Source organism: Anabrus simplex, chromosome 1 (assembly GCF_040414725.1).
Source record: "Anabrus simplex isolate iqAnaSimp1 chromosome 1, ASM4041472v1, whole genome shotgun sequence".
Lineage (NCBI taxonomy): Eukaryota > Metazoa > Arthropoda > Insecta > Orthoptera > Tettigoniidae > Anabrus > Anabrus simplex.
The window spans coordinates 1,560,307,857-1,560,445,680 of record NC_090265.1 but is presented as its reverse complement, the minus strand read 5'-3'; the positions used below and the strand labels follow the sequence as shown (position 1 = coordinate 1,560,445,680).

Below are 137,824 nucleotides of genomic sequence, written 5' to 3'. Positions count from 1 at the left end.
ATTGTATCAGTCAATAGTTTTGAAATCCATGAGCAACTCCTATAAAGCACAAAGATAATAGCTAAGCCTTTCAGGGCTGCTAACCCAATGTCCTTAATAAAGTGGTTATCCAAATTAAATTTCTTACAAAAGTTGTGAAATGTGTGAATAATGGTGCCTCTTGTTCCTGTCATCAAACCTAAAACTTCTATGGAGTCCAGATGATATTTCTCAGCAAAATATGGAATTGTAGGTTCATATATATCACATTTCTCCTTGTGTACATCATGTGGTTGAGTGGTTGAGTGGATGATGCCTCGGTTCTTATTTTGGGGTGTGTTATGAACCCTTTACTTGATCCCGGTAGTATAGCTATCGTGTCAATCCGGTGGCGTGACCCAGTCTGAGACAATCCATATACCTCCTCATAGACTGTATAATGCTTTCCTCTTAGGGCTTCAACAATCATAGATCATGATACGATGATGTCGTAAATTCTGCAGTGTGTCATAAAATGGACAGGAACCCAAGACGTCACCAAGTGTTTCAGTCTCACTGTGGCAACCCTGACACTGGTGGGACCTGCCACGTAATGCACGAATTGGAACTACATTTGCTGTCAGCATTTCTCCATTCACTGCTGGTTAAACCTTCAGTTTTTTTTCATCCACTGATTGGCTGGTGTGTATTCCTTATACAGTAGAGCACCCTTACCCTTTTGTGGTCACTAGTGAGTGAACATCATCAATATATAATAGTCTAGTACTATCTGTATTTCGTTGTATGTCTTACTGTACGAGATAATGTGCATTGTTTCAGAGTATTCTACAGCAGGCTTACATTGATAGGCTTACATGGACATCAATAACTATGTGGTCAAGAGTAAAAGTGCTTGATAATCTTTTGAGTGATTCCAAAGCATAGATAAGCATTGTGTGTTTGCTCAAGTATAAGCATAATTAAACCAAGTGCTAAAATCAGTAATATAAAAAGGTACAGTATTAAGTGGATGAATTCAACTAAGGATACCAGGATAACAGACAGATACCATCTCATTTTGGTCATCTATATATAAATGTACAGTCACTCAAAAAGGAATAAGCATATGGTATTCTATAAGTTCCTCAGAGGTACACTTTACTCAGAAGCTGAACCTAAAGATATGTTTGTTCTGGTTGTGAACAGGGAGGTGAATTATAAGAAATTTTTTGAAACAAGGTAACAGAATTTATAATGGGATACCTGATCAAGGAGTTATGAATCAATGCCCCCAATTGGTTCTGGAACAAGAAGAGGGTGTTAATGCTGATGAAATTGGAGACCCAATTTTGAGGTCAGAGTTTGAGAGAGCTGTGAGCGACCAAAATAGGAACAAGGCACCTGGAAGTGATGACATTCCCTCTGAATTACTGACTGCCTTAGGAGAAACCAGCATAGCAAAGTTATTCCATTTAGTGTGTGAGATGTATGAGACAGGAGAAGTGCCATCCGATTTTCAATGTTGTTATACCTATTCCCAAGAAAGCCGGTGCTGACAGGTGTGAAAACTATCGCACCATTAGTTTAGTATCTCATGCCTGAAAATTTTTAACACGTATTGTTTACAGAAGAATGGAAAAACAAGTTGAAGCTGTGTTGGGAGAAGATCAGTTTGGCTTCAGAAGAAACGTAGGAACACGTGAAGCAATCTTGACTTTATGTCTGAGGATCGAATCAAGAAGGACAAGCCCACGTACATGGCATCCATAGATCTAGAAAAGGCATTCAATAATGTTGATTGGACCAGGCTAGTTAATATTCTGAAGGTGATTGGGATCAGATACCGAGACTGAAGAATTATCTACAATCTGTATAAAAATCAGTCTGCAGTGATAAGAATCGAGGGCTTTGAAAAAGAAGCAGCAATCCAGAAAGGAGTGAAGCAAGGCCACAGTTTATCCCCCCTCCTTTTCATTGTTTACATAGAGCAGGCAGTAAAGGAAATCAAAGAGGAATTTGGAAAGGGATTCACAATTCAAGGAGGGAAAATCAAAACCTTGAGATTTGCTGATGATATTGTTATTTTATCTGAGACTGCAGAAGATCTTGAGAAGCTGCTGAATGGTATGAATGTAGTCTTGGGTAAGGAGTACAAGATGAAAATAAATAAGTCCGAAACAAAAGTAATGGAGTGCAGTCGAACGAAGGCAGGTGATGCAGGAAATATTAAATTAGGAAATGAAGTTTTAAAGGAAGTAGATGAATATTGTTACTTGGGTAGTAAAATAACTAGCGATGGCAGAAGTAAGGAGGACATAAAATGCAGATTAGCACAAGCAAGGAAGATCTTTCTTAAGAAAAGAAATTTGCTCACTTCAAACATTGATATAGGAATTAGAAAGATGTTCTTGAAAACTTTCGTGTGGAGAGTGACATTGTATGGAAGTGAAACATGGATGATAAGTAGCTCAGAAAGAAAGAGAATAGAAGCTTTTGAAATGTGGTGTTACAGAAGAATGCTGAAGGTGAGATGGATAGATCGAATCACAAATGAAGAGATACTGAATCGAATTGGTGAGAGGAGATTGATTTGGCTAAATTTGACGAGAAGAGGAGATAGAATGATAGGACACATCTTAAGACACCCAGGACTTGTTCAGTTGGTTTTTGAAGGAAGTGTAGGTGGTAGGAACGGTAGGGGTAGACCAAGGTATGAATATGACAAGCAGATTAGAGCAGATGTAGGATGCAGTAGTTATGCAGAAATGAAAAGGTTAACACAGGATAGGGTGGTATGGAGAGCTGCATCAAACCAGTTTATGGACTGATGACTCAAACAACAATACAGCCCCCAATTTGGAACAGGATATATAGTGAATTATAAATAATAGATTTTATAATTGATATTCAAGCAATATCATGAAAAGTTCTTCCATCATGTTTCTCATTTCTCGAAAGCCCACTATTAATTTTCTTGTTTATCTAATTCATCTGTAAAATTCTTTTTTCCAATTTTTAGTAGAGAGTTAATGTTGCACTTTTCCATACAGTTAATTTGTTGATTATTAATCCTCTCAGAAACAATTAAACGGGTGGGAACTGGACCTAAATTTAATTAATTTTGTCAGTTAAACACCAAATGTATCACCAGAGATCTTTTTTCATGCCAACATTGTATGACAAGGAGTATCAAATGGACTTTTTTTTTCCTGCCTCTGTGCATCAGTAGTAGTGTGCCAGTCTCTGAATCCACAGATAGCAGGTCCAAACTCAGCAGAGGTAATCAGAGTTTTGTTGTGTTGTATCAAGGGAGAAACTTCCAGCATTTGTTAATGTTTATCGAGTGTGTTTCTATTTGCATTTGTTATGTGTTTGTGAAGTGTTCATGCATAGATTATGGTAATATTAGGATACAGATAGTTCATTTTTAAATTGTGTGGTGAAGTTACTGAAGAACCTAAATCCAGTTCCCATCCTTTTAATTGTTTCCAGTGGGTTGGGTAAGGTTCGTAGCGGATGCGGAATGTGGAGACCTGGCCGATCTGTGCCATAGTCTACAACTTCCAAGCACTATACCCATAATTTTACGAGATAACGAGCAGTCATTAGGCATCAGCATCCATTTTATGAGGGGTAGTGTTCAATTTTTTGTTTTTATCACGAATGTCTTAATACGGTTAGTTTAAAATGGGTAAATGAATATCCATTTTTAGTAGATTTTGGTATGTTTTTACCTTACTACATTCATGCTTTTCATTTGATTTTAGCTTTTAACTTTCTATAACATTTATCATATACTTTAAAATCAGTGCCTTACAGAATTTTATTGCACTTTATTCATGTTTTAATAATTTTTACAGGAAATAAAGCATTGTAAATCAGATCCATTTATTATTTTAAGTCCATAGCCAGTATACAGACAGCCAGGCTGAGTGGCTCAGGTGGTTGAGGCGCTGGCCTTCTGACCCCAACTTGGCAAGTTCGATTCTGGCTCAGTCTGGTGGTATTTGAAGGTGCTCTAATACGTCAGCCTCATGTCAGTAGATTTACTGGCACATAAAAGAATTCCTGCGGGACTAAATTCCGGCACCTTGGCGTCTCAAAAAACCCGTAAAAGTAGTTAGTGGGACGTAAAGCCAATAATATTATTATTTATTAGTATACAGACAGGTCTGCAATTCTTAGCACAGTTTTCAGAGCACATTATTTGAGTATAAAATAACGTTCATTAGCTTTAAGTCATCTGTAAAATGCTGTAACAGAGTCGGTTTGACAAGTGAGCGAAAGTAGGTGCATGTACATAGAAGTGCAGAGACTAATAGCCTGAGACTTTATGTCAGAATGGCTACCAATTATTGGAAATAAACATTAAGCCTTACATTTACTACATAACACCCACCTTTCTAATGAAGTTGGGAAGCAGAAATGAGCTTACTGAGGGCTGAAAACAAATGGATAAAGGAGAAATGGGATTGATGAGGAGAGTGTCTATCTGAAGACATTGTGTGCTACGAAATTACAAAATGAAACTCCACAGTCAGTGGATAAATTTTAAATTACTGTATAATATCATCGTATGCCATCAAGACCAATGACCAAGATATTAGATCCCTTAAAACAGTAATCATCATCATAATCATCATCATCATCATTCTCTTAACTTTGTGTTTGTATTCTGTATTGTGTTTGACTGATCAGAATGAATTTTCATGTACTCTTTATATATTAAATGGATGAGCAATATTACAAAGATTCCTGTACGTGCAGTAGTTATATGTCGATTTTTTAAACAAGATCACCTACAAAGCAATAACATACCTATAAAAACAGTTTACACTTTACTTCTTTTCCCTATAGAAGCCTTTCAAATGCAGTAATCTAGTATGAACACAGAACAGCTTTACTTTGGTATCACTAAGAAATTTGAACATTTTAGGTTGAGAGAAGGTTTGGTTAACTATCATGGAATGTGTGAAGCAGAACTTCAAGAAAATGCAGCTAGTTGGATTAAAGGACAAATTGCTCTATCTCAACAACAACTTCAGTGGAGACTCTCTATTCTTGAACCTCGATATGAACGAATTTGTAAAGAGATATATGGTGTTCGACTGGCAGAATTACGTCTTCACAATGGTCGCCTTGAACGGCACAGAAAGGTACATCACTGTAATATCCTTGTTAATTTTATGTTGCTGGTAAAATATTCATACTGATGGTATTTATTTAGATATAGCGTATATCTTAGGTCTTTATAGAAACAGGCTGTGGATTTTCATTTTTATAGGACAAGAGACTGTATTAAAAGTACTTCTGAAACTTTCCATTATTGTTGATAATGAATTTATAAATTATAAAATTACAAGTAATTAAGGCACCCCCACCTAAGGCATTTGGAAATGGTGAATCACTTCTATGGTATTAATGATTATCCTCAACATTTGAGAAAATATACTCCCTACAGACTCTATATACCTTTGTCAGGTGCTTAGATATCTACTAATTGACTACAAACAAACTAACTAATTAACTAACTTTGATAATTAAGTACTCTACTACTGTCTCGCTGAATGCTATTCTAATATATCTGATGTTTTTATTAAATAATTTAAGTATCCTTCGACAGCTATCATTTTTTTTCTTAAAATTTAACTTTTTTAATATCACTTCAGAATATCCTTTTATTGCACTGCCTGCTATCTTAATTCCTCTGATGAGGTTGACATCAGGAAGGGCATCCGGTCTTATAAACTTGCTACAAAGATTCATCTCACTTCATGCCCAACCCCATAAATAAATGGGATAAGGGCTGGACACACACACATTGATTGCTATAATTTCCAAGCAATGCATACTTCATTTTCCAAAGTACTAATTGTATAAACAGGTCTATAGTTCTTAACACCATCTTCAAAGCACACTTTTTATTATAAAATATCCTTCATTAGCTTAACACATTGACAATGGTATATTGTTTTTCAAATTTTATTCATTAGGAACTAAATAAAAGCTGAACTGCAATGAATATATTAGATACTTTTATATATCTTAAATCGAGCGAGTTGGCTATGCAATTAGGAGTGTGCAACTTTGAGCTTGCATTCGGGAGATAGTGGGTTCGAACCTCATTGTCGATAGCCCTGAAGGTGGTTTTCCGTAGTTTCCCTTTTTCACATCAGGCAAATGCTGGGGCTGTACCATAGTTAAGGCCACAGCTGTTGCCTTTCCACTTCTATCACTTTCCTATCCCATTGTCACCACAAAACCTATCTCTGTTGGTGCAACGTAAAAGGCAATTGTAAAAAACAAATATATATCTTAAGTACAGTCTTAAGGTGTTAAGGTAATTTGTAAACTGAGACAGCCGAGCGGATCTTACTATCAACAAGTAATGCACAGGGTTGGTGCAAACTCTGTGACCCACCGGCGATCTTACTGAAATTGGCGGTCTTCATGCAGTGTTGTATGGCTAGTGCATACCATGGGTCTTGGTGGGTGTGCCATTTACCAACTGAGGAGCCCAACTTGGCACACTGGAGTGAAACGCTGGCCACCAGGAATGAGTTAACTGGGAAATTTATAATGTCCAATAACAGATCAACTATATTGGTATTATAAATTTACTCATTCAGAACAAATATTTCAGGTTCCCTATGGAAATCAAATCTTTATCATCTGATGGTCAGGCAGGCATCAAATTTTGATTACATTGGCACTGCTGGTGGCTCCAAGTAGCCTACACAGTGGCCTCCACATACAGTACATGCAATCGATTCAGCCAGAACTTCTACATCACATCAGATCGACAACTGCTCCTACCGGAAGTTAAGTCCTCAGACATTCGTCATCTTCTAGACCTTTCGAGATGTCAGCCGAAGGTTCTCCAAGTCGTCAACCACCTACGTCAATAACTAGTTAGTTATCATGAGTTCGACCCCAGCAAACAACCCAGGTCCCATGAAGAAGCGACGTCCTCCAGTCCAGAAGGGGAACGTAAGAAACTCTGTGTCGTCCGGTCTGTCAGCTCGGAATCCATCTACACGGACTCCACCAAAACCTCACAGGCCCTAACCCGTGACCTCGGTGCCCCACCACGCGACCTGGGTATCTCACCACTGGACGACGTCGCTACTGCATTCCAGGGAGCTGGCCCATCTTCAGCTCCTGATTATTACATGCCTGTGAACGTCCGGAGTTACGCTCAGGTGGCTTGTAATCCAGCCCTGCCTCTACACATCTGCAACCACAGCATCGTGACGCCAACTCTGGCACTTACTTCTCTACCTCCGGTCTATATTGTCAAACTCACGAATATAGATCCAGCGAAGGCCAACACTTGTCATATCTGCCAGCTGATAGCCCGCTACACTCCCAACCTTCAGAACTACAAACTAGAACTGCAACGAACCAGAGATGGAGGCTACAATATTAAAACATGTCAACCATTCTACACCCATTTCACCTCTAACATTGGTGCTCGTCAACTGGGATCACATGCCAAGGCATCCAATTTGACCCAACAGCGTCCAGTCCGGCGATCAGAACCGCCCTCTCGCCCGGCAACAATTCTATCTGTCGTCACCTGCGGAATAGACTGCGACTACACTGAGGACAAGGTGCTCGCCCAGCTTCAAATGGATGGCCACCAGATCTACAGAGTCATCAGGATCAAGAATGCCGAAGGACCGACCAGCCTCATACGCATCTTGTCACGTGATGTGACGACCTTGGATGCTCTGCTCTGGGACGGCGCGCTGATCTATAGATGATGCCACAGGGTTGAACCCTCCAGGACGCCACTGCCATAGAAGATCCGTTGTGGCAGATGTCAGCGATACCACGCACCGACCGCCCCGTGTGCGGACCCAGAGGTATGTGCCATATATAGTCGTGAGGAGCATTCTGCTTCAACTTGTTCGAATAGATCAACCCCCAAGTGTATTAATTGTTCATTGCCTCACCCCTCTTTAGTTATAAATGCAAGGCTAAACCTACCCCCAATCCTAATCAGCCCGAAACTGTCATCCCAGTTACGTCACAGGACCTCACCACCCCTGCTTCCTTTTCCTCCCTCCCCGCTCTCAGTTCAGAAAACCTTATTCGTTTCATGACTATGGTTCTCCAGAACATCTTATCTTTCCACCGTCCCCACATCCTTACCCAAATTCAGCTAGTGGCCCGATTGGTACTTAATACCCACGTTGACGTGGCTTACTCGGGGAGTAGAATGCACTTCGCATTCTTTCCCCTGAGTACTGTCCCGTTTGTACGTTGAAATGTTAAAATTGTACTTTGTTAATATCCGTTCTTTACATTCCAACCGGTCGCTGCTGGATACTTCCCTCTCTCTGCATGCCCCGGATATCATTATTTTGAATGAAACTTTCCTTACACCAAAACAGAATCCAACATTTCCTTTATACAATTTTATTCACGCGGACCGGCCCCATCAAGGCCGGGATGGTGTCGCTATTGGTGTAAAGAAAAATTTCACATACATTCAACATTCTTTCCCTCCATATGCTAATTGTTCTAATGAATATTTAATTGTCGAAGTTCTTACCCCTCACAACTCACTTACACTAGCTAATCTATATCTTACCAATAATACTCATATTCCCCTTGCCTTCATTTAATGTCTTGATACTCATTTTGAAGAATATGCTGCTTTTGATAATTTTTGTACTCATCTCCGGGGCATTTGTTACCACTTCCCATTCCCTAGCCTCCCCTCACATAACTCCACATCTGATGTCCTCATCCTTTTTCCAACGCTCGCAACCTCCTCTACACTTCAAAAATCTGTTATGATCAGCAGCGATCATGCTCCTGCACTAATTACCTTTCCAAATTTCCTCCCCCATAGACGACTACCCCCCTTTCAACCTCCAATCATTCGACGCCTTTACTCACGCTAACTGGGACAACTACCGTACTAGACTCACTTAAGGACATACCCCCCTTCCTCCATCCCTACCCTTCTTACCACCCTAACTCGCATTGAACAAGCCATTGTAACAGCTGATCAACTGCATATCCCTCGCTATTCATATCACCCTACTAAACCCATTATACCTCCCAAAGCCCTTTGCCTTCTTATATTAGTCCATGACTACTACTACTCATATGCTCGAACCAAAGACCCTACTGCACTACAACAACATAGACATACCCTATGACACTCTTGTTCTTACATAAAAGCAATAAAACGAAAACATTGGAATGACAAATATACTGACCTTAATGACTATCATGACCCTCACCAATTCTGGACTACTTTTTGCCTCCTAACGAAGACTTCCAAACCTCTTCCCACTTACCCTATTCTTCACCCTCCTCACTATCCCACGACACCTAAAGCAAAAGCTGATCTATTCGTGGACCATTATCGCCAACTCTTTTCCCTTTCCACTGCCCCTCACCATGTTCATCCTGACCAACAGATAATCACCAATTACACTAATCCTGCTCTTCCTGAACTGCAACCTTCATTTTTTCACTTTCCCTAAGTCGATTATACTCACCCCCTCAACTCTCCCATTACCCCTGCCAAAATCTCCCAATACCTGAAACATCGTAAGAACACCTCCCCTGGTTCAGATCACATCTCATATCACTATATTCAAGAAGCTCCCCCTATCCTTTTTCGCCTCCTCAGTCTGGTCTATACCTTTATTCTCTATACTGGTTTTTACCCTGATCACTGGTGTAATGCCAACATTCTTCTCTTCCCAAAACTTAACAAGCCTCTTTCCGCTTTAAATTCTTATCATCTTATCAGCCTTCTCTGTCTCTTGCTAGTTGTTTTACGTCGCACCGACACAGATATGTCTAATAATAGGTCTTACGGTGACGATGGGACAGGAAAGGGCTAGGAGTGGGAAGGAAGCGGCCGTGTCCTTAATTAAGGTACAGCCCCAGCATTTGCCTGGTGTGAAAATGGGAAACCACGGAAAACCATTTTCAGGGCTGCCGACAGTGGGGTTCGAACCTACTATCTCCCGAATACTGGATACTGGCCGCACTTAAGCGACTGCAGCTATCGAGCTTGGTACGAGGCTCTTACAGCCTTAAAAGAGCTCATCAGTTGACAAAGGAGGCAAGGAAAGTAATGAGAAGACTAAGGATGGAAGAAGCATTTCAGAGACTCTCACAAGAGGGAATCATGTATGCATCAGGGATGTTCTAGAGTTCATTCATTTCAGTTGTAACTTTAATGCTCAATTATCACAACTTGAGTTTTTCAAAACGGTTTCCCTTGTAACATGAACAGTTTTCAAGATATGAGCATGAAAGTTTGTACTTTACATCACTTTCTAGTGTTCTAAAAAGTGAAGTAATTTTGTAGTAATATCGTGGCCAGATTTTTTTTTTTATATTTCTTGGAAAAAATTACCTAAAAATGAATGATAGGAAGTATTGTTTTAAAAATATAACTTATTGGTGACGTATAGTAAATTCACAGAGGCTTGCAGACTGAATGCTTGAAAGGCATAACAGTCTATAATGATAATGTATGTATGTAAATAAAATGTTTTAGAGAACTTAATTCAGTTTGTTCCTCAATTATTTGGGAGTATACAAAATCAAAAAATATTAGAATCAGTCCAAAATTGTGGATGATATGAGGGAAACACTACTCTTGTGTGAAATAAATTGCAAAATTTCAAAAGTCCAAAAACATCTTTAACAATTTTAATTTTTATAAATATTGATAAATATTTAGGTTTACAATGACCTTGTAGTCATGCAGGCAAAAGTTTAACTAAGAAGGCCCTGTGGAAGCTGTAAAAATTGATATTGAATGTTACCTATTTTAGATAGGTTTGAGCTGTACGTGCCCCCTTATTTAAAGAACAGCCACAGAAATTGAACCCATGCTCTGCACAAATAACATAAATAAATAATATATAGGGTGTGTCACAGTATCAAAGTTTGACGGCAACATTAGCCCTTCATCAGTATTAAGAATGGGAATAATAGTCATAGTTTTGGGACTGTTATTACTTATGTCAGATCCATTTTGTTGGTGTCAGTGTTATTGTGTGGTTGTTGCTCTCAGAAGAGCTGGAGAAAGAATTTTCGACTTCAGTGTCACATACACTAAAATCCGACACTTCTTTGTCTGTATCATCCAATTTTGAAACTATATCAGTATCGCTAATCTGTTTTTGCAACGTCATTTCACCAGAAAAGCAGGAAAATACATAATAATAACGCGCGCGAAGAATCTGTGTCACGCAGTGTGTGTATTATACAACTCTTACTACCAGGAGAAAAAGTATTGCAAGAGACTAAGGGGATTTCCTTCATCGGTAGAGTTGAAGAAACAACTTCAGCCATCTATGAGCATATTTGTGTATCTTCTCTGCTAGTAAAGTCGCAAAATTTGAACAGAACATATACAGCGTGATTCAGCCACCCCTTCCAATGTAGTTTTATCCAACCCACAATATTCATTCCATCCTGTAAACATCTGGCCTGCCAGTATGTTCAGACAACACAACCAGATATCTTGGTATTTACCGCCTCACCATGATAGGGTGCCATAATATTATACTCGTATTAAACACTAGAAGACATGCGTGTGCCTTCTAGATCCTATGAACCTGACACGCTGGTGAAACACTAAATTGATATTGTGACCGCAGTAAATCTAATACTTGCTATAAGCTGCCCAGTGTGCCGTTTGGAACTGTAGTGTAGTTGGTAAACGCGGGCTTGCATTTCAGGTGGGAGGTTCAAGTCTGGGGCGATGATTACAAATTTTTGAAATATTTGTTTAATATGTACTGCACACATTGTAAGTTCAATACCCACTTTCATGCAAATTGTATGTGAATGAATGTGTTTGTGGACCTAAGAAGAGCCAATTAGTTAAGGAGGCCGGACACGTACAGACCGGTTTATGCATATTTGGGCACGATGTCCAATAGATCGTCTTGCGCGCTGAAGCATTCCAGGTGTAATTGCTCGGCAGGCATCCATGATGAGTTGCTGGAGCTAATCGGGGTTTTCTGGCGCTTTGAGTATAAACGATATCCTTCAAATGTCCCCACAAGAAGTCTAACAGCATCAAATCCCGTGATCTGACAGGCTAAGAAACAGGGCCTCCTTTGACGCGAGTGTGATAACAGGTATAACTTGAAAACAATAGTCTCTCACCCATGGGTAACTAATGCAGATATCAAGCTCGAATAATTATTATTTTACGATTATTATTATTATTATTATTATTATTATTATTATTATTATTATTATTATTATTATTATTATTATTATTATTATTATTATTATTATTATTATTATTATTATTATTATTATTATTATTTACGTAGTTGAATGATTGTATTGCATGTGAGGTTATTTCATGAAACATGTGCTGTACATAGACTTTTTTTTTTTTGCTAGGGGCTTTACGTCGCACCGACACAGATAGGTCTTATGGCGACGATGGGAAAGGAAAGGCCTAGGAGTTGGAAGGAAGTGGCCGTGGCCTTAATTAAGGTACAGCCCCAGCATTTGCCTGGTGTGAAAATGGGAAACCACGCATAGACATTTATATCAGTTCAGTTAATGTAAATACCTATAAATTAATATTATAATTTATTCTTACCTGTATATATAAATTGTAATCTATAATTGTGAAACACACTGTAACTTCTAGAATGGTACATACACACTAGAACGATTGAGAATATTCTGTACATTATAAACTGTGTATCACGCACTCTAGAATTTTCACAAAGATATATTTTGTAATGTAACTTTCTAGAAGTCTGGCCAGGCACGTGTATATAAAGAGACGATCTTGACGGTGTTAATTATTGAGAGTTACTGTTATGTGAGTTGTTGGAAGTTATCTGTTGAAGAGTCATGGTGTAGCAAGGTTATGCTTGTGACCAAGTGGATGACATGCTTTTAAGCAGTCAACTGTTTTATTTGTGTTTCAAAGTTGTTATCTCGATGTTCAGCGATTGGCAGCTGTCTTTGTGGCAGTTTGTGATGTGAATGTTTTGTTTTTGACAACAGTGCAACCTCATCAAGATGTACACATAACAATGCAAATGCACAAACAACAAAATGAAAACAAACACAATTACTTAAGGGCAGTAGCACAAAATATGAAACGTGGAGGGTAAAAACACGAAGGGAAAAGGGCAGGACCTTAACGTTAATGTTTGACAGGTTGCCAGGTCAATATTACTAGCTACTAAATAAGAGACAAGATTAAATTTAAAATAAGGAAATTTTACTTAAAAATTAAATATGAAAATTTACAAAAAAATATTAGTACAGTTATATATATATTTTCTCTTTAAAAACCAAAACGCAATTAAAACTAAAAGGAGAAACACTATTTTATAATGAATTTTAAATTAATATAAAATGAAGCTGATATCAACGTAGGCTTCCTCAAATAATCAAATATTGAAAACAGATATCATTAAATAAAATTGTCAATAACATTTACTTAAGGTATAGAAAGATTGAAATGTTAAAAAAAGGAAAACTTTAGTTGTAACCATGATATTTAAAAGATAAACACTAGGTAATTACTACACAGAAATTCATTAAAAGAAATTAGTTGGATGATCATCAGTATGTGGGCCCGCCACTGTAAATACTGCTTAAAATTAAAATTTGCTACACTGTTAAAATTGAAATAATAAATAAAGAGGTTCAACCTATTCAATACAAAAGAATAAGAAATGCAGTGATTGCATTCTTATTTAATAATAAGTAGAAGTGGTACCGGTTTCGACCCTAGTCCAGGTCATCATCAGCCAATTAAAACATGAAAAAAATGCATAGGAAAAATAAAATAAAAGATCAAGTTCACTCCGGATCAGTAGAAGAGGCGATATAAAAATGATGGTGGTAGACACTGTAAAATTCAGAACTAATAATAAGTCACATGCAAAGTCACCACAAGAACACACGTAAAAGGAAAATAGTGGCTCCAATCGCAAATAAAAATGACACAAATTAACCAACCAAGATAAATTCTAATACAATAACAGAGGAAAGCAATCCCAACTAAATGAAGTATATCAAGGGAAAAATACTATAAACGTTCCCACATAATAACAGAGCACAGAAGCACACAATAGGAGCAACCATTTACTGACGCCAAGCCATCATCCCATAATAGTCATCAAAGCCCCAAGAATTTAAAACATGTCCATCAGATAAGATAAGAAGAGATGACCCATTACGTAACAATAATCAAAGGCAAGGAACCCCAAACAATGAGTAGTATGTGACAAGAAAACATAAGAAGAATGGCATATATTAAGTTAAATATCACCGAGCTCGATAGCTGCAGTCGCTTAAGTGCGGCCATTATCCAGTATTCGGGAGATAGTAGGTTCGAACCCCACTGTCGGCAGCCCTGAAAATGGTTTTCTGTGGTTTCCCATTTTCACACCAGGCAAATGTTGGGGCTGTACCTTAATTAAGGCCACGGCCGCTTCCTTCCCATTCCTAGCCCTTCCCTGTCCCATCTTCGCCATAAGACCTATCTGTGTTGGTGCGACGTAAAGCAACTAGCAAAAAAAAAAAAAAAAAAGGAAGATAATATCGACCAGCAAATTTCAGTTTTTCACAGACTTGATGTTATTAAAAATAATAATAATAATTTATCCAAGAGGTGATAGTACAAAATTACATTAGCTTTTGTTGACATTTTCACGTTTTAAACGGTGATTAAGGTTATGTGGGTGTTTTGTAGATAAATGTAAATAAAATAATTGCACCAATTGACAGCATCTCTTGTGCGTCTTTGTAGATACGCTGCCTCATCCTATCCATTGCCCTGGCAGTTCCTCATTCAGATGGTTAGGAACGAGCAAAGTCGAATGTGGTGGAGCTCCATCCTATTGCAACCACACCGTCAAATGATCATGCAAGGGCACATCCTCCAGCATCAGTGGGAGTTCCTGATGCAGAAAGAGCAGGTAGCATCGGCCTATCCAATGTAGCTCAACGAAATGGTGTCCAATCAGGTGATCCCCCAAGATTCCACACCAAACATTCACCCCCCATCGTACTTGATAGGCCGCCTGTCGCACCCAGTGAGGTTGTCTGGACTCCAATAGTGCATGTTGTGATGATTGACGTTCCCATTATTGTGGAAACGCAATTCATCTGCGAACAGGATATGTGATACACACCTTGCGCACGTTTTGTCCTGCTTTGCCATAAATGAGGAGCATGTCAACATATTCCTCTGTGGAAAACGTGCCGAATGACAAGAGATTACAATACATTCAGGCACTAACCAGCGGAGTATGTGCAGGGCAAAAGATGAATAACAGCGTCATTCTAGCGTTTGAATGTGGCAAACGTGGGCCTATGGTTACGTATTCAAACATCTTACCGATGCAAAAATGTTTGAATGATGCAGGGTTCGAACCGCCGCTGGCACATTCCATCGATTGCTAGGCGAACGCCTAACCACATCCGCTATGCTGGAAACATGCTAGTAATATGGCGAGAGCAAAGTACATATGCCCCCTATAACCATGTGCACGTTAGTTGGGCTGCAGCAAACGATACTGGAAGGGGCTGCTGAATCGCACTGTATATATGTTTCTGCCCGGAGAAAAAGAAATGTAGAGCATACATACAGTATGTGTTTCCACCCGCAAAGAGTTAAAACTAAATACTTGATACTTAGACATATTGTTATTCTTTTTACCGTCGCACTAACAGAAATTAAAACTGCCTTAATTGCTTTACTTTCTTTTGGAAGCATCACTCAGCATTAGTCAATAAAAGAACTAATTTGCCTTATACACTAAATATTAACACTACAATAGAATTAACTTCTAGCCTTGTCTAATCACATGAAGTCACAAAATGAAATATCAGAAACCCTGTTTGTATTGTTGGTGGCATTCATACCAGTACTGATAGCATACCCTCAGGAAATGTTTTATTACTCTCAGTGGCCAAACTCAATAAATTCTCTCCTTTACTGTTAAGGCCATTCTTTGAAACTTACACCATGCCATTCTTCAACATATAAAGGAAGACTTGCTTTTGTTCTATCCTTCTTATGAGTTGTTTATGAAGACCTCTATAAATTCAGGTAATAGAGATAATCAAGGAATGAAAAGTAAGAAGGAATTAATTTACATCCCACACTGTAACCTGTAGACATACTGTACTGCATTCTGTCCTAAATACTTAAAGTTACATTAATTAATAAGTACTATTAATAAGTACTATTATATGAGGCAATTCAAAATTTACCTGCAAAATTGTGCAGGTATTCTGAGATCCTGTTTTCATCGCAATATTTCTGATATCAGCAATCGGGTTGAAAGAGTTATTGTTTACATTGAGAAGATGTTCAAAATAATTCCCTCCACCTCTCCACTGATTCCCTGGGATCTATTATGATTTCACCTAAATTACTCAAAACACTGTTCATTTCCTTTTCCCCTCCCTTCCTAAGATTCTTTATTACAGTCCAGAAGGGTTTCCCTGCTGCTTGACCTAGCCTTTCCAGGTTGTTACCAAAATCATCCCATGACTTCTTTTTGGATTCAACAACTATTTGTTTCGCTCTGTTTCTTTCATCTACGTACAAATCCCTGTCTGCCTCGGCCCTTCTGATAAGCCTTCTTTTTACGTTTACAAGCTGCTCTCACTTCATCATTCCACCAAGATGTTAGCCTTTTCCCATCTTTACACACAGTTGTTCCTAGGCATTCCCTTGCTGTTCCTACTACAGCATCCCTGTATGCCACCATTCACTTTCTATCTCCCGAACCTGCTTACTGTCTACTGTTTGAAACTTCTCACTAATCATATCCATGTACTTCTGTCTAATTTTCTCGTCCTGGAGATTTTCTACCCTTATTCGTTTGCAGACAGATTTCACTTTCTCTACCCTAGGCCAAGAGATACTTAGTTCACTACAGATCAGATAGTGGTCTGTATCATCGAAAAATCCTCAGAAAACTCATACATTCCTAACAGATTTCCTGAATTCAAAGTCAGTTAAGATATAGTCTATAATGGATCTGGTACCCCTAGCCTCCCATGCGTAGCGGTGAATAGCCTTATGCTTGAAGAATATACTCGTAACAGCTAAACCCATACTAGCACAGAAGTCCAGCAAACGCTTCCCATTCCCATTAGCTTCCATATCTTCCCCACATTTACCAATCACCCTTTCATATCCTTCAGTTCTATTCCCAACTGTCGCATTGAAATCACCCATTAGCACTATTCTATCCTTGCTGTTGACCCTGACCACGATGTCACTCAATGCTTCATAAAACTTGTCAACTTCATCCTCATCTGCACCCTCACATGGTGAATACACGGACACAATTCTCATCCTAATTCCTCCAACTGACAAATCTACCCACATCATTCACTCATTTACGTGCCTAACAGAAAATATGTTGCATGCAATGATATTCCTGATAAAGAGCCCTACCCCAGACTCTGCCCTTCCCTATCTCTTCCTCGTTATCTCCCCTTACCCGAATATCACTTACTCCTAGCACATCCAGATGCATCCTCTTTGCTGACTCAGCCAGTTCTACTTTCTTCCATAAGCCCCATTAATATTGATAGCTCCCCATCGAATTCCATTTCGTTCGCCAAGTTGTTTCCAAGGAGTCCCCCACGCGTCAAATGGGAGTGGGACTCCATTACTCCCATAGATCCGAGGCTTGCTTAAAATGTTCTGAGCTCGGTAAATTCGTGAAGCAGGATGCTACCCTACTTGCACATAGACCAAGTGAGGATCTCTCCTCTAACAGGTTATGGACCACCGGTGAATTGTATAGTCCTAGCCGCCTGAGCACAAGGAGGGCCAGGACTCAGAGTATGTCTGAGGTGCCCACTCCCATTCCATAGCAACTGGTATCCCGACTCTCAGGACCACCAAATATCTAAATATTGTGGCATAATGTCTATGTGACATAATTTTTACTCTGGCATCAAGTACCTATGACATTATTAATATTGTGACATAATGTCTGTGCCGTATTATATTAAACAGTGATAAAATGTCTGCAGTATGTTCTAGTTTTGACAAAAAATCTGGATATCCTGTTATACAATTTTTTTCCATTTTTTAGGGAGTGCAAGAACAGTTGTCTGACATGGAAGTGGGTCTGGATAGATTAACTCAAGAACAAAAGCTAGCCATTGAAGAGATAAAAAAATGGATAGCTAGTGCTGAAAAAATTGCAGAAATAGCTAGAATTGCACCCGAGGTTAATATCTTGTTAGAGAAGGTATAGTACTGTTAATAATCCTTAACTTTTTGTTTTATTATCATTTAGTTATTTGATTAGATTATGTCTTCTGTCGCCATGTATTTCAAGTTCAGTAGTAGTAGTAGTAGTAGTAGCAGCAGTAGCAGTAGTAGTCATAGTAGTTGTAGTAGTAGTAGTAGTCTGAGGTGGCTAGACATTGGTCTTTTACCACTATGTCCTGGATTCAAATCTCAGACTTCTTCATGTGAAATTTGTACTGGATAAAGAAAGGATAGGACAGTTTTATTTATTCCTGGATCTCCAGTTTCCTATGTTCATACGGTCATGGGTAAAGGGGTATAGATTGACTGCCTTCATGTTACTATATTGTGTACCATCCCTTCATTACATATAGGCCATCTCTTGGGTCTCTTTCTGACCACTTCAGTTGGACACAAACTGTAAAGTAATAATAATGTTATTGGCTTTACGCCTCACTAACTACTTTTACATATTTTGGAGATTCCAAGGTGCTCCAGATCCGCAGGTTTTCTTTTACGTGCCAGTAAATCTACCGACACGAGGCTGACGTATTTTTAGCACCTTCAAATACCATCAGACTGAGCCAGGATCGAACCCGCCAAGCTGGTGTCAGAAGGCCAGCACCTCAACCGTCTGCACCACTCAGATCTGTGACACAAATTGTAATTACATGTTACAACAGTTGAAAAGATAAATGAAATGCACACACAACATATTTTCTTCAATTCACCTCATATTTAACCAAATTAACATCACAACTGTCTAAGAGACATAACACCACAAGCTCTACTCAACCTCACACATTTTTCCTTTTAACTTTTAATACAAGAAGCTACAACCACGTCTACCAACTAATTATAAAAATAGCTACATTTCTGACAAGTGCTTGTCCTCGCTCCTAAGTGCTTCAAAAAGTTTGCCATATCATCTTTCCATATAAAATTAACTATCTTCAACTTTGGATTTAAATTTAACTACTACTAAGAGTGACCTTTATCCTAAATATTAAGCCAGTATAAGCTCCTTACGCCATCTCCAGAATAAGGAACCATATTTTACCAAATTTTATTTCAATGTAGCAATTCACGTATTCTTTTTAAACTTTTAACAAACTACTTGTTACCATTTTTAAAAAACAAGACATTCATAAAGATCTACAATAAGGATTGATTATAAGACTTCATCATAAGAATACTTATAACTACTATATTCTACTTGCTAGTCATTTTATACACATTTGTACCTAAAACAGTATCCTCTTATTTATGTATAAGAACAATCAGGATCCTGATCTATCTTTCTTTCAGGTATGAGATTTTTAGGCTGATGTTGCCCTCATTATGGGTGAAACATGTCCCTATATCTAATATCTTAAGAACTATTTCTTAAATTTAAATAAAAATCTCATATATTGAACAGGTGGAATTTATAATCTAGTATTATTATTTGACAAATTGTAATGTCAAACATATCAGATGTTCCTGTTGTGGCTTGGATATAGTGTCTTGATATTAGGTACATAAAACAGGCAACTGACTAGGTACTCCTGAATACAGTGTTGTTGAAGTGCTAACCAAATATGACAATGAGAGGACCTCAGTTGAGGTCTTTTCAAAAGCAGCTTCACCAGTGAATTGCCTGTTTTGTTATTGATTCTGTAGAAATGTTAGTTGTCTTCATTCTACATTGTCTTGGTTTGACTAGTAGGTAGGGGCTGATGACCTACATGCCAACAATCAGCAGGCAACAGCTACAAGAACAAGAACAAGAACAAGAACAAGAACAACAACAACAACAACAACAACAACAACAACAACAACAACAACAACAACAACAACAGCACTTGTCATGTTTATTTGTAAAATTCTTCCACTGAGCGATTCTGATTTGGTCATGATTTTCCTTGCCTCCTTATTGCCTGTTTTCCAACAGGATGATATTTTCCTGTCAAGAAATTCGTGATATTACCATTTCTTTAGGCATACCACAACTTTGATGTCATCAGTCCAAACTTACTGTAAATGGTTATAGTAAACTTCATGAAAAAAAGTTTGGAGAAAGATATCATAATGCATCAGATTTCATTGCACACACACACACGCACACGCACGCATGCACGCACGCACGCACGCGCGCACGCACACACGCGCGCACGCACACACACACACACACACACACACACACACACACACACACACACACACACACACACTGGCTTACAGATAAACTATAAACTGCAATGAAGAGGGTGCATTAAAAATTGATAAAGGGCAAAAACATAAATAACTGGGGAAAATATAGTTTAGAATAATACTGATTGAATGTAACAAAAACTGTTCAGCCTGTCAAACACACTGCAATTACAATATAAATTATAATGCTATAAACATATCTGTAAAAAAATACACACTGTAAAAATACACACTATTATACAAAGAATGACATGTTTCATTCTACAAGAACATCCTCAGATTCTATCAAATCACTTAAAACAAGCTTATATATTTACAGAATCATTTACGTTGCATAAACTTGTCAATGATAGATAGTTTAGTGTTAACATTAACCAGTAATAACAAAAATGAATTTACAAGTATTAATATAATGAAAAACTTCTGTAGTTATCTAGACTGCAGATGCTAGGTCCGTTGTCAACAAACACTATTTCAGGACTGGGTATAGAGGGGAGGGAAAACATTAGAGGGGCCGTGTGGAGCATTGTGGATCTCCTTGTGGATGTTAAAATCTAGAAATCTATCAACACTGGAGAGGAGGGAGAGAAGGTTATTTACCTACTTCATGTTAAATGTACTTTTATGTAATATGGATGAATGCAAGTTAATGATTTTAGGTGAATAAAGTAAGGAATTGAAATAAAGACTGACTATTATGTGTTATTATTATGATAAAAGCTAATTTAATGAGTAAATGTTGTCCAGATGTTATGTGAGTAGAGTGAAGAGGGGAGAATTTTTTAAGTGTGTATGGTAATTTAGGTTGGTTGCATTAGCATTTTTTGAGATGTATATTTTGATTGGTTCCTTTATATTCAAAGATTTACTTTTATTTTCAATGTGTAAAATTTTTAGATCTGTGTTGATGTCTGTGAAATGGTGTGACTATATCTGATCACGTTTTTGTGTTCTTTGTATCTTGTGTAGCAATTACATTTTGTTTGACCTATATATGTCTCCCTGCAATTAGGTTCTTGACACTTGAGTTCATATACTCCTGATTTTGAGAAAAGGTCTTTTAGTTTAGGTTGCACTTGCTGATGTGTCTCCGTAATGTGTTGTTTGTTATAAAGGTTACTTTGAAACCTTGTTTCTTGAAAATATTACCTACTTTGTATGTGTTCTCGTTAATGTAGTTGAGAACCACATATTTTTCTTTGTCATGTGTGGTGGTTTCCCGTGCAGGATATTGATAGGTCTCACCGTGTTGGCAGGCCTGGGCTGGGAGTGAAACGCCCTATAATAGTGAAATTTGTAAGCTATAGGAAAAGGGAGGAAGTCTTCCGTAACAAACGCAGATTAGCAGGCACTGGAATCACTATCAGGGAGGACCTGACTGCGGCTCGCACTCACATATTAAAGGCGGCTGTAGATAAATTTGGAGTGAGAAATGTCTGGACCATACAGGGATGCATTGTTGTAAAAAGAGGGGAAACCAGACACAACATAACAACAATGGATGAACTGAACGCTCTCAAATAAATGAACAATACCATAGTGTAGTATACCTGTGTCTGTAGATTCTACTGAGAAATAGCTTTCTAGTTCCTCAACTGTTTCTTCCAATGTGATTTCTTCATTTGTAACAAATTCGTAAAATAGTCGTATAGCATTTACAAGTTCCACCCACACGTACAGACTCTTTTTCTTCTACTTATTTCTGAAATGCTCGCCGGCAGGTGCACTTAAAGCCTGGGATTACAGCACCTTAGCAAAACCTTACTCTAGACTAACTCTTCAACTGTATATTAGTGTAATTTTATTAGTATCCTTATTTATTATTATTATTATTATTATTATTATTATTATTATTATTATTATTATTATTATTATTATTATTACTTATTTGTCTATTGAAATGTTTAAACATATGCTATGTGTATTTAATTATCTGCGTGTGTCTGTCAGTGTGTGTGTGCTATCATTGTTTGTTCCAGGAATGTGTCAAATACCCTTTAAACATGTCAGCAGCTGGTGTGATTGAAACTACTGTTACGGTAGATGAGGCATTCCTGAATGTCATTGATCCGAGTGTATTCCAAGACGAAAATAACCCTCGTGTAGCTTCACCAACTGCACCCAACCCTCAGCCTACTGAACTGCTATTGAAACAATCTCTGTCTCAGTTCTCGCGAAGTCTACAGTGTTGCCATATCAATTCTCTCTCACTCCTCAGTCACATAGATGAAGTTCGTTCGATAATATCAACTTGTAACATGCATATTATGTGCATTACTGAAACCTGGTTATCCGATAAAATTAGCTCTACCCTTGTAAATCTAGAAGGATATACTCTCTATCGGCATGATCGCACTGTCAGACGCGGTGGTGGTGTAGCAATATATTGTAGAGATGATATTAAATGTAGAATAATTATCAAATCATCATCTGGCATCACTCCACATACGGAATATATGTTTGCTGAGACCATAATTAACCGTCAAAAAGTATTGATAGGAGTTGTCTATAAACCACCGAATGTTACTAATATCTCTGACCTTGAATCTGACCTTCTCAAACTAGTACCATCCTACGAGCATATACTACTTCTTGGTGACTTTAACTCAAATATTTTAGCCCTGACTGGCAAATCAGAATGAATCAGCAACCTACTTACCTCCGTCGACATGACGATCTTACCGCTTGATGCAACGAATCATGTTCATACACTTAAATATACAAGCCATACTGGAATTGACCTCCTAGTTACAAATAATCTGCGTAAAGTTCTTAAATATGGTCAATTTCCTGTACCTGGCATCTCAACTCATGACTTAATTTACCTGTGCTACTCTCTACGTGTACGAAAATACAAAGCTAAATACATTAGTTATAGGGATCTGAAAAATATCGATCTACAACAACTCCAAAATGATGCGTACAGTTTACCTTGGGAAGATATAAAGCAGTTGCAGGACACAGACATGAAAGTGAGAAGATTTAAATCTCTACTCATAGGACTATATGACAACCATGCTCCAGTTAGGCAAGCTAGAGTCACTCGCTCGCCTGCGCCTTGGTTAACAAGCGATATAAAAGCAACAATGGTTCGCCGTGACGCAATGTTCCGCCGATACAAGGAAACAAATAATGAACTAGATTTCGAACAGTATCGTCTTTTACGTAACAGAACAAAGCAATTAATTCGCAATAGCAAATTTAATCACATAAAAAATGTAACAAGGACCTTAAATGCACGTGAAACCTGGAACGAACTTCGAGCTATGGGTGTTGGAAAATGCAAAGAGCCACATATGCCAACTATATCTCTCGATACACTTAACTCTCACTTTGTAACTAACCCAATAAAAGAATCTCAACCTCAAAATCATATCAATCTAAATAAAATAATCAGTGACCCTACAGAAAACGAAAATAATTTATCTTTTCACTCTGTCAGCGTAAATGATGTAAAGCGTATTTTGAATTCAGTTAAGTCACAAGCTAAAGGAGGAGATAACATCCCAATAGGCTTTATAAAACACATTATTGGCGCGGTCCTACCAATTATTACCCACATTGTAAACCACTGTCTCACCACAGGGACGTTTCCAACTGCATGGAAGGATGCTCTAGTAACCCCAATATTAAAGCATACCGGTACCACAGCAAATGAGCCATCTGATTACTGGCCTATTTCGATTCTTCCCCCTCTCTCGAAAGTTCTTGAACGAGTTGTACACGAGCAGCTAGTAGAATTCTTAACTAGACATTCTCTTTTTGACCCATTGCAATCTGGTTTCAGAAAGGGACACAGTACTACGACTGCACTTCTTCGGGTAACAGATGACATAAGACTAGCAATGGACAAACGGCAGATGACGATACTGACACTCCTTGATTTTAGTAGTGCGTTCGACACGGTAAATACAGACATACTATTATCCAAGCTACGCTCTCTGCATATCGGCCCGATAGCCCTTAATTTTTTAAAGTCGTACCTTACAAATCGTCGCCAGTGCGTAGTGGTAAACAATCAAAGATCCCAATGGGCTGTAAAATCATCCGGTGTCCCTCAAGGGTCTGTTCTAGGGCCCTTACTGTTCGTCTTGCATATTAATGACATATCCTCCACACTTCAGTATTGCAACTACCACTTATATGCTGATGATATGCAGATATATAAACACACCACTGCAAACAATTTACATGAAACAGTTCAGCATATTAATTCGGATATTGAAAGGCTTACCGCCTATGCTAAAAACAACCACTTAGTCCTAAATCCTCGTAAAACACAAAGTATTATCATAGGAAACTCTAAATTATTACATATAATAAGCAATATCAATCCTCCTCCAATCATAATCAATGACATTACTGTACCGTACCTTAAAAATGTAACTAATCTTGGAATCTCCATCAATGAGAATCTGACCTGGAATGAACACGTAACAAATGCATGTAGAAAGGTTCATGCAGCTCTCTATCCCCTGAAACGTCACAAGAATTCTTTTCCTCAAAAACTTAAATTAAAATTAATCCAAGCACTACTATTCCCAATTTTAGACTACTGTGATACGGTACTAGTCAATCTAAATGCTGAACAAGTTTTGAGACTTCAGCGAGCACAAAACTCATGCATACGATATGCCTTCCAACTGCGACATGACGCTCATGTTACACCCTATTTCAAAACATTGGAATGGCTACGCATAAATGAACGAAGGAATTTTCACCTAATGACACTTGTTTACCAAGTGCTCTCGACGAACACTCCTACTTACCTCTCTTCTAATTTTCGTTTCCTTTCCTCATTCCATGAAATTAGTACCCGTTCTGGTTCCCTACTTGAAATTCCACTAAGTCGAACGAATTCCTACAATCATTCCTTTTTAGTTACCACATCGAGACTCTGGAATACACTCCCAATGGACATTCGGCACCTTACTTCCTCTCATAAATTCAAATCTGCCTGCAGAAAGTTTTTCCTGGTAACATAAAACTGAGTTGTGTGAGTCATTGTGTGTATGTTGTGTGAATGGGTTTTCTTCATTTATTATTATTATTATTATTATTATTATTATTATTATTATTATTATTATTATTATTATTATTATTATTATTTATTAGTAGTATTGTCACATTAATTGCTGTACTGATATGTAGGCCTAACTTAGTCTTAGAATTATCTGTCCGTAGTATTATTTCTTTTTAGAATTTCTATGTCCTTTTATGTTTACATTTTTAAATTTTGTTTATAGTGGTTAAGTGTAAGAGAGGGCCTTGAGCCCTAACTTCGCCACAAATGTAAGTCAGGAATAAATAAATAAATAAATAAATAAATAAATAATAATAATAGTTTATCTACTGTGCCTGGAGGGTAGTTGTTTTCTTTTGCGATTTATTTAATGATTTGTATCTCTTCATTGAAACCTGTTATGCTCATTGGTATGGAAATAGCTCTGTGTATCTTGTATTCAGTCCCGCTATTTGGTGTGTGTATGGGTGGACCCACCCACCCACCCACCGACCGACCAACCAACCCTAATCTGCATTTAGGACAGTCACCCAGGTGGCAGATTCCCTATCTGTTGATTTCCTAGCCTTTTCTTAAATGATTGCAAAGAAATTGGAAATTTATTAGTGTGCGACATCTGAGTGGGCTTTCTGTATACTTTGTAAGAGAGGTTGTCATTATTCCTGTTGATTGTGATGTCTAAATAGTTTATTTTCTTGTTAGTTCCTGGGTCCATCGTGAACTTAATGGTCCTGTGTAAAGAATTTAGTGTGTTTAATAACTGGTGTGCATTAGTGATGTCGTTATCATGAATGCATATGACGTCATCTACGTATCTGCTCCATGTAAGATTCCTTTTGAATGCTGGCCCATTAAGAAGATGTTTTCGAAGTTATTCAGAAAAATATTTGCTGTTATACCTGATAATGATGAGCCCATGTCTAACCCTTCTTTTTGGCAATAGATTTTGTCGTTGAATGCAAAGCAATTTTGGTGTAGTGTTGTTCTAAGAAGGCTAATAATTTTGTTGTTTTCTTGTTGTTGTTCTTTCTTCTTCTTTAAGAAGATTTTCAATCATTTTAATGGATTCATCTATTGGTATGTTGGTGTACATGTTAGTGATGTCGAAGGATATAATATGTGTGCTCTCTGTTATTTTAAGTTTATTTAGTTCTTTAATTAGTTCTAGGCTCTTTTTAATTGATCTGTCAAGTGAAATTTTTCTTTTAGAATTAGGTTGAGTTATTTGTTTAAATTGTAACTTGGCGCATCTTTAAAATTTACTATTAGTCTAATGGGATTCAATTGTTTGTGTATTTTGGGGAGGGCTCTTAGTGTGGGGAATTTGGGATTTTTGATGGTGAGTCTTTCTTTTTCTTGTTCTTTGAAGATAAATTCTGTTTCCTTGATAGCTTGTTTTATTTCGTTTTGATATTTATTTGTAGGGTCACGTTGCAGTTCTTGAATACCGTTGTCATTGATAAATTCTATTGTTTTTTTCGATGTAGTTGTCTTTCTTCATTATGACTGTTGTGTTACTTTTATCCGCTTTCATGACGATAAGGTTGTCATTTCTAATTTTGTTCTTCACTGTTTTTAATGCTGAGTATTGAGTTGCACAATTCGGTTGTTTGGTTGAATTTTCTTGTGTGATTATTTTTGGGCTTCGTTGGTGGCTACGCTTTTTATTATTTCTCTTTGAGGAGAGGGTATTTTGTCACAAGTAATTTCTACGTAAGTGATGAGCTGTTTTATGTTGTTTTCGTTATGATGTTCCTGGCAATTGAATTTGAGTCCTTTCTCAAGCAGATTTATTTCATTCTTTGAAATTCTCTGATATGTTAATTAGCATGATTGTTTTGATTATTGTTTTCTGGATTTTTCTGTTTAATCATTCAGTTACTTTTTTTAATTGTCAATGACCTTCTGTTTATGGATTGCTTCTTTTTTAGTGTAATCGTGTAAAAATTTGGAGTTGCATTCTTACACATCATCATTTATGCTCACTTAGGAAAGACTGATCTATGTTCCAACCAATTGTTTTTGCCATGTGTGGTACATGATGGAGCATGCACACAGCTTCTTTTAGCTTAATAGTGAACTCACTTCAGAACTGAACACTATGAAATTCTTATCTCTAACCAAGTAAAAGGAAAAGCCTTCCATTATATGGGCTTGAAGATTAAGATTGCTAAGTTAGAAAATGACATTGACTTCCTAAACAATGCATTTCCTTTAACCTTACTCCTAAATTTCTTGAAGGTTGTGTTAGAAAATCACATTCTTCTCCTCACACGCTAAAAACACAAAAAATAACTAACAGGATTTTGCTAAAAATTGAAATCCATTTCTTACATATGAAAAAGTCACTATTAAACAACAGATTATATGAAACACACCTAGAAATAGCTAATCTTCTCCCTAGTGCACAATGGAACCTCTTCCAAACTCAAGTAGATACGGTAATAAATTATTTTATGAATTATCAATAAAACAACAAACCGTTGAGAATAAGATTAACAGCCTGATGAAAAATTCTCTTCCACTTAAAAATCAAATCAAAAACAATAAAATACCTTCAGTAAACACAGAACAATTCCATCCCCCTACAGTCAGTTTATCTAAAATAACTTTAAACAACAACAAAAATACAATTCTTTCTAAAGGTCTCAAACACAACTGGCCCAACCTCAATCCTCTCAACATAGCCACAAATTTAGTAATTGAATCTGAAATAGCCATTAATAAAATGCCAACTGAACAACAAAATAAAATCAGACATGATATAAACAGAAAACTCAAAAAAAATTCTTCAATAATAACAAAAACACTCCCCCAATCTTAATAATAAACATTTAATTAATGATAATAAACATATTTTAAATTTTAAAAAGAAAATTAATGACAATAACATCATCATTACCAAAGCCGATAAAGGCAACACAACTGTCTTAATGGACAAATCTGACTACATATCTAAAACTACAGATTTCTTCAACAATCCTTCCCTTTCTGTAATTAAAAAAGGCCCAACCAATAAAATTCAACATCTGCTTAAAGAAACCTTAAAAAACACCTCTTTTCTCTTCACACATCAAGAAAAACAAATTATTAAACATGAACCCAGGCCTACCCACTGCCAAAACCCTTCCCAAAATTCATAAAAAACCCTTATACAACATTTCTAAATTCATCCAAAAATAATTTTTAAAAATTATCAATTTTTATCTAATAAATGTATCAAAAACACTTTTGAATTAATCAAAAATGTTGACATCCAACCAAATTTCTCTCTCCAATTTGCAATATTGTAAACATGTACCCCAGTAGTCTAATTTCCAAATTATTACCCATAATTGATAACAACTTACATAAATTCAATCATATAAGTAAATTAGAAATTAAGGACTTCATGTCCATATTAAAATTAGTAATCAACAATAATTTTTTTCACCTTCGATAACATCAATCAATCAATACCAATCAATACTGATCTGCATTTAGGGCAGTCGCCCAGGTGGCAGATTCCCTATCTGTTGCTTTCCTAGCCCTTTCCGAAATGATTTCAAAGAAATTGGAAATTTATTGAACATCTCCCTTGGTAAGTTATTCCAATCCCTAACTCCCCTTCCTATAAATGAATATTTGCCCCAGTTTGTCCTCTTGAATTCCAACTTTATCTTCATATTGTGATCTTTCCTACTTTTATAAACGCCATTCAAACCTATTCGTATACTAATGTCATTCCACGCCATCTCTCCGCTGACAGCTCGGAACATACCACTTAGTCGAGCAGCTCTTCTTCTTTCTCTCAATTCTTCCCAACCCAAACATTGCAACATTTTTGTAACGCTACTCTTTTGTCGGAAATCATTCAGAACAAATCGAGCTGCTTTTCTTTGGATTTTTTCCAGTTCTTGAATCAGGTAATCCTGGTGAGGGTCCCATACACTGGAACCATACTCTAGTTGGGGTCTTACCAGAGACTTATATGCACTCTCCTTTACATCCTTACTACAACCCCTGAACACCCTCATAACCATGTGCAGAGATCGGTACCCTTTATTTACAATCCCATTTATGTGATTACCCCAGTGAAGATCTTTCCTTATATTAACACCTAGATACTTACAATGATCCCCAAAAGGAACTTTCACCCCATCAATGCAGTAATTAAAACTGAGAGGACTTTTCCTATTTGTGAAACTCACAACCTGACTTTTAGCCCCGTTTATCAACATACCATTGTCTGCTGTCCATCTCACAACATTTTCGAGGTCACGTTGCAGTTGCGCACAATCTTGTAACTTATTTATCACTCTATAGAGAATAACATCATCCGCAAAAAGCCTTACCTCTGATTCCACTCCTTTACTCATATCATTTATATATATAAGAAAACATAAAGGTCCGATAACACTGCCCTGAGGAACTCCCCTCTCAACTATTACAGGGTCAGACAAAGCTTCACCTACTCTAACTCTCTGAGATCTATTTTCTAGAAATATAGCAACCCATTCAATCACTCTTTTGTCTAGTCCAATTGCACTCATTTTTGCCAGTAGTCTCCCATGATCCACCCTATCAAATGCTTTAGACATGTCAATCGCGATACAGTCCATTTGACCTCCAGAATCCAAGATATCTGCTATATCTTGCTGGAATCCTACAAGTTGAGCTTCAGTGGAATAACCTTTCCTAAAACCGAATTGCCTTCTATCGAACCAGTTATTAATTTCACAAACATGTCTAATATAATCAGAAAGAATTTACCAACAAGATGGTCTAGCTATGGGCTCACCAACTTCAGGCATTCTAACTGAAATATATCTTGATTTCCAGTGCTGATTCCACACTGCTTCTTTCTGATAACCTAACATCAAATTTACTTGAATCTGAACATAATAATACCCTTAATTTTCTTGACTTAACTATTACCAGACATCCTTCTTTAACTTACAAAATTTTCAGAAAACCAACCCAAACAGCAACCTCTATTCGGCAGGATTCTACACACCCACAAGCACAAAAACGAGCTTCCTATAACAGCCTAATTTTTTGTGCACTTAACACTCCAATGTCTAAAATTTATTTAAATAATGAATTAAACACCATCCATACTATTGCAAAATTAAATGACTTTAACAACTCTTTCATAAACCGTATTATTAACAAATTCAAACACTACCCTAAAACCACATTAACAAAAGATAAAACCAAACCCACTGCATTTTCCACCTTTACTTTCTCTCAAAACACTTATAAAATCTCTAACATTCTTAAAAAACACAACATGAAAATATCTTTTAGAACCAATAACAGAAATCTTGATTTATTACACAACTCTAACTAAATTAATAAATCTAATGTTTTTTCTAAATCTGGAGTATACAGATTCCAATGCAATAACTGTAGCTCTTTGTACATCGGACAGACAGGACGTAACTTTAATATCAGATACTCTGAACACATCAGTACCATAAAATACAACAGATTATCTGCAGTAGGACAACATATACAAGACTCTAACCACTATTTCACCAGTATTGGTAAAGACGTAAAAATACTTAAAGTTATTAACAAAGGCCCCCTTCTAAACACTACTGAAAATTGTTTTATTCACCTTGACCAATACTTCAACCCCAATGTCAATTTAAATGACATTTCTGAAAAACCTATTATTTTATTCGACTTTCCTATCTGCTTTTTCAAATATGCTACTCATAAATTTACAAACCCAAATTTAATATTCCAGCCTTATATAGTTCCTAGGGGCATAATGGGAATGTGACGCGTAATTGCAGTCCATCTTGCAACAATAACATAAGGACTCGGCAAGTTTGAGTCCTCTAGCCTCTCACACTCCAACTCCAAGCACGTAACCTACAAGAGGTGCCCCCGTTAAGCCGAGCAACCCAGTGGAAGGTTCGGGTAACCAATCCCGGCGGGAAGCTGGGTCGGCGAGCCAATCAGTGCGGGAGGATCACCAATCCATCAATGAAGCAGGTTTACATAAAATCAGGTTCATGGTCCGTATCGCACTTCAATAGATTCACAATTAAGTATTTATTTATTTTCCACCTAGTCGATACAATGATTGCTTAAGGCAATTTAATGGTTAAAAGTGGTACATGTTTCGTATATTATCAACATCTTCAGCCACATAACACTGTTTAGATGAAAAATATATAAATTGACAAAGTAATGCTTTAGAGGAAGTGTCCTTAAAATTAACATAAGATTGACAACATTAAAACAAACAACTCAAGAGAAAATGTATAAATTATTTCTACAATTGAAAGCAGTCATGATTATGCTTCACATCCTTTAAGTCAAAAGACAATGAGTGACATTAAGGTGAAATTCCTACATTCCGGAGGTAAAATAGCCCCACAATCGGATCTCCGAGTGGGTGCTACTTTGATGTCTCATGAAAGAGAAACAACCATAGGTAAAATACCAGCTTTGCATGTACAGTTGTCGTTCTCTATTAGGCAATGACAGATTAGAAGAGCTTGAAGATGAATCGTCAGTGTTTTCCGGGCTTGTACGCCGTGGTCCAGGAGCGAGTGAATGCCTCGATGTTTCACCGAAGACCGGGCTCGGCATTGTCAAGGGTTACAAGTAACTAATCTCATTTTGTTCCGTATTGAAGATACAGTAAGTAAACTCTTTCAAGATTAAAATTATTGTGTCCACCTTTTCAATACAAATATATATTTTTAGTGGTTAAATTCTACATGAATGAAACACACCAGTTAGGGACTTGTTTCGCCCTAGTTATGGGCATCTTCAGCCTATATTAATCCTAAGGTCAAGAATTAAAACTATAAACATTGGAACTTATAGTAAATTAACTTAATACTAAATACAATTGTCTTATGTTATTTACACAGTTTACAATATGTACAGTATGTACAATAAGTGCATTAACCTTGCCAGAATTTATGAACAATGAATTACATTTTTTACAATGACCAGACCTCCGATTGCAGATTGGATTGATCACAGCTTGAATTGGGGCTTCTCAATAGTATTGACTAGAATTTATCACTGCGTGAGTTGGGGTTTCTTCAGCTGTTATAGTCGCCTGAGTCATAAGAATTTTTACAACACCGGAATCTTGGATAAAATCGTTAATATTCAATTTATAGTCCACATGTAGTTGGAAATGAAATCCATTCAAACAAAGCCAACATTTGGGCCAAAAATAAATGAACATTATATAATTGTAAATTTAAGAGGGCTTTCTTTTGTGCATTGCTTTAATTTCATTTCTTATCCAAATCTCGTTGACCTTATTCTGAATTCTATTTGTATTATGAACAATGAAATTTGAATTAACTTATTTTATAATGACTAGAATTCCAACTGTGGATTGGATTGATCAAGCGTGAATAGGGGTTTCTCAAAATGTATTGACTAGAATTTATCACTGCGTGAGTTGGGGTTTCTTCAGCTGATATGGTCGCCTGAGTCGTAAGAAATTTTAACAATACCGGAACCTTGGTTAAAGTCGTTCATGTTAGGGTTTGAAACAGTTTGAATATTCCTTTAGAAAGAAGCATGGTTATGTTTTAAGGTTGAAGCGTGTAAGTAGGATACATATTGTTGATTTCAATAATTGTTTATCGAAATAAAAATATTCTGTCCTTCTTGTGGATAAACTTCCCATTGGTGCATATTCAATCTGGGAGGAATATGAGTTGTCTGTAACTGGATAAGAGAAAAAAACGGGGAATTAGAATGATGAATGTGGAACCCAATACTGTAATAAAGTAGAGTGAGTGTTTATCGTATGAACTTACTTGTCTTGTCGACGTTAGCTGGGATCAATTGTTCCAGTTGTGTCTAAACGGCTAAGCTTGCTCCTAGTGTATTATCGATGCTGAAGCGGAGGGGTGGAGCCTGGTGGGGAAGGGGGCGTGAGATTCAAATTATGCGTCTGTATTGTTGCTTGAGAGGCGTTACTTGAATTGGATTGGGCGGGCCTGGCATTAGGTGTGGCTATTGGAGCGCATGCGTTCTGTGATTTAAACATACTGGGAACTTTATTCTGATTTACAGTCTGGATTAACCTCGGAGTTGTTTCATATAACGGATTTTTGTTATCGATGGCATCGTTAAGATTATTATTTTTGTTATAAGACTGGTCCAAATAAATGTACAAGTTTTCTGTTTCGTTCAATAATTTCCCTTTGCTTAGGTTTTTAATGACCGTCAAATCATTTTCTATAGAGGTGAATTTATGGGCTGTTTCAGTCATATGCTGGCTCATGGCCGAATACTTATTATGCTTGGAAGCATTGTAATGTTCCAGATACCTCGTGTAACAGCTCCTCCCGGTTTGTCCAAAATATGTGAACCCACATTGGGCACATTTTAACCTATAAACACCCGACCCTGAGTAAATATTGTTGTTATTATTGACTCTACTGTGGTTGAGGAATATGTTCCGATTATTATTTATTGTCTTGAAGGCTATGCTGACGCTGTGTTTTATTTAAATATTAGTGATCTGATGGATAGCTGGGCTATTATACGTAAGGGTAGTGTAGCTGTTTGTCTTTGATTTCTCTGGGACTAGGTTGGACAATAACTTAATTTTGATCTTGTCAATTAATTGATTGATCACATTTACTTTAAAGCCATTGTGCCGAGCCAACTGTCTTATGTAATTTAGTTCTGTTTCCAAACTTTTTGGCGAAAGGGGAATTTTCAGTGCCCTATATATTAGGATATGATAGGCAGCTACTTTTTGGGCCTTAGGATGTAAGGACGAATCATTAATAGTTATGGGTGAATGAGTAGGTTTCCTAAAAATTTGAAATTCAAAAGTGTTATTCAAGCATGTAATTGTTAAGTCTAAAAAATTTAAGGAATTGTTGACCTCATCTTCTTCATCTTCAAGACAATAAATAATAATCGGAACATATTCCTCAACCATAGTAGAGTCAATAATAACAACAACATTTACTCAGGGTTGGGTGTTTATAGGTTAAAATGTACCTAATGTGGGTTCACATAATTTCGACAAAACGGGAGGAGCTTTTACATGAGGTATGTGGAACATTACAATGCTTCCAAGCATTATAAGTATTCGGCCATGAGCCAGCATATGACTGAAACAGGCCATAAATTCACCTCGATAGAAAATGATTTGACGGTCATTAAAAACCTAAGCAAAGGGAAATTATTGAACGAAACGGAAAACTTGTACATTTATTTGGACCAGTCTTATAACAAAAATAATAATCTTAACGATGCCATCGATAACAAAAATCCGTTATATGAAACAACTCCGAGGTTAATCCAGACCGTAAATCAGAATAAAGTTCCCAGTATGTTTGAATCACAGAACGCATGTGCTCCAATAGCCACACCTAATTTCAGGCCCGCCCAATCCAATTCAAGTAACGCCTCTCAAGCAACAATACAGACGCATAATTTGAATCTCACACCCCCTTTCCCACCAGGGTCCACCCCTCCGCTTCAGGATCGATAATACACTAGGAGCAAGCTTAGCCGTTTAGACACAACCGGAACAATTGATCCCAGCTAACGTCGACAAGACAAGTAAGTTCATACGATAAACACTCACTCTACTTTATTACAGTATTGGGTTCCACATTCATCATTCTAATTCCCCGTTTTTTCTCTTATCCAGTTACAGACAACTCATATTCCTCCCAGATTGAATATGCACCAATGGGAAGTTTATCCACAAGAAGGACGGAATATTTTTATTCCGATAAACAATTATTGAAATCAACAATATGTATCCTACTTACACGCTTCAACTTTAAAATATAACCATGCTTCTTTCTAAAGGAATATTCAAACTGTTTCAAACCCTAACATGAACGACTTTAACCAAGGTTCCGGTATTGTTAAAATTTCTTACGACTCAGGTGACCATATCAGCTGAAGAAACCCCAACTCACGCAGTGATAAATTCTAGTCAATACATTTTGAGAAACCCCTATTCATGCTTGATCAATCCAATCCACAGTTGGAATTCTAGTCATTATAAAATAAGTTAATTCAAATTTCATTGTTCATAATACAAATAGGATTCAGAATAAGGTCAACGAGATTTGGATAAGAAATGAAATTAAAGCAATGCACAAAAGAAAGCCCTCTTAAATTTACAATTATATAATGTTCATTTATTTTTGGCCCAAATGTTGGCTTTGTTTGAATGGATTTCATTTCCAACTACATGTGGACTATAAATTGAATATTAACGATTTTATCCAAGATTCCGGTGTTGTAAAAATTCTTATGACTCAGGCGACTATAACAGCTGAAGAAACCCCAACTCACGCAGTGATAAATTCTAGTCAATACTATTGAGAAGCCCCAATTCAAGCTGTGATCAATCCAATCTGCAATCGGAGGTCTGGTCATTGTAAAAAATGTAATTCATTGTTCACAAATTCTGGCAAGGTTAATGCACTTATTGTACATACTGTACATATTGTAAACTGTGTAAATAACATAAGACAATTGTATTTAGTATTAAGTTAATTTACTATAAGTTCCAATGTTTATAGTTTTAATTCTTGACCTTAGGATTAATATAGGCTGAAGATGCCCATAACTAGGGCGAAACAAGTCCCTAACTGGTGTGTTTCATTCATGTAGAATTTAACCACTAAAAATATATATTTGTATTGAAAAGGTGGACACAATAATTTTAATCTTGAAAGAGTTTATTTATTGTCAAGGGTTACAACTGACTTCGATAGCAGCGACGCTCTCAGTAGAATGAGAGCTTGAAGATGAACTGAGAAAGATCAACTGGAGCGTAATTGGTCTATCTGAAGTACACCGTAAAGGTGAAGGGTGTTACCTTTTGAATTCTGGTAATTTATTCTATTACTGTGGTGAGCCAGAAGGAGGGCTTAATGGAGTAGGTTTCCTAATCAATTGACATCTCGTAAAGAAGGTCTCTCTATTGGAAGGTACTTCAGGTAGAATTGCGCAATTAGTTCTAAAACTCTTTAAGAGTTACGAAATGCACATTGTGCAAGTATATGCCTCCACATCAAGCCATTCAGACAAGGAGTTAGAATCCTTTTATGAGAGTCTACATGAAACCTGTGAGAAGGGGAGTGACTGTCACTTTCAAATAGTAATGGGTGACTTCAATGCGAAGGTTGGAACCTGTAAGACTGGTGAAACTGTTATTGGAAACTATGGGATAGATGAGAGAAACGAGAGAGGGGAGAGATTGGTCCAGTTTGCTGATTACACCAACATGCAATCATGAAAATAGATCAAGACCAATCTGAGCAAGTGAGAATATGCTGAGGGGTCAGGCAAGGATGTGTAATATCACCGATACTCTTCAACCTGTATTCTGAGCACGTATTCAAAGAAGCCCTATTTGATGTGGAGGAAGGAATTTCAGTGAATGGTGTCAAACTCAACAATTTGAGCTACGCAGATGACACAATTGTCTTTGCAGATACGATGGAAGGGCTACAGAAGTTGATGAACAAAATTTCTGAAACAAGCAAGAGATATGGTCTGGACATCAACACTAATAAAACAAAATTGATGATCATCAGTAAGAAGAACACCCGAGGCGTGAATCTGTTCCTCAATGGAGCAAGTATAGAGAGAGTTTCACAGTATTCGTACCTGGGTACCATCATTAACGAAGCATGGGACAATTCGCAAGAGATAAAGTGTCGCATTGGAAAAGCGAGAAGTGTTTTCAATTCAATGAGCTCAACCTTCAAGAATCACAACCTTACCATGGATATCAAAATGCGGCTCCTTAGGTGGTATGTGTTTTCAGTTCTCTTTTACAGTGTGGAAACATGGACGCTTACAAAAGCCACCACTGCTAGACTGGAAGCATGTGAACTCTGGCTATACAGAAGAATTTTGAGAATATCATGGACTCAGAAGATTACAAACATTGAGGTTCTACACCGAGCTAACAAGAGACCAGAGCTGATCAACACCATCAAGTGCCGTAAACTACAATATTTTGGACACATCATGAGGAATCAGAAAAGGTATGAGCTGCTTCAACTTATCCTGCAAGGGAAAATAGAAGGAAAAAGATCTCCTGGGCGAAGAAGAATTTCCTGGCTCGACAACCTTAAAACCTGGTTCAACAAAACATCTGCAGAACTGTTCCGAATTTCAATGGATAAAGCCCGAATAGCCATGTTGATCGCCAACGTCCGAGGCGGATAGGCACGCTAAGAAGAAGAAGAAGAAGAAGAAGAAGAAGAAGGACGTAAATGGACATGGAGAAGTCCCAATTTTGAATTCACCAATGAGATCGATTTTGATCTCTCTAACATCCCTCAAATCATTAAAGATGTATCAGTCCTCAACAGATTCAATACTGGTAGTGACCACCGATTAGTAAGGGCTAGAGCTGAGTTAAACATTAAGGAACATTGACTTAAACTAGTGCGGGAGATAAAGGAACAAATTAGCCTTAAACATCTATAAGAAAATAAAGAGAAATTCCATCAAGCCCTTCAACAAAGCCTACATGAAACAACTGGTGAAATTCTGGCAAAATTGCTAATGGATACAGCTGAAGTAATTGGAGGGTTGATAAAGAATAACACTGGGGATAAGAAACTTGGTGATGATACCAGGAACTAGCTAAAGAAGAGGAGAGAAATGAAAATTCAGTCTGACTGTGACAAAATACAGTACTCTGAGCTGTGCAAAACCATAAGAAAGAGAATTAAAATCGACTTAAAGAACTTCAATGAAGATACCCTAAGAACTTGCTTATCTGAAAAATCAAGTTTGAAGTCTACTAAAAGGAAGCTAGAGATCAGGAAGAAGCAATTAATTGCATTAGATGGGGACAACGGCCGAATTACCGATAGGGAAGAACTCCTTGAGTTCATTAGAAACTTTTATAGCAAGTTGTACGAGAAGGCTGATGATAACCTGACTTTGCCTGACTTATCCAACAATTCCCAAGTCCCGGAAGTTCTCCCATCTGAGATCAGACATGCTATAAACAGTATGAAAAAGGAATCAGTCGCAGGTAGCGATAACCTTTCAGTTATAGTACTCAAACTTGCTGGTGATGAAACTTTAAGCCACTTGGCAAAAATATTCACATCTTGTCTATGCAATGCATTCATCACTCCGTCTTGGAACAGAACAATGATAATACTCCTGCACAAAAAAGGGAACATACATGACATCAGAAACTATCATCCTATTACAGTTAAGAAAATGGAATTGCAACATCATGAAGGCATTGGTCGTTTGTGTTGATTTTCAAGATATGGAACGATATCATGTAGGTATGTAAATAATCAAAGTTTGAGACCCATTGGATTGTTCCTACAGATCTCCCCACATGATTGGTTGCGAAGGAATCAACTCCAGTATACGGACTCTGGTGTAGCGTAGTTGACTTGCAGTCTGTGCAGTGAAGTGTTCCCTGTCAAACATGCCTCGACAACAGAGAAGAGCACACTATCAACAACTGTCGCCGTTTGAGAAGGCTCGGATAATTGGGCTGTGTGAGGCTGGATCATCGCTAAGGACTGTTGCTGCACGTGTTGGCCAACAGGCATCTATGGTACAACGTGTATGGCAGTAGTAGTCAAATGAAGGTACCAACACTCGTAGACCTGGCACAGGCCCAGCGCAACAGACAACTGTGAGAGAGGATCGCCGCATCATTCGGATGGCCCAAATGGAACCCCATGCAACAGCAGCGCAAATTCGAGCAGCTATGGCACGCCACGTTACACAACAAACAGTTGGTAATCACCTGCGTGCAGCTGGCTTACGAGCCTGTGTCCCTGCAGAAGGTGTTCCATTGACCCCACAACAGCGACGTGTAAGTCTGGCCTGGTGTCGAGAAAGATCGACGTGGGTCAACAAATGGCATAGGGTCATCTTTAGTGATGAATCGCGCTTCTGTCTTGCCCACCAGTGATCGCCGAAATCGTGTACGCCGACGTACCGGGGAGAGGGGTCGCCCAGATCTTATTGTCGAGAGGCACACAGGGCCAACACCAAGCATTATGGTCTGGGAAGCTATTGGCTTTAATGTGAAATCACAATGACTGCTTGTTGAGGGCACTATGACTGCTCGACAGTACGTCGATAGGGTACTCAATCCAGTGGTTGTCCCTATGATGGCGAACATTGCTAATGAGATGTTTCAGCAGGCCAGTGCCCGGATTCACACTGCATGCATCTCCAGAGAAGCTCTCCATGACATCACAACCTTAGAATGGCCCGCCAGATCCCCGGACCTCAGTCCTATTGAGCATGTGTGGGACATGATGCGTCGACAACTGGCCAACCGTCCTCAGCCACCCACAACTCTGGAACAACTGACCCGTGCAGTGCAGCAAACATGGGCCACAATTCCTCAGGAAGTGATCCAGGGCCTTATTGACTCCATGCCTCGACGAATTCATCAATGGATTGCAGCTCGTGGTGGGCACATCCTGTATTGATTGTTGTCCAAACTTGTGGTCAGAGGGACCTGAAAGTATAATCATTGAAGCACAACCAAACACTCGTCCTGCATGTTCAATTGCAGCAATGTAGCACCACTCCTTCTGGGTGTTGTAATTTCCATTTTCTTCAGTGTAGCTTGCTTTCTATCCTTTACAAGGTTTTCACCAAGGTACTGACAAATAGAATCAGTTCAACGCTTGATTTTGCCCAGCCAATTGAACAAGCAGGTTTCCGCCGAGGTTTTGGAACAATCGACCACATGCTCACCTTTCGTGAGGTTATCAGCAGAAGTAATAATAATAATAATAATAATAATAATAATCGTATGGCCTCAGCTACCGTGTGCAGACATTTCAATTTGACGCCATCTGGCTGCCTGCTCGTCAATTTCGACGTTCCGTTTTATTCTAGGTCCACTAGATGGCAGACAGAGTAAACCGGATCTCTCTTGGGCGTCTATGATCAGCAGAAGTAATGGATGTCAAATGCAGCTCTGTCCAGCCTTTGTGGACTTTGAAATGGCTTTTGACTTGGTGAGCCACGCTGCTGTTATGCAAGCCTTAACCGAACACGGCGTCGATGCTGCCTACATAAGAGTACTCCAGCATATCTACGAAACCTCTTCAGCTTTCGTGAACGTCAGTGTGCCAATCACAGATTTTCCAATTCAAAGAGGTGTAAAGCAAGGCAACCCCATTTCTCCCAAGCTGTTCTCAGCAGTATTAGAAATGGCCATGTCAAAAATCAACTGGCAAAGTACAGGAAATGAAACCAATGGGAAAAGGCTAAACAATTTAAGGTTTGCAGACGACATTACACTTTTGGCCAACGACATCGATGAACTACAAACTCTAATTACAAGATCTTGCCACAGCCTGTCAAAAAGTGGGACTATCCATGAACCTTTCTAAAACCAAAGTAATGCTCAACAAATGGGCCCCAGCAGGAAAGCTGCATGTGAGAAACTCCACGTTACAACAGGTCAATGAGTATGTCTATCTCGGGCAGCTTGTAAACATGAAAGGGGACTTAAGACCAGAAATCTTCCAACGTATCAAACTAGAATGGCAAGCCTACGGAAGAAATTCTTCAATCTTCAAATCCAACATGCCAACCCACCTAAAGAAGATAGTGTTTGACCAGTGTGTTCTCCCTGTACTGACTTAGGGTTGTGAAACCTGGACATTGAGCGAGTTTGTTAAGCAAAAACTCTGAACAACCCAAAGAGCTATGGAACGGTTTATGCTAAACTTTGTAACTGTTCCCTCTCATCAAAACACTTAGGGAGATGAAAGTTATTATCTTGGGACACATGAATATCAAATAAACTATTTGTGGCTTGCCCGAAAATTGCCACGCAAATAGAGACAATAAACATTCCATGGTTCCCCATTTCTCTATGTAATGTTTGGGCACCATGGTTACAGTTTTAAATAAAACTGTAAACCAAAATTTATATTTACTAGCATAGAGACTTATACTTAGATCACAGGGGTAGGATTTTAAATAATTAACCATTAAGTATCGCTTAAGAGAGAAAATTAACGCAATATAAAATACAAATGAATTTATTATACAAAAAAATGAGATGAATCAGAAAAGTTTCCTTAAAGCGTGGAGGAATTTAGAATTTACTGAATTTACTATTGCTTGCTTTATCTAATTGAAGCTCACCAATTGCAGCTTCCGTTGAAGTCATCTGGTTTCCGTGGTTACTCGTTCTCTTCTTCTCGATGTAGAATTTGCTCCATGGACATCCTTCCTTCCTTCTCTGATATGGTACGGGCTATCTGGACTAGCACTCCCTGCTTGCCTAGTCTTTAAATTAGACATTGGCCCTATACTTGTAAAAACTGATCAGCGTTGATCGTAAGAGGAGAAAATTCAGAGATATGAATTTTTCCATATTAGTAGAAATCTCAATCCAACTGAGCTATAGGCTACTATTTATACGGTACAGACTTGTACCAAAATCCCGTAGACTTGAACTAAACATAGTTCTTCGTCCACAATATTTACTGAATATCACACAAGCCATAAGCTTGTTTCGTTTCTCATAGATCCGATAACATAACCGAAGGTAAGTACTGTATCGAAGCGATAATACATTGTACAAAAGTAACTCTGTCGCGGAGCGACCACACACTGTTTCGAAAATCAAATCACGTCGTTCAAAGTAGATGTTCACAGTAGAAGTACTAGTGATGGAGTTCACGTAGTTAGGTTGTAAGGTTGTTAGGTCCTAAGGTCCCGTTCTCGTGTTGAGAATCCGTATATATCCGGGCTCACCCCCACTCTTGGTGACAGTTCAATCTCAAAACTCATATACAACGAAGTATCTGATTCGATAGATCGAAGCATCAACTCGCCTTCCCTTCTTCCTCGACAAGTCCAGAAGGCGTGGCGATGATATAGTTGACTAGCTTGCAGGCCTCACGCACGGGTCGCTGTTTACTAGCCTTGGTCATAAAATAAACCCATGACGCACGCAAAATCCCAAGCTTCAAGAATAACCCTCCGTATACACAAACATGAGATGAAATGAAAACAACTATGTCTCAACATATTGACCGTATTTACAACATAATGAATTCTTATCCTACATAATATAATAATTTAAATACTAAAACGATGTTATATATATACAATATGATTCCAAAAAACCTTGATTACAAATGATTGACGTTGAATAAATATGTTATTAAAAATAATTGCCGATGGTGGATAAACTTGATATCAAATGATATTGCGTAAAATGTTATTACATTAAATTAGTAGGGCTGGAGAAGCCTGGACGGTTACAACTTCATGAAGAAAGACAGGAAGAGAGCAGATTACATCAGGTCAGTCACAAAGGTCAGTGACATTTTAGAAAGGGTGTTTACCCTAAAATGGCAATGGGCAGGCCATGTTGCTCGGAGAACTGATGGTAGGTGGACAAAGCTTGTGCTTGAGTAGAGTCCTAAAGATCATCTGAGACCTAAGGAAAGACCACCAGACAGATGGGATAAAGTCATCCGGAAGATTACTGGGATCAATTGGCAGAACATCGCCCAAGACCGTCCCAGATGGAGAAACCTCATGAAAACCTACCTTGCTTCGGACTTAAGGAGGCCACATCGTAAAAACGATTGAATATGGCTAATAGTGATAGTGATATAGTTCCTACCGACATTTTCCACTTCCTATAACCCATCCACCTGATCCACCTTAACCCTCTTAGTGCCAGCTCCCTTACTGCCGTGGTTGCTAAGATTGCCAGAGAGAAAATGCCTATTATGCAGCACCAAAGATAAAAGCATATCCTATCCTTACTTTTCAAGCTATCTCATTGTAGTTTACATTTTCTTGTAGCTAAGTGATCCCTCTCTTCACTCATTATATTAACATCATGAAAATAATTCATACTGCCGAGCAAGAAAATTAAATTTGTTCATTCAATTTTTTAAAAAATTTAAAATTCAAATTTGGATCTTAGTACATCCTAGTATTTTGATTGTACTCACCTAAATTTGGTATTCTGGTGCACATTGATGCATTGTTTACTAGTCTGTAAAATATCAATGTTTTAAGATTAATAGTTCTTCTAAAAATAGATTAAAATACTGACTTGGTCTAGCATCAGGAGGAGGTGCACGTTTAGGGTCAGGCGTCTCAAGGAATGCAGGAGAGGGTTGAAATTGTATGCCGTGATCGGACTTCATTTCACGAAAATCGAGAATCTGATTTATCATCGTCATTACTGTCTCCATCAACTCCATCATTATTCCTGTCACTATCATTACCGTCTGAATCGGAAACTTCATGCATCACTGTCACACGAGTAAGTTCGGATAACATCACCACTATCGTCATTGTTTGAAACGTAACCGGCATAATTATCACTCTCAGTATCATCTGAATCATCACCTGACTCGTTATAACCAGAATCATCACTCAATCAATTAACCTACTCTACCAGATCGTCATCAATTTCAAACACAATAGGAGAACTAGTCACCATTATTACGAACGCATGGTCTACAGGTACAGCTGAAAGAGAAAAATCATAACATCAACACAAGATGTCACACAGAGATTCTGGTGGTAGATTTAGAAACTATGTAGTATCTACTACAGAGTGATTCCGACTGGAGCTGCCGTCTGTCAGATACATGCAAACTATTACGACTTACATACACAGCTGCAACATGGAGCGCGATGGCACTCCTGGCACTTTTCACTAGCCTACAGAGGAGTGTGGTTGCACTCCCCGGCACTCTAAGAGTTAAACCACTTCATCTCCTCACTTATTTCCTTATTTTATTTCCTTATTTTTCCTTTATATTAATCATTAATTTTCTACTTCAACTTTTTCTTTCCTTTTTACCTTCCTTCTTTTCTCCCCTTCCTAATTGAACTATATTTTCTAACATCTCTAAAGATTTAGACCACTCTAACTTTCAAATTTATACATTACGACCTCAACTTGTACCTTCAAGATATAACACGCTATATCATTACGTTCCTCAACTTTTCCAGTTTTGCACTTTTTGATATTTTTTTCTCTTCACAATTGTTTTTTCTATGTCATATGTTTCAATAACTTCAAGAATCTAACATTCGAGTTTCTTTAACTTGGATATATTTCCTTCGACAAATAATATACAGCTATATTGTACTATTTCACTCATATCAGCATTTAAAGGCTTGATACTTTTAAATAATTTTCATCGGGTTTCCACAAACTTTTGGAAGCACAGTGCCAATCTTGGTGCCGATCGGCACATATGTCTTGCTACTCTTCAAGAACTTGCTCCCGTACTACATTTATGTATTTGATCTATGACTTCTTCATGATTTTTTGGAACTATCGACACGCAGTGCTGATCCCTAAAATAATACAGTGCCTCATGAACTGCAACTGAAAAATACATATTTGATCCTAGACTTCTTCATAACATTGGAATTTACGGAATTATTTAAACTTCACATTTTGTTTACCTGTGATTTTTCTTTTATACTTATTTGTGATCGGCTGATGATGACCAAGAATAATGGTTGAAACCGGTACCAGTTACAATAAAGTAGGAATGTAAAACTTACATTTCTTATTTTAATAGTATTGAAAGATTGAACCATCATACATCTTCTTTCAACTTAATAGTGAACTCACTTTAATGTGGAACGCTATGAAATTCTTATCTCTCAGTTGTTGTTCTCGTCGTCATTGTTGTTGTCAAGATCCTTGTTTTGCAAATCAACCTTCTAATACCTATTTTCAAAATTCTCCATGGAGAAAAACTTTGCTAATAAATATATTCTAGCCAGCCCCATAATTTAGAAGTAACATCCCTGCCTCTTACCCAGAGGAGCCAGGTTCAATTCCCGGCCAGTCCAAGGATTTTAATTCTGGACTGAGTACTGGAAGGCGGCTTGCTCTGCTTCATGAGACCAATTGAGGAGCTGCCTGAAATGAGAGGCAGTGCACCCAGTCAAGAAAGATGAGCAGTATAGCAGAGGATATCATCTAGCTGACCACATGATACTCCAGACTCCAGTATTTGCAGGCCATCTGGCTGGGCAGCAATCGTCTTGGCAGGCCAAGGCTCTTAATGCAATATTGTACTCTGGGATTTTATTTATTTTTTGAACATATTCTGCTTACCTACATGATTTCCTTAAGTGCACATGTTAGTTGCTTCAAACAATAAACTAATGTGAAACTACTTCTTGTGTTCCTAGTTGAAAACTCTTTGCACAAGTGCCCAAGAGAAACTGACAATCAATATATGGCAGTTCCAAGAAGAGATCAGCAAGAAACTAGGTTGGCTACGCCGGTCAAATATTTATTTCCTTAAAAAAGTAAAGTAAGTACACTCTACATATTCATCTATGTATAAAATAAATTTCTCTGATTGATCATTATCAAACATTCTGATGAAATCACAACTATTGAGAACATGCATATATATACACCTGTCCAAACCAACACAAAAATAAACTTGCTCCCTCTCAGAATAAATAGCCCCAGGGGTTTTTAACAGGGAGCATGGGTTGGCAACCAAGGGGCCCTTAGCTGAGTCCTGGTATAGCTTCCACTTAATCCTCACTTTCATCTATCCTATCTGACCTCCCTTGGTCAACTCTTGTTCTTTTTCGAGCCCGGCAGTATTAGGTCCCGAGGCCTATGGAGTCTTTCATTTTCATGCCCTTTGTGTCTCTTGTCTTCCTATGTATGGCCAATATCTTCATTTTTTTGAAGTGTCAGATCCTTTCATACTTTTCTCTCTAAGTAATGTTTTTTTTTTTTTTTTTCTATACGTCGATTAAGGTACAGCCCCAGCATTTGCCTGGTGTGAAAATGGGAAACCACGGAAAACCATTTTCAGGGCTGCCGACAGTGGGGTTCGAACCTACTATCTCCCGAATACTGGATACTGGCCGCACTTAAGCGACTGCAGCTATCGAGCTCGGTAAGTAGTGTTAATAGAAGATGGTTGCCAACTTATACTTCCTCTTAAAAACAATAATCACCACCGCCACCACTCTCTCACAACAGAAATACTCCTCCCAGTGAACATTCATCAGAACTTTTGCTCAGTGATGGGAATTGTCATTCACAGACATGAACACATCACACATCAAAAATAGTAGCAGATCATTAAACATAAAGGAGGCAATAGAAATACGTAATACACTTCATGAAGAAAACCAACCAAAACCTCAACAATCACATACATACATACATACTGTACCCGTAAAAATGTGTTCATATCTTTAAGGCGCTTGATATTAAATGAACGAGCACGAGGCTTAATCTCTGTTGTGGCTTTATCATTGGAGCTGGTACAGAGAGAGGTATAGTTATCAAATTGAGAGATTATTTTGATAAATTGAGTTTATTGATCATCAAAAGCAAGTTCATATCACCTTCATACAGCAGCGTAGAAATGTCGTGGCTGGTTGGTACCTCCAAGTCCTGGGATGGTGCTGGACATCGACTGGGCAGGGACCACACCTGCTCGGATGAGGAATTCTGGAACGTCTGGAGGTTCCGGAAGTGTCTCGACGTTCTGGAAGTCTCGACGTTCTGGAATGTCTCGAAGATTGGTACGTGCTCCTGGGTTCGATTCGAGACGTAATTCACACCTGAATTTCCTGTACGGCACTCCACACATTCAGGGCACTGTCTGAACAGATATGACCTTTTTAATTATGATTACTGCAAAAACGTTCTAGAATAATCACTCGAAGAACAAGTACTGGTAGAAATGCAAGTTCATAAGGCAAGCTCACTGTAAGTCAGGATGTTCTAGAGGATTACTGTTACTGCAGTCCTAAATGAAACATATTGGCAATGAACTGAATAAGTAGCACTCGGAAACTGTCCTGTTGCATTAATAAGCGAAGTGAATAGCCATTAAAGAAAATAATATTTGAAAGAAAAAGTCTGACTTCATAAATTATGGATCACTCAAAATACTGGAAAGTTCTAGGCTTTCTGGTATTCCGAATTGTCACAGTCTTTAAGAATCAAAACATAAGTCCCTGTGCAGCACTTGGAAAGCATCGCATATTTCACAATTAAACGTAATGTTTAATGTCCCCTAAGTTTCCAGAAGTTGATTCAAAAATATAAGTTCGCGTAAGTTCAATGCGATACACAACACACGTGAAAATTCAATCGTCGTCGAATAAGTAAGTCCTTATGTGGCACTTAAGAAAAAAAAACAAAGTTCCAATGTGTAGAAATAACAAAGTTCCAATGTGCAAAAATGTTAAAGTCCCAACACGACACCCGAAGAAAATAAAGTTCCGTGACAATGTTCCAGTATGTCACCTTAAGAAAATAATAAAGTCTTATCGCGACACTCGGCGAAAATAACTAAGTTCCAATGAGACGCTTCAGAAAAAAAACAAAGTTCTTATATGGCACTTTAAGAAAAAAACAAAGTCCAATCACGACACACTACAAAAAAAACAAAGTCCCAATGTGTCAATATGACAAAGTTCCAATACGATGTCCGCAGAAAACAAAGTCCCATTCAGGAACTTCAAGAATATGGCAAAGTCCTGATACAACACTTAGAGAAATACCGAACTTGGATTTCGCAGACTGTCAGCTAGAAGTTCGACACACACACAAGACTTCTCTTGTCACCCGTGTCACAGAGACGGCGGAGTGACAGACACTGAATTCGTAGGTCGGGTGGTCTTCCTTTTATACACGTTCGCATGGAAGTGTCTAGAACTCGGGTACTATCTACCCTTATAACTTCTATAATACTCAGTGGATTTTCTTGAAATCTGAAGAGATGATGTCCATTGTAGAGGCTTTTAAGTTGGCAGTGTCAAAATAGCGATAAATTAGCTCAAAGATGTACTTTTGAGGACGAGCTGGATCATTACCATATATGGTAGCGGCGAGCTGGCTTACGGCGGCCACGTCACTCGCTGGGTACGTCACTGCGTTCGGCGGGCTGCCTACCTTCCACCTCGCGCGAAGTTCAACAAACATACTTCGAACTTCTGTCGTAGCGGTGTTCCCGGTACAATACATACATACATACATACATTATCATTATAGACTGTTATGCCTTTCAGCGTTCAGTCTGCAAGCCTCTGAGAATTTACTAAACGTCGCCACAATCCTCGATTTGCAACTAGTGTTGTGGCCTCATTTAGTTCTATACCTCTTATCTTTAAATCGTTAGAAACAGAGTCTAACCATCGTCGTCTTGGTCTCCCTCTACTTCTCTTACCCTCCATAACAGAGTCCATTATTCTCCTAGGTAACCTATCCTCCTCCATTCGCCTCACATGACCCCACCACCTAAGCCGGTTTATGCGTACAGCTTCATCCATCGAGTTCATTCCTAAATTAGCCTTTATCTCCTCATTCCGAGTTCCCTCCTGCCATTGTTCCCACCTGTTTGTACCAGCAATCATTCTTGCTACTTTCATGTCTGTTACTTCTAACTTATGAATAAGATATCCTGAGTCCACCCAGCTTTCGCTCCCATAAAGCAAAGTTGGTCTGAAAACAGACCGATGTAAAGATAGTTTCGTCTGGGAGCTGACTTCCTTCTTACAGAATACTGCTGATCGCAACTGCGAGCTCACTGCATTAGCTTTACTACACCTTGATTCAATCTCACTTACTATATTACCATCCTGGGAAAACACACAACCTAAATACTTGAAATTATCGACCTGTTCTAGCTTTGTATCACCAATCTGGCATTCAATTCTGTTGGATTTCTTACCTACTGACATCAATTTAGTCTTCGAGAGGCTAATTTTCATACCATACTCATTGCACCTATTTTCAAGTTCCAAGATGTTAGACTGCAGGCTTTCGGCACAGTCTGCCATTAAGACCAAGTCGTCAGCATAGGCCAAGCTGCTTACTACATTTCCACCTAACTGAATCCCTCCCTGCCATTTTATACCTTTCAGCATATGATCCATGTAAACTACAAACAGCAAAGGTGAAAGATTACAGCCTTGTCTAACTCCTGTAAGTACCCTGAACCAAGAACTCATTCTACCATCAATTCTCACTGAAGCCCAATTGTCAACATAAATGCCTTTGATTGATTTTAATAATCTACCTTTAATTCCATAGTCCCCCAGTATAGCGAACATCTTTTCCCTCGGTACCCTGTCATATGCTTTCTCTAGATCTACGAAACATAAACACAACTGCCTGTTCCTCTCGTAGCATTTTTCAATTACCTGGCGCATACTGAAAATCTGATCCTGACAGCCTCTCTGTGGTCTGAAACCACACTGGTTTTCATCCAACTTCCTCTCAACGACTGATCGCACCCTCCCTTCCAAGATGTCTGTGAATACTTTGCCTGGTATACTAATCAATGAGATACCTCGATAGTTGTTGCAATCCTTCCTGTTCCCTTGCTTATAGATAGGTGCAATTACTGCTTTTGTCCAATCTGAAGGTACCTTACCAACACTCCACGCTAATTTGACTACTCTATGAAGCCATTTCATCCCTGCCTTCCCACTATACTTCACCATTTCAGGTCTAATTTCATCTATTCCTGCTGCCTTATGACAATGGAGTTTATTTACTATCCTTTCCACTTCCTCAAGCATAATTTCACCAACATCATTTTCCTCCTCCCCATGAGCTTGACTGTTTGCAACACCACCATGATGATTTCCTTTTACATTGAGAAGATGTTCAAAATATTCCCTCCACCTCTCCAGTGATTCCCTGGGATCTGTTATGAGTTCACCTGAATTACTCAAAACACTGTTCATTTCCTTTTTCCCTCCCTTCCTAAGATTCTTTATTACTGTCCAGAAAGGTTTCCCTGCTGCTTGACCTAGCCTTTCCAGGTTATTACCAAAATCTTCCCATGACTTCTTTTTGGATTCAACAACTATTTGTTTCGCTCTGTTTCTTTCATCTACGTACAAATCCCTGTCTGCCTCGGCCCTTGTTTGGAGCCATTTCTGATAAGCCTTCTTTTTACGTCTACAGGCTGCTCTCACTTCATCATTCCACCAAGATGTTCGCCTTTTCCCATCTTTACACACAGTTGTTCCTAGGCATTCCCTTGCTGTTTCTACTACAGCATCCCTGTATGCCATCCATTCACTTTCTATATCCTGAACCTGCTTACTGTCTACTGTTCGAAACTTCTCACTAATCATATCCATGTACTTCTGTCTAATTTCCTCATCCTGGAGATTTTCTACCCTTATTCGTTTGCAGACAGATTTCACTTTCTCTACCCTAGGCCTAGAGATACTTAGTTCACTACAGATCAGATAATGGTCTGTATCACCGAAAAATCCCCGAAAAACTCGTACATTCCTAAAAGATTTCCTGAATTCAAAGTCTGTTAAGATATAGTCTATTATGGATCTGGTACCCCTAGCCTCCCATGTGTAGCGGTGAATAGCCTTATGCTTGAAGAATGTATTCGTAACAGCTAAACCCATACTAGCACAGAAGTCCAGCAAACGCTTCCCATTCCCATTAGCTTCCATATCTTCCCCACATTTACCAATCACCCTTTCGTATCCTTCAGTTCTATTCCCAACTCTCGCATTGAAATCGCCCATTAGCACTATTCTATCCTTGCTGTTGACCCTGACCACGATGTCACTCAATGCTTCATAAAACTTGTCAACTTCATCCTCATCTGCACCCTCACATGGTCAATACACGGTCACAATTCTTGTCCTAATTCCTCCCACTGACAAATCTACCCACATCATTCGCTCACTTACGTGCCTACAGAAACTATGTTGCGTGCAATGGTATTCCTGATAAAGAGCCCTACCCCAGACTCTGCCCTTCCCTTTCTAACACCCGTCAAGTACACTTTATAATCTCCTATCTCTTCCTCCTTATCTCCCCTTACCCGAATATCACTTACTCCTAGCACATCCAGATGCATCCTCTTTGCTGACTCAGCAAGTTCTACCTTGTTTCTTCCATAAGCCCCATTAATATTGATAGCTCCCCATCGAATTCCATTTCGTTCGCCAAGTTGTTTCCAAGGAGTCCCTCGCCTGTCAAATGGGAGTGGGACTCCATTACTCCCATAGGTCCGAGGCTTGCTTAAAGTGTTCTGAGCTCGGTAAATTCATGAAGCAGGATGCTGCCCTACTTGCACATAGTCCAAGTGAGGATCTCTCCTCTAACGGGTTGTGGACCACCGGTGAATTGTGTAGTCCTAGCCGCCTGAGCACAAGGAGGGCCACGACTCAGAATATGTCCGAGATGCCCACTCCCATTCCATAGCAACTGGTATCCCGACTCTCAGGACCACTTACTAGGCCACTCAGCCGTTGCCCATGGTTCACGAACTAGGACGTGACTACAGTAACCCACAAACATGAACCATCCACACATGAAAAATTTCCTGCTATTCACTTGATTTAATTAGGTCAATATTTCAACAGGGCACAAAATTTTATTACAGTCCTTTTAAAATTTAGCTTTCATAAATTCATTGGCGCACAAGAAGACATTTCAAAATCATCTTGATGTATACAATTTGAAAGCGCAAACAAAATAGAGTACAGTATACATCTCACTGAAAATTGGTAACATTACTAATGCATACCAGCAAGACCAACGACCTAGCATAATGCCAAGGGTCGTATGATACAGTCCAGGCTTAACAATGCAGAGGAGAGGATGTACAATAGATGGAGTTCATAAAACATTTCCACATTTCTTAAGACACTGAATACAGAATTTAAACATAAAATAGTTTTGTACTTCATAATACTCATTCATTCTTAATCAGTAATATTTACACAATATAAACAATATGGAAATTATATATGCATAATAAAACTGATTTGATAGAACCTCATGATGTTCTTTCAGGAAAAAATGTCATTCTGTTGTTATTAAATGTTTTCTTTTACAGGCACATAATGGATTCTGTTATTAATAAAGTTTCCTTTTCCAGGTATTTTCTAGTGTTTTGCTAATCTTACATTAGTTTCAATGGACTGCAAAACTTAAAGCTGAAACTGAAGAAAAAAGTTACATCCACTTTAACAGACAGTATTTATTGTTTAATTAAACAAATATTTACAATTAATTGTCAAAATATTGCTGATCTGCAAAGTTACCAGTGTTCAGAATAATATGCTAACTTCTTTGATCTGCTTGTTTCTACTACATTGGTTATTTCTAGTATGTAATTCTGCAGGCTGTTCTCAGAAGATGGAAACTTCAGCTCTGTTGAAGTTGAATATTTCACATCTGCTATACAGAGTATAAGCAGCTCAATTGACCAGATGGAAAACTCCATTGTTAATGACTTAAGGAAGTTTGAAGATTGGGGTATACAACAAATCGCGAACAGTAGAAGAGAAGCTGCACAAAGGTAGGTAGATATATGAAGGATTCTTTGCCTTGTACTTGTTCTCAAATGAGTTCCATATGACAGGTTCTGTACGACAATTATGTGTCATGATGGTAACACATTTTGGATATTTTCACTAAAATATTGATTAGCTCAGCATTCTTTTAATGTTACTGCAAGTTTACCAGTTCTGGTGAAATGAAATGGCGTATGACTTTTAGTGCCGGGAGTGTCCGAGGACATGTTCGGCTCACCAGGTGCAGGTCTTTTGACTTGACACCCTTAGGCGACCTGCGCGTCGTGATGAGGATGAAATGATGATAAAGACGACACATACACCCAGCCCCCGTGCCAGAGAAATTAATCAATGATGGTTAAAATCCTGACCCTGCCGGGAATCAAACCCAGGACCCCTGTGGCCATAGGCCAGCACGCTAACCATTTAGCCATGGAGCCGGACACCAGTTCTGGTGTGATAGTCCAACACAACAGGACTAACAGTGCTCAACAACAACCAGAGAAGTAGTGAGTCAGCCATAATCTCAGTACAGTTAATAGTGAACATGCAGCATTGCCAACTTCTGAAAATTGAAAAACATACAGAAATTATAAATTATAAATAAAACTTATTCTTAACATAAAACTGTGTAGTGCTGATTTTCACCCAATACACTAAGATTTATAGAATGTGTGCAATAATAGCAAACAGCAATTATATCAAATAGGAGTAGGAAATGCCTGTTTCAGTATGTAAAGAAGTACCAAGGAAAAGTAAAGTAAAGAAAAATAATAAGCGTGGATCAGTTATTTCATCATGAAATGGTTTCAATTTTAACATTTTCATAGCTTCAAAACCCCCGCTTCTTGTTCAAGTTATCTTAGGGATTTTGTAGGCGTATGTTCTATTCTTTCTGCGATTTCATTTACTTTTTCCTCGTTAAGTACACCTTTTTTTTAACATTTCATTTCTTATTGAGTAAAGAACCAGTTCCCTTCAATTTTTTTTAGAGTTTCCGCACGGTTTGTCTATGTGGAGGGCGTACACCTGGAAATTGTGTTACATATCACCTAACGACTTCCCTGCAAGACCCTATTTTCACATAATCATCGTATATAAATACCCTTTCCTCTGCCATGTACACATGTGGAGGTATTTTGAGAATTATACCACGAAGTAACACTTTACAAAAAATAGTTGGAGCGATAGTTCAACACTTAATACATGTTCTAAGCTCGGCCCTGAACTGTGATGTGTAGGCATTCCCGTGCTGTCGCTATGCTGTGTAACGGGAAGTTTTGAGTCAACGAGAGACAGATAAGCTGATGAGAAAACTCGCTGTACTATCGCTGACTTCTTAACTCCTTTACATTTGAAATGATTGTGTACATCTTTGCCTATCAATTTTCATTACCGAAAAGTAACTAAATATTACCAAAAAGTCACTAAAAATATTTGTGTAGAGACATTTATTGTAGGATGAGAAATGTACTCTTTGTTACCAGGGCTTATAAATCTGGATTTAAGTTTCCAGAAACTCATTAAAGTTAACAGCGCAGTTAAAGAGGAAAGCACATTTAGGTAACTCACAGGTAACTATGCTGTATCAGAAACCGTCCACTAATCGAATGGTGATGTCTCAGTTCTAGCTTTGTTTCTCACAATGTCATTCCTATACTTGTCCAGTTTTGTTTTTTGAATTGTTGACCTCAAAACTTCATCTCTGCTTGTAACCGTGATGAGTCCTTCTTAATGAGGGTGCATGTTCAATTACGATTGTTTATGATCGTATGAAGTATTGACTAAACATCACCAGCTTTGTTTTTCTTGTTTTTCTTTTCTTGCCAACGGCTGTAGCCGTGTTGAAACACCGGATCCCGTGAGATCTCCGAGGTTAAGCAACACTGGGCGTGGTCAGGAGTTGGATGGGTTGCCACGCGCTATTGGTGGGGGGTAAGGGAATGGAGGAGCGGAAAGGAACTGGCCACCCTACCGCACGTAAACTCCGGCTCAAGAACACCTCTGCGGAGGTTCGGACCTGCCTTCGGGCAGAATAACCCTTACCTTACCTTACCTTACCTTACCTTACCTTACCTTACCTTACCTTACCTTTTTCTTTTCTTGAGGTCCAAAAGGAATGTTCTTACTTGCTGGTAAAAGTGAGAGCTTTTCTACATTTTATTTGCCATCTCCTTTGTGGCTAGTGTGTCTCGAGAAATTATACTGCCAAAGTGTGCAAAGATTTCCACAGTTTCCAGTGGATGGTTTCCTAGCGCTATGTTTGTTGGTTCACCCTCTCTATTTTTCTATACTGGTTTGGCTTTGCTTATCTTGAGATTGAATTCATGGAACTTAACCCTCGATTCATTGAGTCCTTTTTTTTTTTTTTTTTTTTTTTTTTACAAGCTACTTTACATCGCACCAACACAGATAGGTCTTATAGCGACGAAGGGACAGGAAGGGCTAGGGGGTGGGAAAGAAGCGGCCATGGCCTGTATGAAGGTAGAGCCCCAGTATTTGTCTGGTGTGAAAATGGGAAACCACAGAAAACCATATTCAGGGTTGCCGACAGTGGGGTTCGAACCCACTGTCTTCCGAATACTGGATACTGGCTGCAATTAAGCGACTGCAGCTATGGAGCTCGGTAAAGAAGTGGTTCATTGAGTCTAAACTGTACCTATTCCTCGGTTTCTTCTCTGATCATGACATCATCAGCGATGGCCATTGCATTAACACTCTGACTACAAGGGAGTAACCAGGGAATGTAAACCTCCAGCCCAGAAGAGTCCTTGCCTGCCAATCCTACCTTCTGCACTGTAGAATGAAAATATTTACTACTCCTGTATACACTTTGTAATAATGTGAAAATTTGAACATACCTGGGGAAGGAATTCTAGTATGATTTTAAGGTGCGATATTAGGTGTCACATGTTCCAGTGTGTAGAGAGATGCTACACTTCCTGCAGTACCACCTTGTGTCAGATACTTTTTTTTGTTTTGTTTTCGTGAGACGAACTCAACATCTTGTTGGGTACGGGTCAGTTTTCAGTGGTGGGAATTTTAGCAGAACATGTTCATTTATCCATCCAGATGTAATGGGGGATCTTTAGATGGTGCTCTTCGTGGGGTGGGGGTAGTGGGGGCTGGTGAATGGAATGCGGTAAAATGGATGCTACTGATGATGTGTCGGAGAGAGCTGGAGAGGTTGTTTTGACTTGGGTAGGGGCTGAGGCAGGGACAGGGGTTGGAGGTTTATGACCTTTAAGATAGTATCTGGAAACTGTCTGTATGAACATTAGATAGGTAACTTTGTCTGAGTATTGGACTTCTGCAAGAGATGGAAAGAATTGAAGAGGGTGCACTGCAGAAAATAGAAGAAAAAATGTTTCTTTGGGTCAATTACAAGTTTTTCTCAAGAAGGGGTATAGAACAAGGTTCCATGCATATGCTGATTGTAATTTGCAATGGATAGTGGCTTCATTGTTTTTCTGTCAAACTTTGAAGTGATTTCAGCCATTTCAGTAGAATGCATTGATGAAATCATGGTGATTATTTCCTTGCCCATCCAAGAGACAACAAGAATTTCCCCATCACGTTTGAATGTCATTTCCCTTCTTTTTAAGGATTTTTGTTGATCTTTAAGATTCTTGGTGCTCTCCTGTTTTTTCGGATTGTCCCACAAACCATGATATTCTGTTCACGTAGAGTTTTTGCAAGAGCGACACTGGTGTAGTAAATTATCTATATAAAGAGAATACGTGTATGTAAGGACTAAGGAGTTTGAGGACAGTACTATTTAAGGCCATTCCACTTGTGTCATAAGTGAACAATTTGCAAATGTATCCAGTTTTAGATTCACACACCATCCTAAACATAATTCTATACTTAGTTATTTTAGATGGATTGTACACTCGAAAATGCAACTGGCCTCTCCAAGTAAGCATGCCTTCATCTAAAGTGATCTTTCGGTCGGGACTGTAAACGACTGAAATTGATCCAAAAGTTTTTATATTATTAACCTGATTTTATAGAGCCTGTCTGCACTGTATCCATAGTTACTACTGTCACTAACATGCAGAAACATCATAATACTTTCAAACCTGTCCCTGGACATAGCCTTGGAAAATACAGGTGTTGAGAGGATCATCTATCCAGCACATTTTGAGATCTGGTTTCCGTATAATTCCTGTAACTAATATCATACCAATAAACCATTATATTTCAGTCACTGACACTTGGGAAGTGTGATCACAGAAGATCGAAAGATTACCGAGGAAATTGGAAAAAGAGTACAACAAGCAAACAGCTTTTACCACGGTGTAAGGAGTATTTTGTGGAACCAAGATGTCCCGAAGAAATGTAAGAAAGTATTATATTCAACCTATTGTGTACCCATACTAACCTATGCAGCTGGATCGTAGACTACAACAAAACAAGAGGGGAGTAGAATATAGGCAGTGGAGATGAAATTCCTAAGAGGTATCGAGGGCAAGACCAGGAAGGATAGAATTAGAAATGAAGAGATAAGGAAACAGATAGGAATCTTGAAACTTCAAGACAGGATAGAAACAACAAAGTTAAAGTGGTATGGGCATATGATGAGAATCGGAGAACAGAGAGTGTCAAAAAAAGCTTTTTTAGAGAAGATAACAGGAAAGAGACCACGAGAACGACCCAGAAAGAGGTGGACAGATTCAGTGTAGGAGTGCATAGAGAAGAGGGTAGGAAAACCAGAAGATGTACTTAGAAAAGGAAAAAAGTGGTGGAGAGACAGGTGGTGATGGAGGTCCTTGATTCACGACCCAACCTGGGAAGCTGGAAGCGGGAAATGAAGATGACACAGGTTTCCAAGTTTGATAGATTGAATATTTCATGAATGGACGTGGTACACTACCGATAAAATGCTGAACATATAAGGTAGTCTGCTCACAAATTTACTTTTTTTTTTAAATGTCACTCATAAATATATTTACAAAAGGCATTATATCTTCACCATTTGGAACCTCTAGACTTAGGCCTACATTTGCTAAAAACTTATATAATCAGAGAGACTAGCTTGGAGAGGTTGATGTTTCTACAATGACGCACACAACATGCTATCAACTTGTGTTCACAGATTTATTTACAATTATTTATAAATTGAGTGCACATAACCTTAATTACTGTATCACCGGTCGAGTTGGCTGTGCGGTCAGAGGCGCGCGGCTGTGAGCTTGCATCCGGGAGATAGTGGGTTCGAATCCCACTGTTGGCAGTCCTGAAGGTAGTTTTCCATGGTTTCCCATTTTCACACCAGGCAAATGCTGGGGCTGTACCTTAATTAAGGCCACAGCCGCTTCCTTCCAACTCCTAAGTCTTCCCTATCCCATCGTCATCACAAGACCTATCTGTGTCGGTGCGACGTAAAACCACTAGCAAAAAAAATTACTGTATCACAAACAAAAACACTTCACTCCGAGAACATCAACAAAGCTGCCATTTTAACAATTGCCTATTTCAGCACATAGAGATTACAACCTTGAAACACAGTTGAAACAGTTGACTACAAACTGCCTACATTGGCATGTCAGTTAACCACAACACATGTTCACCAGTGAAACTCCTACTAAACAATAACTTGTCTCTACCATCACTTTATATAGGTACCTGGCCAAGCTTCTAGAAAGATACGTTGCAAAACTACCTTCTCATAAATTCTTGAGTGGCTAACAACATGGTTATAATGTACAGAATATTCTACCATCATCTTGTCTGATCTAGTGCCATTCTGGTCATTACATGTGTTACACAATTCTGTAGTGATTTATAAATCATATATAGGCCTACAGGTAATAATAAATTATATATAGGATCTTAGATTAATTGAACTCATATAAATGTCTATATACAGTACATGTTTCATGACCTAACCTCACAAACACTGTGATCATTTGACTATGTTAATAATAATAATAATAATAATAATAATAATAATAATAATAATAATAATAATAATAATAATAATAATAATAATAATAATAATAATAATAATAATAATAATAATAATTCAAGCTCAATACTTGTGTTATTTACCCATGGGTGACAGAATATTGTTTTCAAGTTATAACAGTTTATCACACTTGCATCAAGGTGTTAGGTAGAGGAGCACTGTCTGCTATTTCACCATTGTTGTGCACGGTTGTTTCATCCACATCACTTTCATTGTCTAAATCTGGGATGAATTCATCTCCAGAATCATAATTATAAATCATTTCAACAGCTTCTTCAACAGGTATAAACTTACTGCTCACCATACTGTGTTTTGTTTGTAGCACTAACACAACACTGGAGTCAAAATCGCAGGCTTGGAATGTGCCAGCAAAGGAAAATATTTATGCGGGAATTATTATTTTAACATGTGTCAATGAATGTTAGAACATTCATCTAACTGACATCTATGAAAGAATGAAGGTACTACAATCCGTAGCACCTTTAAATTTTCATGGTACACTGTAACTGTTCGGCCCCTCATCAAAACACTTGGGGAGAGGAAAGTTATTATCTTGGGACACATGAATATCAAATAAACTATTTGTGGCTTGCCCGCAAATTGCCACACAAATAGAAACAATTAACATTCCATGGTTTCCCATTTCTCTATGTAATGTTTGGGTGCCAGGGTTACAGTTTTAAACAAAACTGTAAACCAAAATTTATATTTACTAGCATAGAGACTTATACTTAAATCACAGGGGTAGGATTTTAAATAATTAACCATTAAGTATCGCTTAAGAAAGAAAATTAACGCAATATAAAATACAAATGAATTTATTATACAAAAAATGAGATGAATCGGAAAAGTTTCCTTAAAGCGTGGAGGAATTTAGAATTTACTTTTTACTGAATTTACTATTGCTTGCTTTATCTAATTGAAGCTCACCAATTGCAGCTTCCGTTGAAGTCATCTGGTTTCCGTGGTTACTCGTTCTCTTCTTCTCGATGTAAAATTTGTTCCATGGACATCCTTCCTTCCTTCTCTGATGTAGTATGGGCTATCGGGACTAACACTCCCTAATTGCCTAGTCTTTAAATTAGACATTGGCCCTATACTTGTAAAAACTGATCAGCGTTGATCGTAAGAGGAGAAAATTCAGAGATATGAATTTTTCCATATTAGTAGAAATCTCAATCCAACTGAGCTATAGGCTACTATTTATACGGTACAGACTTGTACCAAAATCCCGTAGACTTGAACTAAACATAGTTCTTCGTCCACAATATTTACTGAATATCACACAAGCCATAAGCTTGTTTCGTTTCTCATAGATCCGATAACATAACCGAAGGTAAGTACTGTATCGAAGCGATAATACATTGTACAAAAGTAACTCTGTCGCGGAGCGACCACACACTGTTTCAAAAATCAAATCACGTCGTTCAAAGTAGATGTTCACAGTAGAAGTAGTAGTGATGGAGTATCCGTCAGTATCTCGCTCCGCACTTGATAATATCATCGGGCTCCCCCACTTTTGGTAACAGCTTCTTCTCAGATCTCTATATAACGAAACATCTGATTCGTAGATCGCATTTTCATCTCCTCTTCTCTTCTTTCTTGTCGAGTGCAGTAGGCGTGGCGATGATGTACTCTGCTGGTATGCAAGCCTTGCGCACGGATCGCTGTTTACTGCCTTCCCCAAACCCATGAGTCACGCAAAATACCCAGCTTCAAGAATAACCCTCCGTATACACAAATATGAGATGAAATGAAAACAACTATGTCTCAACTTATTGACTATATTTACAACATAATGAATTCCTATCCTACATAATATAATAATTTAAATAATAAAACGATGTTATCATATATACAATATGATTCCAAAATGCCTTGATTACAAATGATTGACGTTGAATAAATATGTTATTATGAATAATTGCCGATGGCGGATAAACTTGATATCAAATGATATCGCGTAAAATGATATTATATTAAATTAGTAGGGCTGGAGAAGCCTGGACGGTTACAACACATATCAACAGCCTGCACACTGATTATTCACTTTGCCATCAGAAGGCAAGACTGGCTACCCTCTCACTCAAGTCGATTCTGACAAATACAGATATAAACTCACTCTAACCCACACTCTACAGGAGTACCTGCTGACGCAAGTGCGATAATAGGTATAACTTGAAAACAATGTTCTCTCACCCATGGATAACTAATGCAGATATCGAGCTTGAATAATAATTATTATTATTTTACAATTGTGATTATTATTATTGTTTTGCAATTATGGTTATTATTAGGTCTCGGATGTTTAAGACCTAAAAATAGCCCAAATAAGCAAGCAAATATGACCTCAAAAGTGATTAAATATGATGTAAAATGACAAATATGACCCAAAAACGATCAATCTAAATATGGCCATTTTAAAATAAGTTATCTATCAAAATGGCAATTTTTTAATACATATTTGTTAATTAAATTCTTTATTCTTAATTTCATATTAATTTTCTGAGTCACCATAAGACCTATATGTGTCGGTGTGATGTAAAAGCCACAAGCAAAAAAAAAAAAATTTAGTATACATATTTAGCATTTATTCACAGTCTATTGTCCTTGATTCACTTATCAAACATTTGTGAATACATACCTATAAAGTACTAAGGTTGCTAAGATTATCAAATCACACAATATTTTAAAAGTCAAAACATATTTGCACCCTACATTGGTGGTTTGAAATATGAGAAAACTAGAAATCACTCTATTTTTAAATATTTTGGAATGTATAAGTCCAGATTTTATTAATATTACTCAAATGTATTAACATTTAAATTGAGCATCACGAAATGAATTAAGTATATAGGTCTTTCAATACATTATGATCGTCGCCATAAGACCTATCTGTGTCGGTGCGACGTAAAGCCCCTAGCAAAAAAAAAAAAAAAAAAAAAAAAAAAATACATTATGGTAGGGAGGCAGGGCACATAGTGCAAATTCGCATACCTTTTTCATTCTTCTCCGCGGGTGGACTTGAGTGTATAACAAGATTCATATTCAAAGCATATGGTGCAAAAGACCTCTGATTATCACTTAACACATTATTGTAAGAAGAGAAGCTGCTTTCTACGACACAAGACGTTATTGGTGCATATTTAAATAATGTTAAATCACTGATGTCGAGTATGCACTCGTCTTGAAATGTACTGGTAAAATACATCATTTGTCTTGCACACACAGCTAAAAGTGTCATTTCGATTAAGCACATTTTAAAGTCACCATTTTACACTGTCGCCAACTATTCCATGTGATTGATGTACTGAAAGTTCAACACTTCTCATAATTTCAATACATGCATGAATTTCTAAGCTAGCAGCTTCTAAATGAGGAAATGCACTCAATATAATTCCAAAGTTCGACTTAATATATGCCAGACTATCTGACAAACTGTTGGAAAACAATTCCTGCACAATCTTGATAGAAGAGGCAGAGTATTCCCCTTGTATTAACTGCAGACATGGGACCGAGAAACAATTTTGAGAATACTAGTACGTATTTGGTAAGTTGACGATAATTTTGCACAGCTACAGCTGTCGTCAAACTGCCAATATATGAGCGAAATATGATGTTTCTACAAAAATAGCTCAAAATATGACAAAAATAGCCAAAATATGCATTTATATGACAAATAAAATCACTTAATTGTGACGATAATCAGCTGATTTGCACCAAAATCCAGTCATGCAAGAAAAGAGAGACAAAGAAAAAATTATAACTTTTCCTAAATATCCGAGTTATGGTTATTTTTATTACTTGTATGTATAGCTATAAAGTGTTACATCCATTTATTATTATTATTATTATTATTATTATTATTATTATTATTATTATTATTATTATTATTATTATTATTATTATTATTATTATTATTTGTCGTTTAGGTCTACTGAGGACCACGGGGCTCGTATCTACTCTTGGGTAAAGTTGTTGCTTTCTTCTTCCTCCAATACTCCTTCATTTGCCGACTATGAGCCAGCTTTCTCTCCTCGGTCCACTTAGTTCCTGTAGTCTTCATACTTGTAAGGGACGTTGGGAAAACTCCGTGTCGGATGGCTTGACGGAACGGTAGTCAGTCATGAGTTTGTCCCGGTGGGATATCTAGTTGTTCCATATTTTTATTTTTATTATTATTATTATTATTATTATTATTATTATTATTATTATTATTATTATTATTATTATTATTATTATTGTATGTATAGCTGTGAAGTGTTACATTCATTTAGTATTATTATTATTTACATAGTTGAATGATCGTATTGTGTGCGAGGTTATGTCATGAAACACGTGTTGTACATGGACATTGATATCAGTTCAGTTAATGTAAAAGCCTGTAAATTAATATTATCATTTATTCTTACCTGTATATATCCTCCCCTGCGAACCATGTGACCTTAGATTCACAATTAAGTATATACTTATTTTCCATCTAGTCGATACAATGATTGCTTAAGGCAATTTTTAATGGTCAAAAGTGGTACATGTTTCGTATATTATCAACATCTTCAGCCACATAACACTGTTTAGATGAAAAATATATAAAATTGACAAAATAATGCTTTAAGGACACTTCCTCTAAAGCATTACTTTGTCAATTTTATATATTTTTCATCTAAACAGTGTTATGTGGCTGAAGATGTTGATAATATACGAAACATGTACCACTTTTGACCATTAAAAATTGCCTTAAGCAATCATTGTATCGACTAGGTGGAAAATAAATATATACTTAATTGTGAATCTATTGAAGTGCGATACGGACCATGAAGCTGGTTTTATGTAATCCATGTGACCTTGCCGCGGTGGGGAGGCTTGCGTGTCCCAATGAAGCAGATAGCCGAGTCGCAAGTGCAATCATATCGGATGGGTATCTGTTGAGAGACCAGACTAACGAATGGTTCATCAAAAGGGGGTTAGCAGCCTTTCGGAAGTTGCAAGGGCGGCAGTCTAGATGATTGACTGATATGGCCTTGTAATAATACTTAACATGGCTTAGCTGTGTTGATACTGCTACACGGCCGAAAGCAACGGGAAACTACAGCCGTAACTAACTCCCGAGGACATGCAGCTTTCTCTGTATGAATGATGTACTGATGATGGCTTCCTCCCGGGTAAAATATTCCGGAGGTAAACTAGTCCCCCATTCGGACCTCCAGATGGGGACTATACGAGAGGGGGCGATCATCAGGAAGTTGGATACTGACATTCTGCAAGTCGGAACGTGGAATGTTAGAAGTTTGAATCGTTGTGGTAGATTAGAGAATCTGAAAAGGGAGATGGATAGACTAAAGTTAGATGTAGTTGGTATAAGTGAAATACGTTTTCAGGAAGAACAGTATTTTTGGTCAGGCGACTACCAAATTACCAACACAAAATCAAACAGGGGAAATGCAGGAGTTGATTTAATTATGAATAAGAAAATAGGGCAGCGGGTAAGCTACTATGACCAGCATAGTGAAAGAATTATTGTTGTCAAGATAGTGACCAAACCAATGCCTACCACAATAGTGCAGGTCTATATGCCTACTAGCTCAGCAGATGATGAGGAAGTGAAAGAATATATGAAGAGATAGAAGATTTAATACAAAATGTAAAAGGTGACAAGAATCTAATTGTGATGGGAGACTAGAATGCAGTGATAGGCCAAGGAAGAAAAGGTAATACAGTAGGAGGATTCGGACTGGGACAAAGGAACGAAAGAGGAAGTCGGCTGGTTGAATTCTGCACTGATCATAATTTAGTCCTTGCTAATACTTGGTTCCATCACCACAAACGACGGCTGTATACGTGGACAAGACCTGGAGACACTGGAAGGTATCAAATAGACTTCATTATGATTAGGCAGAGATTCAGAAACCAGATGTTGGATTGCAAAACTTTCCCAGGAGCAGACGTGGACTCTGACCACAACTTGTTGGTCATGAAATGCCATCTGAAGCTGAAGAAATTGAAGAAAGGAAAGAATGCAAAAAGATGGGATCTAGACAAGTTGAAAGAAAGGAGTATGAGGGATTGTTTCAAGGAACATGTTGCGCAAGGACTAAATGAAAAGGCTGAAGGAAACACAATAGAGGAAGAGTGGATAGTCATGAAAAATGAAGTCAGTAGGGCTGCTGAAAAAATGTTAGGAAGGAAGAAATGATCAACTAAGAATCAGTGAATAACTCAGGAGATACTAGACCTGATTGATAAACGACAAAAATACAAGATTGCTAGAAATGAAGAGGGCAGAAAAGAATACAGGCGATTAAAGAATGAAGTGGATAGAAAGTGCAAGGTAGCTAAAGAAGAATGGCTGAAGGAAAAGTGCAAGGATGTTGTACAGTTCTAGGAAAGGTAGATGCTGCATACAGGAAAATCAAAGAAATATTTGGAGAAAGGAAATCTAGGTGTATGAATATTAAGAGCTCAGATGGAAAGCCACTTCTAGGGAAAGAAGACAAAGCAGAAAGATGGCAGGAACGTATCCAACAGTTGTATCAAGGTAAAGATGTAGATAATTTGGTTCTGGAACAAGAAGAGGCTGTTGATGCTGATGAAATGGGAAACCCAATTTTGAGGTCAGAGTTTGACAGAGCTGTGAGCGACCTAAATGGGAACAAGGCACCTAGAAGTGATGATATTCCCTCTGAATTACTGACTGCCTTAGGAGAAACCTGCATGGCAAGGTTATACCATTTAGTGTGTAAGATGTATGAGACAGGAGAAGTGCCAACCGATTTTCAATGTTGTTATACCTATTCCCAAGAAATCCGGTGCTGACAGGTGTGAAAACTACCACACCATTAGTTTAGTATCTCATGCCTGCAAAATTTTAACATGTATTATTTACAGAAGAATGGAAAAACAAGTTGAAGCTGAGTTGGAAGAAGATCAATTTGGTTTCAGAAGAAATGTAGGAACACGTGAAGCAATCCTGACTTTACGTCTGATGTTAGAGGATCGAATCAAGAAGGACAAGCCCACTTACATGGCATTCCTAGATCTAGAAAAGGCATTCAATAATGTTGATTGGACCAAGCTATTTAAGATTCTGAAGGTGATTGGGATCAGATACTGAGAATGAAGAATTGTCTACAATCTGTATAAAAATCAGTCTGCAGTAATAAGAATCGAGGGCTTTGAAAAAGAAGCAGCAATCCAGAAAGGAGTGAGGCAAGGCTGCAGTTTGTCCCCCCTCCTTTTCAATGTTTACATACAACAGGCAGTAAAGGAAATCAAAGAGGTATTTGGAAAGGAAATCACAATCCAAGAAGAGGAAATCAAAACCTTGAGATCTGCCGATGATATTATTATATCTGAGACTGCAGAAGATCTTGAGAAGCTGCTGAATGGTATGGATGAAGTCTTGCGTAAGGAGTACAAGATGAAAATAAATAAGTCCAAAACAAAAGTAATGGAGTGCAGTCGAACGAAGGCAGGTGATGCAGGAAATATTAAATTAGGAAATGATGTCTTAAAGGGAGTAGATGAATATTGGGTAGTAAAATAACTAAGAATGGCAGAAGTAAGGAGGACATAAAATGCAGATTAGCACAAACAAGGAGGAGCTTTCTTAAGACAAGAAATTTGCTCACTTCAAACATTGATATAGAAATTAGAAAGATGTTTTTGAAGACTTTCGTGTGGAGCATGGCATTATATGGAAGCGAAACATGGACGATAACTAGCTCGGAAAGAATAGAAGCTTTTGAAATGTGGTGTTACAGAAGAATGCTGAAGGTGAGATGGATAGATCGAATCACGAATGAAGAGATACTGAATCAAATTGGTGAGAGGAGATCGATTTGGCTAAATTTGACGAGAAGAAAAGATAGAATGATAAGACACATCTTAAGACACCCAGGACTTGTTCAGTTGGTTATTGAAGGAAGTATAGGTGGTAAGAATAGTAGGGGTAGACCAAGGTATGAATATGACAGACAGATTAGAGCAGATGTAGGATGCAATAGTTAGGTAGAAATGAAAAGGTTAGCACCTATAGGGTGGCATGGAGGGCTCCATCAAACCAGTCTATGGACTGATGACTCAAAAAACGCCTGTATATATAAACTGTAATCCATAATTGTGAAACACACTGTAACTTCCAGAATGATATTAGGCACGAGAACGATTCCATCCATTGTAAACTGTGTATTAAACACTCTAGAATTTTCATTAAGATTTTTTGTAATGTGACTTTCTAGCTGCCTGGCCAGGCACCTATATAAAGAGATGATCTTGACGGTGAAGTTAGTTACAGTTAGTTATTGTTTGGAAGTTAATGGTTGATGAGTTATGGTGTAGCAAGGTTATACTTGTGACCATGTGGGCCACACGCTTTTAAGCAGTCAACTGTTTTATTTGTATTTCAATGTCATCTCGATGTGCAGCAATTGGCAGTTGTCTTTAAATGGTGATTTGTGATGTGAATGTTTTGTTTTTGACAACAGTGATTAAGGTTATGTGTGTGTTATGTAAATACATGTGAATAAAATGATTGTACCAACTGACAGCACCTCGTGTGCATCTGTGTGTCTATGTTTACTGGCGACTGTGACAGGACTATTAGAATCTATATGACTCGAAAATGAAGAACGACCAGAGGACTGTGGTGATGTATAAACAGTTAATTTCCTTGGCTAAAAATATCGAGGCCTAGTTGGGAAAACTTGAGGAGAACATCGAGAACCAGTTTGGAAAACTCGAGGAGAACATCGAGGCCCAGTTTGGAAAACTCGAGGAGAACATCGAGGCCCAGTTTGGAAAAAAGGGAAACATCGAGGCCCAGTTTGGAAAACACAAAAAGAAAATCGGGGCCCAGTTCAAGACCGGATCGGCGTCAGAAGAGGAGCGATAGAGATGTTGTTTCCCATAGGGAATCTAAAATATTTGTCCCGATTGAGTACATTTATAATATCAATATAAATGGTCTGTTATTAGACATTGTAAATATTCCTGCTAACTCATTCCTGGTTGCCAGCATTTCACCCCCGTGTGCTAGGTTGGGCTCATCAGTTGGTTTCTAGCACACCTACCACCTCCACGGTATGCACTGTTGTTGTTGTTGTTGTTGTTGTTGTTGTTGTTGTTGTTGTTGTTGTTGTTGTTGTTGTTGTTGTTGTATGTACAGCTGTGAAGTGTTACACCATTTAGTATTAGTATTATTATTATTTATGTAGTTGAACGATCATATTGTGTGTGAGGTTATGTTATGAAACACATGTTTTACATAGACATTTCTATCAGTTCTGTTAATGTAAATACCTGTAAATGAATATTATAATTTATTCTTACCTGTATATATAAATTGTAATTCATAATTGTGAACCACACTGTAACTTCCAGAATGATAATAGTCACAAGAACGATTGAGAATATTCCATCCATTGTAAACTGTGTATTAGACACTCTAGAATTTTCACGAAGATATTCTTTGTAATGCAACTTTCTAGCCACCTGGCCAGGCACCTATATAAAGAGATGATCTTGACGGTGAAGTTAGTTACAGTTAGTTATTGTTTGGAAGTTATTGGTTGATGAGTTATAGTGTAGCAAGGTTATACTTGTGACCACGTGGACCACACGCTTTTAAGCAGTCAGCTGTTTTATTTGTGTTTCAATGTCATCTCGAAGTGCAGCTATTGGCAGTTGTCTTTAAATGGTGGTTTGTGATGTGAATGTTTTGTTTTTGACAATAGTGTTTAAGGTTATGTGTGTGTTTTATAAATACATGTGAGTAAAATAATTGTACCAAATGACACCATCTCGTGTGCATCTGTGTGGCTACATTGCTGCCTGTTTGCACGTCAGACACATTACCAGGCAAAGTTTGTGTTAGTAAGGTGGTGTTGAGGCATGGTATTAAGGGTCAGGGAAAACCACATAGGCAGAAAAAGAAAGAGCCTACATGTAAAACCTGACAAATTTTAATAGCACATGCACAGGATGTGGTTTCTGGATAGGTCTAGGTGTTTTTGATAGTTGAGAAAAGGTATCATGCACCTGCCATGAGCTATAATCTCGCCATTCCAGTTATCAGGGGATCAGCCCATCTGGGAACCGCCGTGACTTGCACGGGCCTTGCTGGTAGCGGAGCCATGCGTCAAGTACCACTAGGGCATGCCGCACAGTGCCACCTCCTTGGGGTCCCTCGTACCCAGTCACCGATCCCGGAGAGTGAGGCCAAGCCCGCCTGGGCGGGGGCCTGCTGGATGTGGGTGGGTTATGACACCGGGCCTCCTTCCTCTCTGCATGCGCCTTGGCCCGGTAGACAGGGCAACTGTGATGAGAGGCCATTTGGCCCCCCGCACAGTTGGCGCACACAGGTGCCTCTCTAAGTGTTGGGCAGGCTTTGTCGTGGTGATCATCCCCATAACGGTTGCACCTCACTAAGAACCTATACCTCTCCTGCCGGAGCCCCACTTCAAACAGTGGAAACACTGCAAGAACTGCTGAAAGGAGTGTTTCGATCTCACCTGATTGCCACTACCCACTGAGGTCCTCTCCTGATTGGCTCCTCGGTCGGCTGCTGTCCTGGGAACAGTCCTGGGTTGCAGCTGGGTGGCCTTCTCCTGGTGGGCCTGTGGAGTCTTCTTCTTTCAAGTGCGGGGGCGGCGCCTGCTTCCTGGCTGGGGCGGTCTTTTTTTGGTTGGGGAAGAGGCCTTATCTTGGTGGCCCTCCTCCTAACCTGGTGACCCTGGGGTAGCGGGTGGCCCCGCTGCAGCTTCGGCGTCTCCCTCCTCCTTGCTGGTCGGTCGTTGCCAACACCTGATTGCATTCCCTGTTTTGTGGAGCGCACATCACTGTCTGCAACATGACAGACTCGGTGGCAGGCTGGGCCTGTGTGGCAGCCTCCGAATACCAGAGGGCGTCCTCCTGTACTGCCGTGTTGCCGTCCGCCGTCTGGAGCGCCTTCCTGGTATGTGCCCTGCTGGTAGGCCCCTCCTAGTAAGCCTTGGTCTGCGTCCACCTCACCGAGGTGGTCCTTGGGGGAGCGGTCTGCATCCACTTCGCAGTGCCGAGCTGCTCTGCCTGGGTCTCATAGTCGTGGCGTCATGGGGTAGCATGCTCCACCTCCGTGGTGGCGTCGCTGGTCTCTGGCATGGACGGAAGTACTAAGTTGGTATTAACCGCCTTATTCCTCATCCATCGGTCCTTCCTGGCCGTCTGGGTGGTGGTTGTGCAGGTGTCCGTCTTGAGGGCATCAGCGTTCACCCTTGGAGCGCCGTCCCTCCCTGGAAGTCGGATGACTTTGAATCGGTTGGAAAGCTCCTTCACCAAGCCTTCCAGGTGCTTTTCACTGTGGTGCCGGATGATCAGGCTTCCCAGGAGAAAGCTCTCAATGTACCCTGAAGGGGATACCCTCGGTGCCCCACCAGATGGGTTGCATATCATATAAAGGATTATGACCCTTTCTATGTTTGCGGGGCACGTCTTTCTGTAGTACACGAGGAGAGCCTGGTTCTCTGGGGTCGCTCGGAACTTGAAGCCATCAGGAGGGTTGCAGCTGTCCCTATAGGCATCGAACTCCATCCCGTTGTCCTCTTTAGCACTGTAGCTCCCAAAATATCTCTCGGCTGGCCACTTCATCTAGCTGCCCTTGCCGTTGTCGGTCATTGTCATCCTGGTCTTTCTGAAATAAAATTCCTGAAAGAGAATGTGAGCACTGAGAAGTGCTTCAGCTCAGACAAAAGCTCTTTCTAAAATGTACCAGCAAGTACAGCTGCTTGACTAGTAATGGGAAAGTACAGATCGCCTGGCGAGGAGAGATGAGTCAGTGGGAAGCACGTACGTCCTCTCGCTGTGACTGCCAAGCTCATCCTCCTGGCCTCTTGGGCCTGTCTGACTTCTGGAAATGTTCTTGCAACATTCTAACTGGAACATATCTGAACATACAAGGAACAATCGACCGACCAGACTCTCGACTGGAGTAGATCAAACTCGAATATTCTATTACATATCATCACTGCCAGAACAATACCTTCTATGTGAAATATTTTAGCTTAGAACTTTGGCCGATAGTGTTCTGTCATCTAAGGTGCAATATTGTGTGAATATTGTCAAGGCATTCTCGCTCTTCATAATGTATGTGCTGCGGGTCAGTATATCTCCAGAAGTACTATCACATACAGTGAGTGTAAAAAGTATTCGTACGACGCGGCATATTTTAGAAAATAATGAATTTTCCATACATTTAGGTAGATTTATGGATTGGAAAAAATCATTCATGTAGTATCCAAATACCTTTATTCATTTCATAAACAATATGAAAACTAAACCTTGACATAAACTTGTAAAAAAGTAAGAAACAAATAATATCTCTTTTGGGACCAACAAAATGTATTCGTACAATCCCTGTCTTCTGTACATTTCTCCATCAGTCCATGGAAATCAATATTTTGTAGGATTGCCCTTGGCGGCTATGACACCTTGGATGAAATTGGGCATGGAATTTACTAAATTCGAACAGTAGGAGGGGGGGGGGCGTATTTTCTCCCATTCCTCCTTGAGAGCATTTTGTAAATCTTCCTTGTTTGAAATGTATCTAGACCTAATTTTGTTTACAAGTTAGTGCCATAAATGTTCAATTGGGTTTAGGTCAGGGGACTGGGGAGATGCTTCCAAGTGTTCGGGAGTGCTGTAAAACAACCAGAGCTGTGTATCTCTAGCTTTGTGTTTCAATCATTGTCCTGTTGAAAAAGATAATCACTCACCAGTCCCATTTTATCAACACTGGCAGGGAAGTTTTGCTTCAAACTATTGATGTACATTCGATGGTCCATCTTTCCTTCAATGAAATGAAGATTTCCCACTCCCTTAACGCTCATACACCACTACACCATCACTGAACCATCCCCATGTTTCACAGTAGGAATCAGGTTCTGCTGTTGTAGCTCGGTGTTCGGTTGCCGCCACACTTGGAGGCTCCCGTCTGACCCGAAGATATCTTACTTGCTAGCATCAGTCCAGACAGTCCTGTTGAAGACCTCCAGACTTGTGTTTTGGTGCTCCGTGGCAAAGCATAGCTGTTTCAGACGATTAACCTTACTCACATAGAACTTGTTACGCCCCCGACGCCCATGGAAGTCCATTTGATGAAGGGTGTTGCGCACTGTCGACTCACTCACACTAGCATCTCACCATTCCAGCTCAGCAGCAATTTTTAGGGCACTGCATCATGGATTTCTCTTCACTGCTCAGACAACGAAGTGCCTGTCTGCCTGGGTCAGGGCATTGGGACGTCCAGTTCTGGGCTTGTTATTGTAGCTTTTTGTCTGGGAAAAACAGTCGATGATCAACTGCACTGTTGACTTAGGCCTCCCAACTACTTCTGCGATCCTTTTGAACAACCATGTCTTGTTGTGAAGACGGATGATGACTTTTCAAATGCTGGGAATAGTTTCTGGACTCTTTCGCCCTGTTCTGACAATGTGTGAATGCACTTGAACAGTATCCTGTCAACATCTGAGTCAAAGTGAGTCAAAGGGATACATCCGAGCCACAGCAGCATGCACAACATCAATAACAGGGAGTGGAGGGCTGATTCTTCTCACGAAAACAGGGTCATACGAATACATTTTGCAGGTCCTCAAATGAAAATTTACCGGGCGAGTTGGCCGTGCGCGTAGAGGCGCGCGGCTGTGAGCTTGCATCCGGGAGATAGTAGGTTCGAATCCCACTATCGGCAGCCCTGAAGATGGTTTTCCGTGGTTTCCCATTTTCACACCAGGCGAATGCTGGGGCTGTACCTTAATTAAGGCCACGGCCGCTTCCTTCCAACTCCTAGGCCTTTCCTATCCCATCGTCGCCATAAGACCTATCTGTGTCGCTGCGACGTAAAGCCCTTAGCAAAAAAAAATGAAAATTTATTGTCTGTGAAATTTATACAAGTTTATGACAATGTTTTTTTCTCATATTCTTTATGGAATGATGAATAAATTTATTTCAATACTACATGAATGATTTTATTCCATCCATAAACCTATCTAAACGTACACTATGTGATCAAAAGTATTCGGACATCTGGCTGAACATGACGAACAAGTTTGTGGCGCCCACCATCGGTAATGCTGGAGTTCAATATGGTGTTGGCCCACCCTTAGCCTTGATGACAGCTTCCACTCTGGCAGGCATATGTTCCATCAGGTGCTGGAAGGTTGCTTGGGGAATGGCAGCCAATTCTTCACGGAGCGCTGCACTTAGGAGAGGTAGTGATTTCGGTCGGTGAGGCCTGGCACAAAGTCGACTGTCCAAAACATCCCAAAGGTGTTCTATAGGATTCAGGTCAGGACTCTGTGCAAGCCAGTCCATTACAGGGATGTTATTGTCGTGTAATCACTCTGCCACAGGCCATGCATTATGAACAGGAGCTCGATCGTGTTGAAAGATGCAATCACCATCCCCGAAGTGCTCTTCAACAGTGGGAAGCAAAGAGGTGCTTAAAACATCAATGTAGGCCTGTGCTGTGATAGTGCCATGCAAAACAACAAGGGGTGCAAGCCCCCTCCCTGAAAAGCACGACCACACCATAACACCACTGCCTCCGAATTTTACTGTTGGCACTACACACGCTGGCAGATGACGTTCACTGGGCATTCACCATACCCACACCCTGCCATCAGATTGCCACATTGTGTACCGTGATTCGCCACTCCACACAACGTTTTTCCACTGTTCAATCGCCCAATGTTTACGCTCCTTACACCAAGCGAGGCGTTGTTTGGCATTGACCTGCATGATGTGTGGTTTATGGGCAGCCGCTCGACCATGAAATCCAAGTTTTCTCACCTTCCGCTGAACTGTCATAGTAGTTGGAGTGGATCCTGATGCAGTTTGGAATTACTGTGTGATGGTCTGGATAGATGCCTGCCTATTACACTTGACGACCCTCTTCAACTGTTGGCAGTCTCTGTCAATCAACAGACAAGGTCGTTCTGTACGCTTTTGTGCTGTACGTGTCCCTTCATGTTTCCACTTCACTATCACATCAGAAACAGTGGACCTAGGGATGTTTAGGAGTATGGAAATCTTGCGTATAGAATTCTGACACAAGTTACACCCAATCACCTGACCACGTTCGAAGTCCGTGAGTTCCGCAGAGCGCCCCATTCTGCTGTCTCACGATGTCGAATGACTACTGAGGTTGCTGCTATGGAGTACTTGGCAGTAGGTGGCAGCACAATGCACCTAAGATGAAAAACGTATGTTTTAGGGGGTGTCCGGATACTTTTGATCACATAGTGTATGAAAAATTAATTTTTTTCTCAAATATGCAGGATCATACGAATACTTTTTACACTCACTGTAGGAGGTTTCGTCCCAGCAACGACGTTCTGTACACAAACCATAGTGACACAAAATTCCTAATGTTTCTACATCTATCTGAACAATAAATCATTACAGCAAGTTCCTAGAAACCTCCATATGTATCAGAATGATAGTGGATTATACCAATATACGAATATTACAGAGTTTTCTACATTTTTCGACTACACATATTTTGAGGTTAGACATATTCACAATATGTATTTGAGGTTATAAAAACATACAATACATATTTGCAGGGTATAGTCACACTTTGCATTTAATAAAAAATTAAAATACGAGGTTCGAGTCATAAGTCATTGGCAACTATTTTTTTCTCACGAACAGGAGACAACATGGAAAATCTAAGATATGCATTTGGAAATAACTGAAGGTTTTACAAGAGTTAGGTTATGTATAGGATGCTGTGCACACGACATTTGGTCTGGAAACAGCGGAGAAACTGAGGAACAGGTACAGGTGATCAAAATTATTCCTCAGAACCTCTCTGATATCTTCTTCTTTTATGGCTGGGTTTCCATTGGGATCCTCAATTACCTTGATGGTTTCTACTTCATTCCTTTGGTTTTTGATCACTCTAAACAGTAGTTCATATTGCCTCTGCTTTCCCCATCAAGCCAAATTGTGCTGTTATATGTCAGTCTGCCAAACCCCAGAAACGTACACACCAAACAATCTTATGAGTGACACTTGCACATCATTCACAAAAGGGAATGGCAATATAAAGAATGGTAATATTAAGCATTGCTCATACTGCAGTTGCTTTCATATTGTCTAACCCAAGGATGAGACAGAGGCAGGTCTATGAAAACTTTATTTAACCCATACCAGAGGAGATAGTGTATTGTCAACACCATGTCTCACCAGAAGTGGATGTTTGTTTAATAATAAATTTCTTCTTTCCTGCCTTTTTTCTGAATTTATTGGGATCCATAATTGATATTAATTTGGCCCAGTTTTATGGCCTGATGCCCTTCCTGATACCAACCCTGTGTGGAGGGATATATTCAGTATTGTTTGTTACTGTGGTGGTCAGTAATGTAGTGTATTGTATAAAAATGAAGAGAAGTGTATTAAGATGAACACAAATATTCATTCCCTAGCCAGAGAAATTTACCACATGCAGTTAAAATCCTGAACTCGGCTGGGAATCTAATCCAGGGCTCTCTGAACCGAAGACCAGTATGCTGCATATCCAGCTAAGGAGTTGGATGGGTTTAATGATGATAACAATAATAATAATACCATATTTTATTGATAGGATAAAATTAGATTGGTTCAAATTAGGTAAGAAATCATTACATTATGGAGAAATTGGTGAAATGAAAATCCACAGCCTGTTTCCAGTCATTCGACCGGGTCAGGAATGGAATGAATGAAGCCCCCACCTAGCGGCAAGGATAAGAGATGTGCCGGCTTCCGAAGCCTGTCACACTCCTCCGGAGCAATGACAAATGACTGACAGATGAAATGTTAATGGAGAGTGTTGGTGGAATGAAAGATGACAGGGAAAACTGGAGTACCCAGAGAAAATCCTGTTCTGCCTCCGCTTTGTCCACCACAAATCTCACAAGGAGTGACCGGGATTTGAACCATAGTATTCAGCGGCGAGAGGCCGGCGCACTGCCGCCTGAGCCACGGAGACTGTGTGGAGAAACTGGTATTGTGATAAATTCAATTATTAGTACAGTAACTCAAATAAGCCAAGTTTACCAAAGGTAATGCATTTGGTACATTATGTTCCCTGGCATTATTCATAGGTGGAGAATGTGACAGTAAAAAGAATATCAATACCTGATGGAGAAATTTGAAAACAGAAGCTGCAAAATGACATATGCTATTCAAGAATATAGTTTTATGAATCCTAATATTTGTTGAGAAAGTAAACTAAGTAACTGAAAATAGAAGAGTTGAAAACAGAAGCTGCAAAATGACATATGCTATTCAAGAATATAGTTTTATGAATCCTAATATTTGTTGAGAAAGTAAACTAAGTAACTGAAAATAGAAGAGTTTAAAAAATAATTAACCCTTTAACGCCGAAATTATTTTTTTCGTCCGTTTTCTTTGAAATTCGTCTAAATCACTTCAGGTCCATAGTATAACATAACTACAAAATATTAAGCTCATACTTTTCACGGTTTCGTCATTAGGTGGCGTGTTCATATGATCACGCTAGGCGGATGTGTTAGCATTTCATTCTGTATAGCATTTCTTTAGTATTTATAGATTTTATGTATTGATATTGATAAATTACGAACAAAATACACTAAAATAAACTAAAGATGATAATTTATGAAGAATATACATTAATTATAATATGTACATACATAAATAAAGCAATAAAAGTCTCAAGATATTCGTAATATATTACATTCAAGTTATCTAATTCGTAGAAATTACCGAATAGGAACAAATATAAGAATTGTATGCTTCACATGTATGAAATAGGACAAAGCATGGAACACAGAGTCCAACATTACATTTTGTGCACTCAGTGCGAACATTACTGGAGCATTCCTTTCCAGCACAGCGTCGCCGATTGCAGGGCGCTATGAGGTGCCCAATCCCGTCAAGTCGTACATCGTCAGTGACACTACTCTGCTGGATACTGTATCTCGAGGTGATAGGGCGGCCTCTTCCTACTGGTGTTATTTTGAACTTATGTAGATATGTTTGCACAATGTGGCGACGAAATTCTAGATGTGACAAACCTCCTTAGCAGACCTCCTTAGCAGTAACCATGAATTGTGAATGGATACATCCAGGAGCCATGTGAGCGACCACCATCATTTCTTTCCATGTATGCCTACTCTGTAGTATGACACATTCTGGTCCATCCTATCCGTTCCTGCTGAAACGGGATCATCGTCTGCGCCTGCTATACGATCTTGCCAGCGAGTACAATTTCTGCCTTACTTGAAAGCTGGCGACCTGTGAGGTTATCAACCAAACCACCAACATCTTCATCTCCTGAATTTTCGTCAGAATGAATATTAGCTTCTGGAGGTTCAATAAAAATGCTGTTAACCTCTCCAATTGGTTCGTCCGATTCACGAAAATCTAATACTTCTTGGAGCGTAATGTCCCTGTAAAAAGGGAAACAAGGTTTTGTAGCTGCATATATGTTAACAAGTCGCAATTTATTTAAATGTAGAATAGATGACCGTAAATTGAATAAAGTTGTTCAAATTGATGTATAACAGTAATAGTAACATGTAGCATAACGTAGACCATCAAATACACGCACAGGGTGAATAGCTAACACAAGCGCCTAGCATGATCATACGAACACGCAATGTTTTAAGTGCCTACAGGAGTAATATTTACTGTTAAATGTAAATTAACTGCATCATAATGTGAACATAGATCACTCCCAAACTTGTTAAGCATATTAGTTGTGTAATCTAAACATAAATATATGTGAAATATCAAACTTGCTTGAAGCGCGCCATCATGATTCAGCTGCTGTGACAATGACACGAAACGAAAGTGCACTGAAACAAAGAGTCGATATGTATCACGTAATAATATGCTCGCACACAGTTGCCACATGCTTCTTGAATTGATCTACACAGTCAGCAATCAATTCCAGCGCTATACAAAGCACTGAGAGCAATCTGAATGAAGGAATGCAGGCCGTGATCATATGGACACGCACGGCATTAACGGGTTAAATGGTGTTAATCAAGGTATTATTTGTAAATGAGTGAAGAAAATTTACAGTAATTATTTAATGCAAGATATGTTTGGAAGCTCTGCAGGGACTTGTGTGAGACCTATCACTTAAAAAAATGCCACAAACTTAGTAAATCTCTCAGAGAATATAGTAAAGTATAGAATAGATATTATTCACATTCATTCATTTTTCTGTAAAAGAAGAAAAAAAAAAGGAAATTGTTTAAGCATCCTTTCCAAATTGTATTCTCATTTTTCACCTGTAGTAATTTGATCAACTTAGGTATAAATTATATATTTAGGAATACCAATTTACATATTTAAGCAAAGATGAAAAACAAATTAAGTGTTTAAAAATTCTGAGAAACAAGTCACTATATTCTTGAATAGCATATGTCATTTTGCAGCTTCTGTTTTCAAATTAACTCTGTTATATATAGTATTGTCCAACGGAATTTAATAAGCATTTAACAACTAATTACAGGTTTTCAAGCATCTACCAAGAACTTAGATTTGGAGAGCAGGCACTGGCTATCTTAAGTGGTGTGCAGAGACATATAAAGAGGCATGCAAAGTATGTGAAGAACACCTTCTATTCCTTACTGCAGAAGAATAGTGAGGTTCTGGAAACCTTCTCACCACCAGTATCTATAAATCTTCTAACTGTGGTTCCAGAGTACTGGCTTCCATTCCTGGCAGCATTAGAGCAGTACAGGGATTTTCTGCTGTACCCTGACCTGAATATCAGTAAGTTCTATGTCTAGCTATATTGTTTTGTGAGTAAATTGCTGGGGGATTGTGAGATTAAAGGTAAGTTATTACAGGCAAACAAAGGCATTTATGTTGAGAACCGGCCCACATTAAGAATTGCTGATAAAATGAGCTCTTGGTTCAAAGTAGTTGTTGGGATTAGACAAGACTGTAATCTTTCACCTTTGTTGTTCATAGTATACATGGGTGATTTTCTGAAAAGTATGAAAAGCTAGGGAGGGAGTAGCTGGGTGGAAATGTAGTAAGCAGCTTGGCCTATAATGACAACTTGGTGTTAATGGCGGACTGTGCGGAAAGTCTGTTAAGAGAGTAAAATTATTGAAAATAGAAATCTTGAGCTTGAAAAGAGGTGCAGCAAGTTTAATGTGATAAATAATATTCCAAGACTAAAGTATACTAAGTGAAATTGAATCAAGTTGCAACAAAGCTTATCCAGTTAGCTTACAATTGCCATCAACAATATTCTGTAAGAAAGAAGTGAGTTCTCCAACAAGGTTATCTTTACATCAGTCTGTTTTTAGAATTACTTTGCTGTGTGGTAATGGAAGCTGAGTGGACTCAGTACAAACAGTTGGGTACGATAGCAGGAGGGTATTAGAAATGAGGACAAAAGGGTTAAGTTAGGAACACGATGAATGAAGCTTTGCATATAAACCGGTTTCAGTGATGGGGTCATGCAAGGCGAATGGAGGGTACGTTACCTATGAGAGTAATGGACTCGGCCAAAGCAGAGGGTAACCAAGACAATAATTGTTAGACTCGGTTTTTAATGAGTTAATTTTAATTTTGCTTTCTTGTGCATAGAACTTAAGTTATCAGACATTGTCATGCTATGCCCTATGTACAGCATATATATATTTCAGTTTATATACAAGCTAGCAAGATACCTGTGCTTTGCTATGGTATTACAGTGAAATTTATAATTGAATGCTTCACATTTTATATATAACCCGCCAAAATTCGTGATCTGACGGCAAAGTTCCTCCCATTCTTCATTCTTTCTTTCCAGCAATCGATTTCATACTTCCCGGGCTAGCTCCAGGTATTCCACCCGGTCAGTTGGGTCCCTAAATCTTTGCCATCTTTTACTATAAGCATTTTTAATATGGACACATCCTTGAGGAGATCCGGCGTGGTGTTGTCTTGGGTGCCATGCCGGTACTGAAGCCATGGCTGGACTGCATTTTTTAGTGATTATCCGGTCACGACCCGTTCCCAGCATGGTCCGCACATTTTGATGATGGTCCAAAAAATTATTATTATTAGGGTGGGTGATATTAGTTGAATTTGGGATATTATTATTATTATTATTATTATTATTATTATTATTATTATTATTAATGTTCTGGACACCGCAGCAAGATGCTAGAGCACTACTTGGCGGTAAATTACATCTGCTGCCATTGTAATTGCTGTCAATGTGACCAGCACCATTGACATGCGAAGGCAAGTGCGCGGGTTTTCTGGCGATACGAATGATTACTTCCGTGCATTATTGACTTTATTATAGAGGTGAACAATTGCACAGTCAATATCATTCGTATAGTTTATTTCAAATGTGTTAAAATTTTTATTTATGTGTCAGAAGAATCAACTGTAATCGAACTTGAAGTTCTTGAAAGGAAAAGATGGCTCTTGGAAACGAACCCAGGAAAGATTAAAAATTATCAGTCTATGATCAGAATCAAGTACATTATGAACAGCAAAATCAGTTGGTCTCAACTCCTTTTCCACCCCACCGCCGTTAAGTTGATTCCTCCCCTCCCCAAAGAAAGAAGACATGTTTCTTTATGCTTAAAGGAAATTCCAAATACCAATGTTCATGTCTGCTACCTTCAGTTTTGAGATGTTACTCCATAAAAAGAATTCACTTGTTTCACTTCCTTTCACACTCCCCTGCCCCCCCTCTAAGTGAATTTTCTGGAAAAAAAATACTTGTTTCTTTATTAGTAAAGGATCTTCTAAAAACAAATTATCACGACTGTAACATCTTCAGTTTTTGAGATATGTGACCTCATAAAAGGAATCCAACTCCTTTTCACCTCCGCCTCCCAAGATGATCCCCCCCAATGTGTTTTTCTTTGTTTTTAAAGGTGATCCAAATGCCAATTTTCATGTCTGTAACAACTTTAGTTTCTATTAGATGTAAGTATCCACATACAATTATTTTGATTAATTTTTCAAATCTTTCACCCCCTTCATTGGATTTTCTGAAATCAAATGAATACGTGTTCCTTTTAAAGCAGATTCCAAATACCAATTTTCACGTCTGCAACATATTTTGTTTTTGAGATAATAGTATCTTCATACAAATAATTCAAATAATTTTTCGATTCTGCCCCCCCCCCTCCCTTTAAGTGGATTTCCAAAAACAAAAAACATGTATTTCTTTATTTTTAAAGGAGATTCCAAATACCAAATTTCATGTCTGTAACATCTTCAATTTTTGAGATATCAGTATCCTCATAAAAAGAATTCAACCCAATTTTCAGTCATTTTTACCCCAGTGTTTTTTTTCTGAAAACAAAAAATACATGTTTCTTTATTAATAGAGATAAAAAATACCATTTTTCACTTCTGTAACATGTTAAGTTTTAGAGACTTACTGTAGACATGCTCATTTTAAAATTTCACCCACTTTTTAGTTAAGAAAGATTGCAAAACGCAAATATCATGTGTAAAGTGCAAAAAGCTGATTTGTAAGCTATATTTTTATCCCATTTGTCTGTGCTGTTACCAGTCACTGGTCTAAGGCTCATGTAAACATCTGATAACAAGAAACAGACATGATAATTCTATGTTTATGTACAATTTGTGTAATGTATCTGAAATTGTTTGCCTTTGTCATTGTAAGATTAATAACAGCTTTCAGTTAGGTCTATTGCAAGTAATGTACTATAGTCATATAACTGTATATTTTGTTTCATATTGACTTTTAAGCAGAATTAATAAACATGTTAGTCATTATAAAAATTGAGATACAATGAACTTATACATTTGTATAGATCACGTAGCACAAACGAATTCTTTGTGATCATTTAAGAAAAGGCTAGGAAAACAACAGATAGGGAATCTGCCACCTGGGTGACTGCCCTAAATGCAGATCAGTAGTGATTGACTGACAAATGTGTTGTGCGACAATTTTAATTTTCTATCTGCAATATATTATTAGATTCCGATATTAATACAAAATGGTATTTTGCAACTTGAAAAGAGAGTAGAGTGACTTAAATATGGTGTTTCATAATGATAAACTTCTCCGGTAAAATTTACTCAGTGCACACCCATACATTACAAAACAGAGCATGCATCCTGATGGGTAGCGTTTGATGTTGCTCACGTCCATAGGTTTAACCTCAAAATACCCTACACGTGATCCCTGGGGGTGGTGCTAAGCGAGCAACAATATATTTGGCAGCCAGTCTATCACTGCGATCTCCTGGCAATTACATACAATGACATATCAAAAAAGTCACAACAGCTCTTTTAAGAGCTCCCTAACAAGAAACATTGGACCAACCATTCGGCTCCTCCAACTAAATGTCGAAAGTATCAGCAAAGAAAAGTGTGACTACCTATCTAACTTTTATTGGATAACAATATTGATATTGTCACTATTCAGGAAACGCATGTTTCTAATGCAGATCAGTTTCAAAGCAGAGGTCATATCCCTGGTTATACTGCTCTTGGAGTGACATATCACGATGTGTATGGTATAGCCACCTACATCCGTTACAACATAAATGAAGCCTCGCTTATTTCTGAAAATACGGATGGAAATATATATACAGTTGTCACACAGTTACATGGCATTACTATAACAAATGTCTATAAAACACCTAACATTCCCTGGCCTGAACATGTCTTACATATTGCAAAGTATCCTGCAGTTTATGTTGGGGATTTTAACAGTCACCATGGACTCTGGAAGTACTCCAAAAATTATGAAAATGGTAGAATGCTCGTGAAATGGCCAGAGGAAAATGACCTCTATTTAATTTTTGTTGCTAAAGACAAGGTTTCTTTATTAATAGAGATAAAAAATACCATTTTTCACTTCTATAACATGTTAAGTTTTAGAGACTTACTGTAGACATGCTCATTTTAAAATTTCACCCACTTTTTAGTTAAGAAAGATTGCAAAACACAAATATCATGTGTAAAGTGCAAAAAGCTGATTTGTAAGCTATATTTTTATCCCATTTGTCTGTGCTGTTACCAGAGGGACAAAGATACAAATCCAGACCTCTGTTTTGTAAGCTGAAAACATCACGAGAAAAGTGATTGGTGAATTTCCACATAGTCAACATAAGCCCATCCTAATTGAAATTGGTATCACAATCCCTGTAATTAGATCAACATCAAATTCCCATTGGAATTTTCGTAAAGCTGACTGGACCAATTTCATAGCAGAACTTGATAAGTGCATCTGATGGATTCCTCCTAAATCTAACAACTATTGGCGTTTTGCTGGTACAGTTATAGGAACAGCTAAGAAGTTCATTACAAGAGGTTACTGCAAAGAATACATCCTTGGATGGAATGAAGAAAGTGAAGTACTATATCAAGACTTTCAACGATGTGGAGATCCTAACACAGCAACCGAGCTTCTGTCTAGTCTGGACTCATCTCGAAAGCATAAGTGGATAGAAACAGTTGAGAGGATAGATTTTACTCGCTCTAGTAGAGAAGCTTGGAGTCTTCTCAGAAAATTAGGAGGAAGCCCACCAGTATGCAGAGAACAAGCTGAAGTTACATCAGATCAAATTGCCTCTCACATCATTGCAACATCACGAGTTCAAGGTGACAAGAAACACACCAAATATATTAGATGAGAACTTCAAGTCTTGAAGTCAATGGAGTCATTGTTTTCTTGTATGTAAATATGTATATAATTTATTTCTGTACTAAAATTGATTGTATGGGCCATACGCTAAATAAAAATACTGACGGGTTAAAAAATTCTCCAGCAAAATTAAACTTACAGTACGTTTCTGATTTTAACAGATTACCAACAACTGCTGAGAGAAATACTATTTATTTGCCTTGGCAAACTAGAATCTGTAGTACATGTTTTGTCTATTGACTGGACATCTTCAGCTATGTCTTGTTTAGGTGCAATATTTACAAGAAGCAAGGACATATTCATCTCTTCTTAATCCTAAAAAATATTTAAAAACCTTTAAAATGATTAACTTAACTCAAACTAAAGGAATGTGTTATAGAAAAAGAGTGTGTGGTAGGAGATGGATGAAACTATCAAATTACAGTTTTAATTTTTTTTAACAGTTAAAATGGCTTGTAGTTAAAAATGCTTATAATGTCATATTGAATATAGTTTTAAAAGTTAAGTAGTCCTTATAATAGTGTGAGTCTCTGATATTCTGGGAATACGATGAGTTGTTATGTTCTTATGACAATGGATTTTGGATCTTGTTTGAAAATTTTTTAATTAATTTTTTTGTTATATTATGCTTGTGTTGACAAAAATTATAACCACATTGGAGACGGCATTCTGTAGGAGAACCTTAAGGGTTGTTTTGGAATTAGACTGCATTTATTAGTCGGCTGGTGGTTTGCAACTTGTTCCCTCAACATCCAGAGTGTTATTTTTCCTCTACATTTCTCGGGAGTAGTCTCCCAGCTGTTGTCTCAGCCTTCCGTCTGGTGTCATACTGATGATAGAATGACAGATAGAATACCTAGTGAGATCACTCACCAAGTTAAAGTGCACTCCCACAGAGTGGTGCTAGTGGAGTCAGTCACCAACACTACACGGTCAGCTGTTTTAGTGGAGGTTACACTGATGTGCAACTAACCAAATACTATGCCCAGTTATTAAAACTTGTGAATAATGCTGTCAAAGAATTGCAAATAATATTCTCAGACCCCACGAAGAAATATCTTTGGACTTTAATAAGAGAATACACGAGATCAAATGGAACATTACAAAAAGCCAAAGCAATATTGTGCTTTACATAAAAAATGTAAACAGAGCACATAAAACATTAAACATTCTGTGTTCTTAATCTGCCCCTCTAGGAAATTAATCCTAGCTCTGACTGAGGAAAGAGACATTTAATGCACATTAAATTATGAGTTGCGTTCTTTAGTTGCCTTTTGAGAGACACTATTGGCTTTTGGGCATCAGTAAGAGAACTAAGACTGGCTGCGAATTTGTCTATAACTAGGCTGACCTTGAACCTCATCGATCACTGTTGCCATCAATGCTTCACTCACATTGTGATTCTTGTTCCTTATCCTCTCGATAACATCTTCGTTCCTTTTCCTACTGGGTGTCTTTCACAATTTTACCTCAGTGGATAGGTATTTTGGTAAATTTGGAAAAATATGAGGCAGTTCCATGTTTTTACCATTCACAACGAAAGAGTCCGTCGTCCGCCTTTATCAATTAATTAAATCTGCCGAAAAATGTTTTTGGCTGACAATAATTATTGCTTCTCTTTCTGCAGAATAACTATCATCCACTTTCCAGACATCTTATTTTCTTTTGGTGGTATAAAAAGTCGTCTGCCATCAGGCTTCCTTCCGTACCCCGATTTACAACGAGGAACGAAACAGTATGACATTTTCTCAAAATAATAGAGAACTAGTTGATTGCACATACAAAGCACTGCACAAATATTAATACAGACTTTTGGAAAATATCAAAACCAAAAAATTCCCTCGATAGGCGTTAAAATTATTACCATGCCTTCACTCACGCACGCTATTATCGTCAACAATTTGGCGCACATGTTGTTACAGCTGGTTTGTTGTGACTGCAGCGCCACACTTTGGCGGGCCCACCAATGACAATGTTAAGAGAGCAGAGTGATCACACTAGATACTCTACCGGGCAAGTTGGCCATGCGGTTAGAGGCGCATAGCTGTGAGCTTGCAAGTAACTAATCTCATTTGTTCCGTATTGAAGATACAATAAGTAAAATTCTTTCAAGAAAAAAATTACTGTGTCCACCTATTCAATACAATTATATTTTGTAGTGATTAAATCCTACATGAATTATAAACACTAGTTAGGAACATGTTTCGCCCTAATTTTGGCATCTTCAGCCTAATACTAATCTTAAGGTCAAGTCTTAAATCTATTAAACATTGGAACTTAATACTAAGTACAATAGTCTTATGCTAAAATTTTATTCATTTATATATATATATTTTTTTTTTTTTTACAAAAGTTGTGTTGATATCAGCTAACATCTGACAGGACAAGTTCATCCACTTTTATAGTGTAAAAACTTTCACTTTACAATTATTATATTGGGCTCCACATTTATCATCCTAAATTCCTAATTTCCTTTTTTTCTCTTATTCTGTTACAGACAACTCATAATTCCTCCCAAGGTTGAACGATCCACCAACGGGAATGTTAATCGACAAGAATAGCACAATATTCCAAGAAATTTTATCAGATGAGCACTAATGAATGATATCAAGAAAATGTTTCCAACATACATGTTTTAACCTATAAAATATTACCGTCCAACCATGCTTCATTCTAAAGGAATATTCAAACCCAACATGATCGGCTTCATACCACGGTTCCACTTTTGTAACAATATACTTACGACATAGGTGACCATAACCACCTTTGAACGAACCAACTGTAAAACCTTCAACCTAATGTTCATCCATACAGTTGGAAAAAAACCAGTTCATGCTGTGATCAATCTCTAGTCAATATGAACACATTTGCATAAACCTTCATCCATACAGTAGGAGAAATCCAATTTACACTTTGGACATTTTCTAGTCATTGTAAAATAAAATAATTTTGTTGCTTCCTTGTTCACAAATTCTGGCTTTTAATTAATCTACATATTGTAAACTATGTAAATATCACCTAAAGCACAACTTTTGTAAGAAAAAAAGTATTAGCATAAGACCATTGTATTTAGTATTAAGTTCCAATGTTTAATAGATTTAAGACTTGACCTTAAGATTAGTATTAGGCTGAAGATGCCCAAAATTAGGGCAAAACATGTTCCTAACTAGTGTTTATAATTCATATAGGATTTAATCACTACAAAATATAATTATATTGAATAGGTGGACACAATAATTTTATTCTTGAAAAAAATTTACTTGTGAGCTTGCATCCGGGAAATAGTGGGTTTGAATCCCACTGTTGGCAGCCCTGAAGATGGTTTTCCATGGTTTCTGATTTTCACACCAGGCAAATGCTGGGGATGTACCTTAATTAAGGCCATGGCCGCTTCCTTACAACTCCTAAGCCTTTCCTATCCCATCGTTGCCATAAGACCTATCTGTGTCAGTGCGACGTAAAGCCACTAGCTAGATATTCTATTCGTCATGATGATAGTTTAGATTAGAATTAGATACTGAGGATGATAGTTTGAAGACTAATGACAGTCGTTCTGGTGTTTTTGATCCTGAGGGAATGCTGCATACACATGCACCTCGAGAGGAATAACCATAGACAAGGTAGTATACTTCTCCCCTAAAAATTATTCTGTTATTGTGTGCAGTTCAAGGAGTGGTACGCATTCATCCAGTACTTCCCATTCCTGTGCATCTAGGTTTTCTGGAGCTCTTGGTAAGTGACTTACAGCTGCAGAAATTGGTGACCCTAACACGATCAGTCTTTTGATCATGGTAAGGAACAAGTTCCACCTTGTCGCCACATCTTGTTTTATCGTTAATTGCAGCATGTTCATCTGTATCTGAATTTTCCTTTATTTATTTATAGCAATGTTGCTGCTCTTAAAATACACCACTATCACCTTGCACTTCTTAGTGACGTCCTGGAGAAGATGGTTTACTCCTAGAAGATCTGTAACACACAAATTCAACGTATAAGCTACGCACAGAATATGGTGCATTTTTAATCAATGTTTAACTGCATTCTTTATGTTGGACCCACTATCCATGATAGCTACCACAATCTTGTCCCTCATTCACCAAAATTTCAAAATTTCATCCAGAGCTGGAGCTGTATTTTCTCTAGTTTGGAGAACCGAGCTCTTTAAAATATTGTTTGTAATGTAGTGACATATAACTGTTAAAAATGAGTGGTTATTGTCAGTAGACAACAGATCTCTCATGGTGGACACTCTATGTGTTCGTTCAGAGAAGCCTTCATGTTTGTAGAGAGTTTGCAGTAAAATTTGGGTAACAATTGTTACGTTACGTTAATGTTCTTTTGGCTGGGAATAGAGTATAATGCTTGTAATTTATTGGAATATTCCACAAAACCTTCGTTTTCAACTAGTGAAAGTGACTGCAAGTCCTTGGCAATCATTTTGATGATGATGATGCTTGTTGTTTAAAGGGGCCTAACATCGAAGGTCATCGGCCCGGCAATCATTTTAGCTAAGAATCTGTTAGCAGATGCCTTTTCAGCATCAGGCAGTTGGCCACTTTTCCACAATAGTCTCAGCTGCCATGGATGCTTAACAGACACAGAACTATCACCAACACTAGAGGGATCAGAACTTTGTATTTGTAAAGTTACGGGGACTGGATGAGGATCAGCAACAGACCCTGGATTACGTTCCACAGGAGGACTTGCCGAAGTCAGGACAAATTATTGAGGATGCTTAAGATGTAGCAGCATATTAGAGTATTTGTGTGATACGTAAAATCTCTTTTTTACACAACATAGAGCATATACTGTCCCCACATTTTTCTAAATGCTCCCAGGCAGATGAATGTCTGGGAGGCATTCTACTCTTATCTTATTCTGCTGTATTTCACAATAATTTTGCTACGCTTTTCTGTTATTGACGGCTCCAAAAAACACTCTAAAAACAGATACAGATGTGAAATTCACCCCATTGGGTTAAAAATACTCACAAAAAATGAACGTAAACTGATGACTGGTAGGTGTTCCACATGCTACCAATTAATTTACGGTGTTTTGTACAAAAACAAGTAGATGTATGGAATCAAGAGATAGAAAATTTTTTAATGAAAGTAAGCACGGAGAAGAGTAAAACAATAGTGATGACTGGGGGAAAGAAGGAAGGAAGAAAGGAAGGAAGGAAGGAAGGAAGGAAGGAAGGAAGGAAGGAAGAGGAAAGATAAAACTGAATGGGAAAATTCTGGAAGTGGTTAAAAGTTTCAAGTACTTGGAAAGTGTGATCACAGAAGATGGAAAAATAACTGAGAAAATTGGGAAAATAACACAACAAGCAAACAGCTTCTACCAGAGTGTAAGGGGTATTTTGTGGAACCAAGATGTCCCAAAGAAATGTAAGAAAGTATTATATTCAACCTTTTATGAACCCATACTAACTTATGCAGCTGGATCGTGGACTACAACAAAATGAAAGGAAAGTAGAATACAGGAAGGGGAGATGAAATTCCTCAGAGGTATCAAGGGCAAGACCAGAAAGGATAGAATTAGAAATAAAGAGATAAGGAAAAGGACAGGAATCTTGAAACTTCAAGACAGTATAGAAACAGCAAAGCTGAAGTGGTACGGGCATATGAAGAGAATGGAAGAAGAGAGTGTGCCAAGAAAAAAAATTTTTTCAGACAAGTCTACAGGTAAGAGAGCTTAAATGAATGAATGAATACTGATCTGCATTTAGGGCAGTCGCCCAGGTGGCAGATTCCCTATCTGTTGCTTTCCTAGCCTTGGAAATTTATTGAACATCTCCCTTGGTAAGTTATTCCAATCCCTAACTCCCCTTCCTATAAATGAATATTTGCCCCAGTTTGTCCTCTTGAATTCCAACTTTATCTTCATATTGTGATCTTTCCTACTTTTATAAACGCCACTCAGACTTATTCGTCTACTAATGTCATTCCACGCCATCTCTCCGCTGACAGGTCGGAACATACCACTTAGTCGAGCAGCTCTTCTTCTTTCTCTCAATTCTTCCAAACCCAAACTTTGCAACATTTTTGTAACACTACTCTTTTGTCGGAAATCACCCAGAACAAATCCAGCTGCTTTTCTTTGGATTTTTTCCAGTTCTTGAATCAGGTAATCCTGGTGAGGGTCCCATACACTGGAACCATACTCTAGTTGGGGTCTTACCAGAGACTTATATGCCCTCTTCTTTACATCCTTACTACAACCCCTAAACACCCTCATAACCATGTGCAGAGATCTGTACCCTTTATTTACAATCCCATTTATGTGATTACCCCAATGAATATCTTTCCGTATATTAACACCCAGATACCTACAATGATACCCAAAAGGAACTTTCATCCCATCAACACAGTAATTAAAACTGAGAGGACTTTTCCTATTTGTGAAACTCACAACCTGACTTTTAATCCCGTTTATCACCATACCATTGCCTGCTGTCCATCTCACAACATTTTCCAGGTCACGTTGCAGTTGCTCACAATCTTGTAACTTATTTATCACTCTGTAGAGAATAACATCATCCGCAAAAAGCCTTACCTCCGATTCCACTCCTTTACATATATCATCTATATATATAAAGTAACTTGTCCTGACTGACCGACCGACCGACCGATCATCGCCGAGCCAACACTACTGGACATAAAGAAATGAAATTTTGAGGATACATTCATAATGAGATGTAGGTGCTCGCTAAGAGAGGATTTTCAGATATTCCGTCTCTAATGGGGTGAAAAGGGGGTGAAAGTTTAAAATGAGTGTATCTATATCTCAAAACTTTAAAGGTTTACAGATATAAAAATTGGTATTTAGAATCTTCTTTAAAAATAAGGAAACACGTATTTTTTTGTTTTTGGAAAATCCCAATGGGAGGGGTGAAAAAGGGTGAAATAGTGGTTGAATGCCTTTAATGATGATACCGGTACTTATATCTCAGAAACTGAACATATTACAGACCTGAAAATTGGTACTTTAAATCTCTTTTAAAAATAAAGAAACACGTATTTTTTTTGTTTTTGGAAACTCCAATTAATGGGAGGGTGAAAAGGGGGGGTGAATTTTTAAAAATTGGTTTATCTATATCTCAAAACTTTGAAAGCTTACAGATGTAAAAATTGGTATTTAGATTCTTCATTAAAAATTTTGTTTTTGGAAAATCCCAATAGGAAGGGTGAAAAGGGGTGCAAAATTGTTTGAATGCCTTTAATGAGGATATTTATATCTCAGAAACTGAAGATATTACAGACCTAAAATTGGTGAATTTTTAAAATGAGTGTATCTATATCTCAAAACTTTTAAAGTTTATAGATGTAAAAATTGGTATTTAGAATCTCCTTTAAAAGTAAAGAAACATGTATTATTTTGTTTTTGGAAAATCCCAATAGGAAGTGTGGAAAAGGGTGAAAAAGGGGCTGAATGCCTTAAATGAGGCTACTTATATTTCAGAACATGAAGATATTACAGACCTGAAAATTGGTGTTTGAGATCTCCTTTAAAAATAAAGAAACACGCTTTTTGGAAAATCCAATTAATGGGGGGTGAAAAGGGGGTGAATTTTTAAAATGAGTGTATCTATATCTCAAAACTTCTAAAGTTTATAGATGTAATAATTTGTATTTAGAATCTCCTTTAAAAATAAAGAAACAAGTATTTTTTGTTTTCGGAAAATCCCAATAGGAAGGGTGGAAAAGGCTGAAAAAGGGGTTGAATGCCTTTAATGAGGCTACTTATATTTCCGAACCTGAAGATATTACTGACCTGAAATTGGTATTTGGGACCTACTTTACAAATAAAGAAACAGGTATTTTTTCGTTTTTGGAAAATCCAAATAATGGGGGGTGAAAAGGGGGGTGAATTTTTAAAATGAGTGTGTCTACATCTTAAAACTTTAAATGTTTTTAAAGATGTAAAAATTGGTATTTACAATCTCCTTTAAAAATAAAGGAACACGTATTTTTTTGTTTTCTGTAAATCCCAATATGAGGGGTTAAAATGTTGAACAAAAGGTTGAATGCCTTTAATGAGGATACATATATCTCAGAAACTGAAGATATTACAGAACTCAAAATTTTTATATGGGATCTCCTTTAAAAATAAAGAAACACGTATTTTTTGTTTTTGGAAAATCCAATTAATGGCGGTTAAACAGGAGTGACAAATTGGGGTGAATTTTTTGAAAGACTATATCTACAGAATATCTGAGAAACGTAAAATGTTACAGACGTAAAAAGTAGGTGTTTGGAATCTCCTGTAAATGTAAAGAAACATAGGTGATTTGTTTTTGGAAACTCCACTTAAGGGAACTAAAAAGGGGTGAAATTTTAAAACTAGAATTTCTATAGTATATCTCAAAAAACTTAACATGTTACAGAAGTGAAAAATGGTATTTTTATCTCTCTTAAAAATAAAGAAACGTGTACTTTTAGTTTTTGGAAATACCACTTGGGTCAAGGGGGGTGGGGTGTAAAGGAGGGGAGACCAATTGATTTTACTGTTCACAATGTACTTACAAGGAGCCTCCGTTGCTCAGGCGGCAGCGTGCCGGCCTCTCACAGCTGGGTTGCGTGGTTCAAATCCCGGTCACTCCATGTGACGTTCGTGCTGGACAAAACGGAGGCAGGACAGGTTTTTCTCCGGATACTTCCAGTTTTCCCTGTCATCATTCATTCCAGCAACACTGTCCAGTATCAATTCATTTCATTTGTCATTTAATAATCATTGCCTCAGAGAAGTTCGACAGGCTTCGGCAGCCGGAACAATTCCTATTGTCGCCGCTAGGTGGGGGCTTTATTCATTCCATTCCTGACCCTGTCGAATGACTGGAAACAGGCTGTAGATTTTCGATGTACTTATTCTGATCATAAACCGATCATTTCTAATCCTTACTGGGTTCGTTTTCAAGAACCATCTTTTCCTTCGGAGAACGTTCTTAGATTACAGTAGATTCTCCTGGCATATAAATAAAAATTTAAACACATTTGAAATAAACGATAGGAAAGAGATTGACCGTCCAATTGTTCACCTCTATAATAAGGTCAATAATGCACGGGAGTATGTCATTCGTATCGCCAGTAATCCCGCACACTTGCCTTGGATCGTCGTCAAATGTGCGGATCCCGCTGGAAACGGGTCCTGGACGGGTAATGACTAAGAATGCAGTCCGGCCGCGGGTTCAGTACCGCCAAGGCACCAAAGAAGACACCACGCCGGATCTCCTGAAGGATTTGATCCATATTAAAAATGCTTATAGGAAAAGATGGCAAAGATTTAGGGACCCAACTGACCGGGTGGAATACCTGGACCTAGCCGGGAAGTACGAAATCGATTGCTGGAAAGAAAGATTGAAAAATGGGAGGAAACTTGCCGTAATCTATTAGAAAACGAGTCAGATTGCGAATTTTGGCGGATTCTCGCAGTAAACGAGTCACATCGCGAATTTCGGTGGATTATATATCTACAACAATAAGCATTCAATTATAAATTTCAGTATAATACCGTAGCGAAGCACGGGTATCTTGCTAGTTTAGATATATAAGTAAACATAAAGGTCCGATAATACTGCCTTGAGGAATTCCCCTCTTAATTATTACAGGGTCAGATAAAGCTTCACCTACTCTAATTCTCTGAGATCTATTTTCTAGAAATATAGCAACCCATTCGGTCACTCTTTTGTCTAGTCCAATTGCACTCATTTTTGCCAGTAGTCTCCCATGATCCACCCTATCAAATGCTTTAGACAGGTCAATCGCGATACAGTCCATTTGACCTCCAGAATCCAAGATATCTGCTATATCTTGCTGGAATCCTACAAGTTGAGCTTCAGTGGAATAACCTTTCCTAAAACCGAACTGCCTTCTATCGAACCAGTTATGAATTTCACAAACATGTCTAATATAATCAGAAAGAATGCCTTCCCAAGGCTTACATACAATGCATGTCAAACTTACTGGCCTGTAATTTTCAGCTTTATGTCTATCAACCTTCCCTTTATACACAGGGGCTACTATAGCAACTCTCCATTCATCTGCTATAGCTCCTCTGACCAAACAATAATCAAATAAGTACTTCAGATATGGTACTATATCCCAACCCATTGTCTTTAGTATATCTCCAGAAATCTGATCAATTCCAGCCACTTTTCTAGTTTTCAACTTCTGTATCTTACTGTAAATGTCATTGTTACCATATGTAAATTTTATTACTTCTTTGGCCTTAGTACCCTCCTCTATCTCGACATTATCCTTGTAACCAACAATCTTTACATACTGCTGACTGAATACTTCTGCCTTTTGAAGATCCTCACATACACACGGTATTGCGCTTTTTACTATATTTTTTTCTCTTCACAATTGTTTTTTCACGTCAACTGTTCTAAGTATTCTATAGGAGCACAATTACTCATCCAGTTATATTGAATTGTATTATATTTATCTATATACTTACTTTCCCGCGACCGAGGAAAATTACTGGATCTTCAAGCTATTCTCCATTTTACTTCGGCGTTTGAAACCACAGTGCCTGATATTGAATGTGTCGTGCTGACCACCGGGAGCTGACAAGTTGCTTCAATGGATCTACTCGTCCTCAACTCCTGCACGATCATGGATCTTCGAATGTGATGTGACTTTGTGCCTGACATTGTTTAAGAACTTGCTCATTTAACCATTCTCCGCTATTCGTAAACATTGTGAGACTTTGCCGAGCTCTGCGTGTACCATGCTGCCGCTCAGAGAATTGCGCACTGTTTTCTTTTGACTGACTTTCATTTTACTTCGTCTGATTTTTACAGTGTCTACCCCCCTTTCATTTATATCGCCTCTTCTACTGATCCGGAGTGTACTTAATCTTTTCCTTTTCCTATTCATTGTTTTTCATGTTTTAATCGGCTGACGATGACCTGGACTAGGGTCGAAACCGGTACCATTTCTAATTATTAAATGGGAATGTAATTTACTACATTTCTTATTCTTTTGTATTGAATAGGTTGAATCTATTTATCAATTATTTCAATTTTAACTGTAATATTCTTCAATACAGAACAATGAAATTTTTAACTTTAAAAGTTTGTTAATGATGAACCGTAAGTGTAAGTTCTAGAACAATGTTATAAATTTAACCTTGTAAGAATATTTATAGCTGAAGATGTTCAAAATATGAACGAAACATGCCCTATGTTTTAACAATTAAGTAATAAAATAAGGATGAAATACCAGGGGCGGCTTTTCAGGTGAAGCAGGTGAAGTGCCACTTCACCACTTATTTTTACCATAATGAATTACTTAAATTTATTTTTCTTATGACATTTGTTGGTTTTATGGAAAGAAAATATTTTATTGTACAGCGTTTGGAGCACCAAGAGCTCGCATCATTTGATGAGAACTAGAGGAACTCACAAAAGTGCCGGCTGTCGGCCACAGTACGGCATGTGAGACTGAGTGAAGACGAGAGATTCTGCAGCTGCCTCTACCTCCCAAGTGCTCCTTCCTAGCGCTTGGCCTTGGCGGTTGCCATGACAACCGTGACGTCACCCGCGTACTTTCCACATAGCAGAATGTGCAAGTGAAGTTGTCGGAGGATTGGAATGTTTCGTCTTCTGTGCATCATCCTGTGTGAAGTACGAGTACTTACGCATCGTGCTTCATTTGTAGTGTTGTGCTGTTTTATTTAAACATGTATTCTACTTATGACATAGTGTGTATTTTATTATAAACACCATTTTCACGTTGGAGAAACGAAGATCAGAATGAAGTTCTATGTTTTGATCGCCCTACTGAATCACTGCAGATTTGTGTTACAAAAGAAGTGAAACATTCCGGTAAATCTTACAATCTTAGTTTCAAACCATCATGGTTTAAGGAATTTCCATGGTTGTGCTCTTCTCCACTCTACAGAAGTTGTTTTGTTGGGCCTGCTTCCCTTTTATCAATAAAAATAACGTTTGGAATAAAGAAGGATTTTCAGCCCTTTTGAACATAACACATTCTTCACATAAGCACTCAGACTCAGCTAATATGGCAGCTAGATTTGAAGACATTGGAAATAAACCAAAATACGATCTCTGATGTCCTGAAGGAAAATGCCAGACTGTATACTGTAACTGTACAGTTCAATAAAAATGTACATTTAAATAGGCTTTTCCTTCAGTTGGTAATTGATGCAGTGCTCTATTTAAGTAAGCAAGAACTAGCTTTTCGTGGTCATGACGAAACATTAAATTCAATAAATTGTGGTCACGTGCTGGACCCTCCGCCAGTCACAAGTATGAGGTACGTGTATAAAACAACCAAAAACAACACGTAATTCCTAAATCTTGTCCGCCTTTGTGGTGTAGTGGTTAGTGTGATTAGCTGCCACCCCGGAGGCCCGGGTTCGATTCCCGACTCTGCCACGAAATTTGAAAAGTGGTACGAGGGCTGAAATGGGGTCCACTCAGCCTTGGGAGGTCAACTGAGTAGAAGTGGGCTCGATTTCCAGCTCAGCCATCCTGAAAGTGGTTTTCCGTGGTTTCCCACTTCTCCTCCAGACAAATGCCGGGATGGAACCTAACTTAAGGGCACAGCTGCTTCCTTCCCTCGTCCTTGCCTATCAATTCCCATCCCTGTTCAGCATAGTAGGTGAGGCCACCTGGGCGAGGTACTGGTCATACTGGTATCCCCGACCCAATGTCTCACGCTCCAGGACACTTCCCTTGGGGCGGTAGAGGTGGGATCCCTCGCTGAGTCTGAGGGAAAAACCAACCCTGGAGGGTAAGCAAATCAACAAATAAAGAAGTTCCTAAATCTGTCACTCGAAACCGAATGGGTTATAGCTCTTCACCATACTTTACAGCCACGAGCCGCCACTGTGAAATACTAAATTTATAATTGCTTTTAATGTATTGAATAGGTGAAAATCAAAGTTTTATTGTTCTCCTTTTAACATACCACTCAGTCGAGCAGCTCGTCTCATTTCTCCCAGTACTTCCCAGCCCAAACTCTGCAACATTTTTGTAACACTACTCTTTTGTCGGAAATCACCCAGAACAAATCGAACTGCTTTTCTTTGGATTTTTCCAGTTCTTGAATCAAGTAATCCTGGTGAGGATCCCATACACTGGAACCATACTCTAGTTGAGGTCTTACCAAAGACTTATAAGCCCTCTCCTTTACATCCTTACTATAACCCTTAAACACCCTCATAACCATGTGCAGAGATCTGTATCCTTTATTTACAATCTCATTTATGTCATTACCCCAATGAAGATCTTTCCTTATATTAACACCCAGATACTTACAATGATCTCCAAAAGGAACTTTCATCCCATCAATGCAGTAATTAAAACTCAGATACTTTTCCTATTTGTGAAACTCACAACCTGACTTTTAACCCTGTTTATCATCATACCATTGCCTGCTGTCCATCTCAACATTATCGAGGTCATTTTGCAGTTGCTCACAATCATGTAAATTATTTATTACTCTATAGAGAATAACATCATCTGCAAAAAGCCTTACCTCTGATTCCAATCCTTTACTCAAATCATTTATATATATAAGAAAACATAAATATCCAATAATACTGCCTTGAGGAATTCCCCTCTTAATTATTACAGGGTCAGATAAAGCTTTGCCTACTCTAATTCTCTGGGAGCTATTTTCTAGAAATATAGCAACCCATTCAGTCACTCTTTTGTCTAGTCCAATTGCACTCATTTTTGCCAGTAGTCTTCCATGATCCACCATGATATATTTAAAATAAGAGAAGAGTGGTGGAGAGACAGGCAGTGATGGAGTTTCTTGATTGACAACCCAACCTGGAAAGCTGGAAATGGGAAATGAATATGATGATGATCGATTCTAAGTGTAATTTTGTATATGAAATAAACCCCAATAAGGCTTATAATTTCTTGTGAGCTTGACCTGATCAGAACATTCAAATGTTATCATCAACTCATCAAGCTAATTGCAAGGAAATTAAAATTACCTTTCTTCATATCCTGACAGGAAGTATGTGGGTAGGATGATCACTCCAAAAAAGCATTCCAAAAATAATATGACCTTCTTACTTAAAATGTCTAGATTAATACACTATATCACACAATTACACAAAGCTCAATGTTAGTGTTAACTACTTGGCTCACCAAATTTATCGACTCACAAACTACAATTTGCCAGAATTTTCTCTAAATGACGTAGTTCTTAGCCCTATCTTTGAAATTCTATCGCTAAATGACTTCAAAAAGATTCTAGATTGCTAGAGTTGGCAACCATCATCTATTAATAAGAGGAAGAAATGGAAGGTGTCAAATACTTAATGAAGGTATCGGCCAAAGGAAAACAAGGGCCACAAAGGGTGTGAATATGAAAGACGCCCTAGGCCTCCAAAACCTAATACCATTAGGGTCAGAAAAGGACGAGAGTTGAGTAAGGAAGGTCGGTTAGGATGGATGAAATTAAGGAGCCTGTCACAAGTGAGTGGAGGCAATGCCTGGACTCAGTTAAGGTCCTGATGGTTGCCAACCCTCACTTGTGAAAAATGCCACAAGTAGTTGTTGGGTCTGCCCTGTCCAAATTTATTGCAAAACGTGTTACTTTACCCCAATTACTATTCGTACATGTTTTGAGAGATAGGCCACTCTCTCTATCAACGAACTTGACAACATAAACCAAAATTCCTCATATTCTAAGATCTATTAACCTAACTAACACTAGAAACAAAATTAGTTGAAAATGAAAAATAAAAAAATTAACGCGTGCAGACTAAAACGTTTTCTTAATAATACTTGTCTAAATAGGATAAGAACTTCTTAACAGGACTTTTAACAGTGAGCAAGACCATAGATGTTAATTATTTTATTTTTGGTTTCATTCAAGATATCAATTGTGGTCAACACAAAATTTAAAACAAAAAAAGTGCTTCCTCAACAAAGGACAAACACAACATCTATTTAGACCATTAATGAAGGAAACTTTTTAGTGTGTGTGTTAATTTATTATTATTCATTTTTTAATGTTTTTTAACTAGGCCTATTTGTGTTTATAGTGTTAGTAAGATTAATAGAACTTATAATATGATGAATTTTGGTTTATGACGTCAAGTGGCCTATCTCTCAAAACATGTATGAATAATAATTGTGTAAACTAACGAGTTTTATAATAAATGTTGGTAGGGTGGATCCAACAATTACCCGTGGCATTTTCATGATCTTAGTCAATACAGACCAATCAAGGACCAAAAATGGTCAAATTTGTTGAACAAGCACTCACTCACTTGCTCAATCAATCAATCAATCAATCAATCCTGATCTGCATTTAGGGCAGTCGCCCAGGTGGCAGATTCCCTATCTGTTATTTTCCTAGCCTTTCCTTAAATGATTGCAAAGAAATTGGAAATTTATTGAACATTCCCTTGGTAAGTTATTTCAATCCCTAACTCCCCTTCCTATAAACTTATTTATCTACTGATGTCCTCCCACGCCAACTCTCCACTGACAGCTCAGAACATGCCACTTAAAGTCAAATAATAATACTAGATTATAAATTCCACCTGTTCAATACATAAGATTATACATTGAGTATTTGAGTTCACCATTACAGTGAAGTAAATTCTACATACGGCATATAACAATCACACACTAAATGTGTTTGAAGACCCTCATTAGATTTAATAGTCAACACATCATATTTACCCACTTAAATTACACTATGAAGATCCTATTAAATCCAACACTCAAAAAATATCAATCAATCATTAAAACACTTTTGAAAGACCCTACTTGTCTCCTTCAAGCTTAACTATACACATCTCAAATAAATTTGAAAGTAAAGCAAATATAGTATAGTAAATATAGTAAATGTTGAAAGGAATTTATAATCTAGTATTATTATTTGACTTTCACTACATTTCAATACGGACCATAACATGAGATTTTTAACATGTAACATACCACTTAGTCGAGCAGCTCATCTCCTTTCTCCCAAGTCTTCCCAGCCCAAACTTTGCAACATTTTTGTAACGCTACTCTTTTGTCGGAAATCACCCAGATCAAATTGAGCTGTTTTTCTTTGGACTTTTTCCAGTTCCTGAATCAAGTAATCCTGGTGAGGGTCCCATACACTGGAACCGTACTCTAGTTGGGATCTCACCAGAGACAAATATGCTCTCTCCTTTACATCCTTACTACAACCCCTAAATACCCTCATAACCATGTGCAGAGATCTGTACCCTTCATTTACAATCATATTTATGTGATTGCCCCAATGAAGACCTTTCCTTGTATTAATACCTAGGTATTTACAATGATCCCCAAAGGGAACTTTCACCCCATCAATGCAGTAATAAAACTGAGAGGACTTTTCCTATTTGTGAAACTTGCAACCTGACTTTTAACCCTGTTTATCATCATACCATTACCTACTGTCCATCTCACAATATTATCGAGGTAATTTTGCAGTTGCTCACAATCTTGTAACTTATTTATTACTCTGTACAGAATAACATCTTCTGCAAAAAGCCTTATCTCTGATTCCACTTCTTTACACATATCATTGATATATATATATAAGAAAACATAAAGGTCCGATAATACTGCCTTGAAGAATTCCCCTCTTAATTATTACAGGGACAGATAAAGACCTACTCTAATTCTCTTAGTTCTATTTTCTAGAAACAGAGCTATCCATTCAGTCACTCTTTTGTCAAGTCCAACTGCACTCATTTTTGCCAGTAGTCTCCCATGATCTACCCTATCAAATGCCTTAGACAGGTCAATCGCAATACAGTCCAATTGACCTCCTGAATCCAGGATATCTGCTATATCTTGCTGGAATCCTACAAGTTGGGCTTCAATGGAATAACCTTTCCTATACCGAAACTGTCTTCTATCTTTCTAGGTCGATACCCCGAACAAATAACATTTTTTTAAAAAATACAATGATGGTTAAAATTCCCTACCCTGCAGGGAATCGAACCCGGGACCCCTGTGACCAAAGGCCAGCACGCTAACCATTTAGCCATGAAGCCAGACGATGTATTTTTAATAATAATAATTGGCCTAATTATTCTATTCTACATCAATTGTTTATCTATGATTTGTATGTCCATATAGAATCTGCTCATGCTGTTAGGAGAGAAAATTCCCAGGTGTTCAATTACCAAGTTGTGGTAGAGTTCATAGATTAGTTAATAAATTTTGTGAAATTGCAAATATTAATGATAAGAAGCAACAAAGATGACATACAAATCTAAAAGAAAAATCTTGAAGACATTTACATCACCTGAAAATTTCTCCTAAGAAATCTCTTAGCTATCTTTCTCAGTGAAAGGTATCTTATAGTTCCGCACAAAAGGTTCTGAAGTTACTTAAGTGAAATGTGCCAGAAATGTGTAGAAAATGAAGGCTAGTATCTCCTTTAGTAACATGGATGAGTGCTTTTAAAATGCATTAGAATTTATTAGGCAGTATTTATTAGCAGTATTATTAGTATTATTAGTATTAGTATCAGTATTATTATTAGCAGTATTGCCTGGCCAATGGGAAGTGATAGCTTGCAGGTCTCAGCCTCAGCCTCACCTCAGCTATGGTTCTGCATTTATTGGATGACCTGTGTGTTCATGTTCCTGTCTCTCTGTATATGAATTGATTTGTCATTTGCTTGTTCTTTTCCAATACTCCTACTATTATGAGTATAATTTTCCTTCAGATCACATGTGAACATTCTTTTCAATTTCTCATCTGTGTTATAGTCTTCCTTCTTTTTGCTGATTAAAATGGTAACACAAATTTTTGTTGTTCCTTTAGCATTCCTCCTTATATAGTGAACCGTTGTAATGAAAAATGAATAACATAAACCCGTAGAATAACATAAAGTAATATACCACTTCCCATCTCTAACAGACATTTCTCTTAACTCATATATACCATAATGTAGTATGTTGTGTACTGTAATCTGTTCCAGATACACCCACAGGAAGTCTTGCAGAACAGAGAAGCACTCTAAAGAATCACTCGTTTAATCCTATCATGAAGCCATCCATGTTCCAGCACCAGCCTTCTGACTATTATGGCTTTCTCTCCCTAGTCTATAAATATATGTGGAATGCACTTAAAAAATTACAAGAGAAAGGCTCTGTATGTATAACTCATTTCTTGGAATATTATTAAATTTCTCCTCATCCAAATCCTGCTAAAATATATTTCTCATCCTCACATCATAATTAGAGCAGTAAATAATAGGTATACACTGCCAGTCAAAAAGAAATGCATAACAGAAAAGGAGATATAATCTTAGATAAATCTTTGATGAGTCCACAGGCTGACAATATTTTTAATGGTCTTTTCAGCATATTAAATCACTGAATATATTCTGGAGCAAAATAATTATAATATCAGGTTTCATCGGGCTGTCCTTTATGACAACCAGTATGGTACCCATAAAGACAGTAAATACAAGGTCTCTCATACAAACCCAGACCAAATACGCGGTGTTTGTACTCTGGGCTACAGCAGCTACAGTATCTTTTTTTTTCTTTTCTTTTTTACAAGTTGCCTGATGTCGCACTGACACAGATAGGTCTTGTGGCAATGATGGGACAGGAAAGGGCTAGGAGTGGGAAGGAAACAGCTGTGGCCTCCATTAAGGTACAGCCCCATCATTTGCCTGGTGTGAAAATGGGAAAGCACGGAAAACCCTCTTCAGGGCTGCCGACAGCGGAGTTGGAACCTGCTATCTCCCGAATACTGGATATTGAGTACACTTAAGCGACTGCAGTTATCAAGCTTGGTAGTTGTAGTATTGGAAGTGCGCACGTATTTCTTGACCTTGCAAGCAGTCTGCATGTGTTCAACCTGACTAGCATGACTCGCCAGTCTGAATCTCAGCTGTTAACATGGTGAGACAGTTATCATTGCAACATCATATTTTCATATGTAAAAGTTCTGGTTTCATCTTAATGGTCATGTGAACAGTCATAACTCTTGCTTATGGTGTGCAGAAAATCCTAATGGTGTTTATGAAGTCCCTCATTATGATAGGAAGATTGGTGTTTAGTATGCTGTTAGTGCAAGACGAATATTTGGGCCTATTGTTCCGAGATGACAATAAATGCAGAGAGGTACCAAGATGATATTTTGACGCCATTCTTCCATTAGTTAACGGGAGAAGAAAAATTGCATGGGTGTTGTCAAAAAGATTCAGCTTCTGCTCATACAGCAGAAGATTCCCTTCTTACAATCCCGGAAGTGTTTCCAGACAGAGTGAACAGTGCTAGCCTATATTCCCCTTGTTCTCCAGATCTAACAGTGTGTGACTTTTACTTGTGGGATAAACTGAAAGAAAAATTGTATTGAACAAATCCTCACACATTGGAGGAACTGAAAGAAAACATTATAAATGAAATCAGAAACATTACCATGACAGAACTCACTCGCATCAGCCAGAATGTGGTTACTAGATACAATGCCTGTATAACCCAGGAAGGATGACACTTCCAGCATCTTTTATAAGGTAAAATTTCATATAAGATTGTATACACACTTAAAGCAGGGCAGCTGCACAGAAGATAGAGAGGGAGAGACACAGAGGGAAACAAGAAGCTTCTCATTCACAAATGATATTTTCAGAGAAATCCAACTACTTCAGCAAGGAAAAGCAGCAGGAAGTGATCAAATTACTGGGGAGGTATTAAAGACAATGGGGTGGTATATAGTGCCTTATTTAAAATTTCTCTTTGACTATGTCATAAATAATAGTGTGATACCAAAGGAATGGAAGGAATCTATAATAATACCAACTTATAAAGGAAAGGGTGATAAAAGGAAACCAGAGAACTACAGACCAATCAGCCTGACCAGTATAGTTTGTAAAATACTGGAGAGTTTAATAGCAAAGTACATCAGAGGGATATGTGATGATAAAAATTGGTTCATGAGGAGCCAGTATGGATTTAGAAAGAAATTTTCTTGCGAGGCACAACTGGTGGGATTTCAGCAGGACATATCAGATCAGTTAGATTCAGGAGGCCAGTTAGATTGCATAGCCATAGATCTTTCCAAAGCCTTTGATAGAGTGGAACATGGAATATTATTAAAGAAATTGGAGGGAATAGGATTGGACGTAAGGGTTATACGTTGGATAAGAACATTTCTAAATTCAAGGGTTCAGAAAGTCAAAGTAGGAAATAATACATCACAGGAAGAGAAAGTCTGGAAGGGAATTGCACAGGGTATAATTGGTCCGTTACTTTTCTTAATATACGCAAATGACTTAGGGAACAATATAACATCGAAAATAAGATTGTATGCAGATGACATAATTGTTTACAGGGAAATAAATAACATTGAGGATTGTTCAGAATTACAAAGGGACCTTGACAGTATCCAAGAATGGGTTGAAGAAAATAATATGAAGATTAATGGAGGCAAATCAACTGTTACAACATTTACAAACAGGAGCTTTAAAACTGAATTTGAATATACTTTGGATGAGGTAGTTATCCCAAAAGATGGCAAGTGCAAATACTTAGGTGTGAGATTTGAAAGTAATTTGCACTGGAAGGGTCATGTTGATGATGTTGTTGGGAAAGCATACAGATCGTTACATGTCATAATGAGGCTACTTAAAGGATGCAACAAAGAATTAAAAGAAAAAAGTTACTTAAGTATGGTTCGTCCATTATTGGAATATGCAAACAGTGTTTGGGATCCTCACCAAGAATACCTAATAAAAGAACTAGATGGTGTGCAGAGGAAAGCAGCAAGGTTTGTAACAGGGGATTTCAGGAGAGAGAGTAGTGTATCAGAAATGTTAAAGGAACTTGGGTGGGAAACTTTAAGTAAGAGAAGGGAGAAAAGTAGACTTATAGGATTATATAGAGCCTATACAGGAGAAGAAGCATGGGGAGATATCCGTGAAAGGCTTCGGTTGGAAAATAATTATATTGGTAGAACTGACCACAAGTACAAAATTAGAAGGAATTTTAGCAGAAGCGATTGGGGTAAATTTTCTTTCATTGGGAAGGGCGTGAAGGAGTGGAACAGTTTACCAGGGGTAGTGTTTGATCCTTTTCCAAAATCTGTACAGATATTCAAGAAGAGAATAAACAACAACAGAGATAATAAATTAAATGTTAGAGGGCATTCGACCAGTGCAGGATATTGTAAATAATAAATGTGTGTGATTAAATTAATTCCATCCCCTGGTCTAAGGAGTTTGGACAGCCCAAGTAGGGGACTGCCTGTAGGGGTGAAGTACAGTGGGGACTTCGAGGGCCCTGGGACCGCTACGGTAGCTGTGAAGGCCCTTCAGGAACTCTGAAAAGTGGTGGCAAAAGGGGCTCTGGTTAAGACGCAGCAGGTCGTTATGCTACTTAGGTTCCAAAATGGGTAAAATATAAATATGTAAATAAATTCAATGTTAATTTTAATCTTATACCAGTTGTATAGTATTATTAGATGTAATTTCACATACCGTACTGTATATGAGTTGACTATGTCTGTAAGATATTATAAGTAGAATTTTGTAAACAATATAAATTTATTAAGGATGATGTGTGTGTTTAATAGAAAAAATTATTAGCGTAAATTGTATAATATTGTATTCTAGGAAAATTTTCTTCGTCTCCTGTTAATTTAAAATTTAGTGCTTGACAATAATGTATTTTAGTGTACCATTTGCCACCGAGGTAGACACCTCATTTGCAAATAAAGAGATTTTGATTTGATTTGATTTGACATAAGTTGGGCTGAGGCAGCTGCTGTAGCACAAACACCGTGCGTTCAGTCTGAGTTCATATGAGAGACCCTGCATTTAATGAATTACCATCATGATAACATACTAGCCTTGTGTTTCGATGATATTCTATACAGAGGAAGACACCAGATAATTGGTAAAATTACTCTTTCACTTCAACTTCACTTCCAAAAGACTACACGTACAAATATATACAGTATTTAGGTTAAACTGTGACTAATACTGTGATATGAAACACTTCCTCTCCCCCTTTTTCTCAACTGTAGTGAAGTCAATGTAATTATATACAATGACTGGCAAAAAAAAAAAATGCAAAACACGCATTTCAGACAAATTTTTATGTTAGTTCATTTGAAACCATGTAAAATTGAAATATTATGATATTACAACAATATAACAATGTATCTTAAATTATGTAGCCCATTTGAAAAATTTCAGCTCAATAATTATGAAACATAATTGGTCGTGATAATCTCAACAGTGCCCCAGCTTAATTTGGAAATGTCAAAACCTGGAGCTCTGCACTGTTGTATGATTTGTCCATTTATTTGCAACACATTTCCATTGCCTCATGTAGCTGCAGTTAAAGCTGTACATGTTCAGGATGCAATCTGAAATGTTGTCTTGTGGTATGAGCTCTCATTCTGCCTGGAGCAAAGCCCAAAATTTAGTTATTATGTGAAGGAACGACTCCTAGCACATCTCCTAAGTATATCATGGACATGCTCTGTTGGGTTTAGGTTGGGACTACAAACAGGCTACACAATGCGCTCAATTCCACCTTCATCTAGGTACTCAGATAGCAATGTGTGGGCGAGTGTTGTCATGCATCAGGATAAAGTTCTTGCTGATAACAGGTGCAAAAGACACAATGTGATCCTCTAAAATTTCCTTGATGTTTTATTTATTTATTACCAAGCTCAGTAGCTGCAGTTGCTTAAGTGCCGACAGTATCCAGTATTCGGGAGATAGTGGGTTCGAACCCCACAGTCGGCAGCCCTGAAGATGGCTTTCCGTGGTTTCCCATTTTCACACCACGCAAATGCCAGGGCTGTACCTTAATTAAGGCCATGGCTGCTTCCTTCCCATTCCTAGCCCTTTCCTCTCTCATAGTTGCCGTAAGACCTATCTGTTTGCAAGTAATCAGCTTCATTTTCCGTATCAAATTCTAATCACAGATAATTACAATAATTGAAAATCTTCCACCTTTTTGATACTTTTTATTTGCTTTTTAGCTAATTATTAATTATAAACAGTACATGTTTCGTTCTCACTTGAGAATATCTTCAGCTGTTGTTAAGCTTAGGTGAATCGCTAAGTTTCTGAATACATTATTTTCAGGTACATTGTTCCTCTTAAAGACTATTTGAATATAAATTAAATTAAAATGATGTTAAAACAATGTGGGGGTTAATGGGTTAATGACATGAGACTGTATGAATACATAGTTAGTCTGCTTAAAAACTATATCTGTTCATTGGAATAGTTGTTAAAAGTTTCAACTCGTGTTACACTAAAATTCTGTTTGTCTTCCAGTTAAAAGGTGTTTTTTTTTTAATGATTGGCTCCTTGACTCTGTTCAAATTATTGTTGAATGTTCATTTCTTTCACTCCTTCCAGGTAGGCTGTTATTTATTTTGAGCTTGCTTAATGTGCCCTAAATTGAGTCTAATGCAGAACTTTTAAGCTGATTGCCGGTCAATTTTTGAGAAGGGAGCTTCGTCTCAATTTCTGAAATGAAATGAGGAAAATAGGAATTTGTTTTTTGTAACGAAAACATGTGTCTTTACATAAGGGTCATGGTAGAATTGGAGTCTAACAACAGTAAGGTATGGAACCATTTTATACATTAAGTTATTATGTAAAGACACATGTTTTCTATACAAAAAAACAAATTCCTATTTTCCTCATTTCATTTCAGAAATTGAGACGAAGCTCCCTTCTCAAAAATTGACCGGCAATCAGCTTCAAAGTTCCGCATTAGACTCAATTTAGGGCACATTAAGCAAGCTCAAAATAAATAACAGCCTACCTGGAAGGAGTGAAAGAAATGAACATTCAACAATAATTTGAACAGAGTCAAGGAGCCAATCATTTAAAAAAAAAACACCTTTTAACTGGAAGACAAACAGAATTTTAGTATAACACGAGTTGAAACTTTTAACAACTATTCCAATGAACAGATATAGTTTTTAAGCAGACTAACTATGTATTCATACAGTCTCATGTCATTAACCCATTAACCCCCACATTGTTTTAACATCATTTTAATTTAATTTATATTCAAATAGTCTTTAAGAGGAACATTGTACCTGAAAATAATGTATTCAGAAAATTAGGGATTCACCTAAGCTTAACAACAGCTGAAGATGTTCTCAAGTGAGAACGAAACATGTACTGTTTATAATTAATAATTTGTTAAAAAGCAAATAAAAAGTATCAAAAAGGTGGAAGATTTTCAATTATTGTAATTCTCTGAGGCCTATCTGTGTCGGTGTGACATAAAGCAACTTGCAATTTATTTATTTATTTATTTATTTATTTATTTATTCATTCATTCATTCATTCATTCATTCCTGACTTACATTTGTGGCGAACTTAGGGCTCACGGCCCTCTCTTACACTTAACCACTTTAAACAATAAAATTTAAAAATTTAAACATAAAAATAAGACATAGTAATTCTACAAAGAAATAATACTACAGACAGATACAAAGTTACAAATCAGTATGGAAAATAGTGTGACAATACTAATAATACTATAAAGAGGAACTATAGTAACAATAAGAATTATGACTGAAGAGCATAGTAGATGAAGAAAACCCATTCACACAACATACACACAATGACTCACACAACTCAGATATATGTTCTCAGGAAAATCTTTCAGCAGGCAGATCTGAATTTATAAGAGGAAGTAACATGCCGAATGTCCATTGGGAGTGTATTCCAGAGTCTTGATGCAGTAACTAATAAGGAATGATTGTAGGAATTCGTTTGATTTTTGTGGAATTTCAAGTAGGGAACCAGAACGGGTGCTAATTTCATGGAATGAGGAAAGGAAACAAAAATTAGAAGATATGTAAGTAGGAGTATTCATCAAGAACACTTGTCATTAGGTGAAAATTCCTTCATTCATTTATGCGTAGCCATCCCAATGTTTTGAAATATGATGCAACATAAGCATCATGCCGCAGTTCGAAGGCATATCTTGTGCATGAGTTTTGTGCTCGTTGAAGTCTCAAAGCTTGTTCAGCATTTAGATTGACTAGTACCATATCACAGTAGTCTAAAATTGGGAATAGTAGTGTTTGGATTAATTTTAATATAAGTTTTTGAGGAAAAGAATTCTTGTGATGTTTCAGGGGATATAGAGCTATATGAAACTTTCTACATACATTAGTTACATGTTCATTCCATGTCATTGATGGAGATTCCAAGATTAGTTACATTTTTAAGGTACGGCACAGCAATGTCATTGATTATGATTTTAAGGAGTATTGATATTACTTATTACATGTAATAAATTAGGGTTTCCTATGATAATACTTTGTGTTTTACGAGGATTTAGGAGTAAGGGATTGTTTTTAGCATAGGTGGTAAGCTTTTCAATATCTGAATTAATATGCTGAACTGTTTCATGAAAATTGTTTGTGGTGTGTTTGTATATCTGCAGATCATCAGCATATAATCAGTAGTTACAATACTGAAGTGTGGAGGATATGTCATTAATATGCAAGACGAACAATAGGGGCCCTAGAACAGACCCTTGAGAGATACTGGATGATTTTACAGCCCATTGAGCTCTTTGATTGTTTACCACTACGCACTGGCGATGATTTGTAAGGTATGACTTTTAAAAAATTAGGGCTATCGAGCCGATATGCAGAGAACGGAGCTTGGAGTGTCAGTATCATCACCTGCTGTTTGTCCATTGCTAGTTTTATGTCATCTGTTACCTGAAGAAGTACAGTCATAGTACTGTGTCCCTTTCTGAAGCCAGATTGCAATGGGTCAAAAAGAGAATGTTTGGTTAAGAATTCTACTAGCTGTTCGTGTACACTCATTCAAGAACTTTCGAGAGAGGGGGAAGAATCGAATCAGATGGCGCATTTGCTGTGGTATGCTTTAATATTCGGGTTACTAGAGCATCCTTCCATACAGTTGGAAACGTCCCTGTGGTGAGGCAGTAGTTTACAATGGGGATAATAATTGGTAGGACCGCGCCAATAAATTTTTTTATAAAGCCTATTGGGATGTTAGCTCCTTTAGCTTGTGACTTAATTGAATTCAGAATACACTTTACATCATTTTCACCGACAGCAGAGGTGCCAACTATTACGGATTGTCCATAATTATTACGGATTTCACCTCACAATTACGGAATTACGGTCAAAGGGGAAATTATTACGGAAAAGTTGACATTACATGTTATAATTCTCATGTTAGGTCCGTATTGAAATGTACGTAAATACAAAGTATGTTACAAGTGTTTATTTATATATCCACCTATTCAATACAAAGAGATCTTTTTAGAAATTAAATATTATTATAAAATGTTAAGGGACATGTTTATAAAGACTGAGCTGTTTACTGCCCTACCCCAACAAGTTTTTCAACGCTCCGGAAAGTATATTCATGTGAACTTATGACATGCAGCTTGATACTGCAATTTTAGCCAAGGACATTCTAATATTTTGTATGTTTAGACTGACACCTATAATGATATCCTCTTTTTATGGCTTGTAAGAGCAATCAGGATCCTGATTTTTCAGCATACAGGTTTGAATTTGAGGCTGATGATGCCCTTAATATGGGCGAAACATGTCCCTTAACATTTTATAATAATATTTAATTTCTAAAAAGATCTCTTTGTATTGAATAGGTGAATATATAAATAAACACTTGTAACATACTTTGTATTAAAGTTGACATTATCACGAAAAATAATTTTCTACCGAGGAAAAAGAAACGGAAAAATGTTCAGTCCTTTCAAGCCTTTGTCCTAAATCATCTTTTTCAATGCCTGTGAGTTGACAACGATACTTATTCAATCGTGACTTCCTTTTGCTACCCATAAGCGTTGTAAAATCCATTGTGAATGAAGGAGCTCAGGTGCTGCTCTTCTCCACTATAAATCCTTCAGTAATGTTGTATTTGCTGTGTTAAGTGTACCTGACAGTTAACAGAAAGATTGAGAAAGAAGTGAGGCCTACATTAAGTACATCTGCACTGGAATCGCTTAGGCTTCAGAAAACGAAAATGTCATCACAATCGGAAGGATGCTTCAAGAAAAGGTACATTTAAAAGCAGTTGCTATGTGAGAAACAAGCTACAAGGAATGTTTTTTCACAGATCTAACAGGTTGCATGCAAATGTCATTGTGTAATATGATATACTTTCGGATAGATTGCTAGAGGGAAGGACAAAAGGGGTTTAATTATCAAGAAGGAAGGAGCATACTTTGGACTTGAAATTTTTCTCGAGGGCGGAGGGCAATTACTGATAATCCACTTCAAAGGTTGGCACCTCTGCGACAGGTTGAAAAGAGAAATTATGTTCGTATTTTGTAGGGTTGCTGATTCTTTTATTTAGATGGATATGATTTTGAGGTTGAGATTCCTTTTTTGGGTTAGTTATGAAGTGAGAGTTAAGTGTATCGAGAGATATAGTTGGCACATGTGGCTCTTTGCATTTTCCAACCCCCACAGCTTGAAACTGGTTCCAGGTTTCACGCGCATTTAAGTTCCTTGTTACATTTTTAATGTAATTTGCTATTGTGAATTAATTGCTTTGTTCTGTTACGTGAAAGACGATACTGTTCAAAATCCAGTTCATTATCTGTTCCCTTGTATCAGTGGAACATTGCATCACGGTGAGCCATTGTTGCTTTTATGTCACTAGTTAACCAATGTGCAGGCAAGCGAGTGACTCTAGCTTGTCTAACTGGAGCGTGCTCGTCATATAGTCCTAACATGTATATGTTAGTGGGCAGTCAGACTCCCATTCTTGATGAACACAAGCTCTGAGTGCACATCAATGTAATCCAAGAGCAGACTATGACAGAGCCTCTTTTGAATGGTGTCCTTGTGAAGAAAGTGCAGGATGACTAATGTTCCCTGGGTTTTCTCTAATCCCAAACTCCTTCTGTCCCTTCCTTCCGGTACCCTCAGATAGAATTTGATTTCATCCGTAAACAGCTCCACAGTCATTTCTATGGGCATTGGCAAATTGCATCCAAAAGGTGCAGTGCTCACAGGTAAGCAGATATCATGTGGCTGGCCTCTTGGACTGTAAATCCTCTTCATACAACCTCCTCCTTATTATGTTTTTTTCTGATGGTTGTGCCCAGTACTTGCTGGAAATAATTCCTGGCCTCCACAGCTGATGTGTGTTGATTACAAAGATCTTGCATCATGACAACTATCTTTGCACTCAGTAGCACTTCTCCTGCCTGGGACTCCTGGTGAAGATGTCCTCTGTACCTTTTAACAGTTCTGTAACAAGATAAGCCAATAATATCTGCCATTTAGTATATAATATGCCCATCCTATCCTAATGCCACAGTCCTTGCTGCATTTTCAGAAGAAAGAACCATACAAATAGACTTAGAAATGAGACTAAGTCAGACAGGTTATAATATCCACAAAAATGCGTGGCATGAGAATTCACAGCAATAAACCTTATGACAGCTAATAGTGTTATTCGTGACCAAAGGCAGAAAACAGCAATATTGGTGTTATGATTGTCAGATCAATCATTTTTCTCAATTATTCTGATGAAACTTCTCAAATGTGTTTATTAACCTAAGATACATTGCTATATTGTTTTACAGTAATGTCATAATATTTGATATAACAAGGTTTGAAACAGACCAACATTAATTTTTTTCTTCTTTTGCCAGTAAATATACTTTTATTTCCTCTACAAAGGTTTATATTTATGACCAACAATCCAGGAATAGATTGCTTATCCCATCTATAATTAGGGAAATAATAATAATAATAATAATAATAATAATAATAATAATAATAATAATAATAATAATAATAATAATCCTGATAGAGGAACGTAAAATCATCAGAAAAATTCTTGGCCCAAAACTGACTGATGAAGGATACAGACTGCAATCTCATACAAAAACCGAGGAGCTCTCAAACCTTGCAGCCGACATTAGAAAAAGACGCCTGAACTTTTACGGACACATCAAATGCCTTCCAGAAAACAGACCGAAAAGAACCTTCCTTGAGGCAACAGAAAAGATCAAAATGGAAATCCGCCAAGACCTGGAAAAATCAGGAATCAAAGTGGCCGACATCACTGACTGAACCTGCTACAGAACAAAAATCAGCAAGTGGGAAGTAGAGTCAGAGAGAAACCACAAGAAGAAGACGGGAGCTAAGTGGACAGAAGAACAAAGAACCACAATGAGAGAAAAATTAAAGGCTCCCTCGCAAAGAAGGAAATGCACAACTTCTAGGTGAGCTGTGCGTGATCAGTTTTCTGGTCATTTTTGCATCTAATAATAATAATAATAATAATAATAATAATAATAAATTGTACCAGGGGTACACCTTCTCCAGTTATTTAAACAGAACAGCGCCCCTTCTCTAGGGCAGTCTATGTAAACAAACTTGAACTTGTGAACTCCCAGAAACTTTTATCTTCTACAGTTATATGTCTCTACATTGATTTATTTGCTCCCTCTCATGGGCTCAACTCTAATTATTTCATAGAGTAATGTTTATCAATCACTTCTTCTGCTTCGTTTCTTCATGGGGCCTCTAAATATTAGATCCTAATTAGCGTCTACCTCTAAGATCTTTTGCTACCATGTTTTTCCTTCATTCCCACCTAGATATACCTGCTCCCTTCACAAAGCTGCAGGTTGTTCTTATTGGGTCATCTTGGATTTTTTTCTCTCTCTCTTCACCTGGTAGTCCTAGAGTGGAGAGTCTGATTCAACCAAGCGCCTCACAATCGAAAAGTATGGGTTCAGCTGATTCCTCTGCTTCATTGCACTTCCTACATATACAGTACTGGATACAGTACTTTTGTATCCATCCCTTGGCACAGTCCAGAGTAAAGTGTAGCTTTCACCGAAGTCCCAGTCTCATCCATGGCTGTGACAATATGGAAGCTGCTGGGGTATGGGTGGTGCTGAGTATTGACATTCAGAGCATGACTAGTGCATCTGAGTGTTATGAAAGGTGTTGCTCATAGGGTCAGTCGTGCTGCAATAGCACTTTCTGACCCAGTGAGGAAAGCAATGGCAAACTACCTCACTCCTCGTCTTGCCTAGTACGCCTCATTTTGGTGCTGCCATTGGTTTTTGCGGTTTCCTTATAACCGCATAACCTTTGGTGGTGCTATTTGAGGATCCAACCAGCCTCTGGGCTGATGACCTAACAGACAGACATATATTGTCTCTTATTACTACAATTCTATATGAGTGTTTTTTCAGATGGCAGTGTCCTGTCAACAGTCCTACTACACATCTTATATTTTCTCTGCTGAGTTTCAACAGTTCTTTAGTATGCTTCTTGTTTGGTCCTTTTATCAGTTCTTTTGCAAGCCTGCATCCTGGAGTATTTTTTTCAGTTCTCCATTTGTTTCTTTTGTAGCTATTTTCCTACGTAGTGTCCAGGCCCCAATTTATAAATGGGTGGACTGGACATTTGCCCAGGGCACCAGTATTTTGAGGGGTGGTGGCCGGCAGATCAAGTAATTATGGCCTGCGTGAACTACGTCTTAAATTCATTATACTCAAATTACTTTCACTTTCCACAAATTATTCCAGTTATTTTATTAGCCTGTATAAAACACTTTAACTGTTCTAATTTTAAAACCTGAATTTAATCTATATATTTACATTTTATGAAAAAATTAAATAACTGCAAACAATAAGAAAGCATTATTTAACTCGTGCGGGTGCTGGGTGGGCAACTGTAGTTGGTGGCTAGGCAACCCTGTTAGTCTAGACAGCCACTGCCCTGTTTGTCATTGGCTCATGAAAGTTCATGTGCGTATTGTTGTTTACATTCGCTCACCATCAAGCTGATAATCTCACCTAGCCAACTCATTATCTCATGTAATTCTTACATGCTTTTCAGTATTTAACCATGAGTAAAATGTTAAGTGGTGCTGAATACAAAAAACGTGCTGCTAAAAAGCAGAGTGCTGAACTTGAACTACTTAAGAAAGTGCCTAAAATGGGAAAGTTCTTTACTTTGACTCGTTCAACTCCAACCTCGGAATTGGAATGCTAAGTTGATCAATCAATCAATCAATCAATCAATCAATCAATCAATCAATACTGATCTGCATTTAGGGCAGTCACCCAGGTGGCAGATTCCCTATCTGTTGTTTTCCTAGCCTTTTCCTAAATGATTTCAAAGAAATTGGAAATTTATTGAACATCTCCCTTGGTAAGTTATTCCAATCCCTAACTCCCCTTCCTATAAATGAATATTTGCCCCAGTTTGTCCTCCTGAATTCCAACTTTATCTTCATATTGTGATCTTTTCTACTTTTTATAAACGCCACTCAAACTTATTCGTCTACTAATGTCATTCCACGCCATCTCTCCGCTGACAGCTCAGAACATACCACTTAAAAATCTGATCAAAAGTTAGATGTTGGGTTTTCAGGCGTTTGCTCTATTAACCAGTGCTTCGTCTTAGGTCTGACACTAGACTCGTCAGAGTGGGATGTGTCAGACCCTACCCACTGACGCTACCCCTACCACTTAGTCAAGCAGCTCTCCTTCTTTCTCTCAATTCTACCCAGTCCAAACTTTGCAACATTTTTGTAACGCTACTCTTTTGTCGGAAATCACCCAGAACAAATCGAGCTGCTTCCCTTTGGATTTTTTACAGTTCATCAATCAAGTAATCCTGCTGAGGGTCCCATAGACTGGAACCATACTATAGTTGGGGTCTTACCAGAGACTTATATGCCCTCTCCTTTACATCCTTACTACAACCCCTAAACCCTCATAACTGTGTGCAAAGATCTGTACCCTTTATTTACAATCCCATTTATGTGATTACCCCAATGAAGATATTTCCATATATTAATACCTAGATACTTACAATGATTCACATAAGGAACCTTCAGCCCATCAACACAGTAATTAAAACTGAGAGGGCTTTTCTTATTTGTGAAACTCACAACCTGATGTTTAGCCCTGTTTATCATCATGCCATTGGGTACTGTCCATCTCACAACCTGACCTTTAACCGCATTTATCATCCTGCCATTGGGTACTGTCCATCTCACAACATTATCGAGGTCAATTTGCAGTTGCTCACAATCTTGTAACTCATTCATTTCTCTCCTCAGAATAACATCATCTGCAAAAACCCTTATCTCTGATTCCACTTCCTTACTCATATCATTTATACATATAAGAAAATATGAAGGTCCAATAATACTTCCTTGAGGAATCCCCCTCTTAATTATTGCAGGGTCTAATTCTCTGTGATCTATTTTCTAGAAATATTGCCATCCATTCAGTCACTCTTTTATCTAGTCCAATTGCACTCCTTTTTGCCAGTAGTCTCCCGTGATCAACCCTATCAAATGCCTTAGACATGTCAATCACGGTACAGTCTATTTGACCTCCTGAGTCCAAGATATCTGCTATATTTTGCTGGAATCCTACAAGTTGAGTTTCAGTGGAATAACCTTTCCTAAACCAGAACTGCCTTCTATGGAACCAGTTATTAATTATGCAAACATGTCTAATATAATCAGAAAGAATGCTTTCCTAAAGCTTACATGCAATACATGTCAAACTGACTGGCATGTAAGTTTCAGCTTTATGTCTATCACCCTTTCCTTTATACACAGGGGCTACTATAGCAACTCTCCATTCATTTGGTATAGCTCCTTCATGCAAACAATAATCAGATAAGTACTTCAGATATGGCACTATATTCAACTAAGCGGGAAGAAGACAATAAAGGGAATATGAAAATGATATATGGAATAGTAAAAAGTAAAAGATCAGATAAAGAAGCATTTACAGTTATGGAGACAGCAGATGGGAATATAGCTCGCAATATGAAAGCTATCATGGATACAATGGGACAGTATTTTGACAAGCTCCTAAATGGCCCTAATGAGATCTCTGTTGAGGATATAGGACAGAAAAAAGTAGAGGAAGATTTCCCAATGACATGGACAGGAGTAGAACTAGCTCTCCCTAGGATGGGAAGTGGTAAGTCAGCAGGAGCTGATTAAAGCTGCTGGTCCAAGAGGAATACAGTGGCTGTATAGAGTTCTCGGAACAATATGGAAGGATAACAAAATACCTGAAGATTGGACAAAAGGGGTGATAGTTCCTTCTTTAAGAAAGAGAGTAGTAGGAAAAGTTAAAATTGCAGAGGCATTGCCATCTTATCACACGGCCTTAAAATTATGGAGAAGATCATTGAAGCCAGAGTAAGGGAAATATAATAGCCTGTCTTAAAAGAGGAACATCATGGCTTTAGGGCTGGAAGAAGCACAACAGATCTGATATTTGCTTTGAGGATGTTGGCAGAGAAACACGGGGAAAGAGGAAAAGACCTAATTATTGTGTTTATGCACCTTGAAAAGGCATATGATAATGTTCCTTAATCAACTATTTGGAAAAGTCTTAGAAAACTTGGTGTACCAGAGTACCTTATTAGGAAGATCCAAATGCTATATACTAATTGCAAAAGCTGTGTCAGTACCAGAGATGGTCACTCTGAATGGTTCAATGCAACCAAAGGAGTACAATAGCAAAGTGCCTTATCACCTCTTCTGTTCATAACAGTTATGGATACCAATTTAAAGGAACTAAAAGGAAAAGGTAATAAAGATCTTCAGGCTCTGGTGTTTGCAGACAATGTGGCATTATGAAATGAAACAGAGGAGGGAGTGTAAAATAATCTGAATAAATGGTGTAAGAAGTTTGATGATTATGGAATGAAATTGAACCCCTCAAAAAACAGTAGCATTGAAAATCAGCAGACATAATACAGAATGCAACATAAAAATAAAGGACCACCAAGCTGAAATAGTACATTAATTCAGAAATTTAGGAAGCGTAATGGATAGTAACATTAGAGCTGAAATAGAAACAACAAACAGAGTAACCAAAGGTTCTAACTTTCACAGTATCATTAGACACCTACTATGGAATAAGAAGGCCCCACATAGAACAAAACTGACCCTGTACAAGTCATATTTCATTCCCATCCTTACATATTCTCTGGAAACCTGCACACTAACATCAAAGAATTGTAGTAGGATTCAAGCCTGTGAAATTAAATTTCTTAGAACTGCCCTCCAAAAAACATGACTTGATTGCGTGAAAAATGATGAGATCCGATCTAACCTAGGTCTAAATGAATCGATGGAGGAAAGACTTACAGCATCTAGCCTTAAATGGTTTGGGCATGTTAAAAGAATGTTTGGTAAAGAGAATAACGGGTAGAAGACTAGCTGGAAGACCAAGAAGAAGATGGGTGGACCAACTGAGGGAAGACGTGGAGAGAAGAGGATGGAATTGGGAATTTGTCATGGACAACAAAATCATGAATAGACAACTTTGAAAGACATTTGTTTTCAAACACCCTACCTGGCTTTCTGGAAGAGCAAACCAATGATGATGATGATGAAAAATGAAATGGCGTATGGCTTTTAGTGCTGTGAGTGTCCAAGGACATTTAAAGATAAAAATTTCATTGTTTCGTATTGAAAAGTATCACAGTTAAATTGAAATAATAAATATGGTAGTTCAACCTATTCAATACAAGTAAATAAGAGATGTAGAGATTACATTCTTATTTAATTAAAAGTGGAAATGGTACCGGTTTCGACCCCAGTCTGGGTCATCATCAGCCGATTATAACTCGAAAAACAATGCATACGTAAGAAAGAAGTTAACGGTCAAGTCCACACAATATCAGTTGAAGAGGCGATATAAAAATGACGGGGGTAGGCACTGTAAAATTCAGACGAAGTGGAATGTAAGTCACTTTTTAGAACAGTTGACGTGAAAAAACAATAGTGAATAGAAAAAAAATGGTAAAAAGTGCAATACCGGAAACAAATGAAAATGTGTATGCACAGTGCGCTATTTCTTGAATATAAAAATTCAGGTCGTGATTGAAGTAGTCAAAGTTAAATTGAAATAATAAATATGGTAGTTCAACCTATTCAATACAAGTAAATAAGAGATGTAGAGATTACATTCTTATTTAATTAAAAGTGGAAATGGTACCGGTTTCGACCCCAGTCTGGGTCATCATCAGCCGATTATAACTCGAAAAACAATGCATAAGTAAGAAAGAAGTTAACGGTCAAGTCCACACAATATCAGTTGAAGAGGCGATATAAAAATGACGGGGGTAGGCACTGTAAAAAATGTAAAAAAAAAAAGTGGAAAATGCACTTTCACTTCCACTCAAGAAGCTTATAAAATAAACTGCAGACTTGACAACAACAATCATAGAGCAAAAGAGCTCCTGGAAATGATGACTGAGGAAGGTTTCAACCTTGTTAACAACTTCGAAGATAGAACGTACTTTACATATACAGGAAGTAGTACTATAGACTTAAATCTTTTACAAAGGTCAAAACATTAAGCTAATAAATTACTCCGTGTGTTTCACTACAGAACAGGCGATGATAAGGAAACACTGTCCTGTCTCGACGCATTTTAATGTCTCAAGAATAGAGAAGAGAGAGAACTATGCTGATGCCAAACCCTCAAGACAGATAAATAAAAATGTACTCAAACAACAAACCAAAGAACGGAAAGAACTTGAAAAGAACATAAAGAATAATGACATAGATGCAGCCGCACTATCCCTGGAGAAGACAATCAAATCAGCACTTGTGTATAAGCGTAAGAGAAGATCGCAAATATGGTTCGATAAAGATTGCTATAAGAAGAGAAAGAGCACTATTAAGGCCATGCATGCGGCAAAGAACAACAAGAGCATTGAGATAATAAGGCAATATATTGTCATCAGGAAGAAATACAAGAAACTGCTGTCAGTAAAACGAAATGAACATATGGAAAAGGAAGCGATAAAAATCGTGAAGGATGCCATCAAGGACCCGTTTGTAGCATTAAAGCCTAGGAAGATGCAAAGCAGTGGAATGATAGAAATGGATACATGGGAAGATCACTTTAGGAATATACTAAATATTGATGAGGACGTCAATACTGAGGCTGTGATAACAAGATCGTACCAAGAAGTAACTGACCCGTTCACAAAGGAAGAGGTGTACGAAGCTATTATGTCACTTAAAAATAAGAAGGCCATAGGACCCGATGGCATATACATCGAACACATAAAAGACTCATCAGAAACACTATTACCGGCGATTTCAAGTATGTCTGTCTACAAGTATGCAACATCCCAACATCTTGGAGAATCTCGACTATGAAAATGTTGTACAAGGGAAAAGGCGACCAGTCAGACCCTAACTCATATAGAGGAATAGCTATAGAAAAATGCATGCTGAAAATAATGACAAAGCTTCTCACAAAAAGAGTTGCAGACGCAGTAGAACACAAACTCCCAGAGGAACAGTTTGGATTCCGTAAAGGAACCTCATCAATGACATTGAAGAAGCCCTCAGACATCCAAGAGGCAAATTCCATGCAGTATTTGTTGATTATGCAAAAGCTTTCGACATGTTAAGCAGGCCACTAATAATCGCAAAGCTGGAAGCAATAATGGGGAAAGACAATCTCACGACTCTGATAAGTAACATACTGACGACAAATTACATACAAATTGATGACCAAGTCGTGACTTCGAAATTGATCATGCAGACCAACGGAGTACTCCAACGAGACCCACTAAGCCCCTTGCTGTTTAACATTGCGACGTACGATGTGGTAAAGGTTACTCAGCAAGGAATAGAGGATTTGAAAATATACTTATATGCAGACGATATGGTCATTGGATCAAGTTCCCTACATGATGTGCAAAAAGCTGTAGACAATCTAGACAGGTGGGCAAAAGATAACAAGATGAAAATTAACACAGAGAAAACCGTGAAAATGACATTTCGGAAAGATGGCCGAGAGGCCGCAAGTGACAGGATATACCTACAGTCTACAGTCCTCAAGACTGTCAATACATTTAAGTATCTAGGACTGACCATGCAAACAACAGCAACAACCTATAGGATTCACATAAAGTCTAGAGCAACGGCGGCCACCAAAGCTATAAATGATATTAAAACAATTACCAAGCTTTCACTAGAAACTGCTATGAAACTATTCGATGCGAAAATTGCACCAATTGCCACGTATGGACTGGACATTATATGGAATAAATTGGGTCTGGCTGAGCTGAAGACAATTGAAGCAGTCAAGTCGCGCTTCCTGAAAGCTACGCTGGGAATATCAAAATACACAAAATCAAGGCTTGCATATGAGCTTGCAAAGGAAACCTTCTTCATCGAGGACCTCCGAATGAAGTGAGGGTTTCCATCCACAGATGCTTGGGAAAAATTAATGCAGGACAGAGTGAAGAAGAGGGAAGAAATCTGGCTCGATTTCTACTCAACGGAGGCGATGATGAATAGAACATGGACAAAGACCAATCAAGACATGCGACATTTCGTTAACACGATGGCGGTCCATGGGTATCACCATAAACTTTGCAACACTGAGTACTTCCATGACCCCGACAAAACCTGTGTTTGCAAGCTGTGCAATGAACATTGCAGTCAATATCACGTAATCACATGCAAAAACCGGGGATTATCTATTGTGAACTTTTGTAATAGTGGGAAGTGACAGTACATATGACAAACTTTGTTTATAAATGGTCCGTTATTGGACATTATAAATTTTCCAGCTAACTCATTCCTGGTTGCCAGCGTTTCGCCCTCGTGTGCTAGGCTGGGCTCATCAGTTGGTACCTAGCACACCTACCAAGACGCTGGCTAGTGCATACCGTGGAGGCCACTGCGTAGGCTAATTGTAGCCACCGGCAGTGCCAATGCACTACGAGACACTTTGTCCCATTATCAAAAATTGATGCCTGCCTGGCCATCAGATGATATAGATGTTGATTCCCATAGGGAATCTGAAATATTTGTTCCGAATGAGTAAATTTATAATACCAATATAGCCAGCGTCTTGGTAGGTGTGCTAGGTACCAACTGATGAGCCCAGCCTAGCACACGAGGGCGAAACGCTGGCAACCAGGAATGAGTTAGCTGGAAAATTTATAATGTCCAATAACGGACCATTTATATTGGTATTATAAATTTACTCATTCGGAACAAATATTTCAGATTCCCTATGGGAATCAACATCTATATCATCTGATGGCCAGGCAGGCATCAATTTTTGATAATGGGACAAAGTGTCTCGTAGTGCATTGGCACTGCCGGTGGCTACAATTAGCCTACGCAGTGGCCTCCACGGTATGCACTAGCCAGCGTCTTGGTAGGTGTGCTAGGTACCAACTGATGAGCCCAGCCTAGCACACGAGGGCGAAACGCTGGCAACCAGGAATGAGTTAGCTGGAAAATTTATAATGTCCAATAACGGACCATTTATATTGGTATTATAAATTTACTCATTCGGAGCAAATATTTCAGATTCCCTATGGGAATCAACATCTATATCAAACTTTGTTTATACAATGCACAATTTGTGTGCTGTATCTTTATTAATTATGATGATTAATAAAGTGTTTATTATTATTATTAAAAAACATAACATGAAAATTTCCTTTAGAACCAATAACAGAAATTTTGATATATTACACAACTCTAAATCACTAAATAAATCTAATGCTTTTTCAAAATCTGGAGTATACAGATTCAAATGTAACAACTGCAGCTCCTCGTACATCAGTCAAAATGGCCGCAACTTCAACATCAGATACTCCGAACATATCAACGCCATTAAATACAACAGATTCTCCGCCATAGGACAACACATACGTGAATCCAAGCACAATTTCACCAATATTGAAAAAGACATGAAAATATTTAAAATCATTAACAAAGGCCCCCTCTTAAACACTACTGAAAATTGTTCTATTCACCTTGACCAATACTTCAACCCCAATTTCAACTTAAATGACATTTCTGAAAAACCCAACATCCTATTTGACTTCCTAATTCTTCTTCTCAAAAATTCTAAATTTCAAAACCTGAATTCAATTTTCCATGATTTACAAATTTCCTACCCACATTTTGTACCTCCAGTAACCCATCCTAAACTACCCCTCCTTCATCCCTGTCTTATCCTTTCTCACCACCTTTCAACTTTAAACCCTTTTAATCTTTTCTTATCCACTAATCTTCTTTCTTTATTAATTTATCCTATTTTTCTTTCACCCCTAAAAAAAACAAACTACATTGCCACCTTCAGTTTGGGCCCTCACTTTCAAATTTAAACTCATGCCTTGCGTCCGCCAACTTTGATTACTTCAATCACAACCTGAATTTTTTTATATTCAAGAAATAGCGCACTGTGCATACACGTTTTCATTTGTTTCCGGTATTGTGCTTTTTACCATTTTTTCTATTCAGTATTGTTTTTTCACGTCAACTGTTCTAAAAAGTGACTTACATTCCACTTCGTCTGAATTTTACAGTGCCTACCCCCGTCATTTTTATATCGCCTCTTCAACTGATATTGTGTGGACTTGACCGTTAACTTCTTTCTTACTTATGCATTGTTTTTCGAGTTATAATCGGCTGATGATGACCAAGACTGGGGTCGAAACCGGTACCATTTCCACTTTTAATTAAATAAGAATGTAATCTCTACATCTCTTATTTACTTGTATTGAATAGGTTGAACTACCAAATTTATTATTTCAATTTAACTGTCCAAGGACATGTTCAGCTCGCCAGGTGCATGTCTTTTGATTTGACACCTCTAGGCGCCCTGCACGTAGTGATGAGGATGAAATGATGATGAAGACAACATATACACCCAGCCCCAGTGCCAGCGAAATTAACCAATGATGGTTAAAATTCCCGACCCTGCTGGGAATCGAACCAGAGACCCCAATGACCAAAGGCCAACATGCTAACCATTTAGCCATGGACCCGGATGAGGACGATGATGATGATGATGATGATCCCAACCAATTATCTTTAGTATATCCCCAGAAATCTTATTAATTCCAGCTGCTTTTCTATGTTTCAACTGTTGTATCTTATTGTAAATGTCGTCGTTATCATAGGTAAATTTTAATACTTCTTTTAAGTATTAGTGACCTTCTCTAACTGGACATTATTTCTGTAACCAACAATCTTTACATACTGCTGACTGAATACTTCTGCCTTTTGAAGATCCTTGCATACATACTCCCCTTGTTCATTAATGATTCCTGGAATGTCCTTCTTGGAACCTGTTTCTGCCTTAAAGTACCTATAGGCCTACATACACTTCCATTTTTCACTAAAATTTGTGTGACTGCCTATTATGCTTGCCATCATGTTATTCTTAGCGGACTTGTTTGCTAGATTCAATTTCTTAGTAAGTTCCCTCTATTTCTCCTTACCTCCACAGCCATTTCTAACTATTTCTTTTCAATCTGCACCTCCTTCTTTAGTCTCTTTATTTCTCTGTTATAATATAGTGGGTCTTCACCACTCCTCACCAGCTTTAAAGGTACAAACCTGTTTTCATATTCCTCAACAATTGCTTTAAACCCATACAGAGATTGTTCACATTTTTATTTACTGTTTTTCACTGATCATAGTTACTTTTTCAAAACTCCCTCAAGCCTGTTTTATCAGCCATATGGTACTGTCTAATAGTCCTACTTTTAAGACCTTTCTTTCTATCACATTTATTTTTAACTACGACAAAAACAGCTTCGTGATCGCTAATACCATCTATTACTTCAGTTTCTCTATACAGCTCATCTGGTTTTATCAGTACCACATCCAGAATATTTTTCCCTCTAGTTGGTTCCATCACTTCCTGAGTCAGCTGTCCTTCCCATATTAACTTATTTGCCATTGGTTGATCATGCCATTCGCATTACCTTCCCAATTGACATTTGGTAAATTGAGATCTCCCGCTACAATCACATTCCTTTCCATGTTGTTTCTCACATAGCTGATTATCTTATCAAATAATTCTGAATCAGCATCAGCGCTACCCTTTCCCGATCTTTACACTCCAAAGACATCAAGTTGCCTATTATTTTTAGAAATGAGGCTTACACTTAGAATTTCATGTTTCTCATCTTTAACTTTTTTGTAGCTTACAAATTTTTCTTTCACCAGAATGAATACTCCCCCTCCTACTATTCCTATCCTATCTCTATGATACATATTCCAGTTCCGTGAGAAAATTTCTGCATCCATTATATCATTTCTCAGCCATGATTCAATGCGTGTTACAATATCTGGTAAGTATACATCTATTAAATTACTTAATTCTATTCCTTTTGTTTATGACACTTCTACAGTACAACACAAACATTTTTATGTCGTCCCTACTTGACTTCCAGATCCCTGTACCCTTATCACTGCTCCCTAGATCACCCCATTTCCCTGAATGTACTTCCCTGTAACCCTTCTAAACAAACTTCCTTACTTATATGTACCACTGCGGTTTTAAGTGAAGGCCATCGGAGGGCAGATCCTGATGTATTCACAAAAACACACACATGAAATGCTGTCAGTTGTGTACACTATTTTTTTACTAGTTATTTTCACAAATTCTATACACACAAACTAATGAACTGCATCATGAAACAAAACACTACTATGATGAATAAGGATAAGGAGAGACTGCAACAGTTGCATGTCAACCACCAACTCAACAAAACCAATTCACGTACCGGTACTTGACTTCAAACACTCAGCTACCATGACTCGAACACAAGTCTCATTAAACAACTCAACTTTCACTCACAAGACTGCCTCTTTATGTATGTTGTGTGGCCAGGCTTCTAGAAGAATATGGCATAACATGTTTTCTTGTAAATGCGATGTCTCCAATATCCTAATTACAATGTAAGGAAGTTTCTATGCAATTCTAGTCACACAATGAGTTGTTCTGGACTTATTAGTGTGTTGCACAATATTGCAGTGGAATATACATCAAATACACAGGTAATAATAAATTATATACTATTAATTGCGTTTTCTTACATTAAATAAACTCATATTAATATATACATACAGTAGATGTATCGTGACATAACCTCACAAATAATACAACTGTGATTTATAACAAATAAAGTCCGGACATAACTATGTAAATAATAATAATAATACCAATAAATGTAAACAACTTCATAGCCACACCTCACAAGTAATAATAATAATAATAATAATAATAATAATAATAATAATAATAATAATAATAATAATAATAATAATAATTTGTTCCAGGGTTTCTGTGGAACGCAGAGATGGTGAAAGAAGGTGCGGGCTTGAATGGGTCTAATTACAATATCAAAATTAATTTAAAACTGAAGGTTACATTTTCAGAACTCCAAACTTAACAATTTTACATAATAATAAAACATCAGGTACAATGACAATCTTGAAACAAGTCAAGGAAAATACAAATTAGTGAACGTGACAGATTTTGGGCTTCATGCCGCTCGTTTTACAATTCCTGAGCTCCCATCTCAAATTTACCATTCAAAACGAGAACAAATTTATTCAAGGGCAGAAATCCCCTAATTCACAGAGCACTTGCTCCAAAAATTACAATATCTAGCCTTCCAGAGGCATTCTTTACAATTACAAAACTTGAAAAAGAGCTAACAGGCTCTCGGTTCCTTACTGCCTACTCAAGGCAACATTACATCAATCTCTTGCCTCCCAAACCACCATTTACAAATTGAACTTCTTTTTACAGGGGTATTTAATACCCAACCTACGGGGCCTTCATGAAAACAGAACAGGTTAGATAACTGCCCCAAACACAAAATGAAAGGGGGCGCACACTGTGCTCCAAGATAATGAACACTTAAACACCTAAAGGGCTCTAGGCCGATGGAACAGGAGCTATCCCCAAACTACTGAGGTGACTCGTATAGAAATTGCTGTAACACCTTACAAAAGAAAAAGTTGCAAAACGTAGTCACCTCAAACCAAGATAAAGGGGGGCTCGAGAGGGTAATTCACTCTCTATCCCCAATTTAAGGTTAAAGCTTTATGAGGTTTTTACATTAGCCAAAAGAAGATTTACATTTTAGAAAAGTTTGTTACATAACTAAAGATTCGGACCTTTCCCTCGGATTAAACTGCGGAGGTAGCAAGAAAGAATGTAGTTATGTGGCCATTACCTTATAGATGTTCTGCTGCCGACGAAAGAGGCCGCCCGCCTCCTTCTTAACACACACACTCAGATAGACGATGATCAATTGGCCAAGAAACGTGAAAAGCCGCAGTTTATAAACCCTCAGGGAAGGTTCGAGATCATTCGAGACCAAACTAGCCCCACACTCTCAATTTTATTGGTTGAGTTCAAAAGTAACACTCAGAATCGAACAAGAAGCCTGCGATAGGTGGAAAATTAATTACAGAAGTTAGTGATTGGCTAGATTCAAAACTGGCAGAAATAAAAAAGGAAATATTGCCAACCCAAAAATAAATGAACATCAATCAGTTAAAAAAACCTAGAAATACAAAACTTCTTTAAATCATAAGTTCTTTCACTTTGCACCAGAGGGCATGATCATAAATTTTTTAGTGGTGTCAACTGTAGAAAAATGTCCAAACTTCTTGATGAATATCAAAACAAAACAAGGAGAAATTCACTCAGTTTAGGAAACTGCAGAATAACAAAATTACATAATATTTCGGTGGTGACATCATCTGCTTAAAGTTCTAAGTTTCTGTTGCATTAGTTTCCACTTTTGTTCGATAGAGGAGTTCATTAATGTGATTATTTTGAATGCACGGCGTTGAACTGTACCTCCCAGTAAAATAATAATAATAATAATAATAATAATAATAATAATAATAATAATAATAATAATAATAATAATAATAATAATAATAATAATAATAATCAATATTTGCATTATTTACCCACGGGTTAAAGATTATTATTTCCAAGTAATATTAGTCTATTACACTTGTGTCAATCCCTATCTCCTACCCACCCATTAAGATCTAGAAATCTCATTCCCAGTTTCCCACATACCCACTCCAGAGTCTCATTTAAATCCCCAATCACCCTCCAGTGAGTATCCCTCCTACACAGTATTCCACTGATAATAATCTCTGCTTCCTTAAATTTCACCTGTACTGCATTTACCAGATCCCACACATCCCCAATCCCCAACTATGTTGGTACTTGTTGGTACCAATGTGAAATACTACCATCTTCTCCTTTCCCTCCCCCTTCTCTTCTACTTTCCTCAACATCTGCCTCAACTTAATTCCTGAATAACACTCAATCCTGGTTCCCTTTCCTCCATACACTTTTCCCACATGTCTAACAGTGGAATCCCCCATGACCAGAGCCTCAACCCTGCTCACCTCATTTGATCCCCTCCCCTTCTGGTCAGCTCTATATTTCCTGACAGCTGCAGAAGCTACTTCCTCCTCCCTTTTTCCCCTTCCTTGACTCTGCTCCACCTGTCTTTTCTTGTCCTCTACATTTCCCTTTCCTACCTTTTCCCTTCCACCTACTTCCACACTTCTCAGCAACAGTTTCCTGTTCCTCATCTTCCCTCTGTTGTTCTACATGCAGTGACTCGTACCCTGGAATCTGAAGGTCCGCTCCCACCTAGTGGAATCGAATCGAACCGAACAGTCGAAATTTCCGCTCGGCCGCTCACATCTAGCAGCCAGCAGCGGAATAGAATCGAACGGGTTTCTACGCGGGAAATATAAGGCACGCAATGGACAGTTTAATAGCGCTAGCACTTTTGTGTGAAGAGGCGGAAAATGAAGATAATGAGAGGAAAAGAGATCGGAGAAGATTCTGGGTACATGAAATTAATTTAACAAGAGAGCCGAAAGGAGAGTATGCAACTTTATTTGAATATTTATTGCGCGATGAAGCTAAGTTTCGGCAGTACTTCAGAATGAGTGTGTTGAAATTTCAACAACTATTTCAGATGGCAGAACCACATTTAACGAAACAGTTCACAAGATTTCGTGCACCAGTACCTCCTCTTCTGAGAATGATCGTCTGCTTGAGGTAAGTTGTAAAAATTTGAAGCCAAAACCGAAAAAAACATCATAATATATATGAGTAGAGTAATGACAATTATGTGGGTAGGCCTATGTTTAGACATTTCGTTATCAATCCTGTTGAGTGTTTCCGGCAAGTGAGCTTGTTGTGGGCAAGTTTTATTACAAATTATTGACGAAATTCTAGCGAGCTGTTACGGAGAATGTTAATTTCTCCATAGCAGTACCGATATTTAACGTCAACTCGAACGTAAAGCCTAACCAGTCGTCAGCTGACTGGGAAATTTGTTAGCAATGGAAGTAAATAAAAGCAATAATTGTTATATAATTACTGCAGTAGAAATGCAAACTAGCTCTATCACTTCACCGTGAAATAACCATCGCATGCATCTCTACCGGTACCTTGTAGAAATTTACTGGAAAGAGCAAGTTGGCTTAATCCCGCCGTGATCTTCTAATTTTACTTATTTGTTCTATTCCCTGTCGAATAAGAGTTTTGTGAAGTTAGAAAGCTACTCGGTGTGAACTTATAAGATAAATGACTTATCCTTATTCATATATTCGTTATTAATGGCTATAAATACGTTTTTCTGCTGCATTCAAACTTTGAGTTTTAGGCCTAAATTCTAATAACAGCCTATATCGAAATAAAATCTTGATCATGACCTTTTAGAGCATTATAAAACTTTGCATTTGTTATTCTGGCTACTGACAACCTATAGCTATTCTGTTCTACTTTTTTGAATTCCTACAGGACAGCAAATTTAAATTAGTTTAGTGCTTTCCAAGTATTAGTGGGCTATTATGTTCTGTAAAATTAGGACTATAGATTGTAAGAGTGGAACTTGAACTCTCATAAAAATATCAAAGGAAATATGTTCAAACTTAAAAAAAAAAGAATAAGGAACGTAAAATACTCTCAACACCAACAACTGAATTACCCCCAGAATATCAGAAAAAGTTGAATTAGAGAAAATTGTTCATTTCATACTAGGCCTATTGGTATACAGATAGAAATAGTCCTGCACAGAATCCTCATTAGAATAATAATTTAAATCCTCTAAGTTTATAGCATTAGGCTTGACAGCAGCTTTATTGAACATTATTAAATTTAAATTTGCTGTCCTGTGGAAAATCAAAGGTCAAATAGTATAGCTGTAGGGTGTCAGTAGCCAGAATAATAAATGAAAGGTTTTATAATGCTTTAAAAGGTCATGATCAAGATTTTATTGCAATATAGGCTGTAGGCCTAATTAGAATTTAGGCCTAAAACTCAAAGCTTGAATTACTTAAATTTAAATTTTCACTGAATAACTAGGGCTACTAATTTTTAATTGCACTCTGGTTGTACCTGATAATGAAGGTGCCCCAAGTTCTTATTGGAACTAAAACAAATTTTATTTTGTTTTTAGTTCTTGTTTGAGGTTGTTCCCAGTAAGTTGGCCTACTAATTGTTAACCTAATTTGAATGATATTTGTACCAGTAGTATTAACATGGTTGTTGAAAGTAGATTTGTCTCCAGTACCTATGTTAAAACATTATTAATGGGAGATCTTGTAATAAACATACAGGCAGGTCTCTTAGCAAACTTAGTAAGATAATTTCTAATTTCTTGATTCATTGGGACCAGATCATATGAGTTATAGGAAGCAGTTGATATTAATTTTGAATAACTCGTAACAGGTCGAAGGTGAGAGATTAAAAATAGCATTCATTTATAACACATGTGATATATAGGAAGGTTTCTTGGAATACACCATAATATGAGGGACTAATGTATATTTTAAAAAAAAGTTTACCCAGTTTTGAAGTTTCTGAGAATAATTACTTGAGGTAAGCTGCAATAATTTTAAATTTAATAAAAACTGTAATTGAATCTTAACATAATCTATTTTATTACAACTTATAGCAGTGAACAGAACAAAAACAAAATAATGTACTTTTTGTACACTTCATTGATAACCCTGTCGGTTGACTGCTTCCATCTCAGCATCCGTCACAGCTTCTAGTACCCTTCTCTTCGTAGCAATTTGAAGGTCAAGAGGCAAAGATTTTACAGTCTCTGCCATACTTAAAAAGAAGTGTGTTATCGCATCAGTTTTGTTTGTTTCAAGAGGGTTCACCTTTTCCAGATAATTAGACAAAACTGTAGCTACAGATGTGGATGGAGGTGTCTGGAATCGTTTCCTTTTAATACCAGAATGCACTGTTTTTGTTGATGGTGAGATTGTTGCCTGTGAAGTAGATGGAATTTCTTGTGTGAACTGGTTAGGATCTGCAGCACAAGTTCCTTCAGTGGTTTCTGGCTCAATATACACTACAGACTCAGGTGTTACAGGTTCGGTTGATATAATGGTGTCATTGTCATTCAAAAGAAAATATTGGGTTGGTTCTATTATTAAATTCTGGGATGTGTTTTCTGTGGAAATATTGGATAACTGTGGGGAAATTGGTGCAAGGTATGGCTTCAAGAATGACAGCTCATTCTAAAATCTCCAGTCTTTTTTTTACCCCTCCCTGACTTCCACTTTTTTCTTTCTTGATCAGAGATTTCCTGTAGCATTCCCTCAAACGCTTCCAGGATTCTTTACATTCAGTCGCTGGAAAAGAAAACAGGCCCATAAGTACCATAATTGAAATTTGTAACATAAATACTATATAAGGCAAAATATAGTGAACTGTTCTCTATTTTGTTTCAGGTTCCTTGCTACAGGGGACAGCTTGTGAACAATTTCGTTCAGCTACAGGTTAGGACATTCCACAGTCGTCAAAATTGTTAATGAAACATGTGAAATTTTATCGAACATTCTTCATCCTATATACATGCCAAAACCGACTGAAGAAAAATGGAAAAGTGTTGAGAAGGGATTTCAAGAACGATGGCAGTTCCCAAACTGTATAGGTTCCATTGATGGGAAACATGTCATCATACAAGCACCAAATAAAAGTGGTTCTTTGTTCTATAATTACAAGGGCACATTTTCTATTGTTCTTTTGGCATTGGTGGACTCGAACTATAAATTCATAGCCGTGGATATTGGAGCATTTGGTTCTAATAGTGATGGAGGAATTTTTCAAAATTCAAATTTGGGAAAAGCGCTGGAAACAAAAAACTTGAATATTCCGGAAAAGAAGAATCTACCTGGTACAGATATCCATTTACCCCATGTTATTGTAGGGGATGAAGCATTCCCCTTAAAGACTTATTTGATGCGACCTTACTCCAAAGCTCAATTAAATGGCAACAAAGAAAAGAAAATATTTAATTACAGACTCAGTAGAGCGCGAAATGTAGTGGAGAACACATTCGGAATAATGGCTCAAAAGTTTAGACTGTACCTAACAAAGACGTTTGCAGCAAACTCCTCAACATGTAAAGAACATAGTTTTCACAACTTGTGTACTGCACAATTTCTTGAGAGACGATGTAATTTCGTTCGTTGAAGAGGAATCATTAAATTCAACTTCAGCAGCTCTGCAGCGGTTGCATTTTACAGGAGGAAATGCTACTTCTGTTGCAATGGAAGTACGTGATGAATTTAAAACTTATTTTAATGCAGTAGGTTGCGTACCATGGCAAAATGACATCATTAATAGAGGTAGACTGAACACAAATTAAAATCTGTGAAGTGTTTCTTGTCCGCAGCAAAGTGTAGCACTTATGCAATTGTTCAATGTAAATATATGGTAATCTTTTATTGTAAATACTGTAAATATTTCTTTTACTGTAAATATAATAAATATAGGCGTAAGTGTTGTCAATTATCATACTAGTATACTATACGTGTACTTCAACATGATACAATTTTATAGTAAGGTCAACAACAATTATGAAATAACTTGTATATTATCTTTCTAACCTGTTTGATTTTTCATTTCTTTGCTTATTTCCTCCCAGGCATTGTCTCTTACGTTATTGTTACAGTAGTGCTTGTGGGACTTGTCATAGAGAAAACTGTATTTATGAACTAAACTGATCAGCTTTTCTGTGTCCATTATTATAAACAAAGCAAATTAACTATCGCAAAACAAAAACGTCTCTTCAATCTGTAGGAAACAGCTGACTTCCACCTGATACACATTTGCCGCCAAATCCCCGTCCGAAAGATGCCGATCGTTTACGAAGTTACACGAATGTTGATAATTCTGTTCGATTCCGCTCCGCTAGTCGGAAAATATTCTTGGCAGAGAATCCTGTTCCGTTCGGTTCGATTCGATTCGACTCGTGGCGATCGCCATCTCTACCTCCCATTTAAACACATGTTAAAAAAAATTCTGTTCGGTTCGATTCGATTCCATTCCACTAGGTGGGAGCGGGCCTTGATCCTGCTTAGCTTCTACAGTCGAGCATTAACATTTTTATGTCATCCCTACTTGATTTCCAGTTCCCTGTTCGCTTAACACCGCTCCCTAGTCCACCCCGTTTCCCTGAATGTACCTGCCTATAACCCTTCTAAACAAGTTTCCTAACTTATATGTACCACTGCGGTTTAAGTTACCACGTTCAGTACCTGCTTCTGAGTGGGAGACTTGAATGCCTGGACCAGCCATTTTCATGCCCGGCCCTCTTAACGTGCATTGCTTAATAAATTTTACTATTACTTCTGAACTATAAATGTTAGAAACATGATACTTTGTGCTAACCTCTATTGAATATTTAGGGTGTAATATCTGGCGTCATAGGTTCCAAAATACGTCTAATTTTATACAGCCTATCTGTATTTTTGGCATAATGATTACTGTCACTGTAGTGAAGAAAGGAAAGAATATGAAGGAAGCGTATTCGGAACATTGTTTTAGAAAATATCGGGGTATGAAAAACAGGGTCTTCGGTCCAGTACATTTTATATCAGGATTTTGGAATAATCGGCTTCCACAATTGCATGAACGAATTCTTCGTGAAAAGCCGGGGCGCCGCGCCTATCACTTGACTCGCGAATAGGTTGGTCTGCTCACACACATACTGTTAAAATTCGACATTCAGGAAAATACTCACATAACTCAAAATATCCTGCTCATTTTCTGTTTGAACGTTTACACCTGTATTCACTCTAAATGATGGAACAGGTGGACAATAACTAGGATGATACGTATCAGGCACTTCACTTTCCTTTATAGGCCTATTGGATTCGGGAATCGGAATTTCCTCGTCACTCTCACCTTCACTATCTGAGTCTATTTCAGGAATAAGTTCATCACCAGAATGATCATTGTGAACAATATCTGATAGTTTTCTTCCGTAATGAACTTTGTTTTATAAGCCATTATACTACACTCGGTAAGAACGACACGCACTGCATTGAAATCTCAAAAGTACCGACTTGACATGCGAGGAAGTGCTGAGATATTCCCGCTAAAACAGCTAAGATAAACATGAGCCCAATCAACGCGGAGGTTATCTCAAAAATGTCAAACAACTTCCTGCTACAACCAGTAACGCTGACTAAGGTGTAAGAATATATAGATGACGAATATAAACAACATTGCCTCGCGCGGAACATTAAACGTCTTACGCCGTCCACGGCCCGCAGCATAGGGGCAAGCTTAAACGTCTTACACCGTCCACGGTCCTCAAAGAGTTAAGGCCATCTGGGCGCAGATCCCTGTCTCCTACCCACCCATTAGGATCTAGAAATTTCACTCCCAGTTTCCCACATACCCACTCCATAGTCTCATTTAAATCCCCAATAACCTTCCAGTCAGTATCCCTCCTACAGAGTATTCCACTGATAATAATCTCCGCTTCCTTAAACTTCATCCGTGCTGCATTTACCAGATTCCACACATCCCCAACTATGTTGGTACTTATACCTGCTTGCCTTACGTTGTTAGTACCAACGTGAAACACTACCACCTTCTCCTTTCCCTCTTCCTTCTCTTCTACTTTCCTCAACATCTGCCTCAACCTAATTCCTGGATAACACTCTACCCTGGTTCCCTTTCCTCCACACACTTTTCCCACATGTCTAACGATGGAATCCCCCATGACCAGAGCCTCAACCCTACCCACCTCATTTGATCCCTTCCCCTCCTGGTCAGCCCTATCTTCTCTCACTGCTGCAGAAGCTACTTCCTCCTCCCCTTTATCCCTCCCATGACCCTGTTCCACATGTCTTTTTCTTTCCACTAGACTACATTTCCCTTTCCTACCTTTTCCCTTCCTCCTACTTCCACACATCTCAGCAACAGTTCTCTGTTCCTCATCTTCCCTCAGTTGTTCTACCTGCAGTGACTCGTACCAATTTCTAACATACACCTGTCCTGAATTCTGATCCTGAACAGAGCCCTTAGCCTGCAATCTCCTTCCCCTTAAAACATTAGACCACCTGTCTTCTACAATTCCCCCATTTCCTTCCCATCCCTCCTTTACTCCTACTGTATCCTGTACATTATTTGAGGGAGGCCTACTTTCCTTCCTGTTTTCTGAGAGAATCCTAATTATCTCCCTCAAACTCTCCAACTCCTCCCTCATACTTCTTAATGCCTGGCCACACCCACAGTTCCTACAGTTGCACTGCTTAGCCATTATTTACAGAATAATGGGAAGAAAAGGAAAAATAAAATATCTTATTCTGTGCAAATAAAAATGAAAGGAAAGAAATATTGTCTATAAAAATGAAAGGAAAGAAATTTTGCCTATAAAAATGAAAGGAAAGGAATATTGTCTAGGATAGTTCACAAAAATCACACAACAACAAGGTAATTAATATACGCTACTACTACACTACAATACTACCGGTACTTAGTTGTACGAATTTTTTTCTACAACACCCTAACAGAATGAAAATTGCTGTTAATTACTGAAAACCAAAAGTAATACACAAGAATTAGGTCTATACAATTCTAAAATTGTGAAATTGAAATTGAAATTGTGAAATTAATAACTGGTTCGATAGAAGGCAATTCGGTTTTAGGAAAGGTTATTCCACTGAAGCTCAACTTGTAGGATTCCAGCAAGATATAGCAGATATCTTGGATTCTGGAGGTCAAATGGACTGTATCGCGATTGACCTGTCTAAAGCATTTGATAGGGTGGATCATGGGAGACTACTGGCAAAAATGAGTGCAATTGGACTAGACAAAAGAGTGACTGAATGGGTTGCTATATTTCTAGAAAATAGATCTCAGAGATTTACAGTAGGTGAAGCTCTATCTGACCCTGTAATAATTAAGAGGGGAATTCCTCAAGGCAGTATTATCGAACCGTTATGTTTTCTTATATATATAAATGATATGAGTAAAGGAGTGGAATCGGAGGTAAGGCTTTTTGCGGATGATGTTATTCTCTATAGAGTGATAAATAAGTTACAAGATTGTGAGCAACTGCAACGTGACCTCGAAAATGTAGTGAGATGGACAGCAGGCAATGGTATGGTGATAAACGGGGTTAAAAGTCAGGTTGTGAGTTTCACAAATAGGAAAAGTCCTCTCAGTTTTAATTACTGCGTTGATGGGGTGAAAGTTCCTTTTGGGGATTATTATAAGTATCTAGGTGTTAGTATAAGGAAAGATCTTCATTGGGGTAATCACATAAATATGACTGTAAATAAAGGGTACAGATCTCTGCACATGGTTATGAGGATGTTTAGGGGTTGTAGTAAGGATGTGAAGGAGAGGGCATATAAGTCTCTGGTAAGACCCCAACTAGAGTATGGTTCCAGTGTATGGGACCCTCACCAGGATCACCTGATTCAAGAACTGGAAAAAATCCAAAGAAAAGCAGCTGGATTTGTTCTGGGTGATTTTCGACAAAAGAGTAGCGTTACAAAAATGTTGGAAAGTTTGGGTTGGGAAGAATTGAGAGAAAGAAGAAGAGCTGCTCGACTAAGTGGTATGTTCCGAGCTGTCAGCGGAAAGATGGCGTGGAATGACATTAGTAGACGAATAAGTTTGAATGGCGTTTATAAAAGTAGGAAAGATCATAATATGAAGATAAAGTTGGAATTCAAGAGGACAAACTGGGGCAAATATTCATTTATAGGAAGGGGAGTTAGGGATTGGAATAACTTACCAAGGGAGACATTCAATAAATTTCCAATTTCTTTGAAATCATTTAGGAAAATGCTAGGAAAGCAACAGATAGGGAATCTGCCACCTGGGCGACTGCCCTAAATGCAGATCAGGATTGATTGATTGATTGATTGATTGATTGATTGATTGATTGATTGATTGATTGATTGATTGATTGATTGATTGATTGATTGATTGATTGATTGATTGATTGATTGATTGATTGATTGATAAACTACAGTTAAGTCTGCCCTAATTACTGCAAGAGAATTCTAGTAAGAGATACCACAGATATTATAGATACTACAGATACTATACTACACAAATATTTCACAGTAATAGAATAAAGGCACTAATTTAAATAAAATACCTACTATAATACACTACAATGATTTTAAACTACGTTCAGACGTAACCTAATTATAATACAACAGGTTATTACTAAGCACAATCTGAAATGGAAATTACGATTAAAGTTTGAAATTCGCATGACTACTCAAAATAATAGAATAAGCACTCTAAATCCTAATAAGTCACTACAATACACTACAACAATATTTAAACTATGTTCAGACGTATCCTAATTACAATAGGTTATTAATAAGCACAAATAGAAATGAAAATTGCAATTACGCCTAAAATTTGAAATTCGCAAGAACTACCGTACTCAAGGATTACTAACAAAGTTAAGCGCGTAGACAGAAGATTATTTCTTTAGGGTATAACTTTATCCTACTAGGCTCTATTAGAAATGAAACCTTGTGTTTGGTTAAATGCTTAAGTATCGAAAGGATAGGCGTACACAAAGAAAACACAAATGTAACAGGCAAGATACTATCTAACATACCTTATCTTCACTACAATTCTCAACTGAAACGTGGTTATGTGATTATAGTCCGCACACTTTATGTTGGTGCATTTGTCTTGTCTTGTCTTGCGGATATTTATTTGGGATTCAAAAGACTTTTTCCCAGTCACAAGATCAGTAATATGGTACACTTATATCACAAAAACACACGTTTACAACACGAATGTCCGATTGTAGCATGATCACACGAAGATAGATGCACTTAAGGAAGTAAGATTATATCGGGTATGAGGAGGGTTATGGAGGTAGTACATTCAGGACTGAGCAAGGACACAAAGAACTTAGTAAGCTGAAATAGGAGTAACGTGTGACGCTGTACGAGATCGGAAAATAATAAGAACCTTGAAACAGTATCTACTCACCAGGGACATTGAGAAGTGCCACTTCACAAACATGTCGGAACAAAACCAACTGCAAAACTAAATCGTGATTACAATTTTATGCGAGTGTTATCAAGGTACTCATTTAAAATAGTAATGATCGTAGGCGAAGGTTGGTGCAACAAAACTGAAAGTCGTGTAGGGAAAGATACTTGAACTTTAAGTAATTTCTGCATCAAAATGGTCTGGTGATGTGCATATTGGGGGCAATGAAAGAACAGGTGGTCACTATCGCACTCAGATTCTCCACAGGAACAAGTTGGGTCGTTCGTAATGTGAAATCGAGTT

At 37.9% G+C, this 137,824-nt stretch overlaps 1 protein-coding gene across 1 annotated transcript; it reads left to right on the top strand.

Moving 5' to 3' along the window:
• Window positions 1–19,950: 19,950 nt before the first annotated feature.
• On the top strand, window positions 19,951–114,395 carry LOC136862323 (uncharacterized). Its single transcript, XM_068226229.1, has 5 exons — window positions 19,951–20,069; window positions 52,586–52,762; window positions 78,248–78,510; window positions 101,335–101,507; window positions 114,240–114,395. The coding sequence occupies exons 1-5, from the start codon at window positions 19,951–19,953 to the stop codon at window positions 114,393–114,395; spliced, it is 888 nt and encodes a 295-aa protein (XP_068082330.1).
• The last annotated feature ends 23,429 nt before the right edge of the window (window positions 114,396–137,824 follow it).

Bases quoted from the DNA above. Each gene is read 5' to 3' on its own strand.
- LOC136862323 (XM_068226229.1), top strand. From the start codon at position 19,951: ATGCCAACAATCAGCAGGCAACAGCTACAAGAACAAGAACAAGAACAA. The intron at 52,763-78,247 runs GTAGGTAGATAT...AACTAATTACAG, and splicing joins AGAAGAGAAGCTGCACAAAG to GTTTTCAAGCATCTACCAAG. The intron at 101,508-114,239 runs GTATGTATAACT...CATGCTTTTCAG, and splicing joins AATTACAAGAGAAAGGCTCT to TATTTAACCATGAGTAAAAT.